A 121,896-nucleotide genomic window follows, 5' to 3' on the forward strand; every position below is an offset into this window, starting at 1 on the left:
TCTTATCTGACTTTGCAAATGAGAAACAAACATCATGGAAATGAATGGAATGCCATAAAACTGGATTTTAAATTAGAATTGGGCCATTAACACTGTTTTAGAGGATTGTAACACAACTGACTTCGGAGACCTCTCTATGACCCAAATGTGAAGATGTGGGGAATTTGCTTTATTGACCCAATTTGAGATTTTAACTTGAAATTACACAGAATTTAGAATTTAATTCTACTTCTAGTTCCGATTTTAATCCAACCTAATTACAGTCCTATAGAGGTGTGCAAAATACAATGAAAAGGCACAGATGTGGATTCACCATGCAAATACCAAGGGAAAACCAAGTTTCTCAAGCACTGGACTTCATGAGATTTACCAGCCTGTAGAGTTTGCAAAGTTTATGTAGCTTTGGTGAGCACCATGTATAAACTGTAATCTGGGGACAATGTGGCTGCCAGAGCTCAATTTCCAACTTGTCCTCAGGCCGTTTTATGCTTATGTATGCCCCACCTACAAATGTGCTTGACTAAAAGGCTGGTACTTACAAGTGACGTTCAGTCAGCATTTTCACACGATTACCTTGCCAATTAAAAATGGGCTTGGTACTGAGTTTAGAAGTTAACTCAGATACTCCTAGCTTGGGCAGAGAGTTGCTTTCAGGCAGGGTGAGGCCAAGTCTGATTTTGTAGATGTCACGCCTGCCTGGAGAGACGCCGTGACTCGCCAGGGAGCTCGCTCCCTTGGGCTTTTCTCCTGGACCGCAGCCAGAGCCAAAAGCACCGCGGTGAGACTGAAGCGTGACTTTGATCCAGCAAGAGGCTGCGACTTCGCCCAGTGCTTCTTCTTTGTTTACTGTGGTTTCTTTTCACATCCTCGGTATTGCTGCCATACTGCCTAGGATGGTTTCAGGAAAAAAAAAATTGCCATCATCAGTTTAAATTATTTTTAAAAATTACTCTGGGCATAGCTTAATTGCCTGTTGTTTCCACTGTAAGAGGAAAACTGTATGTGTCTGGGATTTGATGACTGTAGAGTGCAAGAAAGATTTACAGCATTTTAAGTATATTATTTATATATTTATATATATTTTATACTAAGAGAGAAGATAGAAGATACCATAATGATGACTTTCCTAGGTGACGTACAGACAGGACAAAACAACACCTGTTTGTCTTTAGAAATACACCTCTGCATATTATTTGGGGAAGGAAAATGCTTATCTTGGAGATCAAAAACATGAAAGTGGAAAATAACAAATTGTTCAGATGTGGTGTTGCATATGGAAAATGCACACTTCAATCTGGAAACAAATTGGTTATTGAATGTAACTAATTATGCATTTGTATGTGACATTAATTTGTGCAAATAATTGTGATAACTGTCAATACAAATTAGATGTTTGTCATTTGCACATATTGTGTATGATATTTGGCTTGTGTGTTTGCACATTAACATAAGAGATGTTGCGACATAAGGAGTTACCTTTTTCTTGACTTCTTCACATAATAAACACAAAAATGTTTGGACAATCACAGACCAGAGCTTGATTAGCTCAAACAATTGCAACAGTTACATTTGGTCAGTACTAATATTTTGAATTAGTCTGAATAATAATGAAGAAAATTTTATTCCGCTATCACTGTCCAAATCAAATAGCAATACAAGTTCTCCCAGTGGCACTCGTGCAGATATCACTCGTCAACACCTCCTACTCTTTGCAATTGCTTGAAGGGCCTTATCTTCTGTACAAGATAGAACTTGATTCATTTACATTTTCCCTTTTCAAAGCAACAAGTAGTAAAAGCCAGAAACTCTCTGAGACCTACATTTTTCACATGTTCGCTGTCGCTGTTATTTGTACCCTCTCAGTTAAGTTAGATCTAATAAGCACATTGTTCAGAGAAAATAGCACTTTGAAGAAACACAGCATGTTTGTCTCTGACCATCTCTCTACTTTAGTTTTGTTTAGCAACATGGTCCAGAGCTCTTCAGTGGAGTTATTTTGCTTTTTATGGTGTTATAACATTTTTTGTATTATTGTTGTTTCTATAATAAAAAAAAAAAAAAGCCAATAAAGTTAAAAATAATCAAGGGGCATCAGATATTCCCGTACCTATTCCAATCAGTAATTATTACTCTCAAAATCTTGTTTATTAATCTCCAAAGATTATATGTTGATATTCTTATTCAAACGGTGGAAAAGGTCCACACCATCAAGGCTTAAATTACCTCTTTGGTTCCTGGGGGAAATGTTTCATCTTTGGCATAAATAGTATTTCTATATCCTGCCTTTTTTAAGATATTAAAATAATGTAGGTAATCCATAGTTACAGAAAGCTCATAATAACAAATGATATTCCATACCAATTCATATAGATTAATTGGTGTAGACAGAAACAAAAATTAAAAAGTAAACCTGCCATGAGTGAGGCTTTTTGCATACCAGACTGCTCAGCTCTGAAGTTCATATGATGGTGAAAGCAGAAACAAGGTCCTATAGCTATTTTCTTTGTTGACAATGAAATTTGGGAGCTGATTTTTGCCTAGTTATTCCATTGATTCTGTACACCAGTAAACTACAGAAAGCAAACACGGCCATCAAATGTAAGTTTTTCTTCTGGCATCTATTTTCTGCACATCTCTGAAGTGAGTGGCTCTGTGCCTCTGGTGTCACTCAATAGAAATGCTCCATCTGCCTTCATCATCAGAGCAGGATTTTTAAATTAATCATAGAAGGCTGCATTAACCACCCCTTCATGCAGCACCTTCTTCCTTCCATCATTGATACTATCTTTTTTCTATCAGTCTCAGTCCATGACACACATTGGCTGACCAGTGTCAATCACATGTGTTTCATTTGTGTATCCAGTGATGTATCCAGGGCTTTGCTGGCTTGAACATTTAATTGGTTTGCAACACCACATGTCTCAGAGACCCATCATTATTGGGAATGTTTTTTAAATTGCCTGATGCATCAATTTTTTTTCCCTTTTCAAACACTTAACATAGGAACTTTAATTTTCTAAATCGTCCCATACTATCTGCCAACAATTTGCTCATTCCCATCACTGGTGCAGCTTAGCAGTTGTACTACTAACTTTTGTTTTGAAAACATATTAATAGGCCTGGGAGTTATCCATGATGGGGTCAATGGCTAGATGTGGAGACCACTGATGAGTGGCATTCCTCAGGGGTTGATGCTGAGACCAGTGCTGTTTAACATCTTTGTCAGTGTCACGGACAACGGGATCAAGCACATGCTCAGCGAGATTGATGACATCAAGTTGTGTGGTGCAGTCGACATGCTGGATGGCAGGGATGCCAGCCAGAAGGCCTGAAGAGTGAACCCATGTGAAACTCATACAGTCAAGGTCAATTGTAAGGCCCTGCACCTGGGCTAGGACAGTCCCAAGTAAAAATATAGGCAGAGCAGAGAACGGGTTAAGAGCACCCCTGAAGAGAAGGGTTTTGACTGTATGGGTGATGAGAAACTCAACACTGGCCCAGAGAAGTTGTGGGTGCCCCCTCCCTGGAAGTGTTCAAGGCCAGGATGGTCTTTGAGCAATCTGGTCTAGTGAAAAATGTCCCTGCCCATGGCCATGAGGGTTGGAACTAAATAATCTATAAGATCCCTAGCAAACCAAACGATTCTATGATGAAAAGAAGATAGCAATTAATTTAAGGTAATACAGGATAACAGTGATATATTTTCAGTGATTAAATAGCCCAGTTAAAATATTTAATTCCTTTCATAAGAGCCAAAGAGTGACAGGATTTTAATAAGTAGTCAGAATCTGCTTGATATTCAAAAGGCTGACGTATTTGAACAAATCTTTGTCCTTGTTGTCTGCAGTCTGACTAAATGGCGATAAGCTCAGAGTTGGCATTCATAATATAAGGCTATAAAATACGTTTACAGGTTCACTGAGTCCAAATAGTTGTTGTAAGCAAAACATCAGAGAGGGCCTTTCCCCAAAGTTATCAAGTTCCCATCTCCTAATAATTAGATGTGTTGTTCACTGTCCTTTAATTATAACCTCAGTGACACTGCAGAAAACTGATTCCTTCTTTGTTTACATTGCTTTAATTCATGGAAAAATAATACACCTTTGGGTGGAACAAGCATAGGTTTCTCTCAGTTACTGTAATAAACCTCTTCTAATACTGCAACAAGATGTAGTTAAAGTGTGCATTACAAGACCATAAGATTTCTGCTATAATTCGTGGTAATGGTATATGCACAGCAATTAGCATATTTTTGTAGTAGGATATTGATTCATTGTAATACAGCTTTGCCAAGAAATACAAACAAGAAGGCAAAATAATGACTCTTTTAATAGTAAATAAATTCTTCGCAAGTCACTGAAGCTTTTTATAAGACAAAGCCAGAAACATGTCCTTGACCCGGATATAAAAATAGTGATTTTTAATGGGAGATTATATTTCCATGTGAGAGGAAGGTGTTGCTCAGAGGATTTTTGTCACACAGAGAGGCAAAATAGTCCTTGAAGAACTTCAGTCCTCCTGGGCTAACAATTGGGAAAAGCAAGATTTAGAGTATATATGCAATTTTTGTTTGTCTATTTGATTTTCCTTGGTAAGTGTGGCTTCTGTCTGGGATAGTAAATAGAAGTTGGAATTGAGGAAGTCATAAATTCCTAAGTAAATATTTTTTTCTGACTTCAGTGGGGCTGATTTGTTAAGTGTTTATATCCTGAGAACTTGATTTGCCTGGAGTAGCAGACCTACAGAATTCACTTATGATGGAAATGACATAAGGTCTAACAACTCTGAGGTACATCAAAGTGGCCAGAGGACAAAAGGGAACAGAGGAAAATATTTTTCTCATCTGGTTTCTATGATGAGGAGCTATTTAAGGTATCCTTCTAAAATAGAAATTCAGCTGTCTGTCTTATCTTGCAGTCACTACCACTTTCCTCTTTACTCAATGTTACCTGAACCTGAGAAGGGGAAATTTTCATTCTAGTTTAGCTTCTTATACAATCAGCCACATTTTTTCCTTATTTCAAACTTCAGAAAGGTTTGGTTACCTATTTCCCTACATTACAAATATTTTTCTGAATCCTTCTTGCCGATTTTCTTTCTCTCAACATTTTTTATGATTCCCATTTCCATAATAAGTTAACTCAGGCTTCTTCAGTGTTAACATGATTCACCCATCCATTTGCAGTTCTGGTTCCCTAGAATCCCCTTCCTCTGCACGCTTCAAAGAATTGCAGAATCTTCTGGAAGGGATCCACAAGGATCAAGTCCAAATCCTGGCTCTGCACACCCCAAGAGCCACACTGTGTACCTGAGAGTGTTGTCCAAACTCTTCTTTAACTCTGGCAGGCTTGGTGTTGTGACTGCTTCTCTGGGGAGCCTATTCCAGTGCCCAACCACCCCTAGCATGAATAATCTTTTTCTCATATCCAGTCTAAAGCTTCCTTGACATAATTTCAGACCATTTCCTCTAGTCCTGTCACTGGTCGCCACAGAGAAGAGATCAGGGTCTGCACCTTATCTTCCCCTCATGAGGATGTTGTAAACTGCAACGAGGTTTCCCCTGAGTCTCCTTTTCCCAGGGGGAAATGCCAAAGTGACGTCAGCTGCTCCTCAAATGGCTTCCCCTCAAGGCCCTTCACTATATCTTCGTTTCCCTCCTTTGGACACTCTAATAACTTCATGTGTTTTTTAAATTGTGGCACCCAAAACTGCCCCCAGCACTCGAGGCTGCCCCAGTGCAGAGCAGATCAGGACAATCCCTTGCCTGGCTGTGATGCTGTGCCTGATGCTCCCCAGGACAGGGTTGGCCCTCCTGGCTGCCAGGGCACTGCTGGCTCATGTTCAAATTGTCGGTGACCAGGACTCCCAGCTCCCTTTCCACCATATTTCTTTCTAGTATCTCATTACCCAGTCTATGTGGGCATACCAGGTGCAGAATCCAGCCCTTTCTTTCCCTTTGTAAACCTCATACATTTGGTGACTGCCCAGCCCTCTGATTTATCAAAGTTTCTCTTCAATGCTCCTCTGCCTTCAGCTTGCTTTGTTTCACTTAATCACCTGTCTTCTAAATTATTACTTCATCTCTTCATGCCACCTTTTACTGAAACAACCTCTTAATCTTTTCCACCAAACTTCCCCTGCAGAGAGAAAAGCCCAACTCTACCTTCAGATGGTTCTTTTATCTACACTTTTCCTCCTAATTTCTAATAAAGTAGTAAAAAAATTTCTAATTTCTAATAAACTATTAATAAACTAATAACTAATAAACTGATAAATAATAAAGTAACTTTCACTAATTTCTCATAAACTAGTGCTTTCACAGATCACTGCCTATTGACTTTTTTGAGAATAATGAAACATTCCTCTTGATTGACAAAGTGTCTTTGTCTTATAACCTTTGGTAGGAGGTTTGGTTTTTTTGTGATGACCAATCTACTTAAAATAAGAGACCACTGTTGCTGGGTTTTATTTTTGATGACAGCAGTTTTTCTTGCTTGACAGTTTGAGGCAGTGTGCTGTATTATAGCTGGTCCATTGTTTTATTTCCTCCAATTTTGATATGATGAAAGAACACAGAAAATGAGATCATATAGTACAAATAATTTTATTAGAATATGTTGTCAATTAGGGGGCTTATGTTTGCACATTCTTTCTGTGCAGAGTGGAATATTCCCATTGAGTAGAACTGTGCTTTAATCTGTCACTCAGTGTCAGTGATAAAATATAATTGGTGAGGCTAAAACAAAGGTAATTTTCTGAGCTGAAAAGGACAGTTAGTTCAGGACTAAATTCAGAAAGTAAAACTATTGTTGAATATAAACATTAATACCAAAGCAAACCATCTGTATCTCAGAAAGTATTTTATGCATTTTTATGTTTTGTGCAGTAATAAGAGTTGTTGGCATGCAAATCTGCATGCAAATTGAACTGTGTTAAAACTTTAAAATAAAAGCTACTCAGACATTTTCAGTTACTTTTTGATTCTGTTACTTTTCGAGACTGTTTCCTGTTAATTTGTGCTATTCTATTGTAAACAGCCTGGGCCTTAACTTATGCTTTCCTAATAGTTGGATAATACGAGCAAAACAGGAGAAAAGGCACGTTAGAGGCATGACTGTTCAAAGTGTTGTTTCTTTGGGGAGTGAGCAGTCCTTCCCCTCCAGCATCCCCCTAAGAGGCTAAAACTCCATCTTGTCCCAGGTGCTGCCCTCTGGAGCAGTCAGAAGCCTTTGATTAGCCTAGTCAGATTTTTTAGACACTTCCTACTAGGTCATTTGGGGATACATGCTGTAGGGCCCAGTGGCAGGAGAAAGTCCTAGGAAAGAAACTACTGTTGATTGAGTAGCAGTGCTAGAAATACCAGTTGACATCTCCTTTCATATATTCTATTACTATTGAACAGATGTATTCTTGTGTTTGCTATGTTTTATTTTTAGTCCCTGTTACCAAGGCAAATACTTCCCTCTTCCTCAAATAAAGTAAGAAGCAAAGGAGGTATAAGTCCTTTGCTTTCACTTCTGCAAAAGTGTCAACTTTCCCAATGACATTGATGTGTTTTGCTGGTTGGATTCTCATTTCCTTTAAAAACACACCACTGATCCACTTGAATTATCATCCAATCATAGAACAGTTGGGGCTGGAAAACACCTTAAAAGTCATCTAGTTCCAGTCCCCCTGCCACTGGCAGAGACACTGTCCACCATACCAGTGGCAGGGGAACTGGAGCTAGATGATCTTTAAGGTATTAGATGAAATCTTAAACCCCATCTAACCTGGCCAGCCACTTCCAGGGATGAGGCATCCACAACTTCTCTGGGCAATTTGTCCTAGTGTCTCCTCACAGTAAAAAATTACTCCTAAGTTATCTAAGCCTACTCTCTTTCAATTTGAAGCCATTCCTTCTTGTCCTATGCCCTTACAAAAAATCCCTCTCCAGTTCTTTTGTAGGCCCCCTTTAGTAACTGGAAGGCTGTTATAAGGTCTTATAAGTATTCTTTTTTCAAGGCTGAGCAACACCAATTCTTTCTCAATAGAAGAGATGCTCCAGCCTTCTGATCATCTTTGTGGCCTTTCTCTGGACTTGCTACATTATGCCCCCATCCTTCCTATGCTGGGAACCCCATAAATGAATATAATATGCCAAGTGGGGCCTCACAAGAACAGAATAGAGAGAGATAATCACCTCCCCTGACTTGCTGGCCACAGCACTTTTAATGCAGCCCAGGATATGGTGGCTTTCTGGGCTGCAAGCATGCAATGCTGAGATTTGTTGAATTTCTTGTCAACCAACATTCCCAAAAACTTCTTCTTCAGATTGCTCTCAATCTGCTCTCTGCTTAGTCTGTATTTGTGCTTGGGATTGCCCCAACCCTGGTGCAGGACCTTGCACTTGTTTGTGTTCAACTTCATGAGGTTTGCACAGACCAACCTCTCAGACTTGTCCGTGTCCCTCTGGATGGCATCCCTTCCCTGCAGCGTGCTGACCACACCACACAGCTTGGTGTCAGCAGCTAACTTGCTGAGGGTACCCTCAATCCCACTGTCCATGACACTGACAAAGATGTTGATCAGTGCTGGTCCCAGTGAAGGCCCCTGAGGAATGCCATTCATCACTGGTCTCCACTTGGCCATAGAGATGTTCACCACATCTCTTCCAGCCAATTCCACTGAGCAGGTATTTCCAATTTAGAGACAGGACATCCTGTGGGGCAGGGTTAAATGTCCATGTAGTCTGCCCCCTTTTCCATCCCAAATCTCTCAAAAAAACCATGAAATCATCAGACCAGAGAAATGTGCTTAACTATGAGTTTAAAGCCAGTATCAGTTTTGCACTCCAGTTTTCTGCTTTCAACTGCAGAGTGATTTCACCTGCCAGGAAAATAAAGGAGATCTATCAGAAACAAATAAATACCTGAGGTCTCTCATTGGCATACCCAAATGTCAAATTTTCTACCATGAAGTTGTCAAGTAAAACACATACTTAATTGTCATATTTCATGACTAAGACCCTGGTCAAAAACAGACTATATTTCACTAGATTTTCAAGCAAGTGAATAATTTAAGAGGTCCAAATAATAGTAATCGTTAGTCCTACCTGTATTACAGGTCAGATTCTTCAACCTATAATTGCCTGCTTTCCCAGTCCTCATTACATAGTATTTCCATTTCCAGTATAATGACTTTTAAAAATGTATTTTGGTACTTAATTTCATTGATGGTGAAAGAGAATGCATTTTAATAGCAATGTTAAAATGTCTTAAATGTTTTATACTGTAATAGAAGACTAAGTAAAATTATACATGTATATTTAAGCTACAAATTTTTGGACTAGTGTTTTATGTTTTATTTAATTTTGAAATACAGATCACACTATATTCATTCATATTTTATTTCTATTCTGACAGACTTTCTGCAATGTTTTTCAGGAAATAATCTTGAGACACAAACTCATAATTATTGGATAGGTACCCAAAAAAGTGCATATGCATTGTATAAATATTCAATATGATCAATTAATAAACAAAGAACATAAGAATAACTGTGCTAGACCAGGCCAAGATGATGGCTAGAACAGGGTACCAAGTGAAAAATTATGAAAACAGAGTGAGTAGTCATGCTTCTCCCAAGCATTGCAGTGGACTGATTACCTGCAATGTAGGGGTTCATGGGCCCACACGTACTCTGTGACCCTATAGATATCTGTTCCATGAACTTTTCCAGTTTGACCTTCCACCTATGCAAGCTTTAACTTTCAAAAAACTCTTTCACAAGTAGTGCTTAACATGAACACATGCTACATGAAAAAAACTCCTCATTTTGTTTCATATGAACCAACCACTTATGGATCAATTTGATATCTCTGCTTCTGCCATGGAGAGAGACACAATGAGCAAGTGATGCCTGTTCACCCTTACCATGCCACTCCCAATTTTTTATGAATTTATCATATATCTCCTGAACAGTCTGTTTTCAAGGGTAAAGTTCCATAGCCTGTATAATTGTTCCTCCCCTGGAAGTCATTCATACATTTGATCTTCTTTATTGGTTTTCTCTTGATATGCTACAGCTCTTCCATATCTGTTTTTTTTTGAGTTGGGAGAATCAGGGCTGCCAGGAACATTCATGTTGCAAGGACAAAACAACACCTTGATAATCACAAGCATTACTTCTCAAACAATTTTAGTGTTTATTTTTACTAAAACATTTATTTCTCTCTATTCCTTATTGCAAGCTAGGATTTGTAATTCAAGATTGACTAATGAATACTGCTTTTGGCATAGCAAATTCAAGTTTGTTTTTAAGTGATAGAGCTCCAGGCTAGAATACGTTTGGAAGCTAGGTTTGGCTATGCTGAAACCAGACAGCATAGATCCAGTTCTACCTTTGAATGTTTAGATAATAATGATTCATGCTAATGGAGGTTGTCTAGAGCAGTTCAGCTCACTAAAGAATTTATTATAAAATATGTTAAACAGGGTCATAGACACAAGTGAGTCATGGATGTTAACAGACCAGGGCAGTCCAATGTACTAAGGAACAAAGTGAGTGAGACATGTCCTCTTAAAGGGGTCCAAGCTCTGTTGATAACCCTGCTTGGACCACTTGTCCTGTGCTATAAAACAGCAAGGCAAAAAAGCACACTCTGAAAAAGAATGCCACACCTGTCTCATTCCCATATTCTGGTGCAATTACTCAAAAAAATATTTAGTGTAATTTCATCCCAGACATCTGACAGGCCATTCATGAATGCAGACAGAATCAGGTCTTTCTGTAAGAGATGGAGGAATTTGACTCCATTTTTTACTGAACTGCTATAGTTCTTTCTCTTAGAATTATAACTTAATGGCGTATTTTACCCTTTTCTATCTTAAAAGTGTAATTATCTTTCACAGGTTTTTTAATAAATTTCAGAAAGAGATGTTTATCCTATAAGTTATAATATTCTTTTAAAATTAAGTATTTCATCAGATTATTCTCAACATGGTGTATATATATCAATTTAGTCAATTAATTTCGGATCATAATATTTCATGACTTGTCAACACAGAGAAGTTTCAACAAATAGGCTTTTTTTTTTCTTCATAAAATCAATTGCTGCTTCTATTTTACAAGGCAGTTTTCTGCTTTAGGCATTCTTGTGTTTCTTGGCTTTCTTACTGGATCATTTTGCAAATTTAAAGCTCTAGCAAGGTTTCTTTTTTTTTTTTTACTATCTAATTTTAATTATGCATAACTTTTATTTCCATAACAAGCTTAAAAAACTATGGAGGGAGTCCAAAGTGGATATGTATTTTAATGAAAATTCATTTATTTCTATGCATAACTTGAAAAATGAAAGCAATGAGAAGAAATGCCAGTTCAACATTATGTCTGAAAACTTGAATTTAAAAATGCAAAGATGCTTGAGGTTGACATTTCCCAACATGTGAATAATTTGGAGTATTTGGTGCTTATCATGTTGCTATAATAACAAAAAATATTTCTCCTAACCTTTGAATTCAACAAGAAACAAATCAATTAAACAATAGAACAAGAGCTTGAATTTTTTTTAGTTTGGAACTGTGAATTAACTAGACACAATAATCTCAGTATAAAAGACCACATCCTGTGCCTAATAAAATTAGCACATTTCTTCAGAATAAAGAGTAACATCATCTAATAAGTTTTTTCTAAAGAAACGTTTAATAAGATGCCATTGAAAAATTCTTGGAATCGCTCTGAAACTCCAGAATACCTTGTCAGTTACAATTTTAAATGTGTAATGGAGATTGATACATCTTCCATGCAATGACTTCTTTCTTGCTGGACAGGTTTGAGTTACCATGAGTACTCCACCCATGCATATATGAAAGATTAGCAAGGAAAAGAATTGCTGAAAAATATAAGTAGGACTGCATTAGTAAGTGAATGACATGCACTGAGAATGACATTGCTTTGAACGGAAACAATTGAAAATGCTCTGCACTGAATCAGCAAAAAAGTACCAAACTTTTCCCATGATCTTTGAGAATGGGGACTGCATTGTACTGAGTTCAGTACACACACTAACATTACACTCCTCTCAAGCTTGTCTGCCTTTTCCACTCAAAGATAGACAGAAATTTGTGTAAATGGAGTCAGGACTATGTTTACTTCCCAACTGACATACTAGTTGCATCTGTTCAGAGGAGCATCAGTAACACTGCAGTAAGAAGAGCTGTTGAACGTGTTGCAATCAGATTTTGCAAGACATGGGAATCGTGCTGGAAAAGCCTGTGCTAAGACAGGACCTACGCCGAGAGTTGTTCCCAGGAAAGAGCTGATAACAGTGGCCAGCTGCATGTGACACAGGGGGTCAACAAAGGGAGAAGCCGCCTCTACGTGCTCCAAAACCTGAGATGTCACTGGGAGGGGACAGGCAAAGGGGGCCAGAAGGGTGAGCAAGCCTTTCCTCAGCACGTGTAACTTTACAGGTCTGGACAGGCTGTAGATGAATCCTTCGAAACTATAACTTCCTTGTCAAGGAATGAACAAGTGACAATGAATGTATGGGAGGTGCCGCGTTGGAATCTCGCATCTTTTCTTTGCAATCAATTAGCTGCAATTTGCCCCAGGAAAGGGCTAACCACAGTCCGGTTTTATCTAGTGAGTGACTAGACACCACCTCTCAAAGCCAGCTGGCTGTGTATAGGGTGAGGGCCGTGTGGATATTTACAATTAAATCTGTAGCATGGTAGCACGGCAATAGTAACATTATATTGCACACAGAACACAATGCCAGAGTCATGTTTCATGCTGCACAGCTATCACCCAATAGCAGGAATATGAGTGGTGTCAGCACCATGAGACAAAAATGTTAAAAAAGAGCTGAAGTGAAGCAATAAGGAAGCTTCAAAGGTCTGTAGCCTATAGTGTAGCCCCCACAATTACAAATCCCTTTTCTGCATCATGGCTGAGGTGAATACACTCTGATGTCTCTCCTTAAAGAAAACCAGAGCTGATCAGGCCTTTGAAGTGTTCTGCCTCATGAAGCTGATGTGTGAGAAACTGCCTTTTTCTAAATGAACAGTTAATGATGCTTTTTAATTATATTGTATAATTATAAATTTATTATATTATAAATTAAAACGTTGCCCCATAAAATATTTACCTTTATTGTTTTCCTCTTATTATTACACTGTAGTGATGGATGAGGACCTGTCTTACTCTATTACTTCCTCAAGAAAGGATCATTTTAGGTAACAGCAAAGATTTCTGTAGTCAGCAATCACAGCAATTTATATGACTGATTTGTGGCTGATATGTGCACAATCTGTAATAAAGCTTTTAGTCAAATGAGGCTCAACTAGCCCTCTCATTAGAAAGGAACACTTCATGAGTGAAGTTCATTTGCTCTTTCTTTACTTTGTGATGTGTTGGCTAAATCCTCGAGACTCCATGGTCCCTTGAATCTTTTGTTTCACTCCTCTATTCATAATCTCCATGAAAATACCTCACATCTCAGGACATGCTCCATCTGTGAAGATCTCTGGCCAGCATGATGGTGAATTGACTCTGCAGCGCTGCCACTACTGTGGGTTTAACTGCTGACTTCATCAGTTAGGGATGGCTCCTAACCACCAGAAGTTAGTTCGTGTAACACAAGTTGTGTAAAAGTCTTTAATGCTCATTTCATGGATACTCACCAGCAGTAGTACACACAGTCCTTGAATTCAGTGCTGACTCTTCCTGTAGCATGTAGAGGCACAGCTTAAGATCATGTGTGAGGAGCCTAAAAGAACAAGGAGCAGCCTAACCTGACAATGCAGAAGTATTCAGAAAGAAAACTTAGCGGTTAATCCATGGGTGTAAAAAGGATTAAGAAGCCATCTATTTGCTGTTTGAATTTCCTCTTCAGGTTGGGTGCTTCAATCAATTCTTTGTCATAAAATGTGGGAAGGCAGGGTGTAATCAGCCATCTGTACTACTCAGGCTATAGTACTTACTCTGTGAGGCTTTACTCTAGTGTTTAAATTCATTTTCTGCCTCTTTTCTGCACTACCCATGGGAGTGCCCAAGGTTATTACGTACTAACTGTCTGCAATGAGAAGGTTTCAGGTGCCTGATCATTTTTCCATCAGACTGGAAACTGGGAAGCTCAGCCTTGAATCTCATTCCAAAGAACACAGTGTAACATATTTAATGTTTACTTGTAAATGGATACTACCTACTCATCCTTCAAATCTTTGTTTTGTGTACCAAGAAATCTCTTGCAAAAGACCTCGCCTAGGAACTCACAGAACTGACTCAAGAGTTCTCAGAGACCTCGTACTGCTAAGTTGCCTTTCCATATCCAGCCTAACTTTCCTCAAACCTCAGTGACAATGGTGGGTTTGCAAACAACTTTTCATCTCATAAATTGTTCAACCTTGAAATACTGTAGAATGAATGCTTTAAAAAATATTAACCTATACACAGTCATTTATTTTTACAAAGAGATTTCCAGCACCCTGTAGCTATCAAGGCTCTTGTGCTGCTGCTGCTGCTTTACAAGCTAAACACAGACTTCAGCTGGAGTACTTACAGAGTTATCTAAACCTTGATGCAGCTAAGCAATTTGGAGAAAAGAAAGTAATAGCATGGCTATGCTCCTTCTGCTGTTCAAATTAGTGCGTTGGGCTTCATGGAAGATGGTGAATAGGAGAAGAGATAGGGAAGGACAATGACAATAATAAAAGAGTTCTACTGTCATTTTGCACAGCTCAGCATGACCAGTACTTCTAGTAGATTTGAAATATCTGAACCTTTCTTTGTTTTCCGTTCCATCATGTCTTTATGAGCATATAGACCTGTCCCTAGAGGAAAAGCCTGCTCTGATTACAGTTCATGTGTCAAGTGAGACACTGTATAAGACTTCTGAAATTACTATCTAAACCCTAGGGAGCTTCCCTTGGAGAGAAGATTCTTCCAGTGTCTCTCCCCGTATCTTCAGGAGAACTCAGACCTGACCTTAGCAATTCACATAAACAGGATGTATGGAAATGCATGCCTCTTTAACCTTTTTGTCCTCCAGTGCACAACGTAATGAATGCTGTGAGAAGGATTGATGTGTCTACTTTGAAACTTGGAATGGGTCCTGATGGGCAGGTTTCACTCAGGTCAAGAGACATGAGCTGCCTTTCCCTATCTCTATCTGATGTAGAAAACAGTCTCATCTCCTCAGCTTTGCTCCTCAGAGAAAACAGAAGTGGGTGTGGAAGGGAAACTAGTGAAGATGTCTGGGAAAGAAAACAATGGACTGCTAAGGATAAATTTCCTATGTTTTAGGTGTGTTCTTGCAATAATTGCTATGAGCCCTGCAGGATACAACAGAGCACTGAAACTCATTGGTGGTTCTGAGCTCAGACTGGATGTTACTAGAGTTAGAGGGAGGAGCTAAAGATTTTTATTAATAGATGGTTATATAGAGTAAGTCTATGCTTTGGAATTGATCAGAAATATATATTTTTTTATGATAATATGAAATACTTGATTCCTTAGCAAGAATTTATTTTCTGTCCTCACCTCTTTCTGTTTCTTTATCAATTATTTATTGATAAATTTCAGGCATCTACAGATACTTAGTACTATTTAATACACTTTTATGGTCAATTTTCAGCCAGGTGAATCTGAAATCAGTATGCTTAACATTAATGCTTTTAGATACATAAAGCTGCATCCTTAATACACTGACAAGTTACTTAAAGCTACAGCAAAGGGTGTAGGAAATAGTTGACACTGTAGGCATATAAGCAGCATCTCCAAAGCCTGTGGCTTGCTGTCTCCACTGGCAGTAGCTGCATTCCTGCATCATTACATTACCACCAGCAAAGGCCCATTGGCACCTACAAGTCTGACGTGAGGACTGCCTGTAATGCCACCAGGCTTTTGTCATAGCTGTGCCTCCCATGTTAGTTTGCCAAACTGGGAATGGGGATCCGGGGATGGCTGTAGGCTTAGGCAAAACAGGAAACCGTCTAGGTCAGTAGGCTGCCAATTAATCACTGAGCTGTGTGGGTGCCAGGGAAAGGGCATCAGATCTTCCAGTAGTTGGCAGGGCTCAAGTGACCAATCCCTGCTTTTGTTTGGACCATTTCATATTGTTGTTTCAGCTGACCTGCTGGCAGATCGAAAGAGCAATTGCCTCTTTTTCCTATTCTCTTTTTCTCAGGAGCCATTAAGCTTTAACTCCTGAACTCCAGGATCCTTTTCTAGCTTTCCCGTGGGCAAGAAAGAGACATAAAGACTCCATCAAAATGTATTCATCACAGGTATATCAGAAACTTTTAAAAGTTCAGTCTCTGTAGGGAAATGCTAGATAGCAATTCAGAACCAATTAAAAGGTGATATTTATGGCAGATATCAGCAACAAGTAAAAGGCTTGTAAAGGAATGCTTAGAAAAACTGCAGAAGAAACTCTAGCTCATTGTTGTGGGAAAGTGTTTTCATGATGTGGTAGGATGTTTTTCTTTGAGAGTTCCTTTAGCAGTGTTAGACAGGAAGCCAAGAGTCTGGTAATGTTCAGCATGACTTGGTAGAGAAGATGAAGCAGATAGAAATATTCATTGATATATGAGACAAGAAAAACTGCCTTGAGCATGCAACTGAGATGACAAAAGACAGAGCAGTTGAATGATTTTGTGGATTTCAAGCTCATTGCCAGACGGAGAGAGGACTGAGCATAATATTGAGCTCAAAGGGCTTTTGAATATTACCAGTCTAACATTGAATAAAATTGTCCTTCACAGAAAGAGGTCTAGAGGGACATAAGCTGGAAAGTAACCAATGTCTCAAGTTTGTAAAGCAAAGAGCACACTGCCAGAAATAATCCTTGCCTTTAATTTCTCACATAACTCAATAGTACAAAATTGAGACACTGCACTTACTGCAAAATGGTTTACATTTTATCATATAGAACATATTGTACATTTTTTATTTAGAATATTCTGCATATAATGCAAGGGAAGTAAGGCAATATGTGTTTTAAATATCTGGTGTAAAAAATATATGTTCTATACAATCTCTTTTTGTGCCTTAAGTAAATATAACTCTTAAGAAATAACATATGTTCTGGTTTCCAGAACTATTGATTGAACTATTGATTTTTTGAAAGCTGGGAAAACAGGAAGATGCCCTTGAAAAAGCTCACACTGCAATGAAAAAAAAAATTGGAAAAGGCAAACAGGACCTTAATAATAATATAAAAGCAAAAGAATATAAAAATTATTTTAATAGAAAATTAGTTTGTATTCTTTTCTTATGTAGAAAGATAATTTCTTTTACAGTATGATAGTATAAAACAATATTTTAAAAAATCTGAAGAGAAAACTCATTCAATTGATTAACATAAAATATATTATAATACATTAAATTAAAATGAATAGTTGAGGTCAATATGTTAAAGATGTTATATCACTGACTCGTAGATAATTGTCCAATTTACAATTAGTTCCCCTTGGGCCAATCTACTTGATAGTCAAAACCACATACCCCTGTGAATGTATTTATGTGATAACAATATGCCTCCTAATATTATCTTAAAATGGATCAATACAAATTAATGTCATTCTTTTACCATGAGTTGTACCATGGAAACTTTTATTCCCCATAGCTGATTTTTACAGATTTTCTCTTCCATTCATCTTTGCTGCTTTCAATGTGAAATCATCTTGGAAGACTGCTGTATGTTCATTGGTGCACTATTTACTTCTTTTGTGTCTTTGGGGAGAGGATAATTTTTTATTCTTTTGCTGGTCTCTTTATGGGTGATAACTGCTGATAAGGCAGCAGTACATTCTCCAGATCTGTCTCTTCCCATTTAATGTTTCGCAGTCTCCCCACAGTTGTGTAACACAGCAAGTTTGCCAACTTTTACTAGCCACTCTATGTCTTACGAGGCTTTGAAGCATATTCTAGCTCCTGTTAAGAGTGCACATAAATGCTCCGAAGAGTCAATGCTTTTTCATGGTCAACATCATAGATCCTTATGGGGTGACCTTTTTATTTCTGTCCTTTCCATGGCTTATTTGAGTTTCCTCATGTTTTTATAGGGACACCTAAAGACCAATGCCACCTCCCTTGCTCTGAACCCTGTCTGTTCAACTTAGATTATGAGAGGATCGTGCTTGCAGCACCACTGCCATTAGAGTGTTTGCAGGACCATGGGAATGCACAAGATTTTCCACCACATCAAGGTCAAGCTGTATGTTTGTGTTTTCTTCTTTAGGGAGACTTTTATCATGGTGTCTAATATCAGTGTGTTACTCTTGAACTTGAGCAGCTTACTGTTAAATCTCATGGGTAGATCACAGAAAAGTCACTAACTCAAAGTTATTTATATAATAAATGTATACAGAGGAGGGGCAGACAGACATAAAACAGTATAAACAAACAAAGTCATGTGCAAGCACAGTGAGATCCATGCATAACACAGCAGGTTTTGTTGGAAAAGAGGCAGAGGCCCTGGTAGTAATGAACATGAAGAAATACTAGGTATTTTCTCACTTGTATGGTCCTGGACCTCAAATGAATCATTGCTAGATCAGATTTTTTTTTAATTTCAGTTTTACATCCAAGAAGACAAAATTTAGAGGGCAGTTGCTTTGAACAAAGAAAGAATGGTTGAAAATGCCATGTTAATTCATTGTTCACGAAAGGAGAGTGAAATAGTCCTAAAGACACACATTACTGGATCTTCCACACACTGTCACACTGATAATTGTGATACTGATTGATGGGCAGCCATTAAACTCGATATGAGGTTACTAACAGGTTTGTGGCTGTTTGCTCATAAATAGCAACCTTCTCCCGAAACTTCCTTGAAACATCTCACAGAGAAGAAATCTCTATAGCCCATTCTACAGGGAGGAAAATGAAGGTACGGAGCCATGAAGTGACTAGTCCAAGGATGTGGTCTGTGCTGAAAAGGCCCAGGAAAAAATTAGGATCAACTGGATCCTGATACAGCCTTTGATCCTTGGCTGATTTTTCTTTTTTAAAATATCGGATCAAGATTCAACTCGAGCCAAATTATTTGCATGTTCTTTATATTGGAAGTAATCATTACATTTTATTTCTTGGAGAGTGCTGCATGGACAAGCCCACTGCAATTTGTCAGAGAGCTGGCACATGGGTTACTGAGAAAAGCCTTTTAAAAAACAGCACCAAGGATATAGTGCTATAGTTTTACAGTCAGCATTTCTTTTGCTGCTTGCTTCTCCATCCTTTTTGTGCAGTGATGCTTCTTCAGGAAACACTATCCCTCTCCTTGGGTTTGCTGCCTTGGGATGTCCCTTCTCTGCTTTTATTGTAGTTTCATTGCTAAGGTTGCTCCACCAAAAGCCTTACAGCAAAGTCGTGTTGTTGGGGCAGCTGGTCTGTGCCCAAGACCCTGCTTCAGTAAAAAGTAATGAAGTTATCTATTCTGGGGCAGCTCCCCCCTTGGGCCCAGTTGCACACTGGGTCTTACTTTGTCTGATGATGGGGTAAGACAGCTTGTAGGAAGCCACTGCAGTCTGTCAGCCACAAGCCAGAACACCCTGATCCTTCACTGTTCTCGTATGTGGTCAAAGTGTGGGTTTGCCACAGTCTGCAAGACTAAGAAAACTGTCTACCAGAGCTTGAGTCCTTGTTGAGCCTTAGAGGCACCTCTAGCTGTGGAGCCAAACAGGAAAGAAAAGTTTGACAGCCAGAGTCCTACCTCCAGTCACAAGATAGCAGGCTGAACCTACCCATACTTGAGCCATGAACAATAACAGGGAATTTGTTTTCTTTTAGTCATTTCACCTACTAGTCCATCCCTCAAAGAAGGAGGAAGGACGTGGTGCAAATACTCTGGGTCTATGTTCCCAGTGCTAAAGCATGATGTCTACAAGAAATTTTTCTTTGATTAAGAAACACCTAGAATTTACCAATATATTTTGCACATATTCCAGATGCTTTATATAGTATTCATATTTCACAATTTTTCAGTGTGAATCTGCAGATAAAAGAAACTTTATGTACAACCAGGAGACATGAAAAAACACTTAAAAATATAAGGTGTGTAACATTACAGGGGATTCTATACTGTATAACAGAGCAGAAATCTCTGGTGTATTACTGAGCTAGTACTGTTAACTGCATTGGTGGCATGTTGCATTCAGACTAATTAGCTGGAAAGCAGTTTTGCTGTTTCAAAACCTTACCTAGTGTTTCTTCATGGTGCTATTATGGGCCTGTGAACACGTTAGCTCAAATATCAGCTACTGCATAGCATCATATAAATTTATTCCTAAGTATGTTTTATTTTATAATTTTTTAAAATACAATATCCTTGTGCTGAACATTTTGTGGAACATTCCAATACAAAGCTGCATTGAATTCTATCAGGAATGATTCATTTCCTCATAATCTAGCTACAGAATACTTTGAACAAATTGTATCAGTAATTATTTCTGATTAGGGGCTTATCACCATGTAACAATGAGAATGCTAAGGAGCAAGATTTTAACTGTTTGGAATAAAATGTTTGGGTTTTTTGTTAGAAAGCTGGGGCAAGAAGGAAGGAGGGGGCGTTCATACACTGACATGCGCTAGATCGGTTTTATTTCTAATTTTATTGCTCTTCAGCTATTAATTGGCAGGTTCCTGAGCTTGCCCAGCTGTGTATTAGAGTCCAGCGTTCATTAGTGACCACTTTTGCTTTCAGTCCTTGCTGTAGTGCTGTGCCTGGGAACATTTTGATAGCAGCAGCAGTGATGGGCCTGGGCTGGCAGGCGGCCACTGCTGGCTCTGTGCTGCTCTCCTGGACAGGCTGGAACTTCAGTGGAACTTGAGTTGAAGGAACCATCCCTGTGGAGGAGACACTCTGCATCCGTGGTGTACCTCTGAAGGGGTTGTGGCCCAAGGAAAAGTCCATGCAGGAGGAGGTAGAGAAGGTACACTTGGAAGCATCTGTGGTTGTGATGATCCATGCTGCAGCAGGTGCACCTTGTAGCACCAGTGGCTGTGCACGAGGTTGTGCTGGAGCACCTCAAAGAATGTGGCCATGGATAAGTCCATGACAGAGCAGATACACCCCTGAAGGGCCTGCAGCCAAGGGTAAGGCCATGTTGGAACAGGTCTATTTCTGAAAGGACTGTGGCTGTGGATAAGGCCATGCTGGAGCAGGTCTAGCTCTGAAGGCTTTGGCTCCTGGAGGAGGCCCTGCAGGAACAGGCACCTCCAAGGGATGGTGGCTGTGGATAAGTCTATGCCACAAGCAGGTACATCCCTGAAGAGACAGTGTCTCACAGACAAGGCATGGAGCAGTATTGCAATCTTTGAATAAATCCACGTCCAACTCAGATTATCCAGCTGAGATCTTCAACAAGGAGAGTTTTTGTTTCAAGGTGCTATAGAGTTGAAAAATTTTGTTTGTTTTACACAAAAGCTCTGGATATTTTAAACAACAAATTGTCCCTGCCCTTCCTGTTCCCTGCAGCCTTTTCTGAGTTTTCCTTCAACCTCAAATAAATATTTGACTCACTGCAATTCTCTAATGGCTTTCACTGGCATTTGGTCACAAGGTGAAGGACTTACATCCTCACAATGATTTAGGTAGAAGCAAGTATGCAGAGACTTCTTGGTCACCTTTCAGCTTAGCTGCACACCCACATCAGCAGTACCCCAAATGATACAGTGAGCATCTGGGAGGTACATCTGGACCTCTGTCCATCAGCTACAAAGACTTTATTTTATTATGCATGTCCTGTGATCTTCAGGCCCATGACTGTTTTCCGAATCAGTAGTAGAATCTGTGTTAAACTGCCTAATGGGCAAATCTGGATTGCATTTGTAACAGTACTTTCATGTTAGAACTTTTATCTAGAAAGAAAGACAGACAGTATTTGCTGTGAACTTGGAGAGAATGGATGACGCTTCCTTCATAACATCTACCTATAAGGTCCATTCGTATAGGAAGTTAGATAGAATTATAAACACAATAACAAGGGATGCTTTGTTTTATAAATTGAAGTAATTCACATAGGATTAGGTTACGGGCGATGTGCTGTAGGTCACTCTGTTTGAGTGTTGTGTGACTAGATAATCTAAAAATTATTATTAATAAAATTCAAATAATCCTTTCATATCTTCCCTAGTAAACTATCTGTCTTCTAGAAAAGCCAAGCTGAAATATCTATAGGCATACCTGCTGCTTATATGGTATGATTATATGGTGTTTTATGGGTATTCTATTGCAGGAATATTACTGATTAAAGTACTGACTCCATTTTATTTTGATATCCTTATGGTATTAGGTCAGTAATAGTAGAAACACCAAGGAGTCACCTTCTTCTCATCATGTAGGTCTTATTGTCCTCATGGGATATTAAATTTAAGGTGCAGTCACTCTGTAATGTAATGTCTGTGGTGTTTCATCATGTGACCTACAAATATAAAAAGAGAAACTATAAAATATATAAATGACAGTTATGTGTATCTTCTAGCTAATTGCGAATAATTATGTGAATTAGAATGAATGCATTATTCTTTTCCTCTGTTGAAATGTGACCTTTGATCTTTGGTAACAACTCCCATGTGAACAGCACAGCACAAACATCACAGAGGAGGGTGTAAAATTTCTCCCCCCTACTGCCCTGATGCTTGCAAAGCCCCTTATTTGCCTGCACAAATATTTTTTGAATGTTTCATATATTTGCTCTGGCATTAATTTTGCATTTTTTTTGCCAGCAATTTGATTCCTTATCCATATGTTTTAGCACACATATTCAGAACTTATTTCAGGCAAGTAAACAGGTGGAAAACCACTAATCTTAAACCACTTTATACCAAATTGCTGTGCACGGTCCTGGGGGGTACACTTGGCTCCTCAGCAACAGCTCATCTGAGCAGACCTCAGAGCTTTACTGTGATCACTTGCTTAGCACAGACACATCAGCCTGCTGCAGATGTACAGGCATGGGACTGCCCAAACCCACCAGATTAAGGCTGATCCAGTTCCCAATTTCTTGCTCTTTCTCACAGGCTCAATCTCAATAGCTCTCATGCTGTATAGATAATCTTTTCAAAGACAAGCTTGATTTGAATCACACTGGCATATTTTTGGCAAGGGTTCAGAACCTCATCAATCTTTATCAAGCATGAGAAAGAGCCACTTATCCAGACAAAGTGACAGCCAGCCACATGTGCTTTGCTGCCTTAGCTGATTGCTGGGCGGTCCCTTTGGTCCAAGGGATACAGAAGAACTTTCCTCTGTCTCAGTTAAAAACTTTCTCAGAAACAAAAGCACACTCTTATTCCAGCAACAGACATTAGGATCTCTAGGGTTCTCAGTTACCAGTGAGACACCATGAATATGAACAACTTTTTTCCCCTTTACAGTGATACTCCGGCATCAGTCTTCTCAGAAACCTCCTCCAGGTAAATGCATTTAGTTTGCTCCCTCTGGTAGACTTTAAAATAGAGAAATGTGTGTATCCAATGCAAAAGCCAAATCAGTAGAAGCAGTCTTTGTCTTCTTATGAATAACAACATTATTAGAAGAAAAAACACAGACATTTCCCCTGGGGTGAGATATAGACAAAGGAGCCACATGTGAGCCTGGCACTCACGTTGCCTAATGAAACTTTGGAAAATAATTAGACAGGCACAACACTCAAATGTGAGAAGAATGGCATAATTTTATTATTTTTTTTAATTGTCAAATACATGAAATGTAAAAGACACTTTAAATTTAATCTAATTAACTTTTCTGGAGGTGCTGTATTGGAAGCACTGATTTATCTTAGTTCCAGTGGAAGAAAAGCATTATGTCAGTTTTACTTCGAAAGACACTCCCCAATATATCATACCATAACCAAATTAAGCTTGAGAACTACTAATCAGTAGGTGTCTATTATACAGCAAAGCATTAGCCTTAGCATGTACAATGCCTTCGGCATCCAACAGGGCATATACTGGAAATAAGAATTCCTTTGTCATTTGGCCAGGAAAGCAATTATCTTCGTAGTTCGTGATTTGTATAATAATCAGCTAAAATAAGGTGCGTCATGGGCAGAAGCTCGTGAAAAATTTAAAGTTCTGGTTCTTATTTAGCACCTCCTAACTTCTTAAATACTTGCAAATTCCTGAAAACACTGACAGCTTCTCTTTCTGCAGTGCTTCTGCTCCCTCCTTTCCCCTCCAAAATATGCAATTTCAAAAGAAAACTAGAAATCTCCAGTCACAGTTAACAAAATTCCTCACATTCCTGTTTTCTTTTTCTAATCCCACATACACATATATGTACATGTTCACAGGTTTATGCATGACATCAACTCCTTGCTCCTATTTCCATACTAGCATGACAAACATTTCAGGTTAGATCTGTGAGGCAGACATGTCCAGCAAGCTCTAGCTCACCTTTGGATACCCTCAGGAGGCAGGGTGTCCCTGAGGCAGCTCTCTGCTCCCTCTTCCTCTCCCTCCTTTCCCTTTTTTTCCAGAGGAAGAAGCGACACATGTGCTGTGGACAACACTATTAGTAAATTGTGTCGTCTTGTTATGCTGTTTTATATGCTGCTTATTTAGAGCTATTTACACTAAATAAAGTATAAGCTATTATAAGCTCTACTCATTTAGTGCTTACTTAATCTCCACACATCTGAGTTACTGAGCATGCAGGCAATGATAGTCCACATGCATTCAAGTCCAAGGTCAGGTAACTTACACTTAATTTTCTTACATAGCATTTGCTACCAATTACAACAGCATTTTGCTGTTAGTAGCAAAAAAGGCTTCACTAATGGTACGACACCAAACGATAGAAACTACTCTTATGCACCATTTTTCCATGGCAACATTTTACTGAACAGAAAAGTACTAACAACTGATATGGAATACCTAATAGGTCAAATTTCACCACCATATATATGCTTTATTGACAAGCTATTGCCTTTAACCATTGGGGATTAATTCATATTAACAGCCTCCAGGAAAGATAGGAGTTATGATTGCTCTGATTAAAACTGTCTTAAGCATTTGCAAGTCTCATATAATACACAAGACCCAAAATAGAAATTATCTCACAATTGAGAGTTTAAAGTATTTAAAGTTTTTATTTATTTCAAATAAAATTATTTCTCCATCCATTCCAAGGCTGTATTTTTTAGGATGAACCCCTGGTCTAATGGATCAGGAGTCTCATGCCCCCCTTTCCAAGATACCAGGTAACTTCTATTTCCTCTTCCAAGCTGATCTCACTCACAGAAGTTGCTCTGATGACATCATGAAGAATCATTTTGAACGTGTGGTTTTCTGTAGGACTTCAAAAAAACTGTACCTTTAACAAAAGCCCAGATGTAACACAGTGAGGAGAACATGCACATAAACATATATGCAAAATGGGAGGAAGAATGAAATATTATTATTTGAATTCTTCTGCATCATATTGCTTAAAGACACATCCTTCCGCTCAGACAGTGACAGAAAGTGCCATCCAAAATATAGTAATACAATATTTTTCCAATTATGTAGTTCATACATTGGAACTGAGGAAGAAATTATTCATTGATTTAGAGAAAAAAAGGTATCTTTGTGGTCTTCTAATCTGATACAAATAGCCAAGATCATGCACAAACTGAACAAAAGGCAGAATCACACCTGGAATCAGAATTATCTGAAAATACTTTATTTGATTTATTACAACTTTATTTTTACTCTGTTAAAAAGCCACGCAAATCTTTCTCATTGGTATCAAAAGCATTCAATGCATTTACATTTCAACACATATTCCATCTTCCTGAAAGGCTGAATCCTGCAAAGCCACAAAACACAGAAACAGTTTCTGTTTACCCATTCGTGGGAGTTACAACCACCCAATAAAGTTAATGGACTAAAATGTTGTTTCTATGGAGGGAAAGAGGATACTTGCCTGCCGACCTAAAAGAGGAGTCAAGTCTTTAGCAGCCTCTGGTTCTGCCAGAGCAACCTGACTGTGACCCAGTCAGCCTCTCTCCATGCAGTGATAGCCCTTAATAAGTGGATGCAATATTTTATGACAGGTTAATACATTAAACTAGACACAACATTATTAGCACAACCTTTCTGATCCCAGTAAGAGCTCACATAATCACTTGTACTTATTTATCTTTCCTCTGCTGAAGTATCTGCATCCTAGCTCATGCATAATTACACCTTCCTTACAAACATATTTCAATGATTTGTTGATGTTTGCAATATTAACAGAAGATGACATATACTTCAGATGTCCTCTTGTGTGAAATTGTTATTCATTTCTGAGTCAGTTCCTGGAAATTGTATGTCTTCCAGGAGAATTTTTACTGAGTTTTAATCTCAGCTTTTATTGCCAAATTCAAATATTTATGCAAATTGACTGCTTAGCTTACCTACCTCTTGAAAACTCTAGATGTGATAGATGTTGATACTTTTCAGTACCATCAAGACATTTCCAAAAGGCTGATATAGAAATACCAGAAATAGCAGAGAAGATAAAGAAATCTTATTTGAAATGAAAACAAAGGTAGGCAGGACCAGTGTCCCTTACAATCTCAACTGTTAAAAGAGGAAAAATAATTTGTTTCAATAAAATATTTGTAACCATTTTAACAAATGGGCTGCTAGTACTGAGAAATAAATTTTATGTTCTCTGTAGAGTTCTTGCTCAAATAATTGAGTGAGGCTCCTGAATGTTCCAGCTGTACCATTAAAAGGAAATCCAGGAGAAAAGATTGAGCAGAGCACTGCAACAAGAAACAGGATCGTCTCTGCTTGTTTAGCTTCAATTTGGTGCCCAGGACACCAAGGTTTTTTTTCTTATCTCTACAAAAATGTCATTGTTTTTCTTTGCTAATCCTCTATGAAAAGAACAGATGATTGCAATAAATCTTTTGTCTTTTCTTGATTCAGACTAGAGCAGCCTTGATCAGTTAATGACTCATCAGTAAATAAAGGTAGAGGCCATCCTTAAAAAAAGATTTCTTAAAGTGATTTTTTTTAAATGTTAATATTTTGCGTACTATTAAACGAGTTCTTTTATTGTTTGTAGTATAATGTTTCACACATTTTGGTCATGATCAAAATAAATATTTTTAGTAGGTTTGATCATAATGAAGTTAAAACATTGAGCCATCACTACAGTATCATGCTTTTACCTATTAAGTGAAATTGGTTTTAATTAGAGCTTAGCATGAGCTCAACATCTTGGAAGCGCCCCTCTGCTTCTGGGTGACAAAATTGCATTCACGTGTAATCTGCAGTTTGTCAAATATCTCATAAAACCTGCGAAATTGTTTTAGATGCTGTAGTGTGTCATACAAAATAGCTGAGCTTAGGTAGTGTCTTCTCTAAAATGTCTACCAACCAAAAGGTAAACCGGCCTGACAGGTCTCTAGGGTGGGGACTTTTTGTGAATAATTAGCCTTGAGCAATGAAACTCCAGAGCCACACCTGGGCTGAATCTTTGATGTGTCTTTGTACAGCTAGAACCAAGTTAGAGAGTTTATGCACTATCTTGATGTTGCAGGTGATTAAATCTTTACTCTTGCATACATACAGCAACAAATATACTTGTGTGTATATGTATACATGTATATATATGTGTATATAATATATGTATATATTTATATAGCAAAAATGGATATTAAGGATCATCATTTAATTGTGTTTCTTCATTGTTCAGTCTGGTGTGGCTTAATCACTTTAAGATTTGTTATTTTTTCCTTTTTTCATATAAAAGATGAGACTCAGTGACACATTCTGTCTTGATAGCATCAGAACAATATGTACAACAATCAACGTGCTGACAGAGCAGAATCTTTACCTGACCTATTTAGTAGGCACAATTGTCAAAGGCTGTAAAGTAAAATAAATCAATCATTTGCAACATGTATAGTTTTGGGGTTTTTTTACACATAATACCCTTTATTTAATAAAAGTTTTATTAAATAACAAAGTCAAATTGTCCCATGTATCTGACCTACCTGCATGTGGTCTTTATTGTACAGTCTACAAGAAGTGTCAACACAGTGATTAACATTTTGCCTTCCATTTTAAGCCTTGATGTACTTTCAGCTCTAGCTGTGGCTTTGGGCAAATCCCTGAATTTCTCTCTCTTACATGTGAAACAAGAACATTGATATTAATAATAAATTAATTGGTTATTTGTTTGCCATTTTGAAGATTTTTAGCCACAGTGTTCTCTTGTTTATACTAATGTAATATCCCAAGTGAATGAATTCGTGACTATGTAACTTAGAAAATTCAAACACAGATTGTACCCACATGTTTGATGTTGTACATCTCTTATATCATCAGGTTCTGCAAATTCACATGAGAACTGCACGTTGCTTTAAAAACTCTCAAGAATAAAAGATTTTTCTTCTTCTACCCTGTGTAGTTATAATTTCTTCTGATTAAAAAAATTGCGTATTCACAACTATCCACAAACTAGACTCAACACATTGTTGTGTGAAATCTTTGCTATCAATAGTCCTTCACTGAAAGCACCTATCTGCACAGCTGGGCTGTTGAGCTTGCTTTAGTCACACTCCTTACATAAATATTTAGATTTACTGAACTGATGTGGTTGATACCACTAAGAAGTAACCATCTGAGTAGTGGTCAAATCATTAGAAAAATACCGATGCTTTGCAATTCTTTCATATGTTATGGAGTGTTGAAAAAGTCAGGCTAACTTCCACATTCAAAGAGAAATTCAAGATGAGGATGCTTTATTTTCTTCTTGCTTTCAATATTGACACATTAAAAGAGTAACATTTGTTACATACTCTGACTTTTTCTTGAAATTAATCTATTTTAACAAAAAATATTTATGAGCTAGATTAATTCAGACTAATAAATTATCCTTGCCTTCTATATTTTGCAGGAGTTTTAATAAAGTAAGTTCTTTACAGGCAGGAAGAAACAGACATTTAGCAACGCTGTCTGAGCATTTTGTAATGACCATAATATAATGCTCCTGATGAAAATGCACTAATATCTTTCCTTATAGGCAAAAAGAGAGTGGCATATACTCCTATTTTCAGGTAAAAAATATGAACATGCATGTATTTCTCTTCAACGAAGATTTTAACAGAAACAGCATGGTTTAGTCTCTGATGTCAACTATAGACAGTTCCATACTAGGTTTTGAGTAAATATCTAAAAAAGAATTAAAAGCATAATGATGCTTTAACACATTAACTTTCACCTTTGTTTAGTAGATAATTTCTAAATTAATTTAATTGTTCTGTCCATTTGTATCTCAAAAAAGAAAAAAAAGAAAAGACATAATTCTGGTGCCCAAACCCCCCCAATTTTCTGATCCTATTGATTCCCTGACACTCTGAATAGAAGACTTTCCTACTTTTTAACTTCAAAAAAGCTTTGAATCCTTCTTCTTGCACCCTTTCCTTAGCAATGATGGCTCTACCACATGGATTCTCAGCTTCAGGAGTCGCCAAGGAAAAGTTGAGCCAGGAGGACACCCTGGGTGAGACCCTGGACTTACATTCTCTCATCAGCTGGGCTTGTTTTTGTGCTCAGACTCATGGCTGATCCCCTGAGAAAGTCCAACAAATCTCACATCTAAGTGAGGTTTTAGTCAAAACCTCAAATAGCATTGGTTAGCAATGTTTACAGTGCTGTGGTTTCAACTACAGGCTGAGTAAACAAATATTTAATAGGCAATAAAATTTTTAAGATACTTGAAAAGTAGGGGAATGTGGTTTTGCTTGGCTGCATACTGTCTCTCATGCTGAGATATCAAGCAAAATGTTCACTATGTGGTTTCTTTTTAAGACCCACGCAAAATGATTTTGGTAAGCTGTTATGGGGTTAAAATTCACTAAATTTAGCATTTTAGTTTGGGACTCATATTCAAACACTCTAAAAGTTTTTCTAACAGCATTGATGGCAACAGAACTGGAGGACCAGATGATTTTTACAGTGAGTAGCTCAGAGGTAGAATAGTACTCAGTCTTCCCATTGGCCTTATTTCCAACCACAATGAGCAGCTCTTCTTATAGTCCTCTGTCCTGCCATGGGTGTGTTGTGCTTCCCTATACCTCAAATATGATTTTAAAAGCTGTTACTCCAGCATGAACTTTTCACTTGCATACTTAAAGAATCTCTTTTTCTTTCTATTGTTCCTTCCCCCTCATTTGCCTTGTTCTGCCTAACCCCAGCCTACAAAACTCTGTGTTAATATGACATATGTCACAGTGAGAATCCTGAACAAAACACAATTCCTGCTTTGTTATGGGTTTGAGAATGATGGTGCCTGTCAGCAAAAAATCCTAGTGGGAAAAGATGAGAAACCTCCATAATCTATAAAGAACAAGATAACAGGTGTAAGAATTTCTTCTCCTCTCAGATTTCTCACAGTCAGCAAGACTGGGCCCGCGTTTGGCTGCTGTAATTCACGGTTGGGTGCATTAGCCAACATCCACTTTGGTTGACATTACCACGCTGGGCTGTGAACTGCCATGCTTGAGGAACTGGTTCATATCCACTTCTGAGAACCAAACAAAAGCAGAAAGGTGGGGCAGTCATCTCCAGTGCTATCCTTCTAAAATGTCTTGGCACCTTTTCCTTTTTCCTTTCTTTTTCTTTTTAACATAAGGTCTTACAGTTCTAGAAATGGCCAAAAAATAGAAACCACAATAGGAGTGAGAATAAAGGAAAAGAGATTAAGGTCTCAGGCTTCAATGTAAACTTTACCTTTTACGCTAAATAAATCAGAACTAGTTAAACAAGGTAAACTGTTACTTTGTCCCAGCTGTTTTTTCTGTAAGAGTGTGAAATAAGATTGGCTTTAGAAAGGGCAGATTGTACCTATGCCAGTGTGGTGAGCTAGGCCACACTCCGTGGCTCCTCTTTACATACTCCCTTTGGTGTAATGCTGTGATCACCTCTATAAAGAAGCAGGCAGAACTGATTGCCAGGCTGTGAGGGCGTCTGCAGATGAAGGCTTCTGAACATTCACAGGAGGCTCAGGTTTCACCTTTGTGGTGGTAAAAGCAATTCAAGCTTGCCAGCTGACATATTTATGATGTTTTATTCTTTAGGTGCTATCACCTTCAGACAGTAAATACAGCATATTGGGCACCCGAGTTAGTTAAAATTAGAAATATTTTTATATTTGTTTGAAAATGTGTCTTTTACATATGTATTTTGTATACTTATGTAGAACATACATGGGATATACGTGAAGCAAATATGAATAAAAATCACAATATTATACATAAAAGATTTCCTGCATTGTTAAATTCGTGGCCATCTGAAAAAAAAAAAAAAAAAAAAAAAAGGAATCTGTTTCGATTGGTGAGCAAGAATTATTTATTCCAGGAGTATTTCATGCAGTTCCTTCATGAACAGGAAAAATTTCTTCCGGAAAGATTTCTACGCAGTCAGGCAAACAAAAGGTCTTTGTTGTTAATACCATTTTATTGGGCTATTTAAGACTGATAAGTAGATTGTATACTAACACTCCTCCCACTCTATTCCTCAGGGTAAACTCAACCTCCAAGTTTTCAATAGGAAAGAACACAGATCCACGGCCAGTTTTGTTCTAGCTCACCTGAGGTGCCAGAGCGGGGCTCAAGGTGTATTAGCTGCTCTGTCATCTAATTGCTTAGTGTTGCTTAGTCCTAGGAGGACAAAAGTTCTACATTGCATGTGCAGAGGGCTAGAAACTCTGCAGAGAGAACTAGGAAAAATCAGAGAACACTCAGCAAAACACAGTGCTGCTTCTCTCAGCTGTATGATCCAGCTTCTGTAGAAGTTAAAGTTCACAGAAATAATAAGCAATTTAGTTATTTTTGAAAGAATGAGTAACATCGATAGCAGAATGATCCCTTCAACCAACAAATAAAAATTCAATGTTTCTACAAATGCAAAAATTATTATACCGTAACTTTTTTATTGTATTTTGGATTGTACTTGTAGTTCACAAATGTGGATTTTTTTCTCAATATAAATGATGTGGAAGCCCAACAAATTCTCTGTGCTTTTCTTGAAAGCAATTGGAATGTGTCTCAAATTGGCAATAAAAACATATGAAGAAATGTTTTATTCTCTTTCTGTTGTTAAATAGATAATGGATGTAAAAACAAGCTCACAGTTGCAGTCTTTTGTGTAGCATTCTCACTACTTCATAAACTTTTTTATGGTGCAGTCAGTACTAACATTAATCATTGAGGCTATATGTTTGCTCTTTAGTACATAGAATGATTTCAATATAATTTTTGTTGTATTAGAGATTAGTGGTCAAAGTTTTTTACATGAATTTGAAAGTAATCAATTAAGTTTGCATTTACTGCAGGAAATCTGACAGTTGCTTTTATGTTTAGAAATTGCTTCCTTACAGGTATTCAAAAGATAAACATGCCTGTCAAAAATTGATTTTAGTGTTTGTCTAGTTACACTCCAATGGTATTTCAGTCCTTATCTGTTGTTTGATTACTCTTTATTAGCCTTTAAGAACAGTTGTTTCTCAGCTGAGTTTTCCAGGGCAAGGAAACTTCTGAGGCTCAAGGTGCTGTCTTTTAGTTCCAGTCATGTGGCTAAATGAAATATTTTTTTTTCTCCAAGTGTGACAGCACATTTACTACAAACTGAAGCCAAAAATGGTGACCACAAACATAAAGAAGCCCCTCAAGGGATGACATAGAATAGAATAGAATAGAATAGAATAGAATAGAATAGAATAGAATAGAATAGAATAGTTTGGTTGTAAGGGACCTACAATGATCACCTGGTCCAGCTGCCTGACCACTTCAAGGCTGACCTAAAGTATGTTGTTAGGGTCATTGTCCAAATGTCTCTAAAATACTGTCAGGTTTGGGATATCAACCACCTCTCAGAAAGCCTATTCAGTGTTTGACCACCCTCTCAGTAAAGAAATACTTCTTGACATCCAGTCTGAACCTTCCCTGGTGCAGCTTTGAATATTATCTTACAAGATCATAAACTTAAATATATATATGTTTGATATTTCATTTAATTAAGGTCAACGAAGATAGTTTATACCCATCCAAGAAATTACTCTTAGGAAACAGTTAATTACGTGTAAGATTTCGGTAACACATTTTATATGAACACTACTGGCTAATTTTGATCTTAATTTTAGTATTCCTAATTCCTCAGGAGAATGCATAATGAACAATTCTGAGCCAACCAGGAGTACTGTTCTGCACACCTACTTTATAATCATGACCATGTTGTATATCATTGGTCATAGTAGTCCTTCAGGTAAGAAATACTTTAAAGAATAAAAAGGATGTTGTCTCCAGAAAAATTTAACCCTATTTGCAGCACTCCAAAATACTTTGATTGACACAAAAAACCTCTAGAATAAAGAACTGTAGATTAAGTAGTCATCTTTTCCTCTGGAAAGTGCACAGAAAATAATTACAGCCATAGACACTTGTAATATGAAATATATAATTGCTACTTCTCACTTTATAAATGACTCTACAAGGAAAGACAGAGGAGAGAGTACTGGAGTAAAGAGTAACTACTTAATGGCACATTCAGTGAACAACTGTAAGCACAGTGGGCCTTGTTTCCTAATTGTTTGCTCCTTTTTTCATCTGCATAATACTGTTGATCTCTTTGAAAGAGGTCTTGGTAACACTGATAGTAATGATGTGAGCTGAGAAACAAGCCTACTCACTGTCCTTTAAAAATAATAATATGCATGTTGGAACACACTGGATTGCATGCCAGTTAAGTAGAAAGTAACTTGTCAAGACTATTTTTTGTGTGTTTTCTTGGACTGTATTATTCAAATGTAAGCAACAGGCAGTATCTTGTTCTATATTTAAAGTCCGCATGTTATAAGCTTCTGCAAAATCTCTGAAGTTCTCCAAACTTGCTGATATATTACTTTGCTATTTATCATATTTACACCATATCAAGCTACATGAAACCTGAAGAAGACAACTTGTCCTTTTCACTGTGTATGTTTTCCTTGTGTGTGTAGCACTTTCATATAACCATTCCCCCAAAGATCATACAAAATCCAATATAGGTCTGAAACACTTAATTGTCCTTTGTGCAGCTGAATGAAATCCAGGAGGAATGATTTAGTGATCTAAATCTACCTCCAGGCAGTTTGCTGACCCTTATTTCTCTTTTTTTCTTCAAAAATCCAAATTACAATATTATGTTTAAACAATAAATGTATTCCACCTTCAGAAAACTATAAAGACTGAAATTTTTTTCTGCTTTCTTTTCCTTTCTTTTTTGTTTCAGAGATGTTCAGATGCATTGCACTTCTAAACAAGGCTAATAGGTACTGAAAAGAGCAAGGAATGCTCTGATCCCTGTGTAGTGGAATGCTATGAAACCCAAGCTGCAACATGTATGGTGTTGTATAAATGCTAGCAGCAATTTATTAACATGATTTCCACATACGAACTCCCACATTCAACTCACATCACCAGTTGCAAACACAAAATACACACTGAAGTTTACTACTAGAAAATTTCTATCTGTGGAAACAAATTCTTTGTGTCACAACAGTAAGTTTAGCTTTAATATTATTCAGTAATACATGTAGTTTTAACATTTGGAAAAGGTAATAATTTAACCAAGTTATGTTAAAAATATTCTGATTTTGCATTAAAAAATACTTAGTTTTACAAATAAGAGAAGGACAATGGCTATCTGAGCAACAAATATGCAGAATAGGTTCTAAGGTTTTGAGGATCACAAGCTAAATTGGGTCCAAACCCTTCAAGTACTTAAAAAAAATGGCCTGTAGGAACAATAAAATTATCATTATCCTGGTAACTCTGATATATAAACAGAAGCACTGTTTTTAAGACATAGAACCCAACTTTCTGACTTCCTAATCTCTGATAAGACTGTGAGATGTTTGTAAGATGCCTACAGGAGAGATACAAGATTGATTAAAGGCCTGTGAAACTTGGCCTGTGATAACAGCCTGACCAAACTAGTGTTGCTCAGTCCAAAGAAGAGGAGACCTGGAGGAGGAACCATAACTCGTTCAAAACTTCTGCAGGAAGAGCAGAGTAGAAGAGGAGGAAGGTAATCTCAGGACAGGTGAAACTGTGAGAGGATCCGTGGGAGTGTCTGTATACAAAGGCAAAGTGGTCTGAGACAAAACAAAGATCTTTTTTCATGATATTTGTAGCTATCTCCCAGCCCCTCAACATGGGCAGTGTGCCTGCCCAGCTTTCTTTCCCTACCTTCACCTTGCTGGACCACCCCACCCATCCCTCCCTAACTGCCAGAGAGATGAAGTTCTCCAAGGGCACCACTGGCCCCACTTGACAGGGGAACAGCTTCCTACTTCTAGTCACTTTTCCTTGCCTTGTTCTTTGCTCAGCCAGGCAACAAAATTTTCTCTTGGTTCTGGAGAAGAAAAAATTTGCACAAAACATTTCTTCCTGTTAGAAGATACTAAAAAGAAAAATGTTCTTATTCCACAAATTTTACTGCTGGTTGGATTCCTCTGCCATTTCCATCTTCACTCACACAATTTTTCTTAAATTTAATCATTAAAAAGACTAAAAATGATGCTGTTGCACCTGAGGTGCAGTACTGTCACAGCAGAAGTTACAGTCAAATGGTAAAGTATTTGAAAACTTACACTGTAACAGACTTGTTTCAGATTCAGAAGGGGAAATATTTGAAGGTGAGGCTGCATTCATGTATTTACACCATTCTGGCTCTTCTTTTCTGTTGAAAGTAACTGTCCTGTATCTGTCTCAGGTTTCTCTCAAGACAAAGCAGTTGATGCCTGATAGGATCCTCCCTTTCTTTTCTGGATCCAGGAAAATTCCTACTGAAGTCACAAGAAAAAAACCCTCTGACTTGAGCATGAAGTCAAATTGGGCTTTCTTGGGTTGGTGGTGTAGTGTTGGACAAGACATAAACCCTCTGTCCCGTAGTTAATTTAACTGCATGCTGCCTTTCAATATTCTAACAAGCCAAATCATTGGTGCATTTGGAGTGTGCAGTTCTTTTATGCTGCATTTCAAGCAATTCAAGGCAAAGTCTTATTTTAGGTAACTATATATAATTATAAAGCTGTGATCATCAGATGTTAGAAGCAGATATGATCTGTAGGGTACACAAGGATATTCCAGAGTTGTTGGGGTTTTTTACTATATTATCTGGAAAATGGAGAATATATTATACGGACTGGCTGACAAATCAATAGTAATAATTTTCATTATATTTACATTTTTTCCTTTATAATAACTTTAAACTTTATCATACATGGATGCCATAACACTGCTTTACATTAAATTTTTAAAATCTGAAAGTAAGGAAAGATAAATTCTACCTTTGATAAAATAAAAAATACCTTTCATGAGCTAAAAGCTGTTTCTTCTGACATTCACTAAGTTTTATACAGGGAAGTTCCAATTCCTAAGAAGATTTCTAGGAAAAATGAATTATATATTTACATGTGTATATATATGCACATTTTTTATTTCAGCTTAAAGACAATTTAAAGTGCAGGGAAAGAATTGGGGCAATACTTGCTTACAAACCCAAGCTGAAGCTATATCCTGTAAGCATCTTATTTATTAGTTCAAATAGAATCAGGTTTGATGACCAAAAATTATCTAATTGTTTTTACAGTGTGGGCCAGGTCTGCTTGGTTAGGAGGATGGAAGAAAATTGGTTAGGGAAATATTTAATCCTTGTTCCCAGGCACCCAAGGTAAGTATCATAACCAATTCCTGAAATTTATGTAATGTGGGGAATTGTTGGAGACTCATCTGACTAAATTAATGTTTACTACAGCAACACAAACATATGAGCTTGGGCTCTTTTATAGTCAGCAGAGATCTGGCCAACAGTTGATGGATATGTCTCACCCTGAACTCAGTCCCTACATTTGGTCAGATTAATATTTCACTTTGTGGCATTGATTGCATTTATTCTACTTTGACTGACTAGAGATGATGTCTAGGTGACCCTGGGTTACCTGTGTGACTAGCTCAGATGTACACATCTACACCTCAGACATCATACGGTGAGCAGTGTTTTTGTAAGGTTCACTCTTATATCAAACAGAAGTAATACCAGAGTAAGTGCGAGGCACAGTTTAAAATAAACAACTGATTAGGTTATTTCTTGAAATAAGAAAGACTTTGGGATAAATCTTTGTTCTTAAAAATTCAAAACAAGGAATGAAATCAGCATATTTTACATTCTATCAAAGTCTACTAACTATAGGGCTACCATAGTTACTATTTTGATGTGAATGACCTTTAAAAAAAATTGAAGGATTCCCTTTTCATTCCAGTGCAGTACAGGACTGATTTGAAAAGCTTTAATAGTACAAAGGGATGGAAAAAATATGTTTTGTGCATTTCAGTTCCACACCATTTTTTGGCTGCAGTGTGTTCCTCCAAGGCATAATTGAACACCTAACCCTTTTGATCCCTCTGGTAGAATATCTACACAGAGTGGGACTAATTTAAAAGGGGTTTTGACTGACTGTAATTTACACATCCTTATAGCTTTTTGCTGTCTGCTTAACATGGCACACCCTTACCCAGTCCCTTGGCACACTAATTAAACCAGCTTTAGATTGCCCTAGAATTTCTTACCCTTAGACAACAAAGGATAAATTCAGAGATGGACTATCAGATGAACAGGGAATTCAGTGGGATTATAAGGTTGTTTACATGTCTGGCAAATTAGCTAAACTGAGATTACCACCAGAATTATTTCATTTTAGAACTGCAGCTACCTTAAATTTACACAAAGGTTAATTCCTGAAGGTGGCAGCATCCTGGCTAAACCTATATACAGCCTTCAATGCATGCAAAACTCTAGAACACGACCATGGAATTATAAGTGCTAGTTTAACAGTAGTGCCACATATGACCTTTTAACACATATAACTGGGAGTCTGCTGTTCTAGGAGTTGGTTCAAGTATTTCCCATATTTTTCTCTTGAGCTGTAAAACTTAAAAAGAACATTTTTTCCCTTAGATGTCTTTCAGCACTTCATGCTACTGTAAGCATTGCATATAAGAAATTACTGATTTGGAATATTTTTGCCTTATACTTTGTTTTGCAAAAGTTACTTTACATAACAAAGGCACTATAAAAGGAGCCACAACACAGAAGTTTGTCATCTCTGCACACTCTCTTCATAATGTGAAATGAACATTGTAGGGAGTCTTTATTTGTCTGCAAGGGGCTTTGTTTAGGTTTGCTGGGTTTTTTTCTCCACTTTATTCTTTATAGGTATTACCTATACCTGTGTAGACTGACTGGTTTCATCCACCTGTGGGCCTATACATACAGAGGCATGAATTAACCATTTTTACATAAGCAATTTTTTAAAACTGCCTTAATAACAAACACTTGAGATCATACTGAAATCAGGGGGAAAAGGTTCCATTAAACTTAAAGATCATAGGATAAACCTTTTCTTTGGCTAGACTCATATCAGCAAAAGCAAAGAATTACAGGTTGCTGTTGCAAAGTCCCTGGGACAGCCAGAGGGAATTTCACTCAGCCTCAGAGGAAGACAAGCTTTACTTCACCCTCATCTACTCAGAAAAAACAGGCTTTTTAGAGAGGGTGAGTCCAGCCTTTCACACTTGGGTAAGCAGGGCAAACCACCCCATGCAGGATGGCATTGCTATGGAAAAGTAAAGCAATATGTGGGCACATTCCCTTGTGCTTCCTCCTGGAAGAATTTACATCATTCCTTAGTAACGGCTACACCTAAATGTTGCAAACTACCCCCTAGTTCTTCTTGGACATTTTCTGGTATGCAAAGCATATTTTCCAGTCTGACAGGACCTTCTCCCTGCTTTAGCACAGGCTTTAGGTTGTCAGGTTCCTGGAGCAGAAGCCTTCAGACCAGTGTTCCGTATTTGGGTTTCTGCTCCAGGAACCTGAAGAGAGTGTCCTGGATTCCCTATACCTCTCCCAGTGTGCTCATCTCTCAGAGGCACCCAGCAGCCATCCAGCTCCATAAAGCACATACTATTTAACTAGGGGGGGGGGGGGGGAAAGCACTTAGGAGAAAATGTATTTTAAAAATGTTGAAATAGTATGAATAATACTTAACTTACCTGCTTGTCACGTTTCTTTTTCCGCATCAAAATCCTATCGAGGGTTTGTCTCTCTCTTGCTCAGTCTTACATCTCTCAGTGATGAGATGGGTAAAATGCCTTTTCTGTCATGTCAAAACAGAGATTCACCACATTTTCAGCTTCTCCATCTTCTTACATTTCTCAAACCTGACCAAACTAGTCTAAGCTAGTCCTACAGGGCAATACTTCAAAAGCATTTTCTCTGCTTTATTTTAGTACTGCAATTTACCCTCATTATTTTTAGTTCCTACTGCAAACATTCCCTGTGTTAACAGAAAAGACAGGAAGACTTTAACCATAAGCTCTGTAAAAATGTGTATACAATCTCAGCAAAGTCAGGACTGTCGGTATTGAATGTGCTCTGCTCCTATAACATCTGCAGTATTAGCACAGATGAATGACACTGGTGCTGGTGGCCTGCTATTTGTGCTGGATGTTTCTGATGCAGGATTCCACTAAATAAAAATAAAAAATTTTATCAGTTCTCTCTGGCAAAAATGAAGCTGTCAGAGATTCACTGCATTACCCCTGGCCCCAGCCAAGGTAAAATTCTGCCAAGGCAGAATTAGCTCATCCCTTGTGTGGTTGCACGACTGTCAGTATTATTTATACCTGTGGTTTTGTTTTCACCTCGGCCACTTTGCCCTCCAGACGTGCTTGGAGACTGAGATATGAAGACAACATGTCAGAATGTGTAGCAAAGAAAGCTGGAGTAGCTGAGAGGCATTACCTCAGCTGACGGCAAGGGTTACTGACCTGCCATTGTTAGTAATCATCTCGATAAAAATAATTATTTCAAGGAGAAAATATTATATATAACAAAGAGCAAAATTAAACTGAGTGGAAATGAGGCCTGTGACTTCCTTCTGTTTCTGAAATAAGCTTAGACTTGTAGAAGAGCCCTGAGCATAGCAGGGAGTATAAACTGGGCTGTGCCCAGACACAGCAGGGTAAATCATTAGAGCAAAATCCTTCCTCTGCACCCTTCTGCAGGGGCAGCTTGTCTGTGTCCTGCATCTGTGTCCACTCATGCCTGGTGACTGTCACACAAAGAAGGGGAGAAGCCCAGCTCTTTACTTCTCCTTCCACTCCTTTCCCACTGAAGAGCAATGCTTTCAGAAATCTGTTTTCTCTCTACCTTGAGCTTTCACCAAGACTATGAGTAGATAAGCCATGAATACTTACAAACCATTCAGATCTAGCTGAGTGATACAAAAGTTCATCTTTTACATACAAAAGTTAGTTGCTTAAAAGCCTCTCCAACAATTGATTTAAATACTTTTATTTTTAAATTAATTTAAAGTTTTGCCTTTATCACATACCAGATTAATCTCTGCCACTGTACGTGGCTGGGGTGGAGTTAGTTTTCTTCATGGTGGCTGGTATGGGGCTATGTTTTGGATTTGTGCTCATCATATTTTGATAAGTAGAAGTTAATCTGATTTATTGGGGAAAAAAATCAACTCAATTGTACAATGAAGCTTTTCCAGCATTCACAAGTTAAAAGATGTCCAAGGCTGTTTTAAGAAATGGTAAACAGAAATGTACATGATCTCTTAGTGACAAATAGAAAGCTTTAATCTTTGCACCTGGTTGCTGCACTTACAAAAAATATTCACAATATTTTTCTGACAGTGTGATAGCAGATGGAAGAGAATTCTTCACAGAGAATTTTTTCCTGTTAAAATTATAAATGACACCTTATGAGAAAAGATGCTACAAGTAGAATGCAACCTTCATATAAAAAAATATTTTTAATGCAGGTGCTTGTGCTTGATGGTCTAATACACATAAACAGATATTGTCAATTTTTAAATATTTCCTTCTATTAATCTAGAAGTAACAAGGTGTTCTGCATGTTTATTTCTGTGCTTAAAAGCATGTCTGTTCTTCTACTATTACAGACTTTGAGAAAACCTCCATAGGAAGTGCTTCAACTGTATCTGAATCTCCAGTATTAAATAGATATTAGGCTTTCATGGGAACTAAGAGCTTCAGAAAATGGCTTTTAAATCAGGATGACTTGGCTTGGGAGTTTACACTGGCTCCCATCCAAGCAGAAATATCCAAAAGAGCAAATTACACCTCCACACCCAGTTAGAAAGTCTTCAGGTATTAAGTTGTTTGCTAAGTAGAGTCATTGCGTTAGTAATTTTAGCTGTGTTTGTTCTTTGTGGAAGGCAACAGGCTCTTCCAGATAGTTTCAAAACATGGCAGGGCAAAACTTGATCTTATTAAAACTAAGTTTCTACATGAACTGTTGTTTCTCGCTTCACAGGCTTCTTCTGCTCTGCTCAGCCAGACTTTTTGCTTGTGTATCTTACTCTGTAAAATATTTTTTTCACAAACATTTGTTTCAGAAACTACCTTAAAGGCCTTTGCTTTAGGGAAACAAGCAAAATCACAATTTTCACAGCAGACTCATTTGTTTGTTTTTTTAGCCTTGTTATTTTACATTTCCCACAAATGGAAGAAAAACTGTACCTCACTTGCAGAAAAGTCCTGTTATTTTATTTTTAAATTTAAAATTACTAGGTAAATAAACCTGAAAAATGCTTCTTAATCTTCCTCAGACTTCTAAATAGAATTTATTACTTAAAGCTGTTTTTCAGTTCTTATCAATGAATACCTTATTATAGAAGTATGCTAAGAATTTATTTTCTGAATATGTTTGTCTTCAGAAAGCAAGGGTGACTTAATAATTACACTAATAAAAATTTGTTTCACTTGGCCTTTTGCTGTTATACTGGGAAATTTCTCTTGGAACGGTCATCTTTCCTCTGCATCAGCAATGAAACCTCCCAGCTAGTTTCAGTGAAGGGCAAGACTTATTCTGACTCGCAGAGGAGTAACTGGAGGTAGAGTTCAGTTCAAAGGCTGTTATATATGCAACCTACAAGCCTAACTTGTTCCTCTGGCCGCATGGAACTCCTTGCAGGAGGAGAAAAGGCAGGATTGTGTTTTGCAGAGGGAAACAGTGCTTTAACTCTTACCGTATGAAACCACAACACAACCCAAAGGAAGTCTGCTGAGCAGTGCCTGGTGAAGATAACCTTCCCAACAGAGGACTCCAGTGCAATGCCATGCCCTCAGTCACCTGTGTGTCTTCAGGGTGTCTGCAGACTACTGACATAACCTTGTGAGAGATGGAGCTGTGGCAACCAGACATGCAGGAACTGCAGGCACAACTCTCAAACTTCCTCTGCCTTGCATACCGCTGCAGAATTGCTGTACAGGCTCCTTTGCAAGGAGCTCGGCTGTCCCTCAGGCTCAGTGACTACTGCTGACACCAGCCAGGGCGGTTTGGATTATGCCAGCTCTCAGGGGTGATTCATCCTTCTCTCGTCCGTGTCTCAAAGCATGCTCAATATCAGCATATTCCAACTCACATATGGTTTCTAAGCCAGAAAACTTTCAGCTGCCATTGCTGTGGTTCCTATGGTTAATTTAAGTTTAAGAGGCATGAATGCGTCCTTATTGGCTGAATTTGTAATCTGCAAATGATAGGATAGGTTTTCTTTTGCCTTCTCAGACCCCTGTGGAATTTCTTGTAAATTCAGCTGCAACATAGACACCAGAGCTTGTTTTGCAAGATATGCAGAAGAGGGCTGGTAGCATAACTAAACACAGCAGGAGCCTTGAGGCTTCTTTCCAGCCAGCTGTCAAAGCTTTGAAACTATCGTGTGTTTAAGGCACTGAAAGGACAGTGGAGCATGAGCCTGATGGAATGCGTGGTATTCATTTATCTCTGGAAGTTTACATGTCCTGCTTGATGAATTAGAGCTATAAAGTGATGAAGTGAAGATGAAAGAAGCTGCAAAGGAGTAAGAGCTTTTGCAGTTATAAAAACTTCTTGAAAACTTGTGTTGACCAAGCAAAACTTTTGATTGAAAATACTTTAAGGGAGGAACAATTGCTTTTGTACCTGACCAGATTTCACCCTGATGTCTGACTCCAGTATGATTTCTAACAACTGCTCTAGAAAAGGACAATATTTTTCACTTCATGGATAGTGTGAGCTCTGAAGCTGAATTATGAATAGATGTCTGACCCTGTGTCATAGGGGAAGGGTAACAGGAGAGGGAATGAGCCAGAAGTACACCCTAACCACAGAATCTTTTGCTTTTTTAGGCGTCAGCTGTAGCTCTGTGCTAAGTGTCCACAAAGTTTTGCAGATGACTAGGCAACCAATTTGCAGCTAATACTGTATGTAAACAGCCTGTACTGCAAACTTCTTAAAAGTAGTTTATTCATTTGTGTATTTGCTTTGAATTTAGCCAAAATGGCAATCTGATGCTGCAAGGTGACTGCAAAAGCTGCTGAAGAATTCATTTAAGCACCCAGAAAACAAGGTTTAGAAGTAGATCTGCCATGTAGCTCATTTGAATCCTACAACATTGTTTTTTGTAATCACATCATGTGGAATAACTTTTTCAAGTGGAGAAATACATGTACAGAAGGATGGAAAGCCAACTCACTGTAGGTCTTCAGCTGATGCTCTGTCTTGTTGAATGTCATCATCCTGTGCTCCCTCCATAGTCACTGAGAGGAGATAAGTATCTCCAGCAAGTAATTGAGAATTTGGACGCTCTGATTCATCATCTACAGGAGACTTCCTCTCTAGTGGCTGCCCAGGGAAGCAGTGCTCTTATTTGCTTTATCCAAGTTAAATGTTTAAAGTTAAATATGCTAAAGAGTTTCCCAGACTAGCCAGGGATATTTTTTCCATCCTCATTTACTTTTCTATCCTGGAAAGCAAGTTACACAGAATTTGTATTTAAATCATGTGCATTCCCTTCTGCAAATACGAAAGACATATCTAGACTGCCACAATATCTTTTTTTCTCACAGAAATAATCAGGTTTATTTTACGTATTGTTATCCCAAACTGAACTAAGTCTTTATCTAAATGATTTTGAGAATGGTTTGGGCCTACTTAGTTCCTTTCCTCTTTAGACATAAATATTATGCTCCTACAGCTGGAGTTTCCAGTCTTACTGACAAATTCAGTTTAGAGGCAGAAGGAGACAAAAAAAAAACAACTCCTCCTACTCTTCCTCAGATATGCATATTGCCTTTCTGGTTACCTCCTTCTCTGAGGGATCACCTTTCCAGTGAAGGGTTGACTGGATGAGGGAAGGAGAAGGGTGAGAAAAGCACACTGTGGCCTGGTGGTCAAGGTATGGTGGTTAGAAAGGGAATAGCACAGGAGTGTTTGGATACCAAGTCTAACATTGCCTCATCAATCACTCTTTGTCACTTACATCGATAACCAGTTACAAAGAGTTTTTGAATGACTGTTGACCACCTCTTTTGCTTCTCTCTTCTCAAAGTCTGTTGTTGGTAGCATGTAATCAGCCATCTATGTATTTAAACCTAATTGCATATTTTAGATGCAAAGACAAGGAAAACTGGGAGCTCTTGACTAAGAGATGGAGATGACTTTTGCAGAGACTGAGGAAAATGTCTTGCAGCTCAAGACTTCCAGGAGGAGCAGCAAGTTATGCCTGTTACTGGCGTTATAACTTGTGACTGGGGCAGAAAGGTCCATTGATATTTTCATGGGCCACAATTATGTACGTGAGTAGAAAATTTGGTCATTAGAGGACTCTCTAACTTCAGTAAACTAAGCAAGAATCCAAAGCTGAAATCTGTATACTAGAAAAATGCAAGCTGTAAATTCAGTACCAATTTTTCAGATGGAAGTAAAATAAACATTAAACAAATAACCATGGGGAGCAATGGAACCTCCAGCATGCTAAAGCTTTGCATCAGGACCAGATATATTCTGAATTATGTACTTTGTTTCTAATGCATGACAAGTAAAATTATTGTAATGGTCCCCTCTAGCCTTAAAACTATGAACTGCTTCCTCTGGTGCAGCAACCTAACTCAGCAGCCTGACAGGAGAAGGAGTTTATTGCACCAGCCACTGCACTTAAAACCACGCCCCAAAGGAAAGGTGCTTGCAAGGAAATTGGTGTGGTAGATTAATGAAAGGAGACAGTGACTAGCACAGAGAGAAGATTCATTCATCCTGCTCTCTGAACAACCGTACTTTGCACCAGCTGGGGCAGGACAACCGGGAGAAGCATGTGGAAAATCACAATTGAGACTGAAAACTAGGATTCAATAATGTTCTTCCATTGGTATTAGTGGTCCAGCTCTCTAGTTTTGCATTCTATATCTGTGCAGACACTATCCAAGTTCTAACTTTCATGAAGGTGGTGCCTTTCTTCCCCAGGAAAAATTTCAAGTGCAAACTTAGCTCACAGCACCCATCACAAATTACTTATTTGCAGATTTCTCAAGCTTTTCCAGATAGCTTCCTCCTACTCAAAAACTAGCTGAGCATGAACTGCATACTTTTCTGAAGTAAGGAATAAAATCAGATGTGATTTAGAAAAATTTGAAGGTTTTGATTACCTTTCTTAAAATCATTTAAAATTTACAGTAACATGTTATTTTTTTTCCATAAAATGAGAAACTCCAAGATTGTGCCAAGAGTTATAAATGTATCACATAAGATTTTTCAGCCATTTCTGGTGATCAACAGCAAAGAATAGCCAATGTAACGTCCATAGTGGGAGCTGGTGGGTTTGGTAGAGTTTCTTTTTAAAGTATTGTCTTTTTATTCATGATAAATCATGATTGAATTTTAACAGGATTCTTAGAAACATTGTTCCCCCCTCTAATCTATGGATTTGTCATAAGTGGAAAGGGCTGTGTTTATTAAAGAGAATGACAGTCTGCTTTTTGCTTACTTAGCAATTTCCATACCAAACCACCAACTGCGTCACTGTCTTTCTCAGTTGTTTCCCAAATCCAGTTGCACCAGTAGAGTGAGGTTGACTTATTATTCTTCTTTTAGCATTTTTGACAGATGTTAAGAAAAAGATTGTGAAATTATTTTAGACAATCCTGTGTTTCACACAGAGGGAACCAATAGCAATCATAATATACAAAGTTCTCCTATAAGCTTATAGGCACCTAGTCCCATTATCCATTATATTCAACATTCCTTTATTCTGACAGGGTGTTTTTGTAGATTCTTTACATTTCTAGTTTTGTTTGATGTTCCTTTTAAGTCTCAGCGATTTCAAATCCTTTCAAATATCTGAGCAATTGCTTGGAGGGGGAAAAAAACCAATATTTCTTTTAAAGACGGATTCTATTGCACACAACACAAAAATTTTCATGTTTCAGGGCCAGAAGTTAAACTCAATGATCTTTGTGGAACTCTTCCAACTCAGGTTGTTGTGATTCTATGATTTCCCACTGTTATTACCATTATAAATAATATTGCTACTATTATAAAGCAATTATACAGCACTGTGATTTTTATGAACATGACTAAACCCAAATTCTTTTCCACAAATAATTTAAAAAATAAGTTAGAGATGTACACATGCCTTCAGGCTATGATCTTATTGGCATCGTGGAGACCAGAGGTGTGATGGGATGGCTCCTATGACTGGAGTATTGGAAGGGAAGAATGCAGGTTCTTTAGGAAGGACAAACAGGGAAGAGAAGGAGGTGGTGTTGCACTCTAAGTCAGTGACTAGTTGGAGTGCATGGAGCTCTGCTTGGAGATGGATGAAGAGCCAACCAAAAGCTTAATGGTCAGGATTAAAATGAGGGCAGGGGCAGGTGGTTTTGTGTAGGGGGGGTCTGCTACAGACCATGGGACCAGGAAGATTGGAAGATGAGACCCTCTATGGACAGATAGGAATAGCCTTACCTTCACAAGCCCTGGTGCTCATGGGGGGACTTCAACTGCCAGGATATCTGTTGGAGGGATATCAGCAGGTTCCTGGAATGCTGCCAATAGTGAAATCCTTCTACAAGTAACAGAGGAGCCAACAAAAAGAAGTGCTGTGTTGGACCTTGTTCTAGAAACAGGGAGGGGCTTACAGTTAATGTGAAGCTCTGGGGCAGCCATTGATTGGTGGCATTTGGAAGAATTGGAGATCCTCATAGCAGCGAGGAGGGTGCACAGCAAATTCCCTACCTTGGCCTTCAGGCAGATTTTGGCCTCTTCAGTCATCTGCTTCTTAGAGTACCAGAGAATAAAGTGCTGGAGGGAAGAGAGGCTCCAGAACAATAGTTAATATCCAGGGATAACCTCCTCCAAGCTCAGGAATGATGCATCCCAAAGAAAAGGAAGTGAGGAAAGAACACCAGAAGGCCTGTGTGGATGAACAAGGAGCTCCTGGACCAACGCAAACACAAAAAGGAAGTTTATGGTGGGTGGAAGCATGGAGAAGTAGTCTGGGAGGAATACAGAGAAATTGTCCCAGCAGACAGAGATCAGGTTAGGAAAGCTAAATTTCTGAGAGAATTAAATCTGTCCAGGGACATAAAGGGCGACAAGAAAACCTTCTACAGGGTAAGCTAGTGGAAAAAGGAAGATGAGGAAAAATGTGGGTCATCTCATGAAAGAAATAAGAGATCCGGTTACCTGAGACATGAAGAAGACAGGTGTGCTCAAGGATTTTTTATTTCAATCTTCATCAGCAAGTGTTCCATCCACACCACCCAAGTTGCTGAAAGTAAAAGCAGGAACTGAGAAAATTAAGAAATGTCAGCTGTAGGAAAAGATCAGATTCAATAACAACTAAGGAACCTAAAGGTGCAGAAATCCTTAGGACTTGATGAGATACATCCCCAAGTCCTGAGGGAACTGGACGAGGAAGTGGCTAAGTCATTATCCATCATATTTGAGTGGTTCTGGCAGTCCGAAGTTGTCACTTATGGAAAAAGGGGAAACATAGCCCCAGTATTTTAAAAGGTAAACAAGAAAGACCTTAGGAACTACAGGTCAGTCAGTCTTACCTCAGGGCCCAGCAAGACCATGGACCAGATACTCCTGGAATGTCTGATGAGGGAAATGAAAAATAAGGAGATAACAGTCAACATGGCTTCACTAAGGGTAAATTATGCCTGACAAATCTGGTGGCCTTCTACATCAGGGTTACAAAGTTGGTGAATAAGGGAATAACAACTGATGTAATCCACATGGACCTGTGCAAAGCATTTGATACTGTCTGGTGCAACATCCTTGTCTCTAAACTGGAGAGACATGAATTTGATGGATGGTCAGTTGGTGAATAATGAATTGGCTGAATAGTCACAAATGGAAAAATTGTGGTCAACTGTGGCTTGGTGCCTGCACAGAGACCACTGATGAGTGGCATTACTCAGAGGTGATACTGGGAATGGCACTGTTTAACATCTTTGTCAGTGTCATGGGCAATGGGATCAAGTGCACCCTCAGCAAATTTGCTGCTGACACCAAGCTGGGTGGTGCAGCCAACAAAGGGAAGGGATGCCATCCAGAGGGGCATGGACAGGCTTGAGAGGTGAGCCCATGTCCTCATGCAAAGTGCAAGGTACTACAAAGTGCAAGGACCTGGATCAGGGCAATTCCAAGCACAAATACAGGCTTAGCAGAGAATGGATTAAGAGCAGCCCTGAGCAGAAGGACCTGAGGCTGTAAGTTGATAAGTTCAACATGAACCAGCAATGTGCCCTTGCAGCCCAGAATGCCAACCACAACCTGAACTGGATCAAAACCAGCATGGCCAGCAGGTCAAAGGAGATGATTCTGCCCCTCTGCCTGCTCTTGTGAGACACCACCTGGAGTGCTGCATCCAGCTCTGGGGCCCTCAGCATAAGAAGGGTGTGGACCTATTGGAGAAAGTCCAGAGGGCCATGAATACGTTTAGAGGGTTGGAACACCTCTCCCATGAAGACAGATTGAGAGAGTGGGAATTGTTCAGTGTGGAGAGGAGAAGGCTCCAAGAGTTGACTTATAGCAGCCTTTCAGTGCCTGAAGGGGGCCTGCAAGAGAGTTGGAGAGCGACCTTTTACAAGGGTATGCAGTGATAGGACTAAAGGGAATGGCTTTAAACTGAAACAGGGTAGGTTTAGCTTGGATATATAAGAAATTCTTTACTGTGAGAGTGGTGAGGCACTGGAAGAGGCTGCCCAGTGAAATTGTGGGTGCCCCATCCCTGGAAGTGCTCAGGGCCAGGCTGCATAAGGCTTTGAGCAACCTGGTCTCATGAAACTTTCCTATCCATGGGGGGGAGGGTAAAAGTAGATAATCTTTAAGGTCCCTTTCAAGTCAAGCCATACTGTGATAAGACGCTTGTCATTAATTAACAAAAAAAGATAGAATACTATTACAGTCAGGTCATAGTCCAAAGGTGGGAGGGCAAGAAAGGTATATATGGTTAGCAGTTTCCTATCCTTGCAGAACACACAGTACCCTCTGTGCTGCTTCCTGGAGTTGCACTCTCCCAGTCAACTTGAAGTCAACACTTGGTTGAAGTAGACTTAGGTCTCACACAGCTTTCTAAAGCTAGTTTGGCAGACATACACTTCTCAGGTACACAGCTGAATCAGTGGATGAAGCGATCTGCCTTGCTGGAGCTCAGCTTATCATCTTGGATGTGGGGTGCAGAAACTGTTTATCACTCTGTTTCTTGAGTGACTGGTTGTTTTCTTAGGTGTGTGCCAGTACTCAGTGCACTATAAAGCCACACCTCTCCATTTTCCCCACTCTCATTCCTTGTCTAATTACGTGTGCACTGTCATATCTTGTGAAATCAACTGGATAAGTTGCTAATATCATGACGATGCTTCCTTCTTCTATTATTTTTTGTTTCTGTTAGAGGCATCAGTTTTATATTTAACAGTGATTGAGACATTTTTAGTATTTAATCTTTGCTTCTGACAACATCATTTATGCATCAGAGTCATAAAGGTATAAACTGCTGGTAATGATTTACTTTTTACAGAACTAAACACTAGTGTGAAATCCAATAAATGAATACTTATTCTTAATACCTGCTCTTCTTTTGTTGGTTTCACCTTTCCATCCTTTGTCTTTTGTGTAAAAGAAACCCAAATGGTTTCAAAGTGCCCTGGAAGCTCAAGGATGTCATGTGGGAGGGTTGTGTGTTTTTCTAAATTTGCTGCAAGAGGCAGCTTTCTTTCAAGGTCAAAGTTCAGAACACCCCTAGCTGAGAAACTGATGCAGAGGAAAGGCAGGGAGGGGATGACTGTGAACTCAGTGAAATGGCAGACAATTTTGTCTGAAGTTGTACAGGTATCTCAACATCCTGTGGCAGATTCAAGGTGTTTATACAATCCCACCATATTGATTAATATCTGAATGTGTGTTCAAGTACACTGTTATATTTCATGTATAGATTAGATATACCGAATGATCAGAGATAGCACCTATGTATCTTCCATTGCAGCAAGGGAGCTCTCCTCGGCAATGACACCAGAAAAGGAAGCTGGGGGCTGGTGGAAGGCATGGTAAAGGTCTGGAGAATGTAAATCACCACTGCAGGTACCAGGGGAGGGTCTACCACAGTGGCAAAGTCTGCCCTGAGGAACAGCTCTGAGACACCTCCTAAGATGCCACAGGGCTCAGTACCTGTCCCCGCAAGCAGTGCAAATTTGTACTGCCACTGGAGGTGCATATCAGGCACTAGCAGAAAAATAGACACTTTTAGATTTGTATGGCTCAGGTCTGAAACATTTTAGCCAAAATGACATGCAAACAAAAGTAGAAAAATCCATATCTGTTGGTTTTAAAGGGTTTTCTAGAGGCAATTTTCCAACATAAACCACCAGAAAGGGGGAAATAGCAAATTTCCCAACCAACCAACAAACCCACCAAACCAACAAACAAAAACTAGATTAGTCAACATGGAGAATACCTATTTCCCTATACTTTCTCATCTACCTAGAATACTTGTTCAAATTATTTAAACTAAACATGACTTTAAAATTTTCATGTGTCCTTTAGATACCATGCACGGGGTGAGTGAGCATCATCTGCTCCCCCCATGCTCAGAGATAGCATGGGTGTTGGGGGCTGTGGTGTCTGTGAAAACTGTGAGTAGACAACAGAAAGCAGACAGTTTTCACAGGTCAAGTAAAAGCTATGTTAATTAAAATGGAGAGCAGTAGGATCTGAAACTTTTCAGAGAAGCAATGTCTTTCCTCCATGTGATGGTGACCAAACCAGAAAATTAGTCTCTTAAGATTCAAAAGGAAATAGACCTGGATAAAATGCAGAAATTTATAAGAAATCTAAACTTCCTCATTGTATGCACAATTAAGGCAAATTAATAGACAAATGTTTCTGTAAGAAGTATTTTTAAAATGAAGCTTCAATAAGTACCAAAGTGGATATTTGCTTGCACAGAATCTTGGTCATACATGTAATCCCAGTAATTGCTTCCTTTTAATTAGCCTTGTAATAGGTACCCAACCCAGTCTAGATGTTCTTCAGCAACTTGTCTGAGATGTCCATGGGCCAGATTGCAACAGAAGCTGACAGAGGAACAATGGAGTAACACACCATGAGCCTGCCCATCATCAAGTGACCAGCACAAGGGTTGGTCATATCTTCAGCAGAGTTTGGAACTCAGGCATAGAAAAATCTCACCTGGCTAACTAAGTGCCTGCCCAACAAAGGCACCCCAGAGTGTGATGCTAGAAGCACAGTCATTCCAGCTTTCTCAAGAGTCAGAAAGAGCCATCTCTGGAGGCTCATCTTTGAGCTGCCTGGAGCAGGTGACACTCCAATGACAATAGAAGCATTTGTGATGCTTAACCTGGGCAGGTGACACGAACCTAGGCCTTGGAGGGAGGAAAGGAAAAGCTGGTACACACAGCAGGTAGATAGGCATGGGAAACAGTAGATCGACATCCAGTATTAAATGCTTCTCCAGCCTCAGGTGATCCCCTTTGGGCCCTGGGGGGATTTATTTCTTGGACTTAGAGATGTGAGAAATCTCCACCATCTGCTCTTCAGCAGAGAGTTTGCAAGGCCTAACAAACTAGACTGGTGCTCAAAAGTACCTGTATCAAGAGAATAAATTAAAAACCTGATTCACATAATTTAGGACTACAGCTTCATGGATCTGGATTCAAACCTCCTGTAGAGATGCTTCTTGCTATGCTATATATGGGGAAACCCATTTCACCTACAGGAACAGATTTCCCCTCCTGGGACCTATTCCAGAGTTCAAGAAACTCAAGGACATCCATTCCCATGAATTCAATAATCTCTGGGTCAGTCACTTCCCAGAGATGAAAGACAGAATCCAGAACAACTGGAGAGATAAAGCAAGCTGATCTTTATTTCCAGCAACGCACCACATTAAACCTTAATGGTACATAATGATGGTTATTTACAGGAAAGGTTTACTCTTGATTAAAAGAGAAGTTTAGTCGTCATTCTTAGAAGGTATGCTCTTTATTTTGTTGTGTAAGGTCCCATCATTCAGTAAGATGCCAGTAAATGACATGGAGAAGGTGACTAATGAACAGCTACTTATTGCCCTCATAACAGAGTGCATTCAGTGAAATAATCACTCCTCATGTTTAAAACAACAGAAGGAAGAACTTTTTCACATTTCACCTAACTAAATCTGAGGAACTCACTGCCACAGGGTGTTTTGGTGGTATAAAAGTGTTCAATTAATGAAGAAAGGTGCATCTAATACTGTTAGGTAGCTGCATGGATGTAATTTCCAGCTCATGAAGTTCTAAACCACCAATGACCCTCTTCCATGAGTTCCTTTCTGAACTTGGCTATTATACCAAGCAATTGGTATTGGCCACTCTCAGACTCAAGCTGTGAAGTTAAAGGGAACTATGGTCTGACATCTATGGCTAGTGATGTGATATATTTTTATAAGACATCTTCTCACAAGTGCAGTATGCAAGCATAAAATATACAAAGATCCTCAGCCAGACATAATACTTTACAGGCTTTGTCTGAAACATAAAAAGAGTTCAGATGCCAACATTACTAGTGCTCATATAAAACCAGAAGATATCAATGCCACTGCACTAAAGAAGTCGATGTGTAATATGTTGTATAAATAAAATGTAAAACAGAAGTATTACATTATGGAAAATATTAAAATACATATTTCAAGGCTTAAGCCTGTCTATTGGCTTTTTCACCCAGAAAATTAATAAAAAATCAGACATCTTAAAATATTTTAATTTTACTTAGTGATTTTCATGTTTAATTACTAATTTTTAATAAAGCACTGTGTTAGGTGATTTTAACCTTACTGATTACTGTTGCCAATGGCAATACTGTAATGATGATTGCTAAACCCTATGACTTCCACTTTCTCATTGATCCTTAACACTCAGATGCAAGCTATATCACAAAAATATAGAAAATACACAGATGTCTATGCACCAAAATAATTTGGAGGGGCAGGGCAGCACCTGAAGTCACTATCAATGTCATGACTAAGATGGTAAAAAACATCCAAGGGAATGGCTACCACTTCAGGGACCCAGTTCGTACTTGAATAAGGCTGGATTCAGAATATCTTTGTGCTATTAGTCATGCAATTCACACAGCAATCACTGCCTGAGCAGTCAGATTAGACAAGAAACTGCATGCTTTGCTTGTAGCTCACATACCTGGACTATATAGTCAGTTGGAAAGAAGCAATCGCACTCCCAGTAGTGTCCTGAGAGCTGTTTTGTTAGTGCTGTGGAAGCCCAAATGCTCCCCGAGCCTCAGCAAAGGCAGCAGATGAAGATTGCTGACCATGCCCTGCAGCAGCATCTACAAATACCTGGCCTTTGCTATATAAAGGCTGAACTGAGTCTTCTCTAATCCCTGTCAGGCATACCCATTAATTAGAGTACAGGCTCTAAGGGCTAGAAGGAAAGGCACTGTTTTCCTTTCTCTCATCTCTCCCACCTTTCTTCCCAGGAAGAAGGGGTGGTTGAGGGATTAACTCTCCTTACACCACGTTCGAATGCATTGCAAGGAGCATTCAGCCAGCAATACTGCTACCCCTCCTGCAGCTCCACTGCAGTGAGAACTGGACTGAGCAGGCTGTCTGTCTGTCTCTCATCTGCCCATCCTGCTTAGCAGTTTTCAGGAGGAAGGAAATACTTCAGGGTGTCAGAGATAAACCAGTTGTCCTGCAAAAAGGACTTTGAACCAAAATGGGAATGTAACGTCTCTTGGCAAGAATGGAAAAAAGTTGAAAGTAAAAGCAGGATGAGAGCACTATGCTGCAGGAGTTTACTTGCTTTTGGGTACTGAAAGCATTAAGACTGAGTAAAAATATTGTACAGGGTTTCAAATCCATGAATGTTAATATAATATACTTAGAGATAGTGAGTTTGTGTTAGTTTAGACATATATTCCTAACCCATTTGGGGCCTGAACATTAATTTGGAATTATATATTAAAAAAATACATGTGAATTTTTATCTAAAAAACTGAATTATCTTGCCGTGAATGTTGAGCTTCTCAAGCTTATACCCACACTTTATCCTTGCTGTTATCTTCTTATCATGTACAAAGAGTTAGCATGTCAGCTGAGGGAGAAACACCAGAAGAGTGAAGCAGGGCTCCAGACACAGTTTTATAGCTTTGCCCTTTGTGCCCAGACACTCTTCTGCTGTTCAACTTGTTTATCTGAAGCCAAATCTCTTGAAAGTGATACCTAATGTTTCACCATCTGAATCAAATTCACCTTTAACTACCACAAGTATAAGGATTCATGCTTCAGCTATACAAGCCAAGATTTTCTAGTTGTTGATTTGTTGTGCTTGTTTGGAGTTTTTTACTGACTGCTGAAATTAGACTGTTTAAATCATCTTCTTTTGAAGTGATGCTGTGATGCTGTTACCCAACATGGTTTTCTAATTAGCAGGCCTGATTTTAGCAGCATTAATCTGGTGGTGCTTGACAGGTTTCAATGTCATGCCACTTAGATGCTTGGATGGGACTTCGTAAATCTGTTATCTGGTAAGAGTTCTTAGAGATGTTGCTTAAAGTTCACTTCTGCTTGTCATAAAATTAGTCTTGGGTAGCTTCATATTGCTCCTACCCTCCTAGATCTTTATTTTCTTGGCACTTTCTCCCTTAAAATCTAGGATTATAACTGTTCTTTGTCCCAGCACAGAGGTTCTCTTCTTTATCTGTAAGCAGGACAGCTCATGAGATTTCTAATTTATTTTTAGTTAAACAAGATATACCGTAAAAGCAAAATTTCCAAAATAATATTAGTGTTTTACTCACTAGGCACTGAAAAACTTGGTTTAGACAGTAAAATATAGAACATATTTCAAACATTATGCCAGAGGTTTATTTATCCACATTGCTTTAGCCACCCTACTCTTCCCCAAACTAACCTTAACTTCCCTTGCATGTACTTTACTGGCTTTTTCTGGTTGCCTAGAATTTTTTAAAACTTCTATTGATAAAATGTAATTTTTTGTCATTATTTAAATGCCAAAAATGCTATCAGATACCTCTAATTATCTTTCACATAACACAAATTATTCAAAAAACTGAAATCATTAAAGCTATAATAATGTTCAAGTATTTGCAATATAAATAGCAGAGTGTTTCTAGTTTCAGATGGATATTTCACTATTACAGTATCTTCAGTTCTGACAATCTTTCATTATTTATCTAGCTGCCAATATGTCACAGGTACTACAAAGAACAACTTTTCAATAGCTTTAATGAAATAAGGTGTTCTACGAAATAATTCCAGAAGCATATGGGGGGTTCTTCAGATATTTTTTTACAAAACTGCTTTTTACTTTTTCATGTGTTTTAAGGGCAGAAACTAATTGCCCTCCAGTGCTTCTGAAGTCAAACAAATAGCAGTGTTCCCTTTGCTCCTCAGTTGTGAGTATGGTTCTTTGTCTCCAGCCCCACATCTAAATACAAATTTGCAATGAATTTTATTCAGATCTTCAAAATGTGTCCAGACATTGTCACAGCACAGGGAAGTACACTAATTTCACCCATATCCAAAGCAAGTCAGGCAAATTATCAGCTGAGATATGTTCATAAATTGGCTGCTCTTGATATAAAATTCTTAGATCAATATCTTTGACTAACAAGAAGGATGTTAATTATATGTTGCAAGTGATGTTTCAAACATTACATTTAAAAAGCAGCAATATAAACCTTTTATTTTGCACTCATATGACCTTTGCTTACTATCTGAATTGAAAAGGTTTCCTCTCTCCAATTGTATCAGAAGGCTTTATTTTTATTTCTTTATTTAGCAAACTCGGAGAAAGCAGACCAATGTACAGGCAGCTTTATTCTCATACGCAGCATCCCAGATATGAGCAACCTGCAGGAAAGCAGCACACTGGTCCTGCCACTGACCTGTCTAACTTTATTGTACTAAGACCATTTTCTCCTTCGAGTAAGCAACAAGTATGCTTCTTGTTTGGTTTGAGTTTCTGGCTCCAAGGATGCTTTCCTTCATACCTAAAAATCTTCAAAAAAAAAGCAGCTCTAAAATCACAGGCCTAAGCCAGTGAAGATACAAATTCATGATGACTTTGCTGATCCCACCGGGAATACAAGATGTTCATCCTCCATTATATGAACCATTAGTTTCTAGGATTATTATTTTCTATGATACCTGAGCAAAAACTGCAGAAGTTTCTGAACATCTCCTTTCTTTTGTTTGACTTTGAAGTAACAGTTAGGCCAATGCTCATGCTGGATGCATTCAGAATTTCTCTCTGTACCAGGAGGCCATTGCCTTCACCTATCTCCAGCACTTCTGCATCTTGCTCAGAGCAATGACCCTGGGACTCCCTGTTGCTCTCTCTGGTGAGAGTGAGATAAGATCACAGCACAGTTCACTCCCCACAAACCGATACTCTTTCACTAGAAACAAAAGAAAAATCCAGTCTGGACAAATACCAGAAATCTTTTATACATAACCAGAAATCTCTTATAAACAACTACATATTCTGTTTTGGAGATCCAGGTTGCTGCAAACCCAAGGCCAAGCATCCTTAGATCTTGCTGGAGGGAGTGGGAGCAGCCGCATCTGGTCTCTGAAACCCAAGCAGAGAAGTAATCAATCAGCAATAAAATCTGGAAAAGGAAATTAAGGTGATCATTATCTCCATCTTTAAAGGAATAATTTGTCAGATTGGCCACTACATATTAAACTCACTACCTGAGGAAAGATCTCTTTGATCTTTACTACTTCTGGATTTCTGCTGCTTTCTAGAGTCTATTTGATGTCTATTGCCCTGCGTCCAGGTCTTCATTTTTAGGCACTGAAGACAGACTAAGTAAACTCTACAAGAGAAAAAGAATCTGCTTACCCTCTTTTTCTCTAAGAGATAAAGAAAGGGAAGAAGCTTGATTTCAGTAATAAGTGAATTCCACCTTCTCAATTAAGTCTTCCTTTTTAGGAGATAATAATGAATGACAGAAGATAGCATTGCGATTGGAGAGAGATGGGGAGGGCTATATTGTCTAAAGACTTTCTTGACTTTCCAAGACGATACTTGAAGACCTCTGAAGAACTTCTCTGATCAGCACCTCATGATTCTCTGTTACCACTTCCCAGATGCTGCCCTGCCACTGAATGTTCTATTTTACACCAGAAGTCTGTGCTCTGTGACTGCACACGTGCCTTACACAGAAAACTTAAGGGAGTAGCATGGTTTGGACATGGGTCTTGGAGAGTTTCTGGGCTGTGCAGTCAGGCCCAGGAGCTGGGAAGTACTCCCATGATTGTAATAGTAGAGAGATGGCAAGACTCTCTTTCAGTGGTGGGACTCATCATTTAGGGGGAGCTGTGGCAGTAACTCATTCAGGCATTCATTTCTGCATGTGAGCCTAGACCCTACTGCAAACCTCTGTGCCACTGAACTTGGCTTCAGCACAAGATGAAACTCACTAGCTGTTCATTAAAAATAAAAGGAAAATTGTACTCCAGAATGGGAGAATAAGAAGGCAGCCAGGAGATGCTAATTGCAGTTGACTGACTGCCACTCAGGGCTCTTATGAATCCAAATATTTTTGTTACTATTGAATCCAAAGGTTTGACAGAGATAACAGGCATAATCTCAGAGTGAGCAATTTCATGATGGCATTGCTCTAGTCATTCTTATTTCTGCACACTTTTTCCTATATACATTTTCTAGTTTAGTTGCAAGGCTATCTTTCTGATTATGTTCCTAGGTTTGACCCACACATTTTCAGCACCCCAGAAACAACATTTTTATCATCGTGATTATTATTATAAACAGCCACTAGCAGCAGTAAGCTGAATGAATAGGCTGCAAAAATCACCTATTCCGAGGAAACTAAAAATTGCCTTTGGCATGGTCCTGCAAAAGTCAAATTTAAACATTCAATTTAATTCCCAGACAGATGGGTTGATCATATAATGAGAGAAATTCTTTTGGACTGATATGTATGCTTAACAATCTAAAATAATGTTGACAGGAAAAGCCCATACTGCATAAAAGTCTTTTCAGCAAAAACTGTGGTCCTGCTGCTATTTAAATGAGATTCCCAAAATATATCAAAGCATAAGTATATGATGAAACAGAAACCCATGTATCATAAGCATCGTGAATTGTGTCTGTGTGCCTTACCTGTCAAACAAGCCCCAGGAGCTTCATAAATGTAAAATGAGGTGTATCAGAGGTCAGTGCATTGCCATATGCCACTCATAAGTTATCTTCAAGTGCACCAGGTGAGACAGAGTCCTGCCTCTACTTTGCTGAGATATTTCAGACAAGTCACTGCATCTTGCAGTGCCTTGGGTTCCTCATATTAAAACAAGGTAAATCTTACCAGCATCATCCCACACTGCTTCGATAGAGCACATGTCATTTCCCACTTGCTTTCTCTTCCTACTACAGAAACTCTCCTTTGTAGCTTTCCATATAGGTCTGAATATAACACTGATAAAATAATTCAAATCTACATTCCTGGCTGTTTGCCAGAAAACAGATAGTTCAGGACTTAGGTTGCATTTCTCTTTCAGAATGGAGGTCTTGTTAACTTAAGTATGACAGATTCTTCAGGTAATTGCTGAGTAAACATGCTTCCTTTAATCAAGAGGGTAAAGCTAGAGCAGAAAATTTAATTGTTTTTATTGTTGGTTTTTTTCACTTCCCACACAGGAAGGTTAATTAGAGAATGCAGTATTAGGGTGTGTGTTCATTATTATCTCATGTAGATACAAGACCCTTGAGGGGGAAATTGTTTATTGCTGACCTGGATCAAAAGTTTCCTCTCTGAACCCCACAACTGGGGCAGGCATGAGTCATATTGGGGACTTTGTGCCAGGAGAGGTACAGGATCAAATATTTTCCTGTGAAATGTTCAGAAAGCTGTCTGAAATGTGTGTATATGTATGTATTTCTCTGAAAGTAGACTGCATCAAATATGGACAAAGCAGGTTTGAAATCAGCTGCACGCTTGGGCTTTTGCAACTGTGGAGACCCATTTTTAAAAACTGACTCAAGAATTGTGTTTTAAAAGTAACAAGACCACTGCAGTAGTAAAAGGGTGCTTTTAGAAGCACTCAAATATGTCAGCTAATTCCTGAAAATGAGAGTCACTAGGATGTGAACTCTTAGCTGGCTCTGTAATATAAGTAAGTGAATAATTGAATTTTCTGATACTACCCAAAAAATTTAAAAATCTTTTCATGAAAGAGAAGTTTTAATTAACTGCATACACCAATTATATTTTTAATTATGTATCTCTGTTTCCAAAATTATCTATGGACCTTTCCTCTATGGTTTTGTAAGGTGCTAACAGGGATAAGAAAAAAAAAACATAAAAAACCTTCATCCAGAATATAAAGGAGAGAAAAGCACCAAGAGTACAAAATGACAGTTGGATGGATGCCACTAGTACTGTTTTATTAAGTCCCATATTCCAAAAGGGTAATGGTCAGCAGACAAGCATTTTTACTTCAAGATGCATCAAACTACTGTACATTTTTCAGTCATTGTCATTTAAACAAAACTATTTTTTAAACATTGTAAATGTGCAAATTATATTTTTGAGCATTTATTTGGAAATCCTATTTGAAATTTCATTACAAGTTTTCCCTCTGAAGAATTGCTCTTATTTATCTGTTCTCATAAGCCCATGTGCAATCTTCATAATGAGGTATGGCAGAGAAAGATAACAGCTGGTACTTTTGTTTTTACTTCTGCTGGGGCTATTATTGTTGTTTGAAGCATTTTATCATGTTTTGTAGATCAAATTCTCTCCTGTTATAATAAAAAAATTTAACTCAGCAAGGGATATTTTGGTCTGTAAAAGAACGTGCCTATTTTGCAATTGCAAGAAATTCCTTCTTCTGCCCTGTGGTCAAAACAGAATTTCAACATTGCCAGGAGCAGATTTGAGTGACTCATCCTGTCAGCCTTTCCTGGCTATCAGTCTGGTATGAAAGAATAGAAAATGCAAAAATAATGTTTCAGATTCGACAAACAAAATTAAAAATTCCATCCAAACAGAACAACAGAAAAAATCTAAAAGTAAATGTAATCTAAAAGTAAAAAGGTTTTATAATTGACTTTTTTTTAATGCATGATTAAGCCAAAGTTCTGAAATAAGATACTTGGGTTTATAAAAGAATATGCATATTTTATATGCACAAAAATTAACTTTTTGCTTAACCCAAAAGCAAATTTCAGATTGTTGAGAATTTCCCAGAAAAGGGAAAATGCAGATATAATCCATTTAACGTTGCCTGTCCCTATCTGACTCACTGATGGGCATGTTGAGCTTGGTACCAAGATCTGAGTGACAAATGGGGACGTGCACGACTGGCTTTGGCAGTCCCAGCCAGTGGCAGAGAGCAAAGCACCCATGCTAAGTGGCATGGAGACGCGGCGTGCTGCAAAGCTGCTTACCCAGCAGGAGCAAGGGACCTCACCCTGGCAGGGGCTGAGCAGCCCCAGAGGTGCTGAGCACTCTTTTCCCAGCTCAGGTCCAGCCCTGGGAGACGCCAAGCACCATGGAGGGCTCAGCAGGCTCAGCAGCACACCAGTGGTATTGCACTTTGGGGGCATGAAGTGTGCACCCCTCTCCCAGCTTCAGTCACAGAGCAGAAAGCCACTCTAACTTTTCCTTGCCCAGTAAGGGGTGGTTCAGGTGTCCCAAAGACACAAGAGGCACTGAACAACACCCGTGCTGCAGAACAGATGGCAAAGGGGTGAATCCTCTTTGATTTCTTTGTCCCCCACACAACTGTGATCTTGCCGTCAGAAACGAGGCCAGAAGAGATCTGTGCAGCACATCCTCTCTCTCCTCCACTACCTGATGTTTTGAGCAGATCTCCATTTTCTCTTAACACTCTCCCTCTACTGTGTCAGCGAGAGCACAGCCCATTGGAAGGGAAAGGCATGGCATGAGGAGACTTTGCAGCTGGTAAAGGCAGAAAATCTTCTTCCTCTGCTTCAGATATTCTTGCAGCCTCATGAATAAAGCACTTTTTTCCCCAAAATAAATATGATACCTCTTTAGTGACAGCTCCATTCTGCTCTGAGTGCTTCACTTCTGTGAACAATGTGCATGAAACTCACTCTTTTGTGCCTGTAAATAAACAAATGAACTTCTAATTTAAATGAATAATTTCCTAAAGTCCGTATTCCTTATGGTAATATTAATTAAGTCCTTCCATTATGCAGGGTGCAAAGAGAAAACTGGATGTTGCATTCAAAGCAATGATAAGTTACCATTTTAATGATTCCTTATGTTGTGAGTAATTTATAAATCACTCGGTATCTTCTCAGCGAAGCTTGCCGTCTGTTTTTAAAACGTACCTTTTTGTATCTAACAAAGGGTTTCAGTGCAATAAGAATTAAGGTGTGTCTCTTAGCTTTTACCTGCAAGCAATAATGATGTTGTCAAGCGTTTCAGGTGAGACCAGCCCAGGATTTTGGGGTGGGGAAAGACACTCTGTTATACAGCATCTTCAGTTCTTCCCTCAGAGGGAGGCAGAGACACCTTGAAGGGCTGAGTATAAGGACATACACAGAGCGTCTTTTTAAATAGGCACCAGAGCTGGGGGGGGGGAGGGGAACAGGAACAGGCTTGTAACCATAACTCAGTTGGACTTGTTTCTGAGAAGTCAGATGCCATGGATTGGCTCCCTCACCGAACAGCTGCTTTTCTGTTCCTTTTGTCGGTAAGTCGGATTTTAAAGCAATATTTGTAAACTCTGTGACTATGCCGATTTAATCTCCCTCAGCAGACCATTGCATTTTACAATGTAAACTCTTCCCCAAAAAATCTTGTGAAAGGTTTCCATAAAAACCAAAGCTCTGCTCCTTTTAAACAGCACTTGTGAACATTCTATAGATTTAAATTAGCTTTTCATTAAATACTGACAAATGTTTCTTTTTAGACTTTTGGCAATCTGTTGATGTTCAAGATGCGACTTTCTATGTTTACTGCATGATTTTTCAGGCAAATGTTTTCTGTAGCTACTATTTAGAGGTCACAGTTACTAATAAAATGCTTGTAATTATAAAAATTGTAATGGTTGGATATAATTTGGTTCTATATCTTTACTATTTTATCAGTTTAGGAAATACCTTTTTCTAAAAAATTCAAATCTCTTTTTTCTAAAATAATTATCAAGGTCGCTTCAGAGCGACCAAATCCTACAATTATATTCAAGGGAGAAAAAAATTAGCGATCTCATTTAAGTAAAAATCAAGAATTGCCCTATTATTTCACATTGCAAAAGATTCCGGCGTTGTTGTGCACTGGTGTCGGAGCCGCCATGTGCTGAGCAAGTGAATGCATGATGAAAGTGTTGCTCTTTGGGTTTGTTTTTCTCACTGTAAAAGGAAAGTTGTGGCTATGGTCAAGTGGCATAGTTGTTCAGTGTGTTCATAAAGGCGTGGAAATTATCCAGAAGGGACTTAAAAGGGCTATGGGCGCTCTACTGCTCCTGCAATCTAATTTTTCTGTGGATTCATTTTACTCATCTGTGCTGACCTCTTGAGATTTGGTAGAGGTTTAATGGCCTGGAGATTGAGAAGGATTTCTAGTATAGTTATATCCTGTGGTGTTCATGCAGTTTTACATGTTATACAGTGTATTAGTATGCGTAAATGTTTGTTAACTTCTCATTACTGACTTCTCTAGAAATTCTATATCTGAGAAAAAGTCTGTTTTAGATTAAAAAATCCTAAAACCATTATGAAAACACAATCCATTAATTTTAGGTGACAGCTCTGCAATCAGTAAAATAGAACTAATTAACACAGAGCAGCTGCCAAGCAAACAAGGGCAAAACTTGGCAAAAGCAAGTTATGGTTCGGATAAGTCTCTGCTTGTTCAAGGCAGCAGAGGGTGTCTGAGACTGGCCTGTTGCACATCACACTAACACTTCTGGATTTTCATGAAGCACTAGTGACTATTCATTTTACTCATTTACCTGGTGATGCAAACTCCCAGTGTGCTGAAGTTCAAAAAGCTTGACTGTTTTATGTGTAAGGCCTGTCCATGTCAAAAGACATTTTGCTGCTTTGCTTTTCTCAGCAACTCTGGAGCCATTTTCATTCTTTCAGTATGTTGTTGTTAAAAGTGTGAGTGATGAAGGGTAGGTGTTGGGTCAGAAAAGAAGATCGATTCTGAAAAATTCCATTGTGTTTTGATGACTATCAAAAATTTAAACTTTTACTACCCAGAGGAAACTGTGATTCTTGTTATGCATTCTTCTGCCCAGCATTGTTCATGATGGCCTGTACGGCTTAACAGCATCTTTCAACATTTTGTCGAGACCAAATAAATTATATATTTATATATCCAGTTTTAGTGTATTCTGAGAAAGAATTTTGGCTTTCAGCTTAAGTAACCTTTCATGAAAATCACCTGTCTGAATGGTGTCTCTGGTTAGTATATTGTTAATAAGTTGCATCAAATAAAATTACCATGGAGTTATACATATTTTTGTACACTACTGCACTTTAAAAAAAAGGAAACTTACCAGCCCCGAAACAAATAATTTGCTCTATGGATTTCACCATTGGTGGGACTGATTCTGCAACCCTTGCTCATGTGACTTCAAAGGCATTATTCTTATGAGTAAGGGAGTTCTGTTTGTGATACTAGCACAGACACGTTTTATGGAAATAACCTGTTTGATCAGGTATGACTCTTCTTCTGCCAGCTATCATGTGACAGCCAATAATTTTAAATTCACCACATCTCTTATGCACTTTTGTCTGGATACATTTTCCCATGTGTTATCTAGGCTTATTTTTCCCCCCCAGTTGTTAGGCTATGGTTACACATCCTACTCATAACTTGATTGCACGTAAAAATAATCAGGAGCTAAAACCTCTCTTGTATATTCAAATGAAATATCTGCCAGGATTGAATCAGGAACCTTCAAGCTCTTCTGCCAAATAATTTTGTTGTAGAAACTACAGCAATTCCACATCCAGGAACTTTCACCTAAGATTAGGTACTTAAGCCTGCAGTTTTACATTCCTAAGTAAAATGGCCATTAAGCAAACATGCATTTGCAGCCAGAACACTCTAAGTCATATCAGAATTCAGGTTTTATTGAGGAGATTTATTGAGGGCACTTAGCATGACTAATTTGAAAAACTCAAATTTTAATGACAATGGCATACACCCTATATTGAAATTGCTTTTCTGTTCATTTTTCTAATGGTGAAGCTCAGCTACTCTATGGAAATGCATTGTATCTGTATACAATTGAAGATACAATAGCAGAACATAAACAATCTCAGTGGAAACTTTCCCAAAGTGGTCGGTTCTTTGAGTAAACCTATTTTAAAATAAATAAAATTTCAAAGTATATTCTTCAGCCTGATATGAGCATTGACATAATTCCTGGATTATTCCTGTCAAAATTGTTGAAATAGTAATGGATTCTCCATGCTGGGTGCAATTCAAAGTATTGCTAACATAGGAAACACCTGACCTCCTCTGAATTAGAAAACAAAATGCCAGAAAAATCATCCAGATTATCTTTCCCTTAAATTGGATTAACTACATTCATAAGTGACATATGAAAAGGTGAAGTGTAGAAAATCGTGTTTCAATTAAAAAGTGATCAAATGGCATTTTTTTAAAATATGAGGGTTTGCCATATATTTTGAACTCTGCTTCTCATTGTTTCATATGTTCTGATGTATCATTTTCTTAAAGAGTTGCAGAATGAAAAAAGGGGAAGGGCTCATTATTGCAACCCTTTTCGAGTCAGGGCTTTGGATGAGTAAGGAAGACGTAAAAGTCCCAAAACGCTGACAGTACCAGAGCTACCAGGGCAGCCTGATGACTAACACAATACGTGTGAGTTCTCAGCACTCCTCCCATCCAGGCCAACAACAATGCCACTGTTGACTTCAAAGAGAGAGAAGCAGATCCCATATGAATAATGCTGGGAAGATGTTAAAGGCGTGTTCAGTCATTTAGATTTGAGTAGGTGGAGGAGGGAGGATTCCAATTACGTATGATATTGCTTGGTACTCAATTAATGATTAGTTAATTCTAGTTTGTAAATTGCTTTCAGGGTGAAAAGAACAGTACACATCCTATGGGCCTAATTCTGTTCCCAGTTACATCAGAATAAATTCAGAATAACTCCAGTGTGACTCTAAGGTGTCATTTTGGACACAGGGTCCAGGTATCATTACAATGAAAGATGAGCTTTCAGACAGAACTGAAAGCTGTACAAATGACAGAAGCCATAAGCTTTTTTCCTGCCTGCACATCTCCCAACCCAAAACAGAATCAGCTTGTGCAAACAGCCTCTAGATTCTCTGCAGCTTCCTTTTTTCACAGTCTCTCAGAGACTAACAGGGCAGCAAATCTTGGTATCATTCTGGCCAGCTTGCCTACCCCAAGGTCCTCAGGATGCATCCCACACATTCCAGTGGCTCCTATTGCTTTAATTATTGTTTATCCCTGTGTCTATAGAAAGTACTGTACTTGGATATGGGCTTAGAAAGGAATTTTTTTAACTACCTAGAAAATTGCTTGGGTTAGCTGCTAGGAGACAGAACTTATCAGCTGGAAATAGCACTAGAAAAAAAGGGTTTGCATCCCAGTTAAATATTAGAAATAGACAACTGGGTTAGGGGAAGACTTCTAACTGCTGGTGACAGTGGAGAACCAGAAGGCATTAGTTAGGGAGGTGAAGGAGCCTCTATCCCTGGATCAAGTAGGATAAATGTAATTTCAAAATTGTTCAGGTTTATCTGCTGAACTAGACATTTTTGTCTGATATCTGCCCGCCCTCCTTCATACACCACAGCCAAACTGAAACACCAAGTTCATCAGATCAGCTTTTTCAAATAATAACATGAACTGTACTAAGGACTCTGAATTCAAGATCTTCCATTACCAACAGGTTGCAAAATGGGATTTGCCTTAGCTATCACAGGACAAGTGTGCAAATACAGGGCCTAAATTTACAATCCCCAGCGTTGCCAATGGACAAATCTCTGATGGTCCCATTACTGGTGATCAAAAACAAAGAATGAGATTCCAGTGCAAAATATGTATTTTTCACTGCTTGAAAACAGAACTCCCTATAGGCTGGAATCAATAGGTTTATGAATATTCATGTCCTTAAGTAATAGAATTCTTCACAGGTATAATTCTTATTTCAGAAAAACTCAGAATAATTTTTCAGAATATGAGAGTGATGTGGCTGGGGTGAGGTATTAGTCTCACTATTAAGTAACAGGATAGGCTGCAGACAGCAGACAAGATTCACTAACATTGCACTGGGAGGTGCATACCCATACTTTGCCATGTCAAGACAATTGTTTGCATGCCAGAAGGGATTTCAGCCTAAGGGTGGAGAGGATTTCACTGTGCTCACCAAAGGAGGTGGGATAAACTGATAAGAGACATTCAATTAGTGTTATTTCTGGTGGACTTCATCACTCAGGTTCTCTCATGACTGTGTAGTCTGCCCCTTTGACTCTTCCATGTTCTCCTGGAATCCAAGGGGGAATATAAAAGAACAGGACTGAGCTCCTACTGGGGTGAACAAACCCTGCAGTTGACATGGAGTCTGATATTGTCCCTTCTCTGAGATGAGGAACAGAACAGCTGCACGTGAATTTGAACCCTATTGTGAAGCTAAAGATTTAAACAGTCTTACATTCAACATAAGTTAAAAGATGTACATTGATGCTTTTAGCACAATATGAACATATTGTAGTGATTCTCCCACAGAGTACTTTTCTTAATCATTTTTGTCAAGAGCTGGCTCAAACAAACAAGGAAAAGAATCCTCTCTGTGAATAGTCTAAAAAATTTCAAGTATCAAATGGGCAGATCCACAGTCTAAACTCCTTCATTGAGAAGCAGATTCAAGCATCCATTATAGGCCAAGGTCTCAGGGAATATTTTGGGCAAAACCAGATTACTGGAAACACTGTTTTGTAAATGACAGATGGTGAATTCTTGCAGCATAAAGGCAAATGGGGAAAAGAGAGAGAGGAAGGAGGGTGAAGCTGCTGTTCATTAATCTGTTGCATGTAAGGAGTTGTCTTAACATGAAGCAAGTGGAAAAAATTCTGTCTCCATGTTCCAGTCTTGCCAGCACAACGCAATAAATTTGAAGTGAGGAAAAGTCCCATGATGTAATGATAGGATAAAAGATTATCACAGATTTTATCCAAGCATAGATGACATAAAACCCCACAGATATAACATATCAGACAAAAACCAAACAAATATACAAACCAAACCAAAACAAAAAGCCGTGGGAAATTATAAGGAAGTGAAATACTCATAACTGTAGCTGTTAACATTTGTTGAGAAAAGAGAAACACTGCAATAATTGTTGAGTCACCTGGTTATTTTGTTTCTTCCAATGATGAATGAAACAAGCATCCCGTCCTACAAATCCCACATTCTTCACCCTTTATTGTCTGAAGAGAGCAAAAGCAGATCCTAGACCTGAAAGAGATGCTCTGAAGGAGGTACATTCACCAAGTGAGGCTCATTTTCACACCTTATTTAGGAATAAAATTAATTAAACTGTGCCTTCTTTTAAATTGTGGTAATCAAGAAATTGATGCTCCTCTCATTTAAACTTTAGTTTTAAAGTAATTACATACTGCATCTGATTCTGCTACCTTTATTTACTCAAGAATAGTTGCATAATTGAGTCTCAAATCAAAATCCACTGCACACCAGGGAAATTTGCCTGAAACCTGCAGGTGGATTTCCATCTTACACTGAATCTCTTTAATCTCACTGGGAAGTCCCAAAAACCCATGTTCATTCTTTTTGGTTAAATTACATAATTAAGGATTCCAGGTTTATTGTTGACTTTGAAAATAGGAAAAAACATAATGAAAAAAGAATAAATTATTTAGGATAAATACTTCTTTAGTTTCCTAGAGTGATTGGTAACAACTCTTGCAATCACTTCTCTCTTTAGCTGAGGTGTTAAAAATCTGTGTGAAAGTTTTATTTTGATGAAGGAACAGCTTGAAAATTGCTCTTGCATATCCATTCAAACTCAAAGTCCTGTCTTGAAAGGCAGAATGGATTTTGAAGGTTTTAACTGTCAAGGAATTTAGGTGCTGGATATAGAAAAAATTGAATTTCACAAACTCATTTGTGGAAATCTTGCAGCTAGATAAGCTATTGCAATAGGTTTTAAAAAAAGCCCTGCTCCAGGCCTGCAGTATAGCAACGTCTTGCAGGTGAGTTTTGCTTGCTGCATTTTGCCTTGCATTTTTACATGCCAATTTTTTTATTGTTCTTGCAGGTACTCTTGGATTTCAGCACAGGATTTCATGTAGAGGTAATATATGTTTCTTTAGAAACTGTTTTTCTGATTAAACAAAATGTAACAAAAATAAACAAATCATGTGGAAAATACTCAACTAAGACACTTCTGAACCTGAAGGTTGAAAACATATTTAAATATTAAACAGTTGCAGGTAATAACCTGCTCACTCTCTCAAGAGAAATTCGCCTAAATCTAAATGAGTATCTCATACAAATGAGTAATTTTAAAATAAACATGTACAATCATAGAGGTTGGTACCCACAGACATGTAAAAAAGGACATGGTCTACAAAAATCTTTTTTCTCCTTGTTGCTGGAAATTATGATTGTCTGTATTTATTTAAAATGGATTGAGATCATATGATACTGGAACTCTTGTCAAAGGTAAAAGAGTGGGATGAAAATGGAATGGCAAGATGGAAAACCTTTAGAAGACAAAAACGTGAATGGATCAAATTTGCTGCAGCTTGTAGAGAAGGAGAAGATAATTCCAAGAGGAATCCAATTGCCAGAGTAAGTAGAAAGACAAACAAAACTATTCACTGACAAGGAAGTTTTGCCAATGACAGGCTGATAAAAGTAGAGGGATTTAAAAGTATCTATGCTTAGAGTAGTAAAAGCAAGGAATATAGAATAAAAGAAAGATGATGCAATATTCCTAGCTCTGCTGAGACAGTCTCATAAGGTGAATCCATGTAGCTGCTGAGGAGTGACCAGAGGCTTCCTAGAACATTGCCATGAGTCTACTTCCCAGGAAGCTCCAACCAGTATTTTTGCTCTAGATCATAACATTTTTCTTCTCTCTCTCTCATCCCGAGAAACCCCTGAGCAGAAGTTCAAAGATTATACATGACCTGCAGGAAGCAGAGAAAAAGAAATACCTTCCTGTTCTCTCGCTGTGACCATGCCTTTACTGAGGTCCAGCCACAGTGTGATACCCTTGGAGCCTTGGAGGCTTCTCTCTCCACTTCCCCGACAGATTTAAGAGAAATAGAAAGCCTAGCCAGCCCTTAAGGGGAGATGGATGTCTAGGCGGACACTTTGTAGAAGAGCTTTCCATTGATTCAGTCAACTGAACCTTGTAATAAGTGGTTGAGAAACTGAAGTTATATAGAATTTTTTACAAGAACAAGAATAGGAGAAAAAGCCCTGTAGGTAAACCGGCATAAATTGTTATTATCTGTTACTGTAGATCCGATCTGATTGTGAAGAAGACAATCCAATCACATACAGCATCTCTGGAGTTGGAATTGATCGTGCACCCTATGGAATATTTGTTGTTAACCCAAGAACAGGAGAAATTAATATAACATCAATAGTGGATAGGGAAGTAACACCAGTATTTGTTGTAAGTACTCTCCTTTTTCTTTACCTTTATAATGATGGATCCAGGCTGGGGAAGACAACAAATTCATTTGTTTCAGATTGCTACTTTGCTTACTTAACTTTTGGTTTTAAAACGAGTAAATCTCTTTATTTAGATACGTTGCTTTGCTAAACACTCGGTGACCGGTGTAGATTTGGAACCACCTCTTGAACTTCGAGTCAGAGTCCTGGATATAAATGATAACCCTCCTGTATTTGCACAAACTGTATTTACAGGATCTGTTGAAGAGAGCAGCATGGACAGTAAGTAACTATGCTATGCCTTTGACAGTACTAGTAAAGTTCACAGAATACAGTAAATATAAACCTGGGATGCTCTTTCTGCTTTCTTAGGCAATGACATACATTGGTCAGGGCCACTGCAGAGGAGGGAGCAGCAGATGCTTCTCCAAGTGCTATTTGAGCCAGGGCCTGGGCTAATTGCTATAAATTAATCAGCAATGCTTCCTTCTCCCTTTCCTCCCCCACATGAGTGCTGAATGTTCCAGTTCCTAACCATGCCATCATGCAAATTCTTTCAGATGTGAAAATGTAAAGTAAAAAATTCATTCCTTCTCATTAGAATAAAAACATCATTACACTTACTTCCTTTGAGGGTATGTAAAACACATTTTTCCCCATTTTTCTCTTGCAAATATTTGTACATGTAGCCTGTGTATTTGTAATTGCAGCTGAAAATTACTAAATAATTCCATACTTAAACCAATAAAATGGTTCTTTTTACCAAAAGTGCAGCAACCAATATTAGACATGCAAATAGCACTGAGGCAATGGTGCCTAACACTCTTTTTCTTCTCTCTAGAAATTCTCATTTAAATTTGTGATTTCTTATAGTAATCTCTACAAGCTCCGTCCTATTATGCATATTCCCTATGCTAATTTAAAGAAGTTCAGTGAATGTCTGCATTTTTCCTTCCTACCTTGATTTTTAATTCATTTAAAGTCATTAACATTGTCAGAATCAGTACTACAAAACTAAAGTTTTGTTTCCTTTGTAAATGTCAAGGAATAGATAACCTTCTATCATTTTCATACACTATTTTAGCACTGTCATGATGAGTTGTTTGCAGGAATTCAAGAGATTTTCCGTTTTTTTTTTTATTATTTTTGTTTGTTTGTTTGTTTGTTTGTTTATGGGGTTTTTTAAAATATTGTTATTATTATTTATTTTTAGATACCCTGGTGATGAAAATCATTGCAACAGATGCAGATGAACCTAACCATTTGAATTCTAAAATTGCCTTCAAAATAGAGAGTCAGGAACCTTCTGGTCCCCCCATGTTCATTATGAATAAATACACAGGAGAACTCCATCTTGCAAATTATCTTGACAGAGAGGTAACATTTTCCCTTCCAAAGCTAAATAACATGATGTTGTAGTGCATAAGAGAGCAAGAAAAATATAGAAGAGAGAGAGAGAAAGGTTGTGGGTTTTACAAATATTAATGGGGAAGTGCATGGTTTTGATGTGTCACAATAAAATGTCTAAGTAGAACTCCTACATTAGGAAATAGTAGCAAGCATGAGTAATTTATAAGATGCACAGATGGTCTTCTAACATACTCACTTCTCTTTTTGTGACAGCAACATAGTAGTTACACTCTGGTTGTGAAAGCATCAGACCGGGATGGGGCTGCAGATGGAATATCATCCCTTTGTAGCTGTAACGTGAAAGTTATCGATGTTAATGACAACTTTCCAACTCTTGCTCAAAGCTCTGTAAGTTTCCAATAACAAAAGCAGCAACACTGATTTAAAACCCTGTTTAAAAGCCCCTTTGGTAACAGAGCCCTTACTAACCCATAGAGAACTTTCAAATTTACATGTTCCACAGGATTTACAGGGTTGTTCCCTTGAAGAGTGCTCAAAATACACTCCATTGCTTGTGAAACAATTCTGGTAACATACACATAGATTACTTTTGTATTCAGAGATGTCAATCCTGACTTCTTTGTATTCAGAGAAATCCTGTCATTCAGGTGCCCAGATCCCTGAAATATGGCCAGATTATGTAGAATAACCCAATCCTTGAAAGATCATTTCTTGTAGAAAGCACAAATCCTTTTCCTCTGTGATGCCTCTCCAAAACTTGAAGGTGATACAGCTCTAAAAATCCATAACCGTAATCACAATGTGACCAGAACACGTTTCTTAATTAAATTGGCAAGGATTGTCCTCAGAACATGCTTCAAAAGCATCTCTGCAGACAGCTGTGTTTTCCTCACACATATTTATATATATATATATATATATGTATATATATATAAATGTTTGCTAATAGGTATTTATCTGTCATTTCAGTTTTCAGCAAGTATTTCAGAAAATTCACTCAGTTCAGAACTGCTACGAATACAAGCTCTGGATGCTGATGAAGAGTTTACAGACAATTGGTTAGCAGAGTTTTTCTTTATATCCGGTAATGAAGATAACTGTTTTGAAATTGTTACAGATCGAGCTACAAATCAAGGAATTCTCAGAGTAATTAAGGTATGGATAAATATTTTGATTCAGTTCTTGACTTAAAATTTTAACTAATTGTTAACGGAATTATACAGGCAGTAAAAACATTGTCACTCAACCATTTAAAACAAAAAAAAATTAAATATGGAAGGAGCTTTTATGTATTATCTAGTTCTCTGTGGTTTGCCTTTTAGGAACTGGATTTTGAACATATCAGAACTCACTCACTGATGATTGGCGTCAGGAATGTAGCTGCCTTCCACCACTCTGTTGCACATGAGTACCAAATATTTGGAACACCTCTCACAGTAGAAGTAAAAAATTTGATTGAACCACCAAGATTTCATCCATCTTCAGTTGTGTTTTCCCTGGCAGAAGGTGCAAGAGTGAATTATGTTGTAGGAACATACACAGCCATGGATGAGGACACTAGAACTGTTGCGACAAATGTTGTGTAAGCTCTGCTCTACTAAACTCCTTGGATGGAATAATTCTTTTGAGATTTCAATGGGATGAGGAATTGGTATTTTAAAAAACCCTTTTAAAAACAATGTTTATTGATTAGCAATAGAAAAATGGCAATAGAATAGTACTATATAGTATCATATAATATTATTATTACATGAAATTATATTCTGTATTATTATAGAATAGTATATAACCCATTTTTGTGCTATAATTGCTTTTCTTTCCTGACTATTTTCCTTAGCCTTAAGCACAAGACAAAGAAAATATAATTTTTCTAGCAGTCAGTAACTTAGATATAACAGAATGTTTTTTCTTGAAACATTTGCTACAAGGGAGGAATTTGTTAGTATCTCAAGAAAAGCAGACAGAATTATCCAGTCAGAATAGAAGAGGTCCCTACTAGCTCATTCTCTAGTAAAAAATTTACACTTATTTCTCTTGAAATTAAAGATAATAACTGAGACCATAATCTGCTTTTAAGTGTATGTATAAATAAATACAGCCAATTTACAAATATTTGAAAAAAAATTTCCTAAACACAGAAATGTGTCAGTAAAATACAACTGTAGAATGAGAAAAGCCGTGCATTTAACCATTGATATTAACAAGGTTATAGTAAAGATTTACAGGATCCAGAAAAATTTTATTTTTAGACTGTGATGCCACTTTCAAAATAAAATAGGCTTCTATGCATTTGCTTTATTCCTAACTACTTTTCTGGTCTACATCTTTTGGAGTCTACATGGATTTTGCTTGAACTGGGTGAAATGCAATAGCATCTAGCATAGACTAAAGAAAAATGGTCCAAAGTGCCAAATTTTATCTGAAAAATAAATATGTAATACATATATTCATAACATAACGCTGAGTATTTTTACTTCACCACACAGATATAGTATAGGACGTGATCCAGCTGCCTGGTTCAGAATCAATCAAAACACTGGTGAAATCACACTGAACAAAGTTATTAACCGGGATTCAGTCTACGTAGTCAATGGGCAGTACCAAGCAGAGGTTCTGGCTATCACCAGAGGTAAGAAAAGAGATTAAGTTTTCCAAAATAAACTCCTTCTGTTCCAGATTTCTCTCAATTTTTTTTTTCATATTTCTTGTTTTCCAACCCTAACTGCATTATTTATGGTATCAATATTCCCTCCTGACCACAAATATCTTCTTTTTACAGGGGTTCCTCGATATACTGCTACTGGTACCGTTGTTCTTTCAATAGATGGCATCAATGCCAATTGCCCAAGTATTAATACTGAAATGAGGAAAGTATGTATGCATTCCCCATCAGTGATTATCTCAGCAAAGCAGAGGGATGGTGATCTCTATGCTACCCCCTTTACATTCAGCATACATGGTGAACCTCAGACTACATGGATTATCAGACGAATAAATGGTAAATTAACCTACATTTTATAACAGAATAAATCATAGTAATAAGCTCTTGTCTAAGATAACTGATTAGGATGTTACTTTATTAACAAACAAAACACTCATAAGAATCTATTCAAATCTCAGTTAAATATAATCTAAGAAGTTACTCCAAATTTGAATACATGCATACATATATATGTCTATTAGAATATTTAAATCAGAATTATGATGTGTTATATTTTAAAGGAAACTGTAAATTTACTGATAAAAATAGAGCAGCAAAACTGTACTTTGAGTATACTATGACAAGAGCCTTTACAGGTCTAAACATAATGATGTAAATCAAAAGGAGTAATTTGTTACTTTTTCATTTCTGTGTTATCTAAAAAATCCTAAGCAAATAAAAAATTCTCAGGTTTTTTTGTTAGAGTATTAAGTTTATAGTTAGTAGAACTTTACTTCTATTAGAGGCATATGAAAATGGCAAATTAAGATTACAACTTTTTAAATTTATTGTACCAGTCATACCTACTTGTATTTTAAAGAAAATTGTTTTAGTCAGTGCCCAGTGAAGCTTTGCCAGTTTCCTTCAATACGACGTGACAAAATAATGAATTAATCAAATCCCATGAATTATGAAATGACAGAATTTGCATAACTTACTGTATGCCTACAAGACTGCATTAAATGGCAATTATCACAAGTGCAAGTATTCTTGAATTTCCTATCTGTCCTAAACAGTTGCAAATATGTAAATTTAAATATTTAAACCTACTAAAACACTTTTGGAAAAATATACATGGGTTCCTTGAGAGAGGAAAAAGAAATGCATAAAACTTTCAACTTTTATCTTTACCATTGTGAGAATAAAATTCAGGAAAAGTAGCAGTGCAAGTAAAAATTTTCATTTTCCCCTTTTGTATCTCTCAAGTGGAGAAGTGATAACTAGACTGATTTGGCTCAGGTTTTGCAAGAAAAAGAAATAAGCATAGATGAATATTATATGTTTCAGCTTTGAGTAAGTCCTGTATGTAGATGCATAAGTAATTGAGGTGCTTAGAAAGGGAACACTTTGTTTCATTCTGTTCTTTGAGCGTAATACACAGGTAGTATAGATTTGTAGAACACTTATAGTCAATACCTGAATCCAAATATTTTTCTCTTTTTTTTTTTTTCCCTCCAAGATTCCTCTGCAGAACTAGTGGGGCAGAACATAGACTTTTACCTTTATAGGATCTATGTCGTTGTAAGAGACAGCCAAGGCCGGCGCTGTGCTAGACCACACATAATTCCTGTGCAAGCCTGCCAGTGTGATAGTCGGAATTACTGCACCAGTGGGGCCACAAGAATAATTATCATTGGTGGTGGTGGCAGTGCTGGTGGTGGCGGTGCTGGTGGTGGTGGTGGCGCTGGTGGTGGTGGCGCTGGTGGTGGCGGCGCTGGTGGTGGCGGTGGCGGTACTGGTGGAGGAGGCCGGGAAGACGGAGGACAACAAGGTGGTGGTGGTGGTGTTGATTATGACCAGAATAGACCTTTTGAAGACCACACAGAATGGCAGGGTTATACTGACGGCTATGATGGAGGTGAGGAAGGATACACTGCCTCCACTGATGACGGTTATGCTGGAAATGAAAATTATGGCCGACAACTCGAATCCAATACCACACTTAGTGGGGCTGCCATCGGCCTGATGTTTCTCGGTGGATTAATATTTGTTTGTAAGTATAAAATTAAGAAAACAATTTTAGTATCTTTCTAAATAATGTAAAAAGTGCATTTTTAAATTTTTTAAAGTAAGGTTACTTTTTCAGTTGGTTGTTAATCCATTGGCTTCTATTGGCCATTTGACAGAGAAAAAAAATGTCTTTTGAACAAAAAGATTTTCCATAAATTTTATGTTATACATACACACATTTTTCATTCAAAATTAAGCATTTCCTTTCTATTGCTATCCAATTCTTAGATAGAGCTGTCCTGCCACTTACACTTTGTAATTTGTACTTCCATTACATTACTAGAAGAAATGGGCAAGTATCAGCTCCAACCAAGTTGGATATGAAAGGATCTAAAGAACAAGATTCTTTTGAACTCGAAGCTAGATTTCTGTAGGAGAACAATAAACCATAGATTTTGAAACTTTTGGCTACTCTTCCAAACATCACATCTAATGAAAAACAAGTAGCATTTATAATAACAGGATCAAAACAGGACATTAATTCATTTGTCCTGGCATTCATGAAGAATTATGAGCTTCATGGATTCAAGTTAGAATTTATATAAGCAATTATTTCTCAGACTACCACAATCATAAGCGACCAACCTTCTTTCATGGCCTGGGCATCCAGTAATCAACATCTAAAATTTCCCATTGCAGGAATACTGACTACAAAACCTGAGGAAATTGATTTTTTTCCCTTTGATTTTCTGAGTAGCGGAGTTTAGTTCAGGTTTTGATCTTTGTTTAGTAGGAATCAACAAACACAAAATTTTGAAGCTTCAAAAGGCTGTTCAATCAGTAGTCCCCAGATGGTTTATCTTACAGGACAGACTGTCCTTCATCCTTTGGAAATCTCCCCTCATAGTCTGGAGTAAATATGTCCTTAGTCATGCTGTATGAGGCAGCACTTTGTACATTATATAGTCCTTTCCCCTTTCATTTCACTTTGATGCTCAAGTAATCAGAAGGCTGGAGCAACTCTCCTATGAAGACAGGCTGAGAGAGTTGGGTCTGTTCAACCTGGAGAAGACTCAAAGAAAAGCTCAGGGCAGCCTTCCAGTGCCTAAAGAGGGCCTGCGAAAGAGCTGGAGAGGGACTTTTTACAATGGCATGTAGTGACAGGACAAGGAGCAATGGATTTAAACTGAAAGAACATAGGTTTAGGTGAAGGTGATGAGACAGAGGCACAGGCTGCCCAGAGAAGTTGTGGATGCCCCATCCCTGGAAGTGTTCAAGGCTGGGCTGGATGGGTCTTTGATCAACCTAGTAAGTGGAAAGTGTGCTCTGCTCATGGCAGAGGGGTTGGAACTAAATAGCATTTAAGATCTCTTCCAACCCAAGCCATTCTATAATTCTATTAATTAATATTGCATCACCTTTCTAAAATAAGCAGTGTTTTTGATGCTGGCCATTACAAGCATTCTGCAATTTCCAGCACTGAATTCTTTAGACAACTAAGCATAATACAGCACTTTGGGAAACCTGACTCACTCTATGTAAACATTTGGCAAAGCTAGGGCTTGGGGTTTTTCCCTACTGCTTTTTCAAATCAAGCATTGTGCATATGTAATGTGAAAATTGCAACTGGAGCCTTAGCCAGAGATCACTGCAGTCAGGTGGATTCTCCACTGATTCTCATATGTCTATTATTACTAATGTGTATTTCTTTTCAATTACAATACTTGAAGAGAAATATGTATGCTTATATATCAGGAAAGAATAGCACTGAATGCTATACATAGCAACACTGGTTCTGTTTGTTTAATTTTCATATGTATGCAACTTATATTGGTTCAGCTGAGATAGATCAAAGTCTGTTCCCAGGTGTATAAGCATAAATTTAGAGTAACAGCCCCACCCCTGTGTTGCTATGCTATAACTAAAGGTACAAATTATTCTGAATTTCCAAATACAGGCATCTCCATAAGCAGCTAACGATTCTGAAAGCCAGACTTACAGGCTGCCTGGTTATAAACATTTTAAAGGCATATTTTCAAAAGCTCATGAGCACCTCTGGGGAGAGCAGGTATTCCTGTGAGGAAGAGATGTCCTAAATCCTTGTTTCCTGTTCCTTTCTTGATAAGTGATTCCAATTTTGATGTCAATGAGTGACTGTTGTGGCTGTGGACCTGGCGCTGCAGGAGGAGTTGGAACTGGATTTGAACCTGTACCTGAATGCACAGAAGGAGCAATTCATCCATGGGGAATAGAAGGTGCACAGCCTGAAGACAGGGTCAGTACACCCCATGTTTCTAAAACCAGAAGTAATTAATATTTCAAGTAAAGGCTGTATTTGACTATAGAAAGTGATAGTAACAAGGTGCCATCTCAAACCAGTCTGGCATTGACAACAATTGCCAGGCAGATATGAAAGTTGATTCTTAACTAACATTCACTGATGAGGTTTATGAGTTTTAAGCAGAGGCCAGTCAGTTTGGCACAACAGTTTGTTGCCACTGTTCCTTCAGATGAAGCATAATAACTAGCAAGCTCCTTCACTGCAAGTTTAGGAGAAAGGAACACAAATTATCTTCACTGATCATTGTTTGTGTTGACAAGGAAAAATACTTGTAGTTTCTTTTGCTTTGTTTTGTTTTGTTTGTTAATGGAAATGGTGATAATGACTAACTATTATTAACGGTTTGGACTGCTAATTCCTTAACATAATTCACAAAGTCTTGATGTTCATATGGGAATTTTAAGGTAACCATTCAAGGAGTCAAAATGTTGTTTTCCAGGATGTCTCGCACATTCTTGCCCCAACAACTGCTGCAGGAGGTGATTTTGGTGAACCTTCTGGTAAGCAGATCCTTAAATCTTCTATGTTATGCTGTCATAAAGCTGTCTTTCAGAACTTCATGCCTTCATATTCATGGAGTCCTTTGGTTTCCCAGCTATAACCCAACCCTTCCAATCTCACATCTGCAGATAGTCAAACTCATGCTGCTAGGACCTCTAGTAGGAATAAAAATTCTGGGGTTTGAATTTTTGAGCAGAATAATTTTTGCAAACTACACTTATTTTGAAATATCTGCCAAGGCTTTCAATTCCCAGGCAATTTTTCTTTATCGGCACAGCTACTGAATGGAGGGCCTTTACAAGACACTAGTTTAAGCAGAAATCAGTCTTTAGCCAGAATAAGGGTATTTGCCTTCATAACTTCAGTAAAATCTTCAGTTCTTCCCAGTTTCCTGCTTCCCACAAGGGAGCATGTCAAGTAGCTAGTTAATTACTGACAATTTGTGTGTTAACCTAGACAAGCTGATACATAACACAATAAATATATGCTTCTGAGATAAGGTTCCTCCAAGAATTCAGTGATCATAGAGAATAAGCCTAGCTGTGCAGTGCCACTTTCTTCTTCTCCCCTATTCCTTACCTCAGAAGAGGAAGAAAGGATACTGGCCTAGATCTATTTGCACTAGCTTCTGACAGAAAGAAATGTTACTCTGCAAAACAACTTCTCTGCTGACTATTTATTATAGAAGAATGTTCTCAGATTTCTCATTTCATAAAAACGAAAAAAATATATAATTTAACCTATGTTTCCCAGTGCAGCCATATTCAAGACTACTGTATGCAATTATTTTATTATATTCTAATCATTAAGAAAATTTTCCTTGTTATCATCTATTAAAAAATACAGAGAAGATAAAATTCTGTAAGTATTACTTTATAACTTATTTTAAAGACCATTTCCATTCTGGATTATAAACTGGTGGTTACTATGATCCAATGTTATTCCCCCCTAAAATATCTCACTACTAGAAAATGTGAAAGTAGTTACAAAACTCTTTATTTTCTAGGATTTACAAAAATCTTTATTTTCTAAGTGTGTAAGGAAAAACATTTTCACACCAATGTGATCATAAGTATGCATTTACATATTTGCATGGACAAATGTTACCTAATTTTTTAACTCCATGACAGCATATATATACAGCATACATATATATATATATATATATATATATATATATATATATATACATATATGCATATATATGTGTGTGCGTGTGTATATATATATATACATACACTAGACAGAAAAATCTTTCTGGACAATAAGAGAATAAACCACTGATTTTCTAAAACACAGGTGCACATGCTGCCTAGCCTCAGGAATAAAATCAAGAGCTTAGGTGTCTGTTAATGTGTATTTAATTATTACTGCAGTTTCAATGTTTAGTACCTGTGACTGAAATTGGTCTAAAATACCTTTAGAAACCCAGTAGTGTCATTATAGCATTTGTAAAAACAACTGACAAATTGTGTGCAAAGTTTCACAGAACACAGGAAGGATAACTTCTTCTGTTTTCAGATATATATAATAACACATATGGAGGAGGAGGAGTAGTAGCTTCTGGTGTTGAAGAAACTACAGGTGTTGGCTATGGCACTGGTACTGGCTACGGAACAGCTGGAGGAATTTCTGGAACAGGGGAAGCAAAAGGGTCAATTGGAGGAACAATAAAAGAGTATAGAGAAGGAGGAGTGAACATGGCCTTCCTGGACAACTATTTCTCTGAGGTAATTAGTTGCTATTCTTTGAGTTACATCTGTGAGAATGCTCTCTGTTAGATTCTCCTTCCCAGGTTACATGGTGGAAATACAAGTTAATTCCATTTAAATTGAAACTTCCATGATACAAGACTGCTGTGAGAGCAAAGCTCACAACACTAGTAGTAGTACTGCCTTTGAGCTGCTGCCATAGTAGATGGATTGTTCAACAGCCTTTTTGTAAAATTGATGGACACTGTAGATAGGGGTAGGAAGCAATTAAATTATTTCAACTTCATAAGTACTCACTAAATTTATGTATTTTTTCACCTTTCTTGGTGTATAAATATATACTAGCTTTTTGGAATTGTTCAGTCCTGCTTCCCATCCAACTTGTTTGATGAAGTAATTTTAATCCTTAAAGGACTTTAAATATCAATTTTTCTTATTTTTATTGCCATTTCTGCTCCCTAAAAGACTTGTGAACTACCAGTGACACCAATATGCAGTTTTTCAATTGGCAACACCTTAATTAGCCTTTACACGTGGGATTAAAAAATGGGATGGAATTTACATGATTAATGGTTTCATGGTCTATATTTTTACTCATATGCATGAACTGTGAGGCATAAATGTTATAATTGCATGTCATCAAAACACCAATTAAGCTATAAGGATTGCTATATTTCAAATCTAAACAAAGTTCAGTGGAGGAAAGAACAGAGCAGTCCTGACATCCCAAGCATGGATTTCTCCCAGACTGCAATCTTCCTGCCTTGGCCTGGAGCACCTATGTATTAACTGTCTGCCAGCCATAGGCCTCCACATAGTATTCCTGCTATCCTCCTGGACCAGTTCAATCCCCAAGCTCTCTGACTCGGCCTCTCAGGCCTCCTGTTCCATCCTTTTCTGCTTCCTCCAACCCCACTCTACACTCTCTTTAAATTCTCCTCATTCCTGCCTGATCTCTCTGCAATGCCAGGCCAGGATCCTCAACATCATCCCCAGTTGGCGATTTCCTTCTTGCTCAAAATGAATGCTCCCCTCTGGACTCACCAAGTTTCCCCCACTGTGGACAATCCTCCATCCCATCTCCTCTTTCCTGGTCTCTTCATTCTTCCCCTTGCAACCCTGCTTCACTCCTCTTCCTAACATTTTGTTCAGATACTGCTGCCCAAAGAAGGCACCTGTTTGCCTGTCCCTTTTGCCACATAGACAGAGCCATTGATGACAGACCAAATTCAAGATGCTACCTGTTGGCAGAAACGAGAATAAAATATAGTAATATTTAAATAAACTTATTTCAAGGTTAAAAAATGTTGATGGTATAGTCTGTCCTGTTGATGTCCTATTTTTCAAGTCAGCTGGGCCTTATTGTGGTTAGGGAAATTTTACTGTGGTTTGAGAATTCATGGTTAAAAATTCCCTCTGTTCTTCTGTTCTGTTCTGGTTTTTCTTCCATTTTTTTTGTTTTTGCAAACTACAGAAAGCATTTGTGTATGCAGACGAAGATGAAGGTCGGCCAGCAAATGACTGCCTATTAATTTATGATCATGAAGGAGTCGGTACTCCAGTTGGCTCTGTGGGTTGCTGCAGCTTTATTGGAGAAGATACAGATGAAACATATTTGGATACATTAGGACCAAAATTTAAGACCCTAGCAGAGATCTGTCTCGGCAAAGAGATTGAACCTTTCCCTGATGTCAACCCACCCTGGCCAGGCGTCGTCAACATTCCCTTCCCCAGCCCTGAAAGTGATCTAAACCTCCCTCCACCTGGCACCACCATCGTTGTCAATGGAAGCGCACCCATGCCTGCCCCAGTTGGCACTACAACGGTTGTCACTGAAAACACCTACACGTCTGGGACAACCATACAGCCCCCAAGGCCAATGCCAGATCCCTTGCTCCACGGCAACATGACAGTGACCGAGACCTACACCTCTGGCTCCCCCTCTCTTTGCGTTGACCCTCTGCGTGCATCCAACGTCGTGGTGACAGAGAGGGTTGTGGGGCCTGCGTCTGCCTCTGAATTGCGTGGCATGCTAGATATCCCCGACCTCACAGAGGGCTCCAACGTCATCGTCACGGAAAGAGTAATCGCGCCTAACTCCCGACTGCCGGCATCTCTGAGCATTCCTGATTTGGTAGATGGGTCCAATGTGGTAGTGACAGAAAGGGTGTTCAGGCCTGCCTCCGGCATGCCGGGCAGCCTAATAAATATCCCCTCAGAGTTATCCAACGCCCACAACGTGGTGGTCACAGAGAGAGTAGTGTCAGGGTCTGGGATGAGCAGCCTAGGAGGAACAAGTCTGGGAGGAGCAAATCTGGGGGGCATGAGCAGCACGGGTCAGATGCTCAGTGCCGACTGTCACCTTGGCCAGGGAATGGGCACGGCATCTCCAGGCACCTCCCGGAGACGAGTGACAAAGTACAGCACCGTGCAGTACTCCAGTCAGTAGGGCCTCTGCTGGCATCCCTTCCTGCTGAAATCGCCATTTGCACCAACACTCATTAGCTGCCACCCATCAAGAATATTGTTATTATTTATAACTAAGAAATAGCGCTAAAATTTCAGGGATTTCTGCTTGTGTGAGGATCTCTGACGGGTGCCCCATTTTGAGTTCAAATGCAGGACTTTGTCAGTGAAGGGAAAATAGAAGTTAGCTTTAAATTTCTTTCTCTCCACTTAGCACTGCAAGTGTATAAAGAGACTAGTATTTTTGGAGAGTTATCTGATGATCGAGGAGAGCAGTGAGAGAGGATCCTTGCGTGCACACAGTACCAGCATAAATTAATGTCATACAAAGCACGTTAAAATACTGTGCAGCTGAGTGATCTCTCACAATAAGCAGATTTGGGTTAATAGGCCCTCACTGACAAGAGAGGAAAAGAATGTAGTTAATAATTAGTCAACTCAAGACTAAATAAGCACTTTTAAACACATCATTTTACTTTGTATGTAATTCAAGAAGCGCTACAAAACGGCACTTTCAACCATTCCTCCCATCACCAACAATAGTTATAAATAATAATTATATAAACATAATACACTTCCATTGCTTTCTGAAGTTCTCAGTAAACAAACACCTTGACACAGCCTGCCATGCTGTTCCTATCATGGTGAGGAGCAATTTGTCGCAGCTGCTGCTGCCGCGTTGACACTGTCACCCAAGAAGATGTTGGCTTCATCCTTTCTCCATTGCCATTACAGCTTTGCTTAAATCCAAAAGGACTTCAGTGACAACCAGGAACTCTTAGTCAGATTTTTGTGCCAAACTATGACTACCATTTAAATCACCAGTGTCAGGTTATATTAAGACGGCTATAATATACTGTGCCAATTCTCGTCTTAAATACTGATAAGAAAATCTTGGAATCTTTGTGATGTGAGGAGGCAATAGCAAGTATTGTATTACTGACACTGGTAGCTGAAGCCTTTCTGAAAAGAAAAAAACACTTGGAAGCAATATAGATTTGCTAATAAGCAATGTGGAGAATTTTTATTTCATATGTCAATGTATTTTGCATTGATATTTTGAAAGTTTATTTGAATGTATTAATTGAAAAAGTCTTTATGAGTCTATAAACTTAATTAAATCTGGCTTTTATTTTCCCACAAAAACAGCTCTACTGGACTCTGTTATTCTAATATACCTTGACATGTCTTGGAATATGATCTGAAGGAACCAAATGCTGAAATATATCTTCTATCTCATTTTACTTCTGTATCATATGTATAGTAACCACAGCGTACCCAACATTGCTTCAGTGTAAATAAAATAGTTATAGGGAGGGACTAGCTTTTTTTTGCTAGACCACCAAATCAGTAGTTTCCGTGCAAATTTTTCTTGTTTGGCTTTGACAGATAGGTTATTGAAAAGTTTAAGAGTTGTCTGTGAACCTCCCACTCTATAAAATGGAAAAGAAACTCAATTGCCTATCCAGACTAACTTACCTCAGAAGGAATGGATGACTGGTTTCTGAGTCTGATACCAAGAAAACGTTTTGAAAAAGATGTTTTTGGAAATGCACCTAGATCTGCTGTCAATAACAGCCTGCAGTGCCCCCAGAGTCATTGCTACTGTCAACATCAGTAATCCCCAGGAGTCATGACCAAACCCAAGGCTACCTCCAAGTAAGGTCCATTCCGTAGCTTCAGGTTCTTTTCTACAGCAACTGAGCATGTTAGATGCTCTCCCCATAAAATCTGATGTATTGCTGGTCTTGCTTCCATCTGTAGCCTTGATTATCTTAAGTATCACTAAAATTGCATTGACTTTAATGGGATTAGTCTTTCCTATAAGTTATGTACCAACTGTAATTATGGTTCCTGGAACCATTCTTTAAAGAAAAAAATAGGTACTAATATATAAAGCTACATCCTTTTACATCTGGAGAATTTGTGCACAAATTCACTAAAATGCTGACAAACTCCCTTTTATTTTGCTAACCACCTGTTTACATCAAAAACCAAATATTTAAAATATATATGACTATCTGGTATATAAAAAGCCTATGCAACACATCCAAATCCCACTAGAAAATATTTTAATGTATAAAAGAAAATTAAATCTAGTGTAAATATTTCCATAATCATCTTAAGTAAATCATAAACTTTTTTCTGAACTGTGTTCAAAGTGATGAAACTAGTCTTCAGGAGCACATGCAGAATTCCTTGAACAGGAATGCTGTGTGAAGCATGAGTGTCTGAACTATGGTCTCTTGCATGTCTAGAAATAGGGGAAGAATGAATAGAAAATATAGAGAAATAGAAAACTAATAGAAAAATAGAGAAAAGATGTCGTTTCAAAGGACAGATTTTAGTTATGTGGTGGTTGTCTACTTCTAGTACTATCTTTCACCAACTTTTCAATTATTAATTCTTATGTAACACAATTTCTTGAAATGTTTCTAGCATCTTTTAGTACTGGTTTATCACAACAAACAGCAATTGCATTATCCAGTGCACTTCTGAATTTTAACTCCTATTGTTGTGTAATTTTTTCAAACTTCCTAAAAATTGTTTTCTTAGTGAATTGAGGATTCTTTAGGTTACTACAAATTGTGGAAGAAAAAATGCATGTCAAGATGTGAACAAATACTTGGTTCATTTAAAATTCTGTTCAAATTCTTTTTCTAGCTTCATTGTTTAAAAAATAGCATATAGTTTCATTCTGGCCAGCAGATATTAGTTTTGTTTCTTTTCTTCCAGCTGTAATTTAAAAGCCTGTTTGCTGTCTTACCTTTAGTCATATTGTTTAATAATGAAGAAGGAATGGTTTTCAGGGAAGAAAGATAGTAGTGATATTAGTTCTGCTCTAAACCATTCAAGAAAAACAGTCTTATTAAGAGGCAGCAGCATGCAATACCAAATGTATGGCTTGCTTTTTTTTTTTTTTTTAACTCGGGTTTATTTAGGAATAGGATCCTACAGTTTTAAGCAGGCTCTTTGAGATCTTAGCATGATGAGAAGTATACTTACATGGAAGAAAATAGAGCCACAGACTGAGGGTCTCATTAGATTTCTATCTTAGGAACACTGTCTCAATTTGAAATGCAACTTTCAATACTTTTTACTCTGTCCTAATTCTGTGGTAATAAATAACACTTTTAAACTGTTGTGAGCAGCACTTACTATGAGCAATATGAAAAGGCCACACAATTTAAGCAACAATTTTAAAAAATTCTGCCATTTTGCTTGAATTAACATAACTGCATAATTCAAATGCTCCTCACTATTGAGTCACCAAATGCATCATTTTAATTTTATTTAAAATATAAGTACTATTATTGTGGGCTTGTGTTTTCATAAATAAAAATATTAGAGATTTGTTTGTAATAATTTCTGAATGGCACTGAAAAAAATACAATAAATGATCATTTGGAATATCATGTTTTACATAGACTGGCTCAGGATATTTTTTTCCAATTTATCAGTGGGAAATACAGTTTCCTTAAAACTGATGGGGTTTTTCAGAAAAAAATCTCGTTCTTTTACCAAAAAAAAAAAAAAAAGAAGAAGGTGTTGATTTAGAAAGTCAGGTCATTCCAAAACAAGATTATTTCATGTGTCAAATTGACTACAATACTTTATTTCATGTTGTCAAGTAGAAATGTGTGTCAGGTCTCACAAGAGTGACAGTACCATTTCCTCAACCCATCATTCTCTGCACTGTTCTCTCTCTTTAGACAGCCTTTTCTGTGATACCCTTCTGTCCTGCAACTCTGAAACAATGCTTCAGAGGAGCTATAAATTAATGCTGGACTACAACCACAGAGAGAAGGAGAGCAGAAGTCTCTAGAAACAGTGCTTGGGCAGCACAGGCATCACAGGTACATTCACTGCATACTGGTCAAAATGCATAGAACCAAGGAAAAGCACTTTAGTCTAGATCAAATCTCTTTCTAATTTTCCAGACCGATATTCATGACAATAATTATTTTTTGTACAGAGATTTTTTCAAAAAGTTTTATCTGAACTCAGTAAATTGCTGCTTTTAAAAAAAGTATCATGTATGAAGCAAATGTCATCTAATCTATCATTTTATTTTGCCTTGATGTCTTTTTTCTTCAGTTTCATACAGAATTATTATTGGCACTCACACATATTTCTGATAATTATTTGTCTTTTCAGGAAGCTGTTAGGAAAAAAATTGTCCATCTTCAAATTTATAGCAACTTTGCTATCAGTCTGATGATGCTGCCAATTCCAGTGCAAAGACAATATATCATTTATCTTTTGTGTATTTAGAACCTGTCTAAACAGAAATGAATCAAAATTATGTTGCACAACACCAGATTTTATGCTCAAGCAATTTTAGTTGCAACAAGTCAAAAATGGGTCAATAGACAACGTTATTTCCTATTCCAATTGCACTTCAATGTTATAAAAAGGAGAATAATGACAAAATTACAACCAGTGACAGTTTTGGATGCACATTTGTATAAGGATGAATCTGTCATGTTTTTTTATTGTGACCAGTTGTTAAACAGCATCTTGTAATTCAGGATACAGTGCAATAAGTTATGAAATAGAATAGTCACAAAATGACAACTTAGGAAACAAAAGCTGCTTAGTTGACATCCATCATGTACCTCATCTTCTGATGTTCATCATGTGCTGTTGGGCCTACCTGCAAATTTAGACAGCTACCTAATCAATCTTTTTATTTTTCCTACTCTTTGGGAAAGCTCTAAAAAACAAACAAAAAAACCCCCCATATATTATTACAAGCTTCCTTCCAGCTCCTTCATAGAAGATTTGTTTCAAGACAGTCAAAATCTAGGTAAAACAAATGGTAATTTTGTACCTGCAGGCTTTGATTTTACAGTGATCCAGTACCAAAGATCTAGGTAAGGGTCTGTTCCTCTGCCAGCCACTGAAGGCTCAGGTTTTCAGGAAGGTGAATTGTGACACCAGAACAAGACTCAAGAGACAAAGGCTCTCCGGGATTCCCTATAGGATCTTGGTAAGTTGTTTAATTTTTATGAATTTTCAATAAATTATCTTTGAAAAGGGGAATTGCAACTTAATCTCTTCCCCTTAGGAATATGATTACAAATTCATCAATGATTGCAAGATGCTCAGGTGTTAAGATGTTTTGGTAATCCCCATAAATACATTGTCAGCAATGTGCCTGAAGCACGTATGCAGAGGGACATCTCAAATCTTTGATGCTGAATGTCTATTATAATGAATGAATGCTATTTGACTATAAAATCCACTCTAGATCAAATGTTTGAATATAAATAGCAAAATAACAGCTATTGGACATGCAAAATTTATAAATACTAGTAGGAAAGTAATGCTTTTCTTGTGTTGTTTCTGGGTATGTGCATCTGACTTTTATCTTTGTGACCTTAGTAAATATATTACTGAATAAAAGTGATCATGGTAAGCTGTAGGTGCACCAAGAGCCTTAGAAAGGGACTGGATAAATTCATGTGTAATAGGTAAACAAATACAAACTAAATAGCCCCATCTGGGTGAGTACTAGAGGATGGACTGCAAATAGTGTCCAGGCTTGTACACACTTCCAAAATAGCATCTTCCTTTGCCATTCTCAGAGACAGAATGAAAAGAAATACACCCATTTTTAATCTGAGTCTTATCAGTTCTGCTCCATTGTCGTGTGGGGGTTGCTTTAAATTTTATTATACCTGAGTTCAGAGTTTAAACTAAAAATTCAGCAGTATTGCCAGGGACTGCAAATAGCTTCCTTCATCACCTTTGAAAAGCTGTCTAGTCTCAGTTCTAGGTGACGGGGATTTGCACTTCTTATGGAGGAATCATCTGAAACATCAAGACTTAATGGAAAGTTGTCAGTCAACACTGATGTTAACCAATATGGTTTGCACATTCATAGATGTGTAACCATTGGGGAAAAATTAAAAAGAGAATGCAGCCCTTGGGCTCCTTGGGATTTTTCTTTTTTGCCATTTAAATCAGTACATATTTTGATTCAACAGAATATCAGTGGTCTTGAAATGGTGGATACATATCCTATAACCATCCCACAGAGAAGTGTGCATGTCCATGGCCCTCTCTGACAGAAGTCTTACAGAGCCAGCTCTTACTTTGTTCTATCACCACTTGTGATTCACAGAGTAAATCACTTGATATTTTAAGCTCCTGAAACTAGAGCTTATTATTTCCTCACTTATCCTGAAAATCCTTTGTTATTTAATTTAGCTAAGATTAAAACATGTTCAGGCCTTTAACACTAATATTTGGTGACGGGCATGAATCTTTTCCACAGCATTGTTTCTTTCCATTTTTGTCATCAGTGAGTACTTTTAAACACTTTTAAGTTGGTCACAGTATGAACATAAGTAAGTGAAAAGTGAATCTAGGATTCAAAGTAAAGCAATATTCAAGAGAAGAAGGGCTGAGGTGCAAAATCACGTAAAACTAGGTAACACGGAAAATTCTTAGCAATATATATTCTTGCTTTGATTTGTACATTAAAAGTGAAAGAGGAGGTGAAAGAGCATCTAGTCTTTTTCCTGGGGGGTTGGGTGCAATGGGACAAAAGGGAAAAAGAGAGGGCTGAAAAAAGTCTAATTCTGGGAAGAGCTTTAGACCACAGCATCATCCATTCAAGTAATTACAAGAAAAATCAAGTGCACACAAAGTTATAAGGTCAGAGTTTACAGCAGCCTTCCAGTACCTCAAGAGGGTCATGAAGAGAGCTGGAGAGGGCATGTAGAGATAGACAATGGAGAATGGCTTTAAACTGAGAGGGTTTAGATTAGGTATTAAGAAGAAAATCTTTACTGTGAAAGTGCTGAGACTCTATGCCCCATCCCTGGAAGTGTTCAAGGCCAGACTGGATGGGGATTTGAGTAACCTGATCTAGTGAAAGGTGTCCCTGCCTCCTTTTACAGGGGTGCTCTCCGGTCACTCCTCTCCCAGTTTATTCTTGTGCCCAGTTTTACTCCATCCTAGGTCCAGAATTCAGCATTTCAACTTGTTGTAATTTTCATTCCATTAACCACTGCCCAATGCTCCAATCTAGCTAGATCTCTCTGCAAGTCATCCCATCCAAGGAGGTTGAAACTAGATGATCTTTAAGGTCTTAAGATTCTGTGATTCTACATCCCCAATCACTAATAAACAGCACCAGACTACATCAGCAGCCCTCATCACCAGGAGATGCTGAACAGGAAAGCCCAGTGCTTTAAAGGACTGGAGTTCACTGTCCCATCTAACTTGTTTATGTTTTATTCAGTCAAACTTGCCTGATGCAAATGGGAACAGAAGAGACTCAACAGAAGATCAATTCTAGCACTATCTTTCCTCACAAATGGCCACCCTAATCCTAAGAATTTCCAGTAAGGAGGATTAAACAGGCTCCCAGTCGCCCTTTTATGCCTACTGGAAAGTTCAACTGGTAGCTTACCTAAATCTTCCTTTTTTGCAATTTGTCATTCTTTATAAATGCAGAGAGCATTTAGATAAGTCCTTTCTAATGTACCTTTTAAAATTATGGAATCATAGAATGGATTGGTTTGGAAGGCCTCTTAAAAGATTATCTAGACCAGTCTCCTGAGCTTGTGATTACTGCCTTACAGAAGTTTCTTGGAGCCTTTAAGGACATGGGAACCAAGATTCCCTTTTATCTTCAGACTGACCACTTTATCTATTAGTGTTAATCATGTGACTCTTTCTGAGTGCACTTCTCACTTTGATATACAAAGACTTAGAAAATTTAAGAAAATGTATGTGTATATATTGCATCTTGAGGGTCTTTTTAGTTAATTTAGAATTATTATTATTATATTATTATGTTATATTTATTATTATATTATTATTGCCCAATCTAGTTGAAGATGTTCCTGTTCATTGCATTGGGTTAAATGACCTTTAAATGTCCCTTTCAACCCAAACCATCCTATGACTCTATAAAAATGTGAATTGACTTTCTGTTATCACCACTAGTCCATTGATAACTGGCAAACACCCTATAGAATCTCTTTTATGAGTTGATTGAAATCTGCCCTAAAAATTCATTGAGTCCTCATCCCTGAATCTCCAACCAAGACACTCCAAAATCCACCAATCAGAATTCAACATTCCTCCAATTTCCAGCCTAAACTTCAAGTCAGCTGATATCTGGTTTCCTGCCTGCATTGTTCTTCAGCTTTAAAGAGGAGCCCTCTTTTTTGCTAAACCAACCCCTTCTAAGGTTACCTACTGACATAGCACAGAGGCACACACAATAGTTTTACATTTATTAGCTCGTGTACCTCAGCTGTGACAGAAAAAAGAATAATACTCTATTTCTTCTGAGACTGGGAATGCCACATTCCTGTATCTACAGTCCCTGAAAATTTATACTGTACCATTGCAGCTAATCCTGGATTTGACAGATTAGAATGAAATCAGCAGAGATTTTTTCCAAGGTGCAACTTTTAAAAATTATCTTTCTGTTGAATACAGTTCAGTTGCTCAGCACTGATGAAAATTCACAGACCAAAAAGAGGCGAATATTTCTACTTATGCCAAACACAAGTATAAGGTGGGAAAGGAGTGGTTGCAGAGCAGTCCTGCACAGTGGGGGGATCTGGGGGTGTTGGCCAGAAGGAGGCTCAGTGGGAGTCAGCATTGCCCTGGCAGTGCAGAGGGCAACCCCCAACCTGGGGTACATCAAACACAGCACACCCAGTCACTCTTAAAAGGAAATTATTCTGTTGTGTTCAGTGTTGGTGTGGCCTCACTTGGACCGCTGTGCACAGTGACCCCACACCAGTCCAGAAGGATGTGGAGGTCCTTTAACGTGTCCAGAGGAGAGCAACTAAGGTGGTGAAAGGGCTGGAAGGAATGTTCTATGAGAATTGTCTCAAGAATTTGGGTTTGTCTAGCTTGGAGAGAAGAAGGCTAAGGGGTGACCTCATTGCTTCCTACAGTCTCTCAAAGAGGAGAGGTGGAGAGGGAGGTGTTGATCCATTCTCCCTGGTATCCAATGACAGGATATATGGGAATAGCTCAAAGCTCCACCAGGGGAGTTTCAAACTGGACATAAGGATGCATTTCTTTAATGAGAGGCTGTTCAAACACTGGAACAGGCTTCCTAGAGAGATGGTTGATGCCCCAAGCTATCAATAGTGAAGAGGCTTTTTGTGTGCCCTTAATGACATGCTGTATCTTTTGGTCAGACCTGAAGTGGTCAGGCAGTTGGCCTGACTGATTGCTGTAGGTCTCTTCCAGTTGAACTAAACTATTCTATTCTATTCTATTCTATTCTATTCTATTCTATTCTATTCTAGTAGCTGCACAGCAGAGTAATAATTTAATTGCATATACCTAAATGTTCTCTGTCATGAGTTTTCCCAGAAAGAGAGCCACACCACCTCGAAAAATGTCTACAGGTAATTTCAGAGCAGTCCCGGTTGCTATGCAGAGGAAAGCAACAAAAGGGTTACTCTGCCACACCTTGTTTCACACACACATAAAAGACAGTATATCACGCTGTCAGTAACAAAACGCCTGTGTTCAGGGCAAGGATCTGGCCTGGCTATTTTACAGCTCTGCCAATCCCACAGCTCACAGCTCAGCAGGCTTACTCATTTCCACAGTTGCACCTGGAACCTGAAAATTTAAACAACCTGGCCGCACCAGAAAAGAAAAGAAAAAAAAATAATAGGCAAGTAGCAAATAGAAGAATGCATATAAGGGAAAGAGCTGAACAGAGAAAGATAAGGAGAAAACAGTTAAGTAAGAGAGAGGAGGTAAAGCAAAAGAAAGGGGGGATTAATCCTGCTTGAATTTGCTTAAGGCACATGACACGACGCATGGAGAATCAAAAACATAGTTAACCCACACATGAACAACAATGACTCCATTTTTAGAACGCCAAGTGTTTGCTTAAAGTATCAAATCCTGGTGCTAATCTACTCTCGTCAGTTAGAGCATTTTTGCCCAAAGCACTTCTAAACTGGTGACTGTACCTATTGCAATTGCTCTGGTCTCAAGAGCTATCTGGGAGTTAGAAATCCTCTATGATGTCTATATTTTTTACATATTATGCATTATCCATTACCTATTTTGAATAAATAAATGTTATTTTGATATATCCATGCAATGCCCTGATAAACTGCTTTCTACTGGGATCTCTTCCCAAAAAATGAGTGGCATCTGCGACCACAGTGCAGTAAAGAATCTTTAAACAGTGCAGAAAAGATTAATGACAATCTCAAACAATGCAAAATATTTGTACAATAGTTTCATGTGAATATAAATGAATTTCAACATTTCATTACTAAGAATATACACTAGGTTTTCCAGCTTAACACCATTTCCTAGGTACTGCATTTGTCTCATTTGGTTGAATCACTTGTTGAAAAGAAGAAACTGCATTGTTCTAGAAAAAACAACAACGAAAACAAAAGCAAAAAAAACCCTAAAACAAACAAACAAAACAAAACAAAAAAAATCCACAATTGTTGTAAAGTAAACCTTGCTTTTGCAAGAAGCAGAGATGGACTCTGCTAGTCTGATTAAGCATGTCCTTGTCCTCCACCCCAGGGAAGCCAGAAGTTTCCTGGCACTGCTGTAAGGAAGATTAGTCAGCATGAATAAGGAGCAGCAGGCAGAGCTGGGAGCAAGGCAAGGTTTTGGGGGAGTCACCAAGATCCAGCCACTATGGCAAGGGTGCAGTAGTAACTCACTAGAACACGTGTGCTTACAACTATTATTCCTGAGAACAAGCACTCTCCCTCTTGGCAGAAGTTTTAGATGATAATTAATTTGCTGTTAAAAGTTTATCAAGAGAATTTAGACAGTTTGTACTTTGAGAAAACAGCAACCTGGCACATGCCTCACACCTTGAAAGCCCCTCTCCTCATCAGGTACCAAGAAGGGCTCAGCTGCTTTTATGGTTTGAAAAGCAAAGATTAACTTTCTCTTTGTTCTGCAGTGTCGGTGAACACCGAATTGCTGCTGTCCCAGCACTCAATAGAAAGTGGGAAAACAAAGATCTAATGTTCAATGGATTCTCCTGTGCAAACTGATTGTGGGGACAGAAGTGCATCATGGCTGTGGGAGGAGGAATGTTTAGCTCCTGCCAGGTTAAAGTGAGAGAAAGGCAGAAAGAAATTCAGCTTCAGTGATTGCTGACACTTACTAGCTGTTTTAAAACAAAATTGATACTGTTTGACATTCTTTTCATAACAGCAGGCGAATTATTTTTGCAAAATAGGGATAACAAGTTTTTCATATAAGGCAGCCAAGTTAAAGAGAAAAAAAACCAACAAACAACATTTTTATGATAGCTGAGGTTCTTGTAGGATGTTCAAGACATGTAGCTGGCCCACACTTAAGCTATAAGCAACTTAAGAACAGACATCTAAACTCTGGCAAGATAATTTGCAGAACTCCTGTGCTATTGAGCTCTGGGAAAAGATTATTTTATTCATTTCTCCTGTAAGCATATATGACTTCAAAGTGAAATCAATGCTAAGGATTTTTCAAAATAAATTAATTTAGATTTTTTACTTCACCATATCAGCATTTAAAGTTGCAAATAGTTGTAAATACATACGTATGTATATATATATATATATATATATAATCATCTCATTAATAGTGTGCAGGATTGGCAATGCAAGCCTGTTTCAGAATTCCACAAAGCAGCCTGCAGATTGAAAAGAACGTTGCAAATCAAGGTTCTTCTCTTACAGCCTTTTGATGTAAAGAAACACTTAACCATGAGTCTAGGAAACATAATATACATCTGAAAACAGAATCTACTTCTAAATCACCAAATTAAAAGGGTTGTAATATGAATGCTCTCCAAGACATGCTCTGCCTCATTCATCTCAAACAGGAATAGCTACATGAAAGTTTCACAGTACTTCTATTACCATTAGCTGCAGTAGCTACAATGGTTGTTAAACCAGGGCCAAAATAACACCCCTGTCCTCGAGGCTCTGAAGAAGATCCTCACAGGATCTCAGTGTGTACTGCTGTGTGAACATGCATAGTTCTGTGTGGTTATAAAGTGATCAGTCCAGCACAGTGACTCAGTGACAGAACAAAGAAGGCATACGAAAGCCCTTAATACTGTGCATTTCACATATATTGACTCTTTTATGCCTTCTGTTTTCTTTAAATTAAGACAACTATTTTTATGCAGGGGGCATCAGCAAACTCCATAAATTGGGATATCCTAAGTATATAACACAAACAGATACATGTCACTTTAGAAAAACTTTTTAAAACTCTTCTTCTCATGATGGCCATAGAAATTATAATTGTTGCAACTAAAATTGAATTATTTATTGTGCATTGTTGCAACATGCAAGTAAAGGTATATAATGTCATTGGAAAGACTCCCATAAGGCTGGTTCCCCTCTCCGACCCCAATAGTATCACAAATAGTATCATAACCAGCAGGGTCTGAAGTTACTTACCATAACTGAGTGTGATCCTGGAAAGATTAGCTAGGTAACAGCCTCAAAGAAGAGAGGAGGTATAGAAAGCACGTTTAATTGTTTCGCCATCATGAAGAATCAGTTATGCTTTCGTAAGCATCAATTAATTAGGTGTATCCAGGAAAGATCTCTGCCAGATAAGAGTAAGAAGGATATGGCTCGGAGCGTATAAAAAACAAGGATTACAGGGCACGTTGTCCTAAAAACGCCCGCAATTTTATTTCCCTGAGAGGCTGCCCTCCCCCCTATCAATTACTCGTTAGTGCACCAGTTTGATGTCGCAGCCGCCCTGCGCGCCTCCTGCACGCTCCGGCTCACCTTCCTCGGCGGAAGCTGGGCAAACAACCCGCAAACTTTGGGAGCCCTGGGGAAGCCGGAGCCCGGCGCTCCAGGGCTGAGCTGTGCAGCCTCCGCGGGCGGAGCTCGGCGGGGCGCGGACGGGACTCACCGCCGCGGGCCGGGCGGGGCTCGGGGCCGGCTGCCTCTTGCCCCCTCCCGGCGCCGATCCCGCCCGGCACACTCCACCCACCCGCGGCTACTTGTGCCCCTTCACGGGCCGCCGGCATTCCCGTGTTGGGCGGCCGGAGGAGCTGAGCCCGTCCCGGCACGGCGGTCATGTCGCGGGGCCCCGTGGCGGCGGTGCGGCTGCTGGCGCTGCTGGTGAGTGCTTTGCCCCGGGGCTCCCTCGGTACCGGGGCGCTGCTTTGCCCCGGGGCTCCCTCGGTACCGGGGCGCTGCTTTGCCCTAGGGATCCCTCGGTACCGGGGCGCTGCTTTGCCCCGGGGGTCCCTCGGTACCGGGGCGCTGTTTTGTCGCGGGATGGAGCCGCGGTGGTGCCGCCGCGGGGGTCTCGAGTGTGGCCACCGGAGAGAGGTGTTCCCACTGGGACTTGGCAGCCCTCCTAAGGTTGGCTGCATGTGGCTGGGAACGGGTTTTCTCTCTTTCTTTGGGAATTGGATAAAAGCCATCGCTGTTTGCTGCCTGAAAGCAGGTGGAGGTAGGAAATCCCAACAGGAACGGTATCTGGGATGGGTGGGGTTGCTGAGGCGCCAGGAGGAACAGGAACGCAGTGAGGAGCTCATATTGTTGCCGTCTTCATGTTCAACACGCTCTCTATACTAGTAAATTGCATTTCCCTTCTGGGGGAACAGTGCCAGGAGGGAAGATGAATCAAAAGTTTGGAAGATTTTATCGCCTTAGAAAAATTACACCAAATTCTTAACAATCCAGGACACTTCAGGTTTTCTCCTGCCCTTCCCTGACTATTTTCAGCCATCGGCCTTTAGGTCTTCCATCCTATGGAATACTTTCTCTGGCTAAAATCAACAACTGTCTCATGACAAACTGAGAATGAAACACTTGGTGTGTTGGATTTGGACTGATGCTTTCTAGCTCTTTCTAGCTGATTTACTGCACACTCTTTGTTGTATCTGCGGCATTTTCTTTTGCTTTTCACCTTTGCAGGCTGGCAGAATGCCTGCGGAAGTTGGGCTGCTGCCACTCAGACAAAGGTGAGGGTGGAGGCCATGCCCTGGGCTGTGCTGGGAGCTGCTGAGCAGCTGGGCAGGGATCAGTAATGGCTTGTTGCATGGACAGAATGGAAGGTGCTGGGGGTCAAGAACTTGTTCCCTGAGCTCGGGAACCTGCAAAATCAGATTTGTTATCTGGAGACCTGTTGCCTGATAACTTTAATACAGACATATGGTTATGCATAAATTGGCTGGCAACAGTTAAACCTGTTTTTACGGCAAGCTGGTAGTTGGGGTTTGGCTGGAAAATGTTTTATCCTCATTTTGTCCAAATGAATGATTGAAAACGTGGAGTGCCACTTGTGCAAAAGTTTTTACATATCCTCTCTGCAGTACCTGAAGCCACACCATTGTCCGTTTTGATGGGCTTACAGTGGCTCAGGATGTGTTAGCTTTGCCTGAAGAACATTATTTTTCTGAGTCCTTATCATACTTAGTTTCAGCTAAGGTTGGGTCAGGATATATGTACTGAGAATGAACTCAGTTTGGTCTAAAAGACTCATTGTTGGATAGAATATCAGAGTGAACAAAGCTGCCTTAGATAGCTGATGTCAGAAGAGAAAGAGAGGCACTGCTGAGTTTTGAAATTTTGGGGTTTTTTTTCCTAATCTGGGCATTCATGTGGCAGAAAGTCAAGTTTCTTATTTGAGAGTATTGGATTTGGGTCATTTATTTCTTATGAATCTTAAGAAACTGCTGAAAGACAAAATTAGTCTAAAAGTAGCATCTTCTCAAAGCACCTTCTACCTTAGAAGCACCAGGAATGGTAGTTTCTTCCTCATCCAGTTTTTCCTGGAAGTATCTCTCAGTGCTCCCTCCCTGCCTGCAGGCTGCATCTCTGCATCATCATCCCTGGGTACCTCGCAGAGGTCACAGCAGATTTCCCCATGCCCCTCCCTCTGACCCTTTTCTAGAACGTTTGTCTGTGCTGAATGGTGGTGCACCCAAAGGGTTGGGCTTGACTTGGAGCGTGTCCAGAGCACACACCTGGAGCCATGGGCATGCCAGGCAGGCACGGCTATCGAGGGTTATTAGACTGGGAGGGTGGACATCATATCTTCAAGAGAAGAAGTCTTAGAACACTTCCTGCATTTGAGTGAAAGAGTATTTGACAAAGATATATGAATCTTAGTATAAGAGTAGCAAAATTTACCTTTTCTCTGAACATCGTCCTCAGATTGTACTTCGTTGATGTTTGGGATGTTAGACTTAGACTGGATATGATGAAATTCAGTTCTGAATATATTAGATCACTACTCTAATGTCAGAGTCAGTAGCAGATAATTTTCAGAAGTCATAGGAACAAGTTAAATAAAAACCATCATAAAGTGAAGCTTGATTTTATGAAGAGCAGAGGTAAGCTAATTCAAAGCAATCTAGCTTCTGTTGCCAGTAACATGTTGAAACATAGTAAAAGTATTTACAAGCATCTGTGGATTGATTCAACATTTTAATATTGCTCCAAAAATGAGGGAAAACCCAGCTGTGGTGAGGTCTGAAAGCAGCTGAGAAATATTTAAGGTCTAGTGTTTTATCCATCCTATTGAACTAAAGTGATATGGTTTTTTTATGCTAGACTTCAGAAAAAAGTGAATCTGTCCAGGAGAAACTAAATAGCAGCAAAAAAAATAGTGATCTAAAGTCACAAAATCCTGTTTTATGATTTTTTCAGGGAAATTAAAGAACCGATATGTGAGAAAAGACAGTGAGTAAGATGTTTGATAAGTTTGCAGATATGTGAAGGGTAGAAGAAAAGGGAATTGTGAAGGAAAGGGAATTGCAATGAGAGCATTGTCAACATAAAAAACGACATTTGGTTTGAGGCTAGGATATCTCTATATAGATGTTAAGTTTCTGTTAAGGTATATGGAGATGCAGTGGATACTGAGTGCACTGTTTGATTGGATCAGATTGTACTTTTGAAGAAAATCTCAAGAGTGTGTGAATTGTGTCCCTCCTGGGTGAAACCATGTTGGGAGATGCATCCATCTGCTTGTAGATGTTTGATCTGTGGAAAACGAGCTAATTCTAGTCTGAAGGATCCATCAAAACATGGGTTGTATGTTGTTGGGTTCTCTGCATGAAATGCTTTGCTCTACAAATCCTCCTGTGTTGGGTTTACAATACTTAATTGGACATACTTGCAATCAGTAGAGCTCAGGGAGAAATAAATATGGACTAGTTTGGGTGCAAGCTAAACAGTGCTCCAGTCTCTGTTGGTATTGGCTATATTTCTGCTGATCATAATGAAAGTTTAGGCACTTAACTTTCATTTAGATATGTAAATTTGTGTGCGTTGCTCTGAATATCATGGAAGCAGCAATATGGTCAACTTGCAAGGAGCTAAAAATTAGGATAATAAAGTGAAGATGAAGATTAACAGACTTTTCATCTGTTGGACTATCTAGGCACCCCCTTAAGTTAGTGAGGCTGAGGGACCTCCCTTCCTCATTTTTAACATTTTTAAGAACAGAATAAACAGTTGTCAGGAACCATTTGTGTGTAGTATGTTTTTTCCCAGGGCCAAGAGATGTACTGGTAGATGACCTTAGATGGTGCCCCCTGCTTGCTTCTCTGAGGTCTTTATATGTTGTCTTCAACACCAAACTGACTCATAGGAAGTACAAGCTCCAAATCTCCTAACACTCAGCACCCAAAAAAGACCACATTTCCAGGCATTACTGTTTCATGGTGTAGTAAATACAGACACATACCTTCTCGGTTACTCAGTGCTTATAGCTTTACAGCTTAAATCTGAGCTTTGTGTTGAAAATCTGTGCTTCAGTCACTTCCTGACTATAGATGAATGGGGATTTGGGCAAGAGCAGCCTTGCAGTCACTCCCTTCTTTCCCATGCCCTCATGCCTATTCCTGCTGCTTTCCTGTAGTGTTTCATTCCAATTTCATTACTTTGGGCCTCAGACTTTTTTTTTTTTTTTTTTTTTTTTTTTTGGTAGCCATCTCATTTTCTTCTGACAATGTGTTGTCAGCTCTGGTCAACAGGTGTCGTCAGTAGATGTCTGGTTTTTGAGCCAAGGCTATGATCCACAGCAAATGACAGAGCTTTCCTACTCTGAGCCATTTAACAGAAGGCAGTTGTAAGATACTAAAAAAAAAAGTGAGGGGGAAAATTCACATGTTCAACAGGCAGCAAATCTGACATTTCACTTGTCCTTGAAGAAAATGTCACTGAAAAGTGCTTTTCCCCCTAAAATTTTTGGAACCTTTAAAAATTTTCGATTGAACACTTTACATATTTTTTTCCACTTTTATTTATGTGTCTTGTGAATAAAAGTGTCACTAACATTTAAGTTAACATTAAGTGTTTTAAACATTTTTTGTGGATATCTTCTAAGTTCCTTGTGAGGCTACCTGTGGACTGTAGATTGAATAATAAAGAGCAAAAATATTTTTTACTGTCTCAGCATTACCCTAGAATGTTTTGAGGGACATTTGCTACTATGCAAATTGATTTTTACTTACCTTAATGAAATCTTTTAATTATGACTAATGGAATTGTTTCCACATTTTTGGCACACATGTCAGTGAAAGATCTGCTTATTCTTGGTCTTCAGACGCTTTTTGTTTATATTGGGTTCAGGGGTTTCCAATACAAGGAAACTTCTCACCACGTGCCTTTTGTCTCCATTCAGTTTTAAGACAGAAAGTTTTCCCTCCAGTTTACCAGTTAGAGCAACCAAGGATATTTCTGGTGACATCATGACAATTATTCACCTTCCAAAGGAGTTGCAGCTTCTATGGAAAACCTTGACTATAAAGCAAAATTCTCCTGTCACTCTTGCTGATATAATCTCATTAGTCATGTAATAAATTTTGAAAATCCATAGAATTAGTAAAATCAAATAAGACTAAGAACATCCATGAAAACAGCTTGGTGTGAGATCCTGTACCCTTCATGATGCATATCCATTAGGAAACCTACTGCTTGATAATTTTTGTCTTCAGAAGATATACATTGGGAAAAATACCATTTGAAAAGCAGTTTTGCTGAACAAGTTGAAACAGAAATTTGCTGTATTGCTCAACACAGTCTGTTGGATTGTGTGGGTACAAGATAACATCTTTAAAAAAAAAAGAGAAGCTGTCATCAATTCAGTAATCAAGGCTGAGTCAAAGGGAGGAATAGGGAGAGCCCAGTGAACAGACCAGAAACCAGTCAGACACTGACTTATTTGAGTAGAGAACCACCTTTTCTGAGCCTGCTTTGCCTTAGGCAAAGAAAATAATACTAAGAAATGCCTAAGAAAATAATCACCTAAGTTACAAAATATAAGTAGTAATAGTTTTCAGAACAATAGCAGTATTCGCTATCTGTATAAAGCTTGATTTGTATGTTTCCCATGTTGTAATAGCCTACTTTTTATTGTCACTGCTTCCCAATACCTACATTTTTTTTCAGTTTGAGGGGTGTTACTTGCAGAGTCTGGTGCCTGGAGAGTGGACATAAACATGGGGTCTCTGATTGGCTTCTTCCTGCCGGGATTTGTCACCTAACTGAGATATTCAAGTCTATGCATAGCTGTCCTGGTGTGTGAAGAGGTGGGCAGTCCCAATACTGAATACTCTTCCTTGTTTAAATAACTGATGCCATTTATTCTCCCAGCGAAGTTCTGAGTAAGAGAGCTGCTTCTGTCGTGTACACTCCAGCAGATGTTTGGGTTAGTCCTTACCTTTAAGCACCATTTATCCGATTTTCTTCTCTGATGTGATTGGTAACCCAGCACAGCCACAAATCCAAGGTTTGCCCAGAAGAGGGAGCTTTTCCAAAGTGCTGCAGGCAACCAACACTTGTTTCCATCAATGGCACATCCTCATAGTTTTGGAGTATTGAAGCATTATTCAGCACTAAAAAAAATGGTTGTTTAAAAATTACTATAAAGTCTGAATTTATTAGGAAAAAACATTAATTGCTTATAATCTGTTTCTTGCTAGGAAAAAGGTGCCAAACAATTATTATGTAGTTAGAGTGTATGTTTTTAATGTCAGTGGTTATGGGTGAATTTTTCAGAAGCTGTTACAGGTAAATAATAAATATTAATTTATACAGGTCAGAAGCCTTCTTCCTTGTGGCTTATGAAGCAGTTCACAAAAGTTAAGTTTTAGTATTGCTGAAGTGACATAGAATTAATAATGACTATCATAATTTCCATTGCAGATCTGTTTGAATTATGGACATGGACTCTATGTGAAGGTAGGTTATAATGGAAAGCTCTTTCTTTATCAGTGCCTGTAGAAGGGTTCTTTGAGCAACATGCCTTATTTCAGTTGATAAATATATTGAATTTTACCATTTTCTGATATGTGAAAGCTGCATAATGAATCGAGAAATAAAAGCTGAAATGTAAATGAATAGATTCCTATATCCATCACTGAGAGTGGCATTGAACTTTGAGAAACTTCCCCTAACAGAGTAAAAATGTAGATTTTTTTTTTTTTTAGCTCAGTAGATGAAAAACCACTGTTTTATTGAATATATTAATCTGAGAGTCAACAGAGACAGTAGAAACTAAAGTGGACAGAAGGATGAGGGGTGTCATGCAGAGTAAGGTGTAGTTAAACAGGGATAGCAGAGACATGGGTGGATTGAATAGAGGCCTGCCTTTCCATGTATTCTGTTTCAGAGAGAAGGTTTAATATGCAAGGCAGTATTGGTAAGAAGATTAACACAGTGGTAAGGCAGAAATGGTGGTTCAAAACAGCTTAGTGCCAAACTTCTTCCCACATCTGATGACAAGCATTTAAATCTTCCAGAGCAGGTGTACTTTCACCAACCACTGGTCATGGAAGCTTGCTCATATTTTTAAAGCCTGTCTTGCCTAATTCTGTCTTGATGAGAAGACCAATGCAGTTTTCCTCTTCAACCAACTTGAGAACTGCATAGCTCTTCGATTGTGACTCAGAAGGCTGATGCTGCTCCATGATTTTGGAGTTACCCGCTATTGAAAGAGCAAAAGTTGCTCAGAAGTCTTGGCTACAGCAGCAATAAAGCATTTATCTGAAATGACTTAATGTAATGCTGATGTTCCATCTTGTCTTTTCACAGGTTTATAACCGAAATGACAGGAGTGGCTTGTTGTCTCATCCCAACAGCCTAGTCAGACAGAAGCGAGAATGGACAGTCCCTCCAGCTTTCATACGGGAGGAGGAGGACAATTCCTATAAGAATCCAATTGCTAGAGTAAGCCCAGAAAATAGTTAAATATGCAATACACAGAAAAATAGAGATGAAAATGTAAAATAAGATTGTGGCTTACCTAAACACATGCACAAATATTTATTTTATTTTAAAGGACAATGGAATAGCAGTTGAAAGTTGACACATTTCCTTCTGTTTCCTTTACTTTTAAAGCCTGATTTGACTCAGTCACTCATCTTTTCATAGTCCCATTTTTCATTAAGCTTTTGGGAAATGCAGTATCTTCAAGTTTTTTCACCCCACCGCTCATACTCAGCTAGGGTTGAAGTTGGCAAGTGGGTCCCAGATCTGCTTGTAGTGACTGGGCAGAAGGATGTACGTGGAGCATGATTATGTATTAGTAGTCATTTAGGAAACAGAGTTAAAAATAACCAAGGTGTTACCCTTTGTGAAAGAGTGAAATGTGTCTGGTTCAGCACCAGTGTGAAACCTGAATTCACCACTCCTGCTATTTCAGCATATGAAATGATTGCAGGTAGTGGCAAGCTGTTGCCCTCTGCTTGGGCTGCTCCTTGATGGTGATGCCTGCACAATGCACACTTTTCCAGGTGTTTTGAATATTTGCTGACAGCAGAGAAAGGGTGTAATCTCTAGTCTCTGCAACCTCTTCTATGTGTTCATCTCCACGTCTGACCTTTTTTCCTTCACTCTATCCCTTCTCCAGTCCTGGTATATTTGTTAGCTTAGGTCTGACCTCCCAGGTCAGCTCCCAGATCCAGATGTTTCTCATCTCTCTGCACCAGATTATCAAACAGAACATGCAGCCCTTCCTGCATTCATCTCTACATCTCCACAGTCAAGAGGAGTGCAGGGAAATAAATATGCAGTGTGTTAAATATTTATTTTTGTTTGTTCATTGCAAGGTTGAAAAAATATTTTGTTGCACTTTTAAATGTGATTGTATTTACTGAGTGCTTTTTAATTTGTTGTATTCCTACTAGATACATTCGGATCTCGAAGATTCAGGAATAGTAGTAACTTACACTATATCTGGTCAAGGAGTGACAGAACCCCCTTATGGATTATTTGTTATCAATGGAAAGACTGGTGACCTGAACATAACAGGAAGGGTGGACAGAGAAAAGACTCCAATTCTTCTTGTAAGTTGAAAATCATTTTTTTCTTTATAGATCCCCTCCTGTCAATTTTTAAATTATTTTCTTTAAATGTGTCTGCTTGAAGTAATACATATATATAATGCATTTTTGGATATTTGTGTATACCTGCTTGTATTTATAAGCATATGTAATAAGCTTTTATAATATTTATTATTTTATTCTATATAATGGGTGTATTTCTGGTTTTCATTTGTGTTTGTATATATGACAGTCACTCATTGGATTTGTTTGTTGTTTCTGTCTATATTATCAGGTCCGAGGCCATGCACTAGATAAGAATGGGGCAAAACTGGAAGAGCCAATAGACCTCCCAATTAGAGTTATAGACATAAATGACAATTTTCCAGTGTTTTCACATGAAGTTTTTGTTGGTTCAATTGAAGAATTAAGTGAAACGGGTAACTTTATTTTAATTTTTTTGTTTCTTCTTTTCGTTCTTCCCAAGATATACAAAGGGACAAGTGAATATGCACTTTGGAGGACTATACCTGCAGTAACAAAGGGTCATTCTTTTTCTGACATAAGCCAGTTTATCCATGTGTGAATGAAGATTTTTATTCAAGGCTAAGCTGTGTTGTGTGATTAAGGGAGAGCATCCCCCTGGGGCAAGAGAGAAAAGTACTTGCTCTTGTGCTACCTTTGGTTTGTTGTCAGAGCTTCCACAAATCCAGGAACCAGAGTTCTTCTGCAGGAATTGCACAGGAAGTGCAATCTGCCTTCTGGCCTACTAGTCACACTCTATTTGGGAGGGATTTCTCTCTGCCATCCTCATCCATAACCCTGCTTTATTTGTGGGCTGGGTAGGTAGTTTGCTGGTAAGCACATATGGCTGTGCCATAACCATTGAAGAACCAGCTAATGGCCATTTTCCTATTGACATCAGTAAACATAGGAGCAACAGATTATTTTCAAGAAGATTAGAAAAGCTGGAATCAAATAACCTAATAAATACCTGGCAGTGTGTCTGTTTCAATGTCACTATAATCTGAAGAGACAAATTCTTGCCCATCCACTTGGGTGAGTTACTGAGTAATTTCAGCAATATTTCAAGTCTATAGTAGCCATATGAGGTATACCCTCTCCCAAAGGACAAAACCTCCTGCTATAAATTATAAGGGGATTGCACCATGGGTACCACCACCTATATTGAGTGAAGCTCTTGGAGGGCATCAGTACAAATCAGTGGTTTTAATAATGTTCAGGTAGAGAAATAATTCGTGCTCTCTTTAGAAAAACGTGTGAGGGAAATGTAGCTCATTATTCAAAAGCTTGTACTTTCTGCTCTGCTTGACATTTTTCTGTCAGAATTACTGAGAGAATTTAACCTGTTGTATAATTTGTGCATTGAGTTTTATGAGTTACAGATGTGTGAATGAGCTCTTTGTTGGCTAGAAGATATACTTTTAACATGTACCTATTGGGTTTAAGAACACTTCTTCAGCTTCATGCATTATATAAATAAAGTCAAGAGCATCAGAAAATTATGCAGTATGTCTAACAAAATGCTCTTATCTTTGACATTACAGTAAAGATACATACCAGTGTATGGTGGTGGAAACAACTGCTGTATTTTTGTTTGTGTTTTCCAGGTACAGTTGTAATGAGGATAAATGCAACAGATGAAGATGAACGAGATAATCTGAATTCCAAAATTGCTTTCAGGATTGTTTCCCAAAGCCCTAGCATGGCGTTCAGCATGGATAAGGATACTGGCGAGGTTCAAGTAGCAAAAATAAACCTTGACAGAGAGGTAAAAAACCCTCCATTTATGGTGTTTGTTAGTAGTGGTTTTCTGGTGTCCCCGTTGGGTCACCCTTAGCCCTGCTTGGAGGGTGAAGAGCCGGCCCTCTTACCTGTCTTAACTTCCCTTGGGGTTAAAGCCTTGTCTGGTTGATGCATTATTTTCAGGGACTGAGGCAATGGGATTAAGGCTGTATCCCCCCCTCCCCATCACCTCCCTAGCACAGCACCAGCCCAATGGTTGTTGCTTTCTGTCCCTCTTGTGCAGCCAGGGCAGCAGGTACCCAAAAAAAAGGCATAATTTTTTTCTGCTGGGGAGTGTATAGCAAAGATAACCTAGATCACCACCTGCAAAGCTGCTGGTTGCATCTGGATTTTTTGTGGCCTGCCATGCAAATCACAGTACAAAGAGTTAGGACAGGTGCTGCTCTGAAATCTGCCCTGAAAGTCACATATTGCCAGGGACATGACCTGTGCTTGCAGAGTTTTCCCTGGCCAGCAGATGGTGGTGGGAATGCTCAGTGGCTGAGGGATGTTGCTCTGCCTCTGGTCATGTCCTGACATTCAGGTGTCACTGGTCCTGTCCCTGTTCATGGCCACTGGAATGTTTTACTTCAATATGCAGGTACAGTCAGATTCTTTGTGTGGAAGATGTGGAAGTCCCATATCCTTTTCAAAGCCTCAGTTCTACTCCAGCAGAATCTGTCAAGGCACTTGTGTGCAAGATTTACTTCTAGCTAGAGAGGAGTTACAATTGACCATAAGAAACATTACCAAAATGTAAAAGAGATCATATAGCAATGGAAGAATTTTTAGCCTGGATTAAACACCTTTTTCTTATCATGACAGACACAAAGTAGCTATTCTTTGGTGGTGGAAGCAAAGGACCGTGGTGGTGAAACAGGTGGGAATGCTGCAACATGTTCTGTAGAAATCAAGATTCTGGATGTCAACGACAATATACCTGTTGTTGAAAGTCGTGCGGTAAGTACAATTATCACAATTTTTAGCATGTTCCTACACCTTCCAGTACCCCATAATAAGACATTGTGCAAAATTCCTTGCACTATTGAAATGAGGTAAAACCTGACATCTTTTTAAAGAGTGGGTTTTGGTTTTTTTTTGCAGTTTGAAGGAAGCATTGAAGAAAACAGAGCAAATGTGGAAATTATGCGAATAAAAGTATTTGACAAAGATGAAGAGTTTTCTGATAACTGGCTGGCAAAATTTACATTTGTTTCTGGCAATGAGGATGGTTTTTTCCAAATTGTAACAGATACCCAAACAAATGAAGGAATTTTGACTGTTGTGAAGGTAAGTATAGATTTTAGAGATGCTACTTTAAATATTAGAATAATTTATCCATCTGTGTTGACATATTGTTTTTATTCAGTCAATATGTAAAATTCAGTCAATATGTAAAATATGTGGATACTCCTTTGCAGTATTTTTAATGCATTCAGTAATTCCATGCAAAATAATAATTTTGTCAAGTGTTTCTGTTGGCATTCTGTGTGATCTCAAATATAACTAGTAGGGCAGAAGTCCCCAGACTTCCCTTGCCCTTTGGGCAACAGTACTAACATGCTGTAAACTTTCACGTTTCTGCTGTCCTTGATGATCTCAGTATAAATTTCTTTATATCCTCTGGCCACTGATAATGTTGCAGGCAACACCTGTTGCATGAGCCATGGGCTACAGATTATTTTATGAATTTCCATAAGTTGAAATGATGAGGAAAATATTTTCCACTAATGGAAATGTCTATTTTATAATTTTTGCTTTTCTTTAGTCCACAAGAACTGAAGACGCATAGTGCCCTAAGCAGCTTTTCTTTTTTTTTTTTTTTCCTGCTTGGGTTTCCCTGTCTGAAAACTGCTAATTATTTAAAAATAAATAAATAAATAAAAGTTGGGCATTAATGGAAGAGCCGTGGATTCACTGAAAGCACAGGCAGAATCTTAGATTAGTTTAATTCAATAATATAAAGCCATACTTATGGTGTTTTCCATTAAAAATGAGTGAGAGTAGCAGGTTAACAGACTTCCTTACACTGTAACATCCTTATTGCTTAAATATTACTGAAATATTTACATCCTTATTACTTAAATAAGGATGCTATAGCATTATTTAAATATTAAATGTAAGCATGTTGTCCAGATACCGGATTCTGACAAATTCTGTATGCTTTTGCATTATTTTCTTTATTGCTTTAGGCGCTGGATTATGAAAAAATGCAAAGCCTAAACTTAGGCATTGTTGTTACAAACAAAGCAGAGTTCCACAAGTCTATTAAACCCAGTTACAAAGCAGAAACAATTCCAATCAAAATTAAGGTGATCAATGTGCAGGAAGGCCCTGTGTTCCCTGGTGGCACAAAAGTTATTGAAGCAAGTGAGAAACTGCAGATAAAGCAGGTTATTGGACAGTATCAAGCCTATGATGAAGACACTGGGAAAATCGCAGAGCGCATTACGTAAGAATTTTTTTATAACCATCAAAACTGATGATGTAAGAAGTCATATTGTCAAAATTTGCATGTTGAACTGAAATAATTTCAAAGGCAATAATTTTCTTTTAAGGGTAATTCACACCTTAAATATCACCATGATCTTCAATATTCTATTATGCAGAAAACGGGTGTTAGGAATATCCTTCTTTTGTTGTATATGGCGAGACATGAGTGTTTGGGCTGAAGTTGTCTGTATTTGCATGTGTTTGTCATACCTGCCTACTTCTGAGATTAGATTTATCAATCTGATTCCATTGTCTCCAGTAAAATTAGGAAGGAATATGCAGAAACATTTATCAGTCAGACAGAAAGGGTGTAACACAGATATGTCTGCATGTGTGTGATTGGGTTTTGAGTCATAGCTTTTCAGCTATGTTACATATCTTAAGAATGTTAAATTTAGCCCACCACCATGGCCTTTACAAATAGTGCACAGCAGAGTTGCACACTCGGGGTGGACCCCTTTCCCCCATGCCTGTAATACAGTTTTTCATGGGTGTCTAATGGTCATCTTGTGCTGGGAGCACAGAAGGAGGGGAAGAGGATGGTACCCAGCATCCATCTCCTGTTCCAACCTCGCTCCCTGATTGTATTTTATATAATGCACCCACACCTAAATCTTTGATCTAGAGAGAAAAGCAGCTCTCAATATTCAGGGTAGGTTTATAGATGTAGCCAATTACAGTGGCAAGAGCCTTAGACTTCAGACTGAGGAATTTGATCTCTGTTTTAAATGGCAAGTAAATATACTGTGAAGCTCCTTTTTCTACTGATGGTTGTTTTCCTCTCCATCTTTGTGTGATTTTCATCAGATACATGAAAGGAAAAGATGCGGCAAACTGGGTCACTGTAGACTCAGTCACAGGTGAAATCCGACTTGCTAAAAATCTTGATTACGAATCACATCATGTAGTAAATGGTACCTACACTATCACCATGTTGGGTGTAACTACTGGTAAGTAGAGAGGGTTTTGTTTTCACACGAATTGGTCTGTTTGCCTGTCTACAAGGATAGTTTGTTTAACCTACCCACCAAGTGCAGTCTCTGTATTCAAAGGAGAGACACAGGCAACTCACCTTGGGAATACATTCCAAAAAATATCTGTTTCACCCCTTTGACTAGATGGAGGTGAACTTCTACAAAAAGTTTTCAAAAATAGGTCTGATAGGAAGCTCTATTGTCAAGGTGAGAATTGCCAACATCTCAATATGCCTATCATCAGACTTCATAGTCCTAAATTTTCTTGACTTCTAAGCAAGAAAGACTCCCTGAACTTCTTTTGTATCTAAATAGAATTCTTCATTTATAATCTGCATATTACTATATAACCATACAGGATTTTTTTTTCCAGTTAAAGTAATAAAACAGCTTGCCTTCAGAACTTTGTCAATATATTTATTAACATTGAGAATTAAGTACTGCTTTCCTAAGGTCCAGGGAGTTCTCTTTCAACTTACTTCAGCAATGTTGGTGTTTTGGAAAATACTAAGGTTTTTTTATTTATTTATTTTAAGATAATGTTTGTGCACAAATGAATTTAATTTTTCATATTTTAAATTCTTAGATTCTCCAAGAAAAACAATCACTGGTACAGTCGTCATTAAAGTGCAGGATGAGAATGATAACTGCCCAGTTATTGTGAACTCTGTACAGACTGTGTGTTCAGATGCAAAATTAGTTGATGTTACAGCTCGTGATTTGGATAGTTACCCAAACAGTTATCCCTTCAGCTTTACTGTCATTGATGAGCCAGAAGGGACAGCAAAAAACTGGATAATTGCATCTGGAAATGGTAAGAAAATGTATTTTTAATTACTTCCAGTTCTTTGGAGTCCTAAGGTTGTAATTTATTAATTCCAGTCAAACTGACAGTGTGGCTGAGTGAGACCATGGAGACCACATGGAGCCAGGCATTAAGACCATAATTTGCATTCTGCTTCCTTCTCACTAAAGGTTATAGAAGTTCAGACATGTCCTCTGGGGTGTGTTGCCTTCCCTCAGTTGGACCATCTTTGCCTGGCTTGATACACCATGTGTGGTGACCAGGATTTCATGAATAATGCTAGGATCAAGCTCTACCCGTCTTCTCGTGGAAAACATGCTGTGATGCATTATCTGGGCATAGAAGACAAGCTGTTCACGAGCCATCAGTTTGTCCTTCTGGCCAAAAGGTCCATGGTGTCCTGGGGTGCATTAGGCAGAGCAATGCAAGCACGTCAAGGGAGGTGATCCTGCCTCTCTCCTGTGCCCTGGTGAGGCACATCTGGAGTGCTGTGTCCAGTTCTGCCTCCTTGGTGCAAGGGAGATGCGGAATTCCTGGAGTATCCAGACAGTGGGCTAGGAAGATGATAAAGGGGCTGGAGCATCTCTTACGAGGTCAGGCTGAGGGAGCTGGGCCTGTTCAGCCGTCAGAAGAGATGACTGAGAGGCGACCTCATCAACATCTATAAGTATCTGATGAAAGGAGGGTGGCAAGAGGATGGAGCCAGACTCTTCTTGGTGGTACCAAGCAGTAGGACAAGAGATAATGGGCAGAAACTAATGCTCAGGAAGTTTCTAGCTCAATATGAGGAGGAACTTCCTTACTGTGCAGTGACCACACACTGGAACAGATTGCCCTGAGAAGGTGGAGTCTCCCTCACTTGAGGTATTTGAGAACTATCTAGATGCAATCCTGTGCCATGTGCTTTAGGATGACCCTGCTTGAGCACAGAGGTTGCGCCAGATGCCCCACTGTGATCCCTCCCAACCAACTTTAATAATTCTGTGATCTTCAGCCTGGTTAGTCCTTGACATGACATAGGCACAGGAGCAGGTATTTTGTTGGTTCCTGATCTCTGTCTTTGGCCTACAGCAGATTAACTTCTTCAAGACTGAAGCTGGTTTTTTGTGAGTTCAGCCTTTTTCTATCCAGATGACATGGATGATATGCAGGTGATTGGGCTGTCTTCCATGCTAAGTCTCTGGTCTTGTGAAATTTCACAATTATCTGAGGCTGCAAGTGAGCATGGCTGCTCACTTACCATCATGAATTACTTGATAAAAATGAAAGCACATACACTGTAGCAGCAGCTAATTAAACTAAATTCCATTGCATTGGCTGGGCTTAACTGGAGGGGATTTGTTGGAAGACTGTAACAGCTGTATTTTAGTTAGCTTACAGCAGTCATTTTTCTCTCTGCTCACTTCTTGTCGTTTTTCTATTTTTCTTTAACCTCCCTCCGCTTCTGCCTCAGACACCAGCGTACAGCTGGTACCACAAAACCTGAAGCCGGGAAGAACTGAAGTTCCCATGCTAATAAAGGATTTCCAGGGGGTCAGCTGTGCTCTGCCACAGTCTCTGCAGCTGACTGTGTGCAAGTGTGCAGATGATGGCGTGTGCCAGGAGAAGTTCATCGGTGCAAAGTCAGTGGGTCTGGGACCAGCAGCGGTTGCACTAATCATCTTGGCATTTTTACTTTTGCTGCGTAAGTAATTGTTTCATATTATCTCAGAAGCACTGCAAATGTGGTCTACAAAGCATCAGGAAAGAAACAGGCCACCTTCCAGGTTTTATCATCTTGATGCATTCTGTGTAATCTTCTAGTCTTGTGGGAAGTCATGGCAGATCCCCAGCTAATTTTGGTAATATCAGTTCTTCACCCTCAAAGGATTTCAAGCTGTGCGTTTTAAAATTAATATGAACGACTTTTAATATTTGTTTATGGTGCAGTAAATAACAAGTGGGGAAGCAGTGAGGAATGCTTTTGGTATTCTGAGATGTCCCCAGGTGAACCCTAATTCTTCCTACTCAAACCACAGCACATTCTCCACTCTTTTCTGTCACTGCAGATTCACTGCTTTGCTCAGAGCAGCATATGACATTGTTCTTTGATGAGATAAAAGAAAAATAAGAATATTCGTAATTATGGTGTGGCCAGGTGTAGCGGTGCTGCATTTAGACTCCCAATAGTTTACTGCTTGTGCTGTCAGCAATCTAACTGTGATAAAACAAAGTTCATGCCACAGGAATAATATTCTCTGCTTCTGAAACTGGATTATTCTGAGCCCTCCAGGCAACACTCCAGGCATGTCAAAGGAGTGGTCAGGTGGAATTTACATGATGCCATGTTGTTATTTAGTAGTAAAAGAGGAGGAGTTAGAAATGCTGAGGTTGTACAGTGAGAGCCAGGGTTTGGAATTGGTATATGAGATCTTTGATAGAAGTATGGTTACATGCATGTGTGGCCACCTGCAGGGTTCAGGCCCCGATGTGTTAGTTGTCAGTTTGTTCTCTAAGAAAATGGCCTTGGCCTATGCTTCTAGGAAATGCCTTGAATATTTGGGAACCTGTCTTCAATCCTTGCCAGCCTTCACACTGATCAGTAGCTCATTGAAAATACATTCGGGTATGGGAGCTGGCCAAACTCATGGTGGCTGTAAGTATGCTGAGGTCCTAATAACCACACTGTTAATGGCAACCTTCTGTTTCCTTATAGTTGTTCCACTGTTACTGCTGCTGTGCCCTGGTGGCTTGGGAGCAAAGGGATTTGGTGGAGCAAAGACGTTTGCTGACATACCAGACCACAGTGAAGCGATGTTGCGTCAGTGGAACAGTGAAGGAGCAGCTCCTCAGGAGAAGGCACGTATCCCTAATGGCCCTTCTCTTTGGTTTCTGTCCCGGTGTTCAGTTTGGCACCTGGTGCTTCTTCCACACTACAGGCGGATATTTCAAAGCTCTGCAACAGATTTTAACAACACATGAGCATTAATTAAAATTAACCCTGTGAGTCTCAGCACAGGATGTGTGGGAGATGACTTCTACCAGCAGCTGTAGAAAAAAGCAACCATAGAACTTAAATCCCAAAATATAGGGAAAGCAATCAAGCAAATGCTGATCATATCTGAGCAGAAGATAGGACTGTGGGAAAGGCTTTGAACCAATATAGAGTGAAACATTTGCATTTGCAAGCCTGGAATGCTCTGCACCCCTTTGGGAGCACGATAAAGCAGCAAAATAATGGGTTATAATGCTGAGCTTTCCCTTCCTTAGTTTAAAGTTTCAGACTGTTTTAAATTAATTCCCTGTATATTTTCTTTTTTAAACAGAGGAAATTCCTTAGTAAAAAAGAAAAAGGCAGGAAAAGGTGCAAATCTGCAGAGGGAACAGTAAATGCCAAGAGAAATTTGTTCTTTGTTGTTATGCTACAAAACAAGGTTTTCAAAAAAAGGGCATGACACTGACATGCTTTTGCACAATAACAGAAACAGAAGGTAAAAGACTTTGATTTAGGGCCAATGCTCACACCAAAGTCTTGTTAAAAGATAATTAATAACTAAGCCAAACTGCTAGGAACAAAGAAAGGGCCAGGCAGCACCACAGAGGTGGCAGGCAGTGCATACTTTCCCACTTTGTGTGTCTGAGGAAAACTGGGCAGAGTTTTTCTTGGAGCAGCTGAGTTCCCTGGAGTTTTGCAAGCCCTTTTTTGGTGGGTTTTTTTGTTTTGTTTTTTCATTTTCAATCCTCTGAGTTTCAAGAAAACAATGATCTATAGAAACATTTCCATGAACCTTCTTGGCAGTACATTTATGGAAGCTGCACCCTGTTTTAGGAGGCCTTCTACTCTTTGCAGGGACACGTATAAGTGCAAATTCAAACAAGTTGTAAGGCAGCACCCTCCCTGTTCCCACCCAGCCCCACTGCTGGTTTGGTGAGTTCCATGTGCTAGACAGCAAAGCTTTCATGTCGCATCTTAATTTGTCTTATATAGCCAGTGCTAAGCTTCATTCCACCCACTGCACTTGGGAACCTGAAAGGAGGAACAGCAGCAGCAGCAGCAGGAGCAGCAGGAGCAGCAGGAGGAATGAGTGGAGAAGTTCTAGTGGGAGCAGGCAGCTCTGCCTCTCACGTAGGAGAGCATCAGAGCACTATTACCAGGGAAAGATGGGAAGAGCAAAGGCGTCTTCTTTCTGCTGCTGACCATGGAGCCGTCACGGCAGCTGGAGCAGCTGAAGGCATGGCAGGCGTAGACGGCAAGACAGTCGTGTCTGGAGGAGGAGTCGCTGTGGGAGCGGCAGGAGCCATGAATGAAGAATTCTTAAGAGACTACTTCAACGATGTAAGCATATGACCCCAAAATAACTATTTCGGTGTTTACACGTAGCGTTGTGAAATATCGTTCATGTTATGACAGACAGAGATGAGTAGATCTGTAGGTATAAACAGTGCTGATATTGTGCATGTGGAGTTGGGGGCATTAAGGATTTTTGGATTAGCCACATGTGAGGGACTTGGAGTGTGACAATGCTCAGTCTTCTAGCACTGAATGCTTGAAAGGTGCCACACAAATAGACCTTTCTCTCAAGGAAGGTACTTGTGGATGGGATCCAGAATATTCAGCAGTAGCAAAGGAGAGCCTTGCCCGGGAAAAAGCCCTGAGAAAGACCATGTGATCTAAATCTCAGGGATTTAAGAACATGAAACTGGTCTCTAGGGAGGCACCTGTGACTCATCATGAGTCACAGCTCCAAACTTTACCACGGAGGCAGTTTTTTGAAAGATAAGCCGAAGATGTCATACACCAGTGGGTGAGGCTGTATTTTCAAAGTAGCTGATGCAGTAAGTGGTGCTGACTTGTCTATTTGCCCAGCAGCCTGGGTAAGGTGCCATTCATCAAAAGTGTATGAGGCATGTGTTGCAATCCCCTTCCTTTTTTTTTTTACTGACCTCACCATTGGCCAGTAGGTTGTTCCTCCTTGTTGAAACTATTTCTCTTCGTGTTATGCACATCATTAGTCCTTTGGCTGATGAGCTCCTTGTAGTGAAAGTTTGACTTCCATGCACCATCACCTGTGCAAACAAAATTTTTTCACACCCTACAGTTGGCAGCTGATGTGGTTTTGCAGGGGAGTAGCTGTGCAGATTTGAATTATCACCTCAGGCCAGGGAAGGATTTGAGCTTTAGGTACTTGTGTGTCTCAGAGTCCTCTAGCTACTGGTCTCTGGGGTGAACACATGCAGCAGTAGCAGTCTCATTTTCTTCCACTCTTTATGACATACTTTAAGCATAACTGCCTGATGAAGTCTTCAGGAGGGAAGTCATACTCGGTATCCATACAACTTCTGGGAGGCTATATCTCAGATTAGAGGTGAGGAAACAAACAAGTAACCAAACCAAATAGTTTCAGCTGCAGATTTTTGTGGGAGAATCTTGGGTTGTGTACCTACTTCCAGGATCAAATGCAGATAAGCATGCAGAATTAAATATGTAACACATTACACAGATGCCTAAGCTAATTTACAGTCCAGAACTTCAAATGTGACAGAAAGGTAGTTCTGAGCACAAGCCAGAAGGCGTATTAGATAAAGCTGGTTCAGCAGGCCTGGAGGATTTGGCTGTCTTCACTTTTGGAACTGCAGCTGATGCAAACACATACACGGATATTTGTGCCATCAGAAATGCTGTGGCAATGCTTTCAGATTGAGCTGACCCTGTAAGCACTGTGGCCAGAACTCCTGAGCCCACCTTGTTGCCAGGTGGCCTGCATAGAGCCTAAGAATTTACATGATGGATTATGCATCCATGGTTTATCAATTCATTTAACTTTTTGATTTGTTTCCTGTTGCGCGTCTTGGATGTGATCCTGTAGTCTGCACTAGTGAAAAGGGCCATGGTAGGTGATAACATGTCAGCATGTACTCAGTAAATGTTTATTTAAATGTTAGGATACTCTCAGAAATGGTCTTGGTGTTCTCCCACAAAAACCTAGTTAGAGGTGAAGTTCATTCCCTGAACTAAAACAATTTCTTCATGAATATGGAGCAGTATCACAAATAGTACATTTACTGGAAGGAACAGCAGCAGATGGTGATGGTATCCAAAGTCTTAAATATAATGTCAGATTTTTCTTCTCATCAAGTGATGAGAAGTACTGTCAAATTCAGACTATTCTCAAAAAAGCAAAAAAACATGTTAGGTACAGCCCCTGTTTGGTTGACAGTTTCTGCGGGATCAGTTACATTTTTTATTTCAACCTTTTTGTCCAAGCATTTCTGATTTTTCAAAATTACTAAGTCCAGGCATTAATGAACTTTTGTTTTCTGTCTGCAGAAAGCTGTCTCTTTTGCGGATGAAGATGAAGAGCAAGCTGCAAAAGACTGTCTCCTGGTTTATTCCCAGGGAGAATCAGGCTCCCCTCACGGCTCCGTTGGCTGCTGCAGCTTTATTGAGGGGGATCTTGATGACCGTTTTCTTGATGATTTAGGAGACAAGTTTAAGACTCTAGCAGAAATATGTATAGGTAGACAGATCAACATGAAAGAAGGTGGCTACAAGAATGAATCAGGTTTTGGTCTTAGTGAAGCAAAGTCACAGTTCTTAGAGCAGCAAAATGCTTCCACCTCTGAACAAACTTTCGCCTCAGGCAGTGGTTTCCAGTCCATCCCACCCATGCATTCAAGCAGTGGCACAGGAGAAAGTACCCTGTCCAAGGAGGTGGTCACAGAAACAACTTTTTCATCATCCCATTCTGGGCAGCACAGTGCCCAGCACCTCCCCACAGGCCACACAGAGAGCAATGTCACCGTGATGGAAACATCCTATTCTGTGGGGGCTCCTGCCCACTCAGCCCCTGTCTTTTTAGACCCCCAGTTTAAGGAGAACGTAGTGGTGACAGAGAGAGTGCTGGCACCTGCATCAAGCATTCAGGGGATGGTGAAAATCCCTGATTTGCCACACAGAAGTAACGTGATGGTTACAGAAAGGATGGTGAAGTCAGCAGGTGCTGGGCCAAGAGCCCTGACAGTTCAGGATCTTCCTGACTCCCAGTATGTGGTGGTGAGGGAGCGGGAGAGGGTGCTCGTGCCTGCTGCAGAGCAGGACTCGCTCAGCTTCCCCACTTCCACAGAGGAACACAGCACGGTGCTGACTGAAAGGGTGCTGACAGCCTCGGGGCTGCAGGGCAGAGCTGAACAGGCAACAGGTGCCAGCTCAGGAAGGCAAGAGCATGCTCTGATCACAGACTCCCCACTTAACCTGATGGGCTCCGACTTACAAGGGCCACCTCCTGCCAGTGCCACACTGAGCAAGTCTTCCAGGGTCACCAAATACAGCACAGTGCAGTACACTCGCTCATAGCCTGGCTCCTTGCAGGGGTGGCAGTACTCTTCTGTCTGCATGCATCCTGCCTCAGGCTTTTCCATGAGATCCAAATTTGCTGGAGCTTCCAGAATGACATGTACTCATTTGCACTAGTTTGTATAAATATGGATTGTATGACCAGGAAGCAAGTAAGGAAATTTGGTGTTATGTTACCTTGGCAGGGATGCTTTTGAAGTGGAAAGATGTGGGAGATACTTTTTTTTTCCCTGGTTTGCTATTTTTTGTTATTGCTTTTTATTATACAGATAGTGTAACAACACCACATAACCAGAGCTGCCTAATTATGGGAAAACAGGAAAAAAGTCTCAAATCTAATAATGGATAGTACCCTGCAAAGCACAAGTAAAGTTTTTGAACTGCTACTGAGTGTATCTGAAGTCCTCCTGTGAAGGGAATCAGTTTCTCATTGTGTGTTTGCCATTGAGCTGTGGGCCACAGTAGCTCCTCCTAGCCTTGGTAAGAAATCTTCCTGAGAAGCCCAGGCATCCAAAGCTAGTGTGCTTTCAGGACAGGAGTGTGTTGATCTCCTGAAGGGATGTCACAATTTCAGGTTATCAGAATTTGTAACTTAAGCAATCAATACTTGCATGTTACCACAGCACTTAAAGAGAGCAAGTAGCAAAAAAAGCTGAGAACTGCAATTTTTCATTACCTCAGTCTAAAAGTTCCATTACTTATGTGGGTCTACACTGACACAGACAAGTAAGCATTAGCATTGCGTGCATTTTCCACTTCATTTAACTTAAGAGAAACAGTCAAGGCTTACCTTAGCCTTACAGCCAGAGATTCAGTCAGTGGCTTTGTCAGCAAAGTTTATGGCTCTTGGGCATCTGTAGGATCTGATTTACAGGTGTGAGTTCACAGACACAGAAATCAGCCTTGTGTGCGTGGTTCCACTAGTTTCAGTACCAGAGTCAGAGTGGCTGGTATAGTGCTGTGTAATATCAGCTTCCCTTGGCATGACAAGAGGAAGCTCCCTTTAGATCTGTAACATTTCTGTTTACTTTGCTTTCCTTGAAGTTTATGTGGTAAAAGCAGGAGACAGTACTGCACTGTTTGGCAGTATGTATATATGCACATATAAATATTTGTATGCTGTTTGGAATATTCTGAAGTTAATTTTATACAGGAAAAATGCCTTACACTCCTTATGTTTTCTCAGAGTAGAAGTATTTTAGATAAGGCATAGGTAGTGTGTTTATCTCATACCTGTGAAATCAGCAAGTTGGTCATAAGGTACTGCAAAGCCCGTGGACCTGCAGAACTTTCAGGTTGTCTCCATCTCCTGGAGTTTTTCCACAGCTGCAGTGTTATGTTTTCCACTGATGTGGTCTGCCTTTGACTAGAAATGCTCTCAGTGTGTTTAGTTTTACTAATAGTAAAAAAAAGAGTTGCTTCAAAAACATAAATACATAAACTAGGAACCATGGCTGTGCTCAACCATGACAGATGGGCGATTACATAAGTGGAGTAGTATTTCCAAACTTACAGACTCCCTGCTTGCTTGGACCTGTTGGTTATTTCTCTCCTACACTACATTTTTAAAATACAAATATTTATTTCTAAATAAGCCTGCAGTTTCAAGTGGTCACCACTTTTCTGACTTTCTAATAAAGTATCTTTGTGGTTTTATACAATATTAAAATAAAGAACTCTAATGTAATTTTTATTCTTCATTCAAACAGCTCCCCCAGTGAAAACACTGGCTTTCCTACTGCAAATAAATAGTTTAAAGATAGAATGATGACTGAGATTTCCCAAACAGCCTCAAAGAATATCTGAAAGATGCAGATGTAAAAAAAAGTTGGTGTCCTGCTGTAACTTGAAGATTCTGACAAAAATGTGAATTCTTCCTTGTGGCTAAGTGCACTAAACTCTGTACTAATTCGATGCAAGAGAACGGCATCCCCTCTATAGATTTACTGGGCTTTGAGTCAAACCCTTCAAATCGGTTTATGCTTCCAGACAACATGGCATAAAACAGTTGTGGTTTTATAACGTGTTAAAACATGCAGTTGTTGACATCCAGAAGATGTAAGAGTGTAATGTTTGTATGTAAAACTTCTTTCACAGTTCTGCTTGTAAAGAGTCTATTTGAATAGATTCGTTGAGAGCAAGTCTCCATTATTTGACTTAGTCTTGTACCAAGGCTGCAGCTGCTATCAGCATATCAGCATGTGTTAATGCTGGCAGAACATCCATCAGATTAAGTCACTCACCTCTAATGGAGTTGTGTTTTGTAAACGATAGTGGCTAGTGGGAGGAATGCACAGACCCAAATTAATGGAAGTTCCTACTAGAACTTACTAGAAGTTACTACTAGATAACCCCGAGAGGGGGACTAGCCCCAGACACTTATCTTTGTGAGAGATGCCTTGTTGTGACTTCAAAAGGAAAAGCAAAGTCTGTAATTTTCTTATCTAAGAATAATAGAACACACTTATGTTGAAATGCCAGCATGACAGGGATTATATCCATGCTGCTCTTCTGTGATTTATGTTACCTGTGAATCCTTGCTAAGTGTGTTGGATTCCATGAGTATGAGCCAGCCTGCCACAACAAGGATGCAGCCTGTGTCCTGGATACCCACAAGGTATCCAGAATTTGTGTGTCATTCCGCAGTGTCTAGTTGGAGCTAAGTTAGACTTTGCAAGACAGTACAATCTTTTCCAGGCTCCATTCTTTTCTGGGAATTTGATCATAGTCACCATCAAAGGTTTAAAGCTTGTCAGGGCTATCAGCAGTAAATCAGTCTTTACAAAGTTAAGTAAATCAGCTGCTATCCCTCGGAGACTGATGATAAGTGTTTATGGCCTTGAGGCATCTCAAAAATGCATCTCTCCTTCAGCATGCACTGCAGTGGTGGAGCTGGTCGGTGCTGGCTGTTTCGTCTGCTGGCCCCTTCTCCTTCCTGGTGGCCTTTGAGCTTCCAGGGAGCTCAGAGTGCATTGACAGCCATCTGTTTTTCTTACCTTATGTGCAGGAAGGTTGGCCCCTGCCTGCTGCTAGTACAGGCTTTCAAAGCACATAGAGTTTGCATGGTTTCAAGGTAGCTTCTCAAGGCCCAAGTGCATGGAGAAGCAAGACATTGAGGGTTACTGAACACACAGACATTGCTTCTAGATATGGGAAAAGCTGAGAGCCCTGTTAGGAAAACCTTCTTCCACAGGCATCTTTGCTGCTGCTGCAAAGATGGGATGCTGGATGACAAGGACTTTTGGCATGGTCCAGGAGAGGCTTGGTGTCAACAGGACAGCACTCACGTGAGGCAAAATGATGGATTAAGATGACTGGATGAGGAGAAATGGTGTTCTGCTTTCCCTGCATGGACAGCAATCACTGAATAAAAAAATTATGTGGGGCAGGGCCCTGATTGCTTTATAAGCCATGCCCAGTGCCCCAACCCTCTGGTGTGACTAATGAGAGTCCCTGCCAGGAAACAACTGCACAAATGTAACCAGTGTGACTCTTGAACCACCCAAAGTGATTGCAGTCTCCAGCTCCCAGTTTCTCCTTGTGGCCTCACCCCAGAACCCAGCACTGCAGGTGGTCAGGTCTCCCCAGCCTGACCCAGCCCAGCACATCATATGGCTCAGCACCCTGCAGCCAAAAATCCAACACAGAGTGGATACCTGCTCCCTATTGCATGGGGCTGGTATGTAGGGAAATTATCCTCATTTTTACAGCTACCCCTTCATGGAGCCACAGAGGCTATAATGAAAGGGGGCATGACAGTGGGGCCCACAGCTGAAAATTATATTTTTATGTAACTCTAAGCAAATTTTTTTTACATGCCAAATGTTGAAACTTCCAACTTTATGTTGTATTTATGTAGTTAGGGAAGCCCAGGGAGAGAGGGATTCACACTGTGCAGATGTTCCCTCTACTTAGTTCAATATTTTTTGTTAGATACTGATGTATAGGGAGTGGTAGCACTGGTTTTAAAATTGCCCTGAAACTCATTTCCTTGAAATATATATAAAGTTATATAGGTAGGAGTGCATCCAGAAGGTGCTGTGGATATGCTGGGGGAAAACCACATGGTAAAGTTTGTTCTACTGGGGAAGCAGGAGG

At 38.9% G+C, this 121,896-nt stretch overlaps 2 protein-coding genes and 1 long non-coding RNA gene across 3 annotated transcripts; 2 read left to right on the plus strand and 1 right to left on the minus strand.

Annotated features, from left to right (window-relative positions):
• Positions 1-52,304: 52,304 nt before the first annotated feature.
• On the minus strand, positions 52,305-95,974 carry LOC106851965 (uncharacterized). The gene is made up of 5 exons (XR_015807219.1): positions 95,884-95,974; positions 71,672-71,765; positions 70,091-70,323; positions 61,430-61,506; positions 52,305-56,978 (listed from the first exon to the last, which is right to left on the minus strand). It is a non-coding gene; the product is annotated as an uncharacterized LOC106851965 (long non-coding RNA).
• LOC106851964 (desmoglein-4-like) lies at positions 62,039-86,481 on the plus strand. Its single transcript, XM_088174373.1, has 16 exons — positions 62,039-62,101; positions 68,696-68,731; positions 69,103-69,231; positions 69,911-70,066; positions 70,200-70,347; positions 71,279-71,442; positions 71,689-71,823; positions 72,406-72,591; positions 72,759-73,018; positions 73,923-74,065; positions 74,216-74,434; positions 75,597-76,130; positions 78,214-78,362; positions 78,868-78,928; positions 80,451-80,659; positions 82,116-86,481. Exons 1-16 carry the CDS (start codon positions 62,054-62,056, stop codon positions 83,088-83,090), a joined length of 3,552 nt encoding a protein of 1,183 aa, XP_088030499.1. The 5' UTR covers positions 62,039-62,053; the 3' UTR covers positions 83,091-86,481.
• A 139-nt stretch (positions 95,975-96,113) lies between the features above and the next one.
• LOC106851962 (desmoglein-2) lies at positions 96,114-119,480 on the plus strand. Its single transcript, XM_088174383.1, has 15 exons — positions 96,114-96,225; positions 102,271-102,306; positions 103,159-103,293; positions 104,253-104,411; positions 104,683-104,827; positions 106,019-106,179; positions 107,019-107,153; positions 107,298-107,483; positions 108,386-108,645; positions 109,494-109,636; positions 110,247-110,474; positions 111,919-112,149; positions 113,161-113,307; positions 114,437-114,780; positions 116,773-119,480. The coding sequence occupies exons 1-15, from the start codon at positions 96,181-96,183 to the stop codon at positions 117,796-117,798; spliced, it is 3,381 nt and encodes a 1,126-aa protein (XP_088030509.1). The 5' UTR covers positions 96,114-96,180; the 3' UTR covers positions 117,799-119,480.
• The last annotated feature ends 2,416 nt before the right edge of the window (positions 119,481-121,896 follow it).

This window comes from Sturnus vulgaris, chromosome 1, assembly GCF_052056855.1.
Source record: "Sturnus vulgaris isolate bStuVul1 chromosome 1, bStuVul1.hap1, whole genome shotgun sequence".
Lineage (NCBI taxonomy): Eukaryota > Metazoa > Chordata > Aves > Passeriformes > Sturnidae > Sturnus > Sturnus vulgaris.

Excerpts from the sequence above, each read along its gene's own strand:
- LOC106851964 (XM_088174373.1), top strand. The coding sequence starts at position 62,054 with ATGGATTGGCTCCCTCACCGAACAGCTGCTTTTCTGTTCCTTTTGTCG. Across the intron at positions 71,824-72,405 it reads CAACTCTTGCTCAAAGCTCT|TTTTCAGCAAGTATTTCAGA; the intron begins GTAAGTTTCCAA and ends CTGTCATTTCAG. Across the intron at positions 72,592-72,758 it reads GAATTCTCAGAGTAATTAAG|GAACTGGATTTTGAACATAT; the intron begins GTATGGATAAAT and ends TTTGCCTTTTAG.
- LOC106851962 (XM_088174383.1), top strand. The coding sequence starts at position 96,181 with ATGTCGCGGGGCCCCGTGGCGGCGGTGCGGCTGCTGGCGCTGCTG. Across the intron at positions 102,307-103,158 it reads GACATGGACTCTATGTGAAG|GTTTATAACCGAAATGACAG; the intron begins GTAGGTTATAAT and ends GTCTTTTCACAG. Across the intron at positions 106,180-107,018 it reads AAATAAACCTTGACAGAGAG|ACACAAAGTAGCTATTCTTT; the intron begins GTAAAAAACCCT and ends TTATCATGACAG.